Below are 144,179 nucleotides of genomic sequence, written 5' to 3'. Positions count from 1 at the left end.
GGAAGACATTTAACCCGCCGTTACACGCGTCTTCTATTGTGACGTGGTTGCACGCGTATGAGCGTCGCCCTCACCTATATAAATTCGACTTATTTCGAGGAAGAATGAATGTCAACATGTAGAAATATAAAATGGGTTGTACTCACATATTATAGAAAGTCTCGTAAACCAATCTTTTTTAATAATTTAACAAAACAAAAGTAAAAATAATATAGATCAAAAGCAAATTTTCTTAATTTTCAATTTCAGCAAGCCACTTATGAAATTAACGTTCTTTACGCGAATTCATTTTACTAAAAATACAAATTAAAATTAACAACTGTTCTGAAGCTATTTCTTTGTGGCATTTATGTAATTAACTATTAATAATTTGTATTTTGATAACGACGTCCGAGGTGGAATTCGAAACGTCAATAAAATCAATTTTTCAAGTTAAATTGTGGCTTATTTCCCAATTAGAATAGGTAAATTTAAAAATGGGTTCTTGACCAGTGGCGCACCTAGAATTTTCCTCTGGGGTGGGGGGAGGGGGGTTTGCTTGGGCACCGAAAGTTTTTTGTATTATTTGTGAAAGACAAGTTACATTTTCCTATTTTCTTTTATATATATTTCTATATGCTCTGGGTGGGATTTTAACCCCCAAACCCCCCCCCTCGGTGTGCCACTGTTCCAAACCTAATCCAAACAATAATATTTTAATTAAACCTACCTAAATATTAAATAAAAACCTAAAAGTTTCTTTGAGATAATAGAAACGTGATTTCACTGCGATTGCACGCGCAGTGAGGAATTCCCTCACTTGAAGAGGGATGTCTCTTGTTTCAACTATCACACAGCACACTGACCGCCTGAAATATTCTATAACTTTTTCATATCCTCTCATGAACCATGCTAAAGGCATTCCTGGGTGCTTAAGGTTATCGTATTAGTTTACACAATTTCATTGGTTATAAACAAATATGGTGAGGGATTCCCTCATAGCGCGTGTAATGGCGGGTTAACGACTGCTCAAGTATCGAACCCAACGTTCAGAAGACGTCGGGTGTTTTCTCAGTAGGTATATGGCAGATTGCTGCGTGTACTTGCGGGAAGGTGAGAACGACAATACAACGTAGGTAATAACAACGTAGTACTTAAGTAAAGTTGTATACGTTAACCTGACGTCAAAGTTTTTTTTATAAGATACCTGTAATTTACTAAAAACTTCGACGACTATCCAACGTCGTAAAGTAAATTTTCGACAATTGGTTGTTTAGATTCCAACTACAAAACGACGTAAAAATTTGCTGATTACGGCCTATCTGACTTGACTCATCTTGACTTATATGACTATAATAATGACAGACATTATATTGCATAACATAACCTTACTTTTTTACACTTGGTTTTGTTTAAGGCGTGTTCACGACGACGACCGGTCGTCGGGAGTCTGTCGTCAAAATCAGGTTGTTTGCGCTTACTTTAGGACGTATTAGGTGTACCAATAGGTAAATTCGAGGTGTTCAAGGTAAAAATAGGTTATACTAAAGGTCGGCAGGGGATGTCCTTCTCCAAATTAGTTAAAATGTAGTGCAATTTAGGTCGCGAGTCAAATCTGCCATTAATGAAAGATCGCCATGGTTCAGCCATTTTTTTTTAAGATAATGTTTGGCAATTTTTTTGCTAGATTTTAATGAATATTTGATTTTAATTAACGAATTTTGTTTATATATAAATCAAGGGTAATTTTGTATGGGTCTAGACATAATAATATGTTTTTTTTTTTAATTACGATGGTTATTTCTATTTTTACCGTTTTGTTCGATTTAACCTGTAAATTTCTGAGGCGCTTTCAGTTTTTAGCAATTTTTATACCTAGTTTAACAGTACACTTCCTTGCGTTTGTAAATTTTCGACCGCATTATGCAATGAGGCAGATGATTAATAAAATAATTATGCAAGTCACTTAGGTTATACTCTGAATAGAGTAGGAACCTACTTAAATAAGTATCAACAGGCCATCATGCATCTTAGTTTCTGATGATTTAATATCCTCCAAGATTATTAACCTATTTGGTAAAAATGAAGTTGTGTCGGCCGTACTTCTGTGGTAGAGAACTATACTATTACTTTACAAGACCAAAGTCCTAAAAACTAACGTAATTTGACGATAAAATATCTCGAGCTGAGAAGTCGAGAGGGGGACGTCGAGGCAACCCGTATTTCTATTCCCCACTTAGGTGCAAATAGCGGTTTTCTGACCGTCGTCGCAACGTCGCGAATTAACGTTGGGGCATTTAATCCAACGTTAAGACGTCGTAATATTACGTCCAATTGCTTCTTGGGCATGGACACCAGGTCCTTCGTATGTCGATTCTGATTGCATACTCGTGTTCAGTGACCTCAAAAACACCCCAAATACAAAATCTGGCCATTAGTACACTGACTTTGACATGTTTATGCACTTTTGGATGCATGTTATGCACTTTAATCCAAGCCTTCATTGGTCGCTAGGTAGGTTTGTACGCTAGTGGTCGCGCGTGAGATTTTCTCTCACATATCCAACTTTTGCCTTTCTTTAGGTATTTCAATATTTTATGCTAGAATATTCCACAGGGTGTTCCGAACTTTAAGGAAAACTTAAACCTTGGAAGGGACTTGTTACTCCCGGTATAAAATGACATTTACCTGTCCAGCAACAATATTATTACATTGATTTTTTTAAATAATAAGGCTATAAAATACTACAAAAATCACTTAAATCGGACGACAGGTTTAGGAAATTAGGAAATTGGCCGCTTAGTCTAATTAAGATTGCTGGTGTGTAAAATATTAATAAAAATAAAAAAAATTGTACTCAATTATAATTTAGAACATTTGTTTTCCGTTTAGTCGTGTCTGGAATTTAAAAATATTTTAATTTTTAAAAATACCAGTTATATGTACATAGTATAAAAAATATGTAGCTCCCGATTAAATGTTAGTTTAAAAAATTGCTCTCAACAAGAAATACTTTTATATCAAAAGTTATGGAACGGATGTGTAGGTTTGTGTTTGTTATAACCTACAGATTTTTTATAGCAGAATAAAGTCTAACTGGTTTTTGCAATTTTATTTTAGTTTAATAAAAGCGAGATTTGCCCTTTGTCGGTTTGTGGGGGAGATTTTCTTCTATTGTATCATTGAGCGTTAGGTCACGTTTTATTATCGTAAATGACAACATAGCTGTGAAAGAAGGGTTAGTGTTAGCTTATTGTTAACACGTTGACTGTCACGGCACTTTCTAAAATTAGTACGTTCTTTAACGGTAAAATATTGCAAAACTTCTAAATTTTAAAGAACCGCTTGGATTGACATGAAAGTTGTCATACACATAGCTAACAAGTCAAAGAAAAAAAGTGATATTGTGCCGATATGTGCTTTTGCCCTGGGGGTGGTTTTCACCCCCTCTTGGGGGTGAAAAAATATTTGTCCAAAGTAAGTCCGGAAATGGATAAACTGACTAATTTATAGTAACTTTTGTTCTATAGAGTTTTTTCACTAAGTCAATACTTTTTGAGTTACTTGCCAGTGAATATGTTCATTTTTTCAACAAAATAACCACGCTTTTAGACGGTTTTTCGCAAATAACTCAAATAGTAAGTATTCTGTCGAAAAAACATTTTTAGCAAAAATATAGCCTGTAAAAAAAATTTAAAAAATGGTGTACATATCACGTCTCTATACCTAGTAGAAGCAGAGTTATAGCTAATGAAAAATAGGTTTATATTCGTCAAATTCCAAATGGAATACTTTAAGGTGAAATAACAACAAATGAAGCACATTTCGGGGAAAACTCATTACAACTTATTTAAATTGTTTAAAAATGTTTTAATTGTTCTAAACTTCATTTTTGTTTTATAAAAAAAATTTCTAGCATCAAAAGTAAACAAGTTACGTTCAAAATAAAGTTAGTCCCTTTTTTTTGGTAAAAAAATCGGGAAAATCACCCCCTAATTAGTATCTCAAATGAACTTAATCGTTACGACTTCACAAGTTTCTTGACTCGTGTATATATTGTTTTTATGATCTGTAAGTTTCATCGGTTCAAAGTCCTTATTTTTGAAAGGGCTGTAGTTAAAAGGGGTTGAACGAATCACTGATCACGAATGTATGCAAATTTAGAAACGCCAACTCTTAATCAATTTTTGTCTAACAGAAAAACAAAAAAAATACATGATATTCAGAAAAGCAATGCTGAGTTTTTTGTTTTTCGAGGTTTTTGGTATCTCTAACAATTTTTATGTTATTTTGAAAAAATGCATATTTTTCAAAATTAGATTTTTTTAAAATTTTATTTTAAAACCAAATTTTTTCAAAAATAAGCACTTTGAATCGATGAAACTTACAGATCATATAAACACAACATAAGTAAAATAATTTGTGGGGCGGTAACGATTAACTTCATATAAGTTGCTAATTAGGGGGTGGTCTTCCCGATTTTTTTTGCCATGACAAAAGAGACCAACTTTATTTTGAGCGTAATTTACTTAAATTTAATGCTAGAAACTTTTCATAAAAACAGAAATAAAGCTTTTTTTAAACACTTCAAAAAAGTCATAATGGGTTTTCCCCAAAAAGTGCTTAATTTTTTGGATATTTTACGTCGAAATATTCTATTTGAAATTTGGTGAATATGAATATATTTTTCATTGGCTATAACTCTGGTTCTACGAGGTCCAGAGACCAAACGCGTACACCATTTTTTTTTTTACTTTTTTACAGGCTATATTTTTGCTAAGAACGTTTTTTCGACAAAATACTTACTTTTTGAGTTATCTGCGTAAAACCGTCTAAAAATGTGGTTATTTTGTTGAAAAAGGAACATATTCACTCGCAAATATCTCGAAAAGTTTTGACTTGGCGAAAAATCTCTATAGGACAAAAGTTACTTAAAATTAGTTAGTTTACCCATTTCCGGACTTATTTTAGACATATATTTTTTCACCCCCAAGAAAGTCACCCCCAGGGCAAAAGCACACATCGGCAAAATATCACTTTTTTTCTTTGACATGTAAGCTATGCGTATGCCAAATTTCATGTCAATCCAAGCGGTTCTTTAAAATTTAGAGCAAAACCGTGAAAGAATGTACTAAATAGGAAAGGCGAAAAACCTAATAATTTTAAATGTCTCATCATCATCATTGGCTCTAAACTCATGGTGGGTCTTGGCCTGTTCTCGAATTAGTTTCCAATCCTTCCTATTCTTCTTTTAGATTTCGAATTTCGTGCTTTTTGCATTCGTAAATCGTCTTCCACCTGGTCCTTAAATCGTGCTCTGGGCATGAATATTCTTCTCACTCCATCCGGTCTTCGGTTATAAATGTGTTTCGATGGCTACATCTCCTCCGTTTTTTTAAGTGGCCCAACCACCATAGCCTGTTTATTTTATTGGACCTACCAACACTAGGTTCACTATAAAGGTGGTGAAGCTCAAAATTATAGCATCTACGCCATAATCCGTTTTCCTGCACGCCTTTATAGATATACCTATGTCTGAGGATTTGACGTTCAAAACAGGCTAAGCGTTATTCAACACTTTTTGTCATCTTTCTCGTTTCTGACGTGAAAAGTGAATACGGGCTATTAGAGTTCTGTATATCAATATTTTCATTATTTTTGTGACTATGTTTGATCTTAAAAGTTTTTTTTAATATACTTACGTCTGTTTATTTCTTCAGTTACTGTATTACTTTGTTTGATTTCTAAGCCTAGATATATGAATTATATCACTCCTTCGAAAAAGTATGTGTTCCAACCGTTAGATCTTCGGGTTTTACTACTTGATTATAATTTGACACTTTATTAAAATTAACGTGTAGCCTTATTCCTTTTTCTGCTGCTTCCAATGCCGTGAACGATTGGACTATAAGTTTATATGATTGGACTTATTAGATTTTACTTATAGGCTCGTCTTTCTTCTTGCTATGATATCGGTGTCGTCTGCATATATGCATATATACATTTGTACACTACTGTTAGTAATAGTTCCTCTTGTTGTTATTCCAAATTCTTCAATAGCTTTCTCTAGGTCAATGTTGAATAGAGGGCAAGACAGGCTATCACCCTGACGAAGACCCGTTTATATCTGGAAAATTCTTGATAGTCCATTCTGCACCCTAACCTTACACTCGACTGTAGTGCTTCCAACTTACAGAAAAAATAAAACTGGAAACAGTAAGATCTTATATTTGGATAGAAAACGAGTCAGGTTAAGTCTAATAATTATATTTTTTCTAGTGTATATAATTCTTAGTACCTACTATTAATTATTTAGAACGAAAAACGTTGCTGAAATTATTTGCAGATGGCTGAGAAAGACTAAACAAAATCTCTATTATTATCTGCATGAAGGTGAAATTTGACAAAATTAATGATTTTCTTCATTCTTGCCAGCAGACTGGATATTTACTCTAATTGGACAACAAGTATAGATATACCAAAAATTCGCTATTTTATATCAGCACATGGTAAATATTCCTGTTTACGACTGGAACAAGCATCTGTTAAACCAAATTTACCAAACCGACACAGAACTGACATTTTTAAATAACGAAATGCAAGGGAACTAAAATGAGGAATTAAAAGGAATGAAATAAGTAAAAAAAAATCCTTCTCAATCGTGGAAAAGGTGGAAATAGTATGCACCTGTCGTTACCAAAAATGCCTACTCTTAACCCCAATAAATTAAAAATGTGCTAAAGCTTTACAAACAAAATATTTTATTAGAATATTGACTGCTGGAGTATCTTATAATTTCAACACGCTAAAATAAGTCGATATAGGCCATCGAAGAAGTATTAGATTTCATTTAGAAAATAATATAATGAAATATTCAGAATCGCAGAACGATTTGTTTACGTTTTTTTAATTAAAAGTTATTATTATTTTACATTTTGATTTATTAACACTACTGGATACTAGGGATGGCGGTTTTTGACAAAACACCGGTTTTCGGTTATACCGGTTTTTTTGCTTACGGTTTAACCTGGCTGTTATAACCTGCCCAAAAACCGGTTTTTTCCAAAAACCGGTTTTTGTTTTTTTTAATCCAATAGGTTAGAATGTTACATTTACAATGCACGAATGCCCTTTAGTTTGCGATACTCCACTCGACTCGATACTCGATATCAATATGATCAAAATTAGTAGATACTATCGAAAGAACATCAATATCAATATAAATAAAACACAATTTTTAATAAAACCATTTTATTCTATTAATTATTATATTTATTTATTATTTTATTATTATTATATATTTATTGATTATTATTAAATATAATATAGCGTAAGATTAATATATTATACATATTGCAATAATATACAATTTAATCCAACCATTTCAACTTATAAAAAAAATTTCCCAGACTCTTTCAAATGGGATTTAAAAAAAATAATATCAACATAAATGTTTTACTTAAAAATAAATTGGATAATGCAATTTATCTTTTATTTTTGCTACCATCAAAAAAAATTATCATGTATTTCTTTTAACACGTTTGTATATTTGTATAATAGGTACATTTAACTCATTTAATACTTCCTGTATGGGTGTATCGTTTTGGAAACGTAGGGAAATCCTTGGAGATTCGTATTCGTAATCGGTAATTCGATATTCATAGTCAGAACATTATTTTTGGTAATCAGAAAAATCCATTCACCCACTTTCAATGTCAAGAGTCAAGTGTGAAAAATAGGTGATGTTTGCGTCTACTTCAACCAGATTACTTCCTATGTAAATATTATGATTACAAATAACTTTTCAACGAAATATTATAATAAATTGTTTCTGGCTGATGTGAGTTTGCACGTTCAGTTTGCTTCTGTATTTATAAAATAAAATTTGAATTATGGTTTTGTTTGGAATAATTACTTGGGAATAATAATTATGATTGGGATCCAAAATATTACCTAACCTAATCCTAATCACCGTAAAAACCTAATAACCTGTTTTTACTTTGAAAAGAAAAAACCTGTTATAACCGGGACAAAAAACAACCGGTAAAACCGGTTATTGCGAAGTAAAAAAACCGGTTTTAGGTTAAAACCGGTAGGTTTTTCCCATCCCTACTGGATACTAATAAACTTTGGATAAAGAAAAAACGTTAAAATGAAACTTGGTAATTTCAGTTCTTTTCAATTTGGCGATTTATTATTTTCCTACAAGGATTTCGAGGTTTTGCCTCTTATCAAGAAGACTTGTAGTAGCTCGGATTGAAATGAAGTGATGTTTATCTATATGGCCGTTAAAGTAACATAATATACGCTAGTGTAATATAACATAATATACATAGTGTACGCTAGTGGCACCCCTCTATATGGATCAACTAGATGTCAGGACACTTCTTTTCAATGACGGATGAGGTGAATCCTCATCTTTGTTTGCGCTATTTAAGTAGATATTAGACGTTAAAATAAAATTATTCATTCGAGCTCCACTATTTTCATACAATTGTTTCGAGCCTCTCGTCATGAAAACTTGTGGTAACTGGAACTGAAGTGAAATGGTGTTTATCTAAATAGCTATTACAGTAACATAACATAACACAACATGCCCGTGAACATTAATAGCGACCTATATAAAAAACAAAACAAGATTGAACACTTTAAGTGCCAGGTAAATTCAGAGTAAATTTTGTACCGGGTCTTCTGGGCCAAAATATTTTTTTCATCTTAATTACTCTATTTGTGTTTGTTTTTAGCAAAAATCATAAAATCAGATTTATTTTTTGGTTATTTTTGTAAAAATTGCTGTGATTGTGAAATTGTTCCTAATATCTAGTTGCAGGCCATGAGTACCATAGATGGACACTTAAGGTCAAATAGTCCGTTATCTTAGGGAAGGTCCTAAAAGAAAACGTGCAGCCATTGTTGAGTTCAATAACGCAAAAGCATTTGTGGACATGTCAGATAAAAAGACAGCTTACCCAAACTGCTTACGAAAGTCTGTCAAATGGTACAGAAAAGTGGCATTTGAGATGATTACTTGTACTTCACCTGCGAATACTCTAATCATTTTTAAGAACATCACCCAAAGCAAAATGTCAGTTACAAAATTCAAAGAAAATGTGTGCGTCCAACTTCTTCAAAGTAGTAATCTACTTCTTCCTGTAAAAGTTCAAGCCAAACATGAACTTACTCAAAATGCTTTGAACAAAAGAGGCAGATGCACGATTTGTTAAAAAAACTCTCCATGGTCAAAATTATACTGTAAAAAACAAAAAATGAATAACATGAGTATGCAATGGATGTGAAGACAGCCCTTTTATGTGCTTAGAATGTTTCTTTGCCAACCATGTTTTCACCAAAAAATAACTAAAACAAACTCAGTACCTACTTTTCTAGTTCAAAAATACTACATTCTATGTTACTTTTGATTATGTATATATTTGATTGAGTATGTATTATTGATAGGTATATGATATGCTGTACTGTCATAAAAATAAAAAAAGTTAATGAATAGGTAATTTTCATTTTATTATCCCTTATACCTTTAAAAATTAAAAAAATCCCAGGATATTTTTAAATGTTATAGTTCTACGCCAGACTTAATGATATTCCCATTTAAATACACGGTAAATGTGTACCAACCCCGCACACATGGCTGAAACGCTGACAAAACATGTGTCCAATATATGTACACATGACAAAGAAGTAAAATTGCCTGTGTCCATATATGGTACACATGGCAGTTAAAGTGTTAAGGAGACCTTTTTTCGATGGCCAAATAGGTATACTGCAAATCCAAACTTACGGGAAGCTATTGGATGATATTAATAATAACATTTTATTCCGACAATATGTATTGTATTGAAGTTTTGCTATTTCAGAACTAAGTTGAAGTCGTTTCTTCACAATATAGTTGCCCCAAAAATATTTCAGTATCTCCATCTCGTTTTGCACAGAGTCAAATTCATAATACTTCTAAAATTAAAACAATTTTAATAAAATATAAAACAAACCAAAATAAATAAACTGGAACTGACTTTTAAGGAAGAAATAAAAATATCAGATGGTCATTTAACTACAGGTATTCAGCAATGTGCTTGGCCGTCAACCGGAAAAATAAACACAATTCCGAGATCTATCTTGCTCATATAAATGTACCTATGTTAAAAAAATAAAACTGCAAAAGAGATGGCTGCTCACAACGTATACAAAAGAGGAAAGAATTTTAGTAGAGCTTGGAGAGTACTTAAAGATAACTGATCGAAAATAGAGATAATGAAATTAACAGTTATTTAAAAATCCTATCACCTGCACTGATATACAAAAATTTCTTTGAGAAGTCCGTATATCTAACTGAAAACTCAACGCAGTGTATCAGAAAATCATGAAAAATAGCCCTTGGTCTAAAACTTTTTATCTCGTACTTTTTTAATTTTAAATTTCCTTTATTAAAAAATGTAGTACTTTGTTACTTTATTACCAGGGGATCTACATACCGGTTACTGAAAATAAGCGAAAACTATAATTATTAGACTTTGAGCTGACTCTAATATTTCTTTAAATCCTACTCAAGTATGTACTTTGATGTTTGTAAAGCAAGCAGTCCGATTTTATAATTTATTCTGTTTCATACAAGCAAATTTTTCAAAAAAATTTTTCCTTTTCGTATGTACATTTCTACCGCATACCAGGTATTTTACCTTTATTCGCCCTAAAGGGGCAAAGCAAATTTGTAAAGACAATAAAGAACAAAAGTGCTGTAATAAATAATTTTTCAGGCCGCTGCAGACAGTGAGGCAACACGGTTTAAATTTGCGTAGAGATTTATGTCTCATGTCAAATGCATGAAATGTATTGCGTAATGTCAGTTTGCATATTCCTGCAACGAAGTACACATTTTAAGTTTATTGGGTAAATAAATTGAGCTTGAAAAGTTTTGAAACAAAAATCATTAGATGCCAAAGTAGATAATTTTTTTAATAAAAAATTGTGCCCCTTTAGGTACGTATCCATTAAAAATAGACGGGGTTATTAACACTTCAAAAAGTAATCTCCATTTCCTATGGCGCTACAGCTCAAGTTAGCCCACCCAACGGTTATGAAAGAAAATGGAAGATACATTTTTTGTTACAAATTGAACGATATATTTATTTAAATATAATTTTTAATTTGAAATATCTCAGTATCGTATTATATTTTATTATATAAAATTTTTAGACCGTTACCCATGCACGCCAATGGTGAATAAAAAATTCCTATTTTTTTTGAAAAATGGCTTTGGCAGAGCCAATTAGCCAGACTTGTTTGTGATTGATTGCAGATTCATAGTCATATATTTCTTATAAACATAAGTACATTCTACAATATTATTTTTATAGATACATTGGTACATTGTGTAGCTTTTTTTTATTGTTTTTTTTTTAATAATTTTACTGTTTTTTTAATATATATTTTAATTTGTGCGAAACACTTTTTTTTTAGTTTTTTTATTTTTGTTATTATTTAAATTCCTAATTGTATGTTAAAAAGGCACAATAACTACATCTAAAAACCCAACAAATTTTATTTGCATATCTCAACCGGTTTTGGAGCAATAAATAAATCGTCAGTTTTTAAGACAAATTCAACACACTGTATCTAGGCAACGAAGTATTTGAGGACATACGCTTACAAAGCAAACTGTCATTATTTTTTCACGTAGAATTACCCCCTACGAGGATACATCAGCGCGTCATCAAAACGAAAAATGCGTTACACGATTGCAGCTTTAATTTTGAATATAAAGAATGGCGTTAGAGAGCCCAATTTGAGTGGGCTCAAGGAAGTGGAAATTACTCTATAGGCAAATCAAAATAAGCGGTACGCTACCTGGTGAGCATAGAAGTAACTAAAAATTGTGACATTGTTCTTCAATTTTGCTTTGAGTTTTTGTGTTTGTATAAAAATATTTACGACTTAATAGTAATTTGATAAGAATGAGTTGTTCAAATCGGTATTGTTTTCAAGTAGGCTTATAGCTATTTCTTCCAATAGCGAATTGAAATTCACTTGTCATTACAAAATATTAAAAAACATAGCCTAAAAAGTTGTGGAACAATTTTTGGGTTACATAGTGGAAATGTTCCATGAGTCTTGTATCATAATATGTAACACAACAAATATACTGAACGGTTATATTAATCATTGTTACAGCCAATGAAAAAAGAATCTTAATGGAAAAATAAAGCGCACAAAAGGGGCGAACATGTTACTTTAGAAAAACCAGAAAAATGAAACCAATTATTGTATTGGATGTTATTCATGAATATCATGAATAATAAAGCCTAATAAAGTCGGCCACTCACGATACTGCCGTGTCGTTCGACAAAATCGTCGATGATATCAGTATGCTGCAGTACTGCAGCAAAGAAACCAGTTTCTCTGTGGTAAAATTGTAACAATTTTGTTGGATGCACGGTCACATACGATGAAAATTTTTGTCAATTAGTCAAATTTGACAAAATTGAACGACGCCCAAGGGCGGATCCAGGACCGATTTTCGGGAGGGGCCATGAACATTTTTTGGGGTGGTGTACCGGGGCCAGGGGGTAATTTTTAAAATTTACGGTTACAATGGTGAGTTTTATGGCACTTTTCACGCAGTTTTGAGTTCCATAAAGACATTCAAAAGTTATCGTTATTAAAGTATTATTAAAGTCAGTACCAATTTCTTCGGATCCAAGTGCAGTTCTTTCAACAAGTTTAATACTATTTTCCCCAATGCTTATCCTGTCAGGCATTGTTCTTCCCCTCTTTCTTGATATTCACTAATTGGTTTTATGTTCTCATTAGCGTCAATGAACTTGACAAAGTTTTCACGAATGTTGTTATTGTGTATGTATTTCAAATTTAGAGACAGCTGTTCTAGGTGGGATATGTCGGTCGTTTCGTAAAATATGACAGGGTAATAATTTGCACTTTGAACCGGATTCATTATTTGTTCAATTATTTCTTCACCACAACATGTTATCAATTTATTTTGACTGGTGTTGACTAATATTTATGTTGCTGCAGATAGGTATCGTTTAAGAGTCTTATCTCCTGATGCGATTTTAAACCTTGACAATTGCCCCTGGACTCCTCATTGCTCGGTACAGCATCTTCGTCCAGAAGCAGAAGGCCATCATCACGATGGCCTTTTAGACGAATATTTTGTCGACCTAAGAACACCATAGACTCTATTATTGGTCGTAGTCTTTCTTTATTTTCTTGCATCTGTTTAGACCTTTGAGAGTCTATCTGGTTAATGACTGACTTTTGTGGGTTGCGATAACTTCGTAGAAAATCCACCTCAACCTCGACGCACTCCTTGTGGTATGATGTTTTTTCATGGGTTTGCATGGCTCCTCTTTGCCCACGAGTTTGGCGAAAGATATTAAAGGTTTCGTGACAAGGCTTTGGGCTGTCATCCCTTTATTTTGACCATATTTTTCATTAGAAAAATAAAACGCAATACTTATAAAACAATCCCTTTTGACTGTGCGAAAACACCAACCAACTCCTTTGTTCTAAGTTCTGGTGATCCAAGTAACGCTTCATTTCTTTTTTTATTCTTTGTGTGTATAGAATATGGAAACTGATACGATTTTGATGGCTGCCTAGGTCGTTCTAACAATAAGCACTTTGTAAAATTATCCACATTTTGATTTATAAAACATCCTATATCATTCTTGAAGCTTCCGTTACTGCTTTTGTTCAATTCTAGTCCAGAAAACATATTTATCCCCTGTTTTGGACATATTATATGTGTTTAAAATTAAAAACATTTGAACTGCAAATATTTAAATTTATATTTTTTAAATTCTCGGAGGGGGCCATGGCCCCCTTGGCCCCCTCTCTGGATCCGCCCTTGACGACGCCGCAGTATCGTGAGTGGCCGGCTTAATATGAACACTATAGATTCTGCTGCAAAAATCAAGGTTATGTTCAAGGTTGACAGGTTTAAACCTTAAACCACATGCTTGAAGCCTTGGTTTAAACCAACGGGGTTTTTATAAGAAAACCTTTGGGCTAGTGCAGCTGAAACTTCGAAACGCAATTAACTTATTAACCTATTAAACTTATTGCCAACGAATTATTATTAGTAAAATTATTTCAACATTCAACAAATACAAAGCTTATGCAAAACCATTGTAAAACTCCAATGACCATTGTCAATATTTATAGTTTTACAATTGCTCACTTTGGCGCTGCAGTCTTATTTTCAGTTGCCTATAGTTAAATAAAATATTACAAAAACGAGTTGTACCGCCATTAAGAAGAACAAAAAAAAACACTTTCTTCAAATAAACCTTTTTATCCCATGCCTAGATTTTGTGTTACATTGGAACTACTAAAATTTATTATCTGTAACAAGAAATCGAAAATATTATAACTAATAACTCATTAGGCAACAATGACAAACCTGTGTCGGCTTTCTAAGTGTAATAGCACCATTCTCTTATCTGTTCTGTTATCTTTATCCATATCTGTTCAGTGCAGGAGTGAATTATTTTCTAAGATATTTGAATTCGTTAGTGTTGATCCATAGGGAAGTAGAGTTTGTTTATAATTAATTTATAATATTTTTGTGTAATTGGAACTAAGTTGTCGGACTATTTGAAAAAATAGATTAGTATTAGTTGTGAGTTTTATTGGTAAGTACATTTTACATAAAAATATTTCGAATTCTAATGCGAGTATATAAAGTTTTAGGAGGATTTTTTATTATAGAAATATAATCCGAAGTTTAAAATTTAAATTTAAATAAAAAATCAAAATATATGCTTTTAATAAAATTTTCACCTATTTGGTTTCATTTTTTTTTATTTACTAATAATAAAATTGTTTTCTATTACTTCCATTTACTGCGTCTATGAGTAAATTGTCACAATAATATTGAGCTAGTTTATACTGCCGACGCACTATTGCCAAAGTTTCGTAGAATTTTCGAAAAAGGGTATGATACTATCTCCTAAATTTATACTGATGACGTGCTGCTCTAGGCTCTTAATGTGTGACATATTTATTTGCAAATATCCTGTATAATCGTACAACGTGTTTTCAAATTATAATAATTTTAAATGTACCTATCTATTTCCTGATTTATGGGTAACTTATTATATTAATCCTTTTCTTTTATTTCCAAAAAAATTCTACAGTTGTGTTAAGAAAAATTGAGTATTTGAGAATGAATCCAAATTCAGTGTGTTTTGTAGTAATTTAAATTTTTACAATTAAATCTTAATCACTTTCCGCAATTGTGTACTACGGTAAGAACCCATTGTACACTTTCACGGAATATCTAATTGGACTAATATTTAATGGAACAATTTAGCATTTCAATTAAATTGAATTATACATTATCAAATCATACTACCCACACATTCACCGAAAACCATGTTGAATTATCCTCACGAGCATGGATTTTCTTCATCCCACATATGTATTCTAGAAGTACATGATTAACTAAGTTTTAACACAAAATTTAAGAAATTTTAGATTTTTTAATTTTTTTCCTATTTAGCCCTATTAAATTAAATAACGTATTGTGTATTCAGTCAGTTACTTTTATAGCATGTAACACGCCATTACCATTAGTAACAAATGGAAAGCAGGGAAAAATTTGAGAAAACAATAAATGTATTGAAAATATCGAGCTATCCTTACAGTTTCAGTTATACACTGGCGGTCAAAAAATTTAGGTCCCTACATGAATTATACACGTTTGATACCTCGAATTTCTTAAACCTGTTGTCAGATTTGAGTGATTTTTTTAGTATGTTATAGCTTTATTATTTAAGAATCTCAGTGTGTTAATATTGTTGCTAGACAGGTAAATGTCATTTTATACCGGGTGTTAAAATCATACTGTGTTTTTTCCTTAAAGTTCGGAACACTCTGTGGAATATGATCGCATAGATAAAATATTGAAATTAAAACTCGATTGTAGCCTTAGGCTTTCTTAACCTTTTCTGTTTTGATTCATTTGCTTATGTTGGATAGTAAAAAAGTTAGGTACTTTAACAACTAGCCACATTCTTCATCAATAAGGGGTGTTTCTAAATGAGCGACAAACTTTAAGGGGTGATTCTCAATGAAAAAATAATGACCGTTTGCTTTATAAACATATGTCTACTGTGACGTTCCGCCCCTTATAGAATCCATTATTGATGGGAAGATATTATTTCATTATTTTTAGAATTATTTTCTTTCAATGGTTATTAAAATATAACATAATACCATCACAGAATTTTAAATGCTTGTGACGTCACATTTTAAGTGTGGCAACATTGGTTTGCTTGCGTTTGACAGCGTATCGATGGGAGAGGGGAATTGAATTGCCCGCGGAGATCGTCAGCCAGCTAACGAGAGGGCATTGGCTTTCTAGAAGTGTGTCGGAGTGGCAGGTCGGTAGCTTGATATTTTACCCACAATTTCAAGATCCAAATTATAATTAAAGATTGAATCCATCCAGCATTAGGGAATATAAAGTTATTAGTGAATACGAAGTTGAAGAATTTGAATGCAGATTTAAAATGAGTTCCGGCCTGGTAAATAAAAAATTTTATTAATTTATTTTCCGCCATATTGAAATTTTCTTGACTAACTTGCTAATTAAGTTTCATGTCGTATATGTTCATGGTTTCTATGGTTTATTTTCATGGATCAAACTCATCTAGAGATAATTGAATATTATTTGCTAATTTGTGCTTTCTGTTGGAAAATAGAGCTAATTTAAACTCAATTTTTTTTATATTCCTTTCAAGTCTACAGATCTCCTATCTTTTGAACCATGATCAAACAAGTATCCATTGCCTAATCATACTATATTTCATCCTTGTATAATATATCTATATACCTGTGTATATATTATAATGAAATATTTTTTCACAGTAATTATATCTTGTAGCCAAATTGAAAATCACATGTGTTATTTGAACAAGGTCATCTGATCACAACTTAATAAAGAGTCGAGCTGTCTAGTCATTCAAGTTTTTGGACTTAATGACCTATTTCTTCTTATTCCCATAGGAATAAAAACACCTCCTCGTTTCTCTTGCTTCTTTTTGACACATTGGTGGATTGGTAGTAATACCATATGTTTTTTAGCCACCACTATGAAATCATAAAAAAAAAAGAAAACCTAAGACCACCAAGGTAGACCACTTCTAGAGAGACGGTCACTAGGAGACCAGGCTGGAATATCTCCATATCTATCTTTTTCGCCTGTACCTTCAACTGGTTTTTTTTCTACCTGTTTTCTTGTACCTCCAGCAGGACAGTTGCAAGAGGGAGTTAGCACCCCCTTGTGCTCATTGCATCCCGGTCAATTTGGGGAATACACAGCAAGGAACGCACCGCAAGGAACATGGGAAGATTGTGAAAAGGGGTTTGTGTTGATGAACATTCGGTTTGCTCTAAGTAAAAATTTAGACTGTTTTTTGTGATTTTCAGGATACTTAGTTTATTCATATAGGTACTTTATAAATTTATTGCACATAACCTTTTCCTTTTCAAGATTTTTATAGTATTACAGAACAGTATAATAATTGATAGCGTCCCCAAAGCTGCGTAACCTCCATGGTGAGAATCTCTGAGCTCAGATACTTTCCCATACAATAGTGTTGGTACTCTTATATTTTTTTTATTATTCTTTGGCTTGTTTCCCTTTTATATAACTATTTAAACTCCTTTAATTATTTTAGTATATTTTAAATTAAATTTTTCAAATTAACTTCAAATATCATTAAAAATTTCTATTATTCAAATTATTTAACTTTAACTATTAATTTTTATATTAAATTCGAATAAATCCCTAGTACCCATCCCCTCAGGAAGGTACTAGTTTTACTTGCCATTATTATTAAGAACCACGAGTCGGTAAAAGGATCTTTGGTATCCAGAACTCCGTTGGTTCACTTAGGGACTTGGTACCCGTCAACTCATTGAGTTGTACATACATATATTAAATATCTTGTTCATATTATCAGGTAGTATTGAATTAAGTGTACGTATGATAATCGTACCATTGTTATTGGGTGAGGGTAGTTACTACTAACCAAGTGTAAGTTGTACTTTCTGTATTAGAGGTACCCTTATTCAGATTTTCTACCCTTATTAAGATTATTCTTAGATTGTATTTGTAAGGTAATTCTGTAAATGACTTTCACTAGTATTTTTTTTTGTCATGTTAGAGTTACATACTAGTTACTTGTCTTAACTCGGAGATTGTGAAAATCTGGTAGTTACATTCAATAAATATACATTTATTGTGATTTTTTTTTCTTATTACTCCTTTATCTTGATAATATATTTTATAACTTAATAATCTTTAATAACATTTAACATACTTGTAATACAAATTTAATATACTCTATAGCAGCGTAGAATACCTGGAAGAGAGTTAACCCAGCTATCCTTCTTCTGGCGCCCAAAAATTTATTCTATTTTCATTATATTATTATATTTACCTTATCTACTTTGTGAACAGTGTCTTAATATCTTCTTTTCTAGCCATCATTGTCATTTCCTTTAATTTATTGTCCAGCCAGAAATAGCCGTGCAAATTGGCCGAATCCTTCCTTGAGTGTCAAGTGGCCATTCTCTTGCATATTGAGCTAGCTATTCAAGTTACATCTATCTATTCATAATTTTCCATCTCCAGTCCTATATCAATTCTATACTCTTTGTCTTTACATCTTCCCATACAAGTACTACTGCGAAGTAGTATTTTAGTTACTTCAGCTTCTTCCAACGTAGAAGCCACACATTTTTGTCCTTTGGCTACATTAAGTAGATCTTCTTTTTCCTACTTCTGTTGGAGTTTATCACTCTCTGTGCATTCACTCCAACAGAAAATCTTCTTCTTTCTGGTTACACTACAAATGCTTCATTTCCGAGATACGGGATGTTGAGATATGCCACTGAAATTTGGTAGATTTTGAGGTAGTTATTGAGTATTTTTTGACATACAATTAAGAATTTTATATTCACCATTATCCTGCATACAGGATGTATCTAAAATATTTATACACGTATGCAGGCCAATGGTGAATATAAAATTCTTATTTGTGTGTCAAAAAATGCGCAATAGCTACCTCCTAAAACCTACCAAATTTCATTTGCATATATCAACCGGATTTAGAGCAACAAATAAACTGTCAGTTTGTAAGAAAAAATTCAACATCCCGTATCTCGGAAAGAAAGCACTTGTGGGCATATATTTATAAAGCAAACAGTCAATATTGTTTTATGCAGAATTGCCCCATAAAGTTTGTCGCACTTATTTAGAAACACCCTGAATTGATGAAGAACATGTCAAGAAAATGTTAAAAAAGTCTAAGGCTACAACGGAGTTTTAAATTTAATATTTTATCTATGCTATAATATTCCACAGAGTGTTCCGAAAGGAGAAGACAAATGACACTTACCTGTCTAGCAAAAATATTGAGATTTATACATTGAGATTCTTAAATAATAAAGCTATAAGATACTAAAAAAATCACTCAAATCTGACAACAGGTTTAAGAAATTCGAGGCATCAAACGTATATAACTCATCTAGTGACCTAAATTTTTTGCTGGCCAGTGTAGCAATAATCGAATTACAGAGTCAAAAATGGACAAGTATCACTAGTATGTAGCCACCACGATTATGGATACCACTTATCATTCGATTTGATATAGAACTGATCACCATTTGGATGTCCTTTTGGGTGGTTTATCCGTCAATGAGAACTTTTTTAGCTCTTCACATATTATTGGAGTAGGTATACAACGTTCTACACCCCTTTTGCGAAGGCTCCATATTTTCTCAATAGGACTAATGTTTGGACTTTGAGCAGGTTAGTCCATTTTTGCAGTATCAGCATCTTCAAAACACTGTGTTAAAAGTCTTGCCGTGTGTGATCTCGCATTATCTTGCATTAGCAGACAACCATTACCAATAAATCCTACATATAGTACCACATATTGTAGGATCTCCGTTATGTATGAACATGCTGTTAATATGCCCCTATCGATCAAAGTGAGATTAGTATATGCCTCAAAACAAATCCCTGTCCAAAATACTACAAAGTCACCACCAAAAACAACCCGGTGTGATCGAGTGCAGTAAGCATAATGTTCTCAAGCCCTTCTTTGGACCTTAGTCAGACCATCTTTATCATAAATTTATATTCTACGCTCATTGGTAATCAATACTTTTTCCCAATTGTCTATCGTCCAATTCACGTGTTCATGGGCAAATGTAAGTCTGCGTCTTTTGTGAGCAGCACTAAGTAATGGCCCCGTTGCTGTATTGCAAGCTATCAAGCTGATGACTGGTGCTTGAGCTTGGTGGATTGAGCTTACTGAATGTGGCCTTGGGGAATTTTAGCAGTTTGCCTCCTGTTTCGCAATGCAGCAATAGTGATAACACGATATCTGTTAGTTTCATTTTTGCACCCGTGCCGGGTCGATGTTGATCTGTCTCTGTTTCAAGTAATCGTTAGTAAGTTCTTTGCACACTTGGACGACTAATATTCAATTTTTTTGACACATCATTTTGGCTTGCTCCATTTTCAAGCAATTCTGAATAGGCTTTTGATATTTTTCCATCGTTATTAATACATACAATACAATTCATTGTAAGGGAGCCAGCATAACCATAAATTAAGATATCTCAGAAACTATTTAGAATACACAATAGTTCTTGACCTAAGATGCTTGCTTAGGGTTTCGTATAGGGGTTCACCATGTAACCTGTGGTATCTTCTAACATCAACGTTAAACCTTTTTAATTTCAACAAACTATAATGTAGACTGAATTTTAATAACAACCATTGTTTGTTTCTTTTTTGAGTTTCTTAAAAATACATCAAATTTTATAAATAATTGTTTAGGTAGTCCGTTTTCTCAGACGCGCAATATACATAATATACAACTTTAAAAATTTCATATAAAAATCTCAGGGTGATATATTACCACATGAATTTGTAAAAATTAAATATTTGGCGAAAGACGAATTTTAAAAGATATCGACGTGTTCACAGGTGGATAGATCAGCATTTGACAAATCCCACACCTCAAGGATTTTGGGGGAGGTAAAAATTCGATAAATAAAAAGTTTGTAGATATAAGTATTTTCCAATAATTTTTTTCTCGGCCAAAGGGGGGATTTCAATTTATAGCCTCGTAATATGAATATATTTTAGACAATTTTTTTATGTATTCATATGTCATATTATGGTTCTTTGAAAAAATATAAAAATCGAAAAGAATGAAGTTAGTAACAAAGGGCCATAAGAGAAAAATTGGTACAGTTGGCGATATTGTAGACTAGCGCGAAGCTTTATAATACGTTTTCTGTATTTTTTAAATTTAAATAATTTTAAAATTAAATTACGTAATTTTATTCATTTATTATTTTTAATTGATTCTGCGGCAATTTGATTGCTGATAATGGAATACTAGAAAACCATAACATCGATGAAAGCTGGCAAAAACTCAAAGATAACAGGATCACTTGGAGAGAGAAAAATAAAAAATACTAACATATTAAAGAAGAAAAACCCGTGGTTTAGAGACGAAGTGAAGATAAAATGTGAAGAAAAGAAGAAAGTCTTTTTACAACACAGAACAAAACAAACACAACAAGCATACAACCACTTCAAACGAATCAGAAACGAAACGAATACTTTAGGGAGAGAAACAAAAAAGGGGGCACTGGCAGAGTTTCTCAAAACAGATGGAACACTACTTCACGACGGAACACAAAAAGAAGTATGGAGAATGATCAAAGGGCAAAGAAAGAAGATGAACGAATTAATAAAAGCGAAACACATCCAGAAGGAAACATGGGCAGACTACTTTCGATCTCTATTTGCTAAAGGTGACGATAATGAACCACCAACACCTGAAGTTACGACCAATGAAGAAATAAACATTGAAGAGGGAGAGGTAAAAGAAGCATTAAGAAAATTAAAAAATAGAAAATCTCCAACAGATGATAGAATATCGAACGAACTCCTAAAGTACGTAGGACAAAATCTAATGAAACAACTATTAAAACTAATACAAAAAATAATAGAACAACAATTATTATGGCGCTGTATTTTATACAATCCTCTGGCTGTATTGTATTGTATACAATATTTTAGGTGTTCCTTGTGAATGCTAACGAGCGATCCATAATTATTGGGATCAAAGCTATCCGTGGAAAAAATTACGTATGTCTTGTTTTAATCTGAAAGAACGACGGATTGTGACGTCACGGCCAACTGCGGCTATATTCAGTGTTGTTATCATCACTTCCCCAAACAAAGAATAAAGATTGAAAACACGTTGAAAAGGTACCCAATCTCAAGACCTTTTAATTCGTATAAATTTTGCTTCCTCTGTTCCCTTTTTATGTTCAATTATAGTGTTTTTTAAGTTGACGTACGTAAACTAGAAAGTATATCTGAATTGATAATAGACATGCACTGTATAACTATCTCTGTCGTGCAGAGCCACCTATGGTGACAATAATTTTGGATCACACGTTATGTTCGGAATGACGATTTACGTAGAGACCCTAAAGTCGAATCTACTCCAAATAAAATTAAGAAAATCATCAGGAGACATAAAGAGGGGTTCCAAATGCATTCCAACCATGAAGTACTTCAGCTTATTGTCAAATAAATCCACATTAAAAGGTTTAAGAGGACTAAACCGTTCTCGCTTGTGTACCGTTGGGCAAAGCTAGGATAAACCAAGAAACATCTAGATTACAACATTTTTTAGGAGAATTAAGTTAAAGAAAAAATGCTGATTACTCTTGTACATAAGGTGGATTCTTATTGTGTAAAATAAAAAAACGCATTGGTAAGTTTTATTATATTTACATATTATGTATGTCCATTGTTTTGAAGACATTTGTTATTTTTTATGTTGTTACGTTAAAACTATCGGAACTGCCAAAATATGGTCGTATAGTCGTAAACATTCCTGGTTTATAATATCCATGTTGAGTAATTCTATATGTTCCTGGTTCTACATTATTATTTATTTCCCATCTGACCGTAGCACGACTCTCTCCTGGTAATGAAGCTCTCTTCCAGATAAACCTTGAAACGAAAATAGTTTTAATACTGCATTTAAATCGTGCATTTATGCCTGGTTGCACCAACATATCTTAAGCTCCAGCTTAGCTAAGCTCTACTTATAGATAGGGCCTCCTTGAGTATCACTTGCGTTGCACCATAATTTTAGATTCGTACCTTATTATCAATTATATCTATTATTATATTATGGTATTCTTATTGTAATATATTATAATTATATTATATTAATTCTTATGATATTCTCGAGTTTAGCTTAACCCGCGAGTAGTCGCGCGGTGAGATAGAATCTCAATTTTTATCCTTTTTCGCGATAACTTGATCAAAAATTTTGCAATTTTGAAAAAATTTCGTAAGTGCCTCGAGGAAGGGTGCAGTAATGCGTAGGAAGTTTTTTTTCTTCTTCTTTTTGTGGAATTTATGGCTTTGGGGAGAGTCAATTAGCTTTAACCCGCGAGTAGTCGTGCCGTTAGATAGAATCTCACATTTAATCCTTTTTCGTAATACAGTAAAACCTGTCAGTAACGGCCACTAAAAATGAAATAACTATTTACCGATATAGAAAGGTGGCCGCTATTGCCAGTTTTTGTAGTCTACATATAATTGGTTTGGGAAATTTTTAAACTGGCCGTTAGGACAGGTGGCCGATGTTGGCAGGTGGCCGTTAACACAGGTTTTACTGTACAGTAAAATTTGTCAGTAACGGCCACTAAAAATGAAAAAAGGAAATTTTTAAACTGGCCGTTAGGACAGGTGGCCGATGTCGGCAGGTGGCCGTTAACACAGATATTTTAAATAAGATTCTTAGAAATATATATTTTCAATATAAAAAGTAGATAAAAATAGTACAAAATAAAAATTTGTTTTAAATTCGTATATTGAGATAGAATCTCACACGCGACTATCGACGTTACAGAAGTGAGCGCGACTACTCCCGGGTTAAGATCTGTTGGTTCAACCGGGCATTAGTTACTTATACACAAACAGACCTTGAAATAAGCCTTTTTTCGGATGTTTAGTGACTCTCACACAAGAAATTCAAAGTAACTGTATATATAGTGAGGGGCAAAACTATGGAATAAATTAATTTTGATGAAGTCAATAGTATGATATAATATATTATGCCAAAAAATATAATTTATAAATAATAAAAATCGACCTGTTTCGAGATTTACCTTCAAAATCCTCCATTTTAGAGAAAATGAATTTTTTCCATAATTTTGCGCCTCTGTGTATTTACTACATAACACTTGTATATTCCTGATTATCTGATTTCTTTAAAACACGAAACTTTAAAGAAAATAAAATAGCCTAAAATACGTTGAAACCCCTTTTGCAACATATATACGAAAATTTTTGGCAGTTATTTAAATGTAATATTCATAAAAAAATAAATTCAAAGTAACATCTCCTTGGACTATCTCAAAACACTGTCTAAGAGAAGAGACTCACTTGAAGTACTTCTAATACTTTTAGAAATGGTGAATTTAAACCCAATGGTCGTGAGTTCGAATCTCAATTATTGGGTGTGATATTTTTCATTTAATAAAAATTAATAAATGAAAATAGTTTCTCTCCTTGTGGAATCAGTACTCACCGGAGGGACCGCATACGTTAGGATACAATTAGCGTCTCTTTGTAAAGATAATGAAGTCGAGTTTGCGAAGTAACAAGACATTTACTCAGCATACACACTACACGTTGCACTAAGTATAAGTATCTGATTGCAAAATCAACTGTACCATTAGTCCAGGGCGCATCTGTTTTGAGATGGACGTTGAGAGGTGACTCAAATTTTTTTGCAGAAATTGCTTGAAAATAACTCAAATAATAATATTTGAGTTATCCTCCCACTCAAAATGGTCCGGAACATTGTTTAAATAATCAAAATGTCAAAGATGAAGGAAAAATTCGATTTTTTTATTGGTTTTTGATTATAACTTTAAAACTGTTCATTTCTGAGAAAAGTTGTTCTGACATAAAAGTTGCGAAATTAAATTTCCTACAATATAGAATTGGTTAAATATTTAAAAAATAGTCACCCTTTTTGCAAAATAGCAATAATTGCGAAAAAAATACCATACAAAAACAAGTATTCGCATTTTATGTTTTTCAACCATTTATGCTACACTTCATATTTTATCTAGAGAAACTTTATAATACAGTAAAACAAAACTGTAAATTTCATTAATATCGGTTTAATAGATTTTACAAAATAAATTTTGCAATCCAGCTTTCGCAAAAAAAATTTCTTTTAAATGTTGCAGGACTGAAAATAAAGCAGATAGCAAGTTGAATTTTTTTTTGCTTATAGAAGTGTACTGTACCTTTCATTTTGAATTTGCAAAATTAAAATCGATTAATTACCACGGCGTCAGGAAATTTTTTAAATAAACATTAATTTTTGGTGCCACGAGCACGACAGCGGTGTTCGATTCACACAAGTTGATTTCCACCAAAATTTCTTTCAATCTTTATCTAATATAATATTTTCTTACTCTATATTTTGTTGTATTTTAATATTTTAATTCCACAAAAATCAAACTAATTTTATTATTGTTTGTGAAATATTGTTTAAACAATTGCATATGTTTAAAAATAATAAACTTTTATTCTCCAAGTTAAAATATAGAAACAAAGAAAGTTTTTGCTAAAAAAACTGTTATTTCAAAGGATAGAGTATGTGTTTTTATTTTGCAATAAACAAATTTATTTATTTATATCGAAATGTAATAAAAATTAAAATGTATCATCAATCATTATCAAAGGTCATTGGAATGCCCAATCAGAGCAAACTATCCGCTGTCCTGCGCGTAGCACCAATTATTAATGTTTATTTAAAAAAATTCCTGACACCGGTAGTTAATCGATTTTAATTTTGAAAATTGCAAATGAAAGGTACAGTACACTTCTTCTATATGCAAAAAAAATTTGAACTTGCTATCTGCTTTATTCTCAGTCCTGTAACATTTTGTTAAATGTATTTTGCAAAATCTATTATACCGATCTTAATAATATTTACAGTATTGTTTAACTGTATCATATAGTTTTTCTGGGTGAAATATGACGGTCCTAGTGTAGCATAAATGGTTGAAAATCGTAAAATGCCAATAATTGTTTTTTATGGTTTTTTCGCAATTATTGCTATTTTGCAACAAGGGTGATTATTTTTTAAATCTTTAACCAATTTTATATTGTAGAAAATTTAATTACGCAACTTTTATGTTAGTAAAACTTTTCTTGAAAATGAATACTTTTAAAGTTATAAGCAAAAAACGAAGAAAAAAATCGAACTTTTCCTTCATTTTTTGACATTTTGATTATTTATACAATGTTCCGGACCTTTTTGAGAGGGAGGATAACTCAAATATTATTATTTGAGTTATTTTCAAGCAATTTCTGCAAAAAAATTTGAGTCACCTCTCAACGTCCAAATGTACTAATATTTTTACAGATGCGCCCTGGTCTACATGCCAATGGCCACTAGTTGTCGAGGCATTAAGCTAAATAAAAAAAAATATGCTTTAACATAATTCATTTTTTTGGGATAGCCTTATTTTTTTTGTTAATTTATTTGACGTTTAATTTGTCAGATTAACGATCTGTTAATTTATCTCACTTTTTTAGTCTAGGAGATTGGATAAATTCAGTTACCAAAAAGAAAATATTTTCGGTATTTACTTTTACAGCCCATGGGTTTTTTTGTTTTGTTAGTACGAAAATTGTAGTCAAACCTAGTTTCTATCTGATTTTAGTTATTTGTTTGCAAACTACATAGAACAATTTGGGTGTCATGATTTTTCTGTCTAGTAAATTGGTATTTTAATGTGGTCAGATATATCAGATATATGTGGATAGCCAAATATCAAACACAAACATTTTTTAAAATACTTACTTAGTCTCCCAACTGGCATCTGTTGCTATAGTTTTCCATGAATTCTTATCTTTTTTCTCGACAGTTAGAAATGTATCTTCTTGCAAATTACTATTTCTTGGATGACCAGATATCTAAAATTAGTTTGTCTTGGTTAGCCTTAATATAATTGAATTCGGTAGTCATCAATTAAAAAAAGAAAACAAACGAATGGTCAGAATTATTTGTTTTACTTTTGAAGACATTTTCTTGGAAAACCTGTATATTGGTTCATTTTAACATTTGACTATACTAATATATGTAGTTCACTAAGAAAGATGACATGAATTATTAAGTGGCTAAAAAACGATTTACCTACTAAAATAAATCTCGTAAAAATAATAATTTCCATTCTCGTAAAATGGCAACAACAAGCAAAGGAAAGGAAAAAACACTGAAAACATCTTCACAAAAAAGACAAATTCGGAAGTAATTATTTTGGATACGTTGGAACTTTTGAGGAATTTAACATAAGGCTGGTCTACACCATGTAAAACTTTAAAGCCTAGAAACCCCAATGGTTGGCCATGGCCGTCAATGGGGTGTCAACTATTACAGATGATGATGAAAATAATAATTGTGAATGTTGTTATATTTTTTAATCGTTACTTACAAAAACAGTAGACACCGTATCTCCTATATGGTATAAGGGTTTCGGTTGAACAATACATTCACCAAAATCACCAGTTCCAGGACTGTCCAGCATTACTGGAGGCAGTAACGAGAAAAGAGTTTTTGGAAACTTATATGGCATTCCTTCGTCGTTTACTGTTTCCCCCTGATACAAAAATACCTAGATTAGTATAATTTAATGTATTATTAAGTATTATTAAGTATTATTTTTAAGTATTATTATTAAGTATTATTTTGACAATCCATAATTTTAAATTAAATTTATGTGAATATTTTTAAATTTCATAAAATTAAATAATAATATTATTATCAACTATAGTGGATAAAAATAACTACCTTTAAAATTGCTGCTGTCATTTCTCTAAATATTTTAATATAAATTGCTAAAGTATTTGGTCCAAACAATGTGGATGCTCCCTCGTATCTTTGAAGCTAAAAGTATACAAAAATATTAAATATCATAAAATGATGAGTTCGGTGACATCAAAACAGGCTACGTTCTTGGTTTAGGTACTATTGGTTTATGTTCACAAGAAATGACTATGTATAGTATATCAAAGAACACAAAGGGAAATACCATAAAGGGAAAATTAGAAATATATACCAAGGAGAAAATCGTAGAAGCCCAGGCAGGGTTCATTGCGGGGAAAGCATGCTTACATAGATCACATTTACACGGTCGAATAACTAATAGAGAAAAGAATGGCCAAAAATGTCTCCGTTGTTCTGGCCTTTGTAGATGTTAAGAAGACCTATGACTTGATACTTAGAACAAAGCTATGGGAAGCAATGGAAGAAATCAAAGTTCCACGAATACTAATAACAGCAGTAATTGCAGTGGACAAAGGACACTGCAGCATCAAAAATATATGTGGGGATCAGATATGGGAGATGAAAACAGATCATTCTATCCCCAAATATAAAATGGAAATACTTTCCAGGTGAAAATACACTCCAGAGAGGTATGGAAAAATCCTTCCAGACATCTGAAGTATGAGGGCCACACCTGGTATACAGATCGGTCCAAGACAGAAGATGGTTCGGGATCAGGAGTATATAGTGAGGATAGGAACTATAACGGTTTCATCCCACTAGGAGAATATACCTCTGCATTTCAGGTAGAGGTATATGCAATCCTGCATTTTGCACGGATAAACAGATTGAGGTCTAATACTAATAAGAAAATCAATATCTGTTCAGACAGCAAAGCGGCCTTGAGAGCTTTAAACACTGTCAAAGCTTGTATGGGAATGTCGCGAAGAACTCGACACTCTGGCGGAACATAATTAGATAAAAATCGTTTGTGTGCCTGGACATCAAGGGATCTTTGGTAATGAGAAAGCTGATGAACTTGCTAGACGAGGATCAGCAACAAGATATTTGGGCACTCCTAAGCCGCTCCAGAACTGGCACTGGGAGAGCCCAGAAGCACAATCAGAGACCGATTAAAGGGCTGGATACGAAGACAGCACAAAGAATACTGGGAAGAAATTTCCACGCAAAAGCATTCGAAGAGATTTATACCTCAGACATGCGCAAAAAGAGCTGAAGAACTGTTCAAAATGAACAAGAATCAGCTCAAAATTACTACAGGTTCCTTAACTGGACACTTTTCTGTAAACGGACAGGAGTATGTAACGGAGATCTCAGTTGCAGACTATGCAAGAGAGAGACCGAGACAGTCAGACATTTATTGTGCGACTGCGAGGCTCTGGACTGCAAGAAACAAGCAATATATGGAGACTGCAGGCCAAGTCCGACAGTAAATGGCACTAACCCAATCGGCCTTTACAGGCTAATGAAGGGCACTACTATATTGGATTGGGTGTCATGAGAACAAATGGAAGAAAGCACAATAAACTGAAAACTGCAGTGAGACCGGAGTGCATGCACGGACGGCTTTCAGAAAGGAAAAAAAGTAACAGCAGTAAAAGCATACTACAAGAATAACAAAGTAGTTATCAAAACGAACAATAGAATATGCAGTGTATTTAAGACGACAAAGGGAATAATAAAGGGCTTCTCCACATCCCCTACCCTGTTCAAAATATTCTTAGAAAAATCTCTGAAATCATGACGAAACGAATACTTATGTACCCTAAGTTTCCTTCTTCTTTTTGTGTCACTCTTGTTAGTCCATTCTTTCACGGTTTTTGCTCTAAATTTTAAAGAACCGCTTGGATTGACATGTAATTTGGCATACGCATAGCTTATATGTCAAAGAAAAAAAGTGATATTGTGCCGATGTGTGCTTTTGCCCTGGGGGTGACTGTCACCCCCTCTCGGGGGTGAAAAAATATATGTCCAAAACAAGTCCGGAAATGGGTAAACTGACTAATTTTAAGTAACTTTTGTTCTATAGAGCTTTTTCGCCAAGTCAACACTTTTCGAGTTATTTGCGAGTGAATATGTTCATTTTTCAACAAAATAATCACATTTTTAGACGGTTTTTCGGAAATAACTCAAAAAGTAATTATTTTGTCGAAAAAAATGTTCTTAGCAAAAATATAGCCTATAAAAAAGTTAAAATGTACATGTACGCGTTAGGTCTCTGTCTCTCGTAGAACCAGAGTTATAGCCAATGAAAAATAGATTCATATTCACCAAATTTCAAATAGAATATTTCGACGTGAAATATCCAAAAAATTAAGCACTTTTTGGGGAAAACTCATTATAACTTTTTTAAAGTTTTTAAAAAAATATTTATTTCTGTTTTTACAAAAAGTTTCTAGCATTAAATTTAAGCAAGTTACGCTCAAAATAAAGTTGGTCCCTTTGGTTTTTGCAAAAAAAAATCGGGAAGACCACCCCCTAATTAGCAACTTAAATAAAATTAATCGTTGCCGCTCCACAAATTATTTTACTTATATTGTGTTTATATGATCTGTAAGTTTCATCGATTCAAAGTGCTTATTTTTGAAAAAAAAAAAATGGTTTCAAAGTAAAATTTTTAAAAATTTAAATTTTGAAAAATATGCTTTTTTTCAAAATAACTTAAAAATTGTTAGAGATACCAAAAATCTCGAAAAACAAAAAAAAGTCAGATTTGATTTTCTGAATATCATGTATATTTTTGTTTTTCTATTAGACAAAAATTGATCAAGATTTGTTGTTTCTAAATTTGCATACATTCGTGAGCAGTGACTCGTTCAACCCCTTTTAACTACAGCCCTTTCAATAATAAGGACTTTGAACCGATGAAACTTACAGATCATATAAACAATATATACACGAGTCAAGAAACTTGTGAAGTCGTTACGAATAAGTTCATTTAAGATACTAATTAGGGGGTGATTTTCTCGATTTTTTTACCAAAACCAAAAGGGACTAACTTTATTTTGAGCAAAACTTGTTTAATTTTGATGCTAGAAATTTTTTTTATAAAACAAAAATGAAGCTTTTTTAAACACTTTAAATAAGTTGTAATGAGTTTTCCCCGAAATGTACTTCATTTTTGGTTATTTCACGTTAAAATATTCCATTTGGAATTTGACGAATATGAACCTATTTTTCATTAGCTATAACTCTGCTTCTACTAAATAAAAAGACGTGATATATACACCACTTTTTTAAATTTTTTATAGGCTATATTTTTGATAAGAATGCTTTTTCGACAAAATACTTACTGTTTGAGTTATTTGCGAAAAACCGTCTAAAAGCGTGGTTATTTTGTTGAAAAAATGAACATATTCACTGCCAAATAACTCGAAAGGTATTGACTTAGTGAAAAAACTCTATAGAACAAAAGTTACTTAAAATTAGCCAGTTTACCCATTTCCTGACTTTCTTTGGACGAATATTTTTTAACCCCCAAGAGGGGGTGAAAAGCACCCCCAGGGCAAAAGGACATATGTGTGTATGCCAAATTTCATGTAAATCCAAGCGGTTCTTTAAAATTTAGAGGTTTTTCAATATTTTACCGCTAAAGAATGGACTATGTATCGGAAATTGGAAATTATGAAGGCTATCCTTACTTTCTCTCACAATAAAACACTGAAAACTTTTGTTTTCTATACTTCCACAAAATTTATTATTTACAACTATGTGACTACAGCTGTTTCGGCAGAGTGCCTTTCCCAAGTGATATAATTTACAATGTGTTTGCCTTTTTAAGTCTCTAACTGAAGAGGTTGAGGAGTGGGGAGCTGTTTGTCTCGAGTTGGTCATTCAGAATTATATCTGTATTTTTCAGTTTATTAATTTCCATAGATTCGAAAAAAGATAGCTTAAATCCTTTATTTTGGATATGCAGAATTTAAAACTCTTCACTGAAAAAATGATTATGATCTAGAAGGTGAAGTGCTTATGTAGAAGTGTCTGTTTTTCTATTGTTGAAAGCCCTTTTGTGTTCTGCTATCCGTTTGTCAAATGTTCTGCCAGTTTGACCGATGTACGTTTTCAGACAGTCACCACAAGTTAGTTTGTACACACCACTCTGTAGTTGCTTTCTCTTTCGGCTTTTATTGTTCTTAATATATTTGGTTAAGTTGTTGTTAGTTCTGAAAGCTGGTATTATTCCTTTCTTTTTTATGTATTTGACTATTTTTGTTGTTATCTTACCAGTATATGTGAGAGAGCAGAAGGTACTGGGTTCTTTCTGTGGTGGTGGATACACTAATTTGTGGTGGTGGATACATTGTAAATTATATCACTTGAGAAAGGCACCCTGCCGAAACAGCTGTAGTTACATAGTTGTAAATAATAAATTTTGTGGAAGTATAGAAAACAAAAGTTTTCAGTGTTTTATTGTGAGATAAAATGAACTTCCATCAAGTAACGGTCGAATCCATCAATTATCCTTACTTTGTTTACAGCTGACTTGAAGAGTTCATTAGTGGTGCAGCCAAGCCACTCTCTCAAATTCTGCAATCATGACATTCTTCTAAGGCCTGGATTCCGTTTTTCTTCTATTTTTCGTTGCATTATATTTTAAAGTAATGCGTATTTATGTCCTCTCATATGGTGACCCAAATATTCGTATTTTCTTCATTTTATCGTTGACAAAATTTCTGGGTGTTTTCCTATCCTTATTCTAACCCTAATTTTTGCTGATGACCAAATAGTGACCGCACAAGGCGAATATGAGCTTAGTTTTATGCTGAGAAAACTGAAAGAGGGATATACAAAGAATGGGATGGAAATAAACCTAAATAAAACTAAATACCTAACAACGTAGAATACATAAATTCATAAATTAAAAAGCTGGAAATAGACGAAGGTAAACAATCGAAGGAATAGAAAAGTATAAGTATTTAGGTTCCATAATATCAAACAAAGAAACAACGGAAGAAGATATAAAAAATAGACTAGGACTAACAAGAGACTGCATACGAAAATTGAACCCTGTAATGCGGGATAAGAAAATCAGTATAAAAACAAAAGGAAGAATATATCCATGACAAGTAGTTAGTATCCTCACTTATGGATCTGAAAATTGGAAAAAAATAAGAAAACCAAAAACAAAATAAAAGCAACAGAGATGGAACTCCTAAGAAGAAGCTACAGTGTAACAAGAACTTCTTCTTCATGTACCATGTCCATTCAGAATGTTGGTTACCATCGTAGCTATCTTAATTTTATTCACTGCCACCCTAAGTAGCATGCTTGTATCAACACCATACCAATATCGCAAGTTCTTCAACCATGAGGTTCTTCTTCGTCCTGGACTAAGTTTACCTGCAATTTTTCTTTGCATAATATTTTGTAGCAACCTATAGAATAGAATAGAATAGAATAGAAATATGCTTTATTGTCATGAAAAATTGTACAATTTTATCGACAAAGCTTATAAAAAGTCAAGAAAACAAAACAATAACAATCCAATTTACTAAAATTACATAAATCGTCAATATATTTACAATAATAAAAATAATAATGAAGTTAAACAGAATTAATCAATTGCAAAATTTAAGTAAATTGCAAATGCATAGTCTACCTAGTAATTAATAAGTTTAAAAGTTAAGCTGCTGCATATGACACCCAAATATAGATAAAAAAATGATAATAAAAATACTACTTGTGCAAAGGGTACTGTAATTTCTTAGTTATTGATTAAGAAAATCTTCTACTGAATAATATGGTCTTTCAGATAGGTATGCTTTTGTCAGTTTACGGAATTTGGGGAAAGATGGTGCAGATTTAAGTTGTAGAGGGAGATGGTTGTAAAGTTTTTTTGCGGAATATAATATAGATTTTTTTAGTAACTCAGAGGACGGGGTCGGCATATAGACGTCAAACGTAGAATTTCTCGTTAAGTAGTCAGGATTTGATCTTGGTGGAAAGACATGTAGATGTTTAGGAATTAAGCAAACAGTTTCTAAAATATACAAAGATGGAAGGGTTAAAATTCTGTGATCTTTGAAGTAACTTCTGCAATGTGTTTTTCTTCTGAGGGCAAACAGATATCGAATTGCTCTTTTTTTAATTTGAAAATAACATCGAATTGGGCAGCTGTACCAGAACCCCAAAAAGGAAGACCATAACGAAGATGTGACTCGAACAAAGAAATATATGTTATTTTGGAAGATGCTAAATTGAGTTCATTCGAAACAGATCTTATAGCATAGCAAGCTGAGGATAGTTTCTTCCTTAACAAATCGATATGGTGGGACCATTTAAGGTTGCTGTATACCTGTATTTGGGACCTCTCATTACATGTTCAAAATACTCAAGATATCATAAGTAACAAGAAGAGATAAAATAAATAACATAGAGATTGAGAAAAGACTGGGAATGAACTCAAATATAATCGACTACAGAGAACAGAAGAGATTAACCTGGTATGGACATGGTAGAAGAGAAAACCAAAATCGTTGAATAAATTAAACAACAGCCCGATAGGAAAAAGGAAGAGAGGCAGACCCCGAAGATCCTTCAGAAATGAAGGGGATATAGAAATTGAAAGAAGAAATTTGCAGGACGGGGACTGCCAAAACAAAATGAAATTAAGGGAACCGTTGAGTCAAGGAATACAGTGAAAACTATGGAAATCCTTAGTATATAATATATTGTAAATACAGGGTGTTTGGTAAAGAATGGATCATAGCTTAAAATTAGATTCCTGAGGTTAAAATAAGTCGATTTAAGCTAACTTACCTTAGTACAAAAGTTGATAATAACCGAAATACAGGGTGTCAAAGTTAAACTTTTATTTTATTTATTTTTGAATATTTCCTGACAGGCACGGGACAACAACACGAAATTTGGTAAGTGGTGCTGGTACTGTACAACTTACTGAACTATGCTAAACAAAAGTTTCTGGCTACTACCAGAGGCGTACGACGGGGGAACGTAAATGGTCAACCCTTCCCAAATTCTACGCCACTGGCGGAATTGCTATTTTAGTGCAATTTTTTGATTTTCGAATACTTTCTATGTAAATAACATGCAGTCTTCATTTGTAACGATAAAGCCATTAGTTTTCGAGATATTTTAAGCTAAAAACGAATGAGCGTGATACATTAATCAAAATAAGTGTGCCTTTTCATTTTTAACTTCAAATATCTCGAAAACTAATGACTTTATCGTTACGAATGAAGAGTATATTATTTGCATAGAAAGTATTTCAGAATCTAAAAATTATGCTAAAATAGCAGTTTCGTCAGTGGCGTAGAATTTGGGAAAGATCAACCATTCACTTTCCCTTTTCGTACGCTTCTGGTAGTAGCCAGAAATTATTATTTAACATAATTTAGTAGGGTGTACAGTGCGTACACTTTATGCCAAGTATGACACGGGTATTATTTTAAAGTATTCATTTTTTTAAATAATTTATTCTTTATTCAAAACTTTAAGAACTGTGTGTGCCCGGTACTATAAAACTATTTGACATATCCTTATGATACTTAACAAAAAGTGTAGATACTGTACACCCTACTAAATTATGTTAAATAATCGTTTCTCGTTAAAACCAGAGGCGTACGCCAGGAGAAAGTTAAGGGTTGACCCTTCCCAAATTCTATGCCACTGATGAAACTGCTATTTTAGCATAATTTTTAGATTCTCCAATACTTTCTATGAAAATAATATACTCTTTATTCGTATCGATAAAGTCATTAGTTTTCCAGATATTTGAAATTAAAAATGAAAAGGCACACTTATTTTGATTAATGTATTATACTCCTTAGCTTTTAGCTTCAAATATCTCTAAAACTAATGACTTTATCGTTACGAATGAAGAGTATGTTATTTACAGAGAAAGTATTGGAGAATCAAAAAATTGTACTAAAATAGAAATTCCGCCGGTGCCGTAGAATTTGGGAAGGGTCAACCATTCACGTTCCACTGTCGTACGCCTCTGGTAGTAGCCAGAAACATATTTTAGTAGATTGTACGATACCAGCACCACTTACCAAATTTCGTGGTGTTGTCCCATGCCTGTCCTCAAATATTCAAAAATAATTAGAACAAAAGTTTAATTTTGACACCCTGTATTTCGGTTATTATCAACTTTTGTCCTAAGGTAAGTTAGCTTAAATCGACTATTTTAACCTCAGGAATCTAAGGTTAAGCTATGGACCATTCTTTACCAAACACCCTGTATACGTCAGGCGGTTGGAAAATCTTTAAAATATAGGTCAGGAACCGAAGCTTTTCACCTCGCAATTTTTACAGAATGGATCGATCTGCTTGAAAATTTGAGAATAAGTAGTGGATAGTCCAAGGATCAAAATCTATATGATTCTGAAAGGCGCTTTTACCATGGGGGTGGTTGCCACCCCATCCCGTGGGTGGAAATGTTTTATTATATTTTGACCGCAAAAATTAATAAAAACATTCATTCTAAGCAAAAAATGTTCTATACATTTTTTTGATAAAATTAATAGTTCTTGATTTATTCGCTATAGAAATAGGTCTGGATCCCGCGTATGAAAAAAAAGTTGATTAATAGCAAGCTGAAAATTTGTTAATAGCTTAAGGGTGTCTAGTCAGATAAACTTTGATATATGGGAACACTGGAACAGGGGCGGTTTTAATTGTGGAACAGGTTAAAAATTTGGAACGGTCACAACACGAAAACGACACATTTATTTTGTCCGACAGAACAGACTTAAACTCTTCGAACAGAGATTAAACTCTCATGCAAAAATTAGACTGCTATTTATCACCAAATGGGCGTTTTAATGAGTGGAACATGTAGAATATGTCAAATGACAGGAATTATGTCAGGTGATAAATAGCAGTCTTAAATAACAGGAGAAGATCCATCATGGACGAGATAAGAAGTCAAGGAAAGTCTTGGAATGAGGTGAAGGCCCTAGCGCAAAATAGAACCCGATGGCGCGTTTTCACTGAAGCTCTATGCTCCACTTAGGAGTTCAAGAACATTATATATATATATATATATATATATATATATATATATATATATATATATATATATATATATATATATATATATTGTTGTGATCTTGATTATTGATATGAGATAATATTTTTATATGTCATTTAATTTAATCAATGCTTTAATACTAATCTAATTAATTTACCAGATCACATATCAATGTGTTTTCAATCTCAGGGCTTTTTATAAAATTAAGTACTTACATACGTGGCTTCTAAGTATTTCTTAATGGTTCCTAATCGGGATAGGAAAGAAAAGAGTAAAATAATAACACATATGGGTTACAATTGTAATCAAAATATTGTTTATTTTATTTAAATGGCAATCACTGCTTAATATTTGCTATATCTTATTATTCTTAAACATAACATTTACACATGGGAATCTTATTTCCTTTTTGTTTCCAATTGAAAGTTTTTATTAACATTTAACTCTTATGATTTATTAGCAACAATTCTATTTAAGTTTGATGAAGCTTTTCTGATATTATTGATTATGTTTCTTCAATTTTAAATGTGGTATTTAATACGAAAAACCCATACATTCATGTCCAAACAAATGAGACTGACCTTTTTCTGGTGCACTGAGAATGTCTTCACACAAGACCCGTTTCCTGCTATCCTTGGCTGCAATCAAAACCTCGTCCTGGCTTCCAGTAATGTTCTCCTCTGAAACTAGCTCGTATAGCTCTCGTTTCCTGCTTCTGTCGTGATGCTGTGTTCTACCTTTTTCGAAATTGCAATCAGCTACCGGGAACTCTTGGCTCAAGGAGGTTCTTTTACTCTCAACCTGGCCTACCTCTCGTTCTACGATCGATAATCCACACTCACGGAACTACACCGGCTTTCTCACTCTCCGTACACTACCGTCTACTACTCGACTTCACTTCTCGACAGCTCAAAACATTCTGATCTCTATTTGTCATTCATTCCCCTACTTTCTAAATATCCCTTCCAGATTCACAAACCAAAATTCCACCACCAACTCTCATTCGCAGTATTCCTCAAAACCAATTTTTAAACTTTCTAAATATGCTTAATGGATTTCAAAGAAAATAGTTAATTCCCATTCTAAAATTACTTTCTACTATATACAAATTTTTAATGACCTATTCTCTATTTCCACTTAGTCTTATTTAGCATCGGCTAATGATCGATCCTTCCGCGAACAACGATAATGACCTATTAACGATTTCACTTGAGTCTTATTTAATCACTTCTTAAAATTAAATATAACAATTTGTTGTATACAGGTTGTTCTAAATTTATATGCCCGTGGTTGAGAAAATTGAAAATATTTTATATTAAATTGAATTCTGTTTATAATTATCAAATTTTAATTTTCATATCAAATAGAAATATAACAATATATAAATAGCAGTCTGATTTTTGCATGAGAGTTTAATCTCTGTTCGAAGAGTTTAAGTCTGTTCTGTCGGACAAAATAAATGTGCCATTTTCGTGGTGTGACCGTTCCAAATTTTTGACCTGTTCCACAATTAAAACTGCCCCTGTTCCAGTGTTCCCATATATCAAAGTTTATCCGACTAGACACCCTTAAGCTATTAACAAATTTTCAGCTTGCTATTAATCCACTTTTTTTTCATACGCGGAATCCAGACCTAAAAGTGTTAGTTTTGTATAGAAATATCAATGTTTTTCGATATACCTACTCATTTACGATTCACTCAATTTTTCCGTAGAAAATTTTTTTCAAACCAGGTTCTTGGGAATTAAATAACCTACAATTTTATATTGAAATATTTTTTCGTATCTCTGATGCTAATCTTTCTATTCTGAAGAAAATGGCATTTTTACCAAACTGCATAAATTCGTTATTCGCTTTTAACTCCAGGTTTTTAAAAACTGATCATTCTAAGCCAGTCAAACTTCTACAATTTATTAATAATACATAAATAAATAAAAATGAATAAGGCCAATCACTAAAAAGAGCGCTAACTTACATTAGTATGCTTCCAATTTGATTTCTCATTTTTTTTGTCAAACAAATTTATTGATTTTTTGATCGTCACTTTTTTATTTTTTTTCTTAGAAAGTTTGTTAAAAAATAATTTTGTAGGTTTTTACACGACCTATAAGCCTATTAATATTAAATATTTTTAAAGTTCTCAATCGCAAAGAGAGGTGACTTTGAAAGGGTTGGTAAAGGTGGTTTTTTAATGTTATTACAAGTTTTAAATTGTCAATAGCTCACTCAATTTTTGACGTAGAAAAATTTTTGCAAACCAGGTTCTTGGGAATTAAATAAGCTACAATTTTATATTTAAATATTTTTGAAGTTATACTTCTTTACCGGCGATAGAGGGTGATTTTTTTATATGTTAAAACCTATCAGCCCGGCGCATGCGCATTATAACTTTGTTCTGATTGGATGTTCAAATGACATGTCAAAAATTATCCGATATGGCAGCTGTGGTTTGGAGGTAAAGGTAAAGGTAAACAAATGTATAATATATTAGTTTTATTGTTGTGAGGACAGAAACAAAAAAGTTTATAATATTGTAGTGACTTTTAAATAGTTTTTAAAAGCAACAGGTACCTACGTAATAATTGTTAATGTATCATGGGTATAAACCTACCTATTTGGTCTGCCAAAATACATAGTATGTAATACTTTTATTTATATAATTTGATTACCATCAAAATTTCTATCAATATTCACCTAATATATTGTTTTTTTACTCTATGTTTTGTTGTATTTTTTCAATTCTAAATCATTTCAATTCAAAATTAAAATAATTTGATCAATTTTCAAAATATCAAAATATCACAAGTTTAATCGGTTTAGTTAGTCGATCTTCGTAAATAATGACACATAGTGTCCGTGGCTAAGCGGAGAAGGCGAATGAAATCCAATACCAACCGCTCTTATCAGAGCTGGTTCGAGTCCCAATAGAAACTTTCTTTTTTGTTTTTTTTTTAATACATTTTATGATTGTAAGTATATTTATTATATAATTGTATTTTCAGAAAATACGTATTTAGTTAAAAAAAATTTCGACAATTAATGTTCAGACATCATTTGTGGCTTGTTTAATGTGTTTGTGTGTGTTTTATTCTTTTATTATTTTAATTTTTGGCACTGTTCTAATAAAAATGTTTGAGAAGTAGTAAGTATAAATTAGTTTAATATTTAAAAAAAACATAAATAAAAAGTATATTAATTTCGTTTAAATCATATAATAGACGTATAACTTCTTACGTGCGTACAAAGTACACACACATTCTTTTTTTCATACCTCTGATGCTAATCTTGCTATTCTGAAGAAAAGGCCATTTTTTCATCTTGGTGCTACAGCCCTTAGAGGGCCTCGACCTTCTCAAGCTTTCTACGCCATTCTGTTCTGTCCCTTGCTTGCATTTTCCAGTTGCCGACTCCGATCTTCTCGGCATCCTGTGTTACCCCGTCCATCCACCTCAGCTTTGGTCTACCCCGTCTTCTCATTCCCACGGGTGGCGCTGTTAGAATCTTTTTTATCGTGTTCGATTCAGGGGCCCGAGCTAAATGTCCTGCCCACTGCAGGCGGTTTCGCTTAATTATAGTGATAATATCTTTTCCACCAAACGTATGCTTGTAGATATTCTGCAGTTCAAAGTTATATCTACGTCTCCCTATTCCGTTCTCACAGACCGCTCCGAATATCTTACGTAGCACCTTTCTTTCAAAAATCGACAGAGCGGATTCATCTGTTTTAGTTAGCGTCCATGCCTCTGATCCATATGTGAGAACGGGGACTATCAATGTTCTATACAGCCTTATACGAGTTTTTTGAGACAGACGTTTGTTAGCTAAGTACTTTGATAGACTATAATAACACCTGTTTGCAATTATTATTCGTCTTTTTATTTCCTCTGATGTGTTATTATTGGGGTTAACCGATGTCCCTAGATATATGAACTCTTTGACCGCTTCGAAGTTTTGGTCATTGATGATTAGATCTGCGTCAATATTTCCAGCTCTTGTGTTTGTGTTAGTCGCCATGAATTTTGTTTTATTTCGATTTATATGTAACCCCATTTGTTCTGCTGATGCTACTAGCTCGGTTAGGATTTCCGCAGTTCTCGCTCTGGTTTTTGTTATAATGTCCACGTCGTCTGCATATGCTAGAATTTGGACAGATCTATTGAATATTGTTCCCCTGCTATCTATATTAGCGTCTCGTACGACTTTTTCTAATGTTACATTAAAAAGTTTACACGCCAGCGCATCCCCCTGCCTTAACCCCCTATGTATTTCAAATGGGGTTGACGAGTCGTTTTGAATTTTTACTGCTGATATCATCTTCGCCATTGTCACTTTTATCATGCATATGAGTTTTTTTGGAATTCCTAATTCATTCATAGCGTTGTAGAGACTTGGTCTTTTTTAGGCCATTTTTTACAAATTCCAAAATTCGTTATTCACTTTTAACTCCATTTTTTTTAAAACTAATTATTCTAAGACGGTCAAACTTCTAGAACCTATTAACAATACATAAATAAAAAAGACCAAATAAGGTAAATGACTAATTTTAATTAGGGTGGTGATTAGGGGGTTGCCTGCGATCACTTTTTCGCTGAAATAAATATATAGGGACTAACATTATTTTCATTATAAGCCACTTAATTTTTGAGCTATAGACTTTTTTTTATTTCTGAAGGTAGATATTTTTAAGTACTTTAAATTAGTTTCAACAAGTTTTCCTCGAAAGTTTGAAACTACAATATTTAGCATTTGACGAAGAAGAGCCAACATACAATAAAATATAGCTCAATTACTATTGGTCTTAAAGAAAATTAAAAAAAAGTTTTTGTTTATTTTTTCAAAAGGTACATTTTTCCTAAGTAAAGTTGTTTTGATAAAACCAAAACTTTTGGAGTTATTAGCAGAAAACTTATTAAAAACATTGATTTTTTCGATATAAAACAACTTTTTTGATAGCGAATAAATCGAAAACTATCAATTTTATCAAGAAAATGAGATCGTTTTTTAATTAGAATGAACGATTTTACCAATTTTTGCGATTAAAATATAATAAAAAATTTCCACCCCCACGGCAAAAACACCTTTCGACATGATATAGATTTTGATCCTTCCACTAGTGGACTATCCACTAGCTGTTCTCAAATTTTCAAACAAATCGATCCATTCTGTAAAAATTGCGAGGTTTTGTCTTATTTGAAGCTTCATTACTTGGACTAATATAAGATAATGAACATAACAAAACGACTAAGACTTGGAATCACGTAATTTACTTTCTTAAATTACTTTTTATATCAAAAATGGCATTACAGTATAATATAGCGTTAGAGCAAAATAATTTCTTTTACCTGATATTCTTCTCGAGTAGTCACATAATGTGTATAAAAATTGCTTAAACCCGCAATTACAACCTTAGTGTCTTTGTCTGCTCCATTTTGAATAGCCTCTTGGTAAATTGCCTCTCGCAAACGTCTTCCTGCCATTGTTGTAAATTCTCCAGGTACTCCTGCTAGGATAAGTTGACCGATTTTAAAAATTTGAGTGGAAACAACTGATGGATGCCATTCGTACGGCCATTTCATCTAAAATAAAAATATTAAAAAATCCACGAGGAAAAAATTTCCTGTAGTTGGCTGTATACCATTTATTACAAAAAACCATAAAATCCTTTATAAATCGTATATTTGTTAAAATTCCTATACAGGGCTACATCACAAAACAGAACTAGTTTTCAATCGGTTGACCGATCATCATCAGTGTTTTCTTGAATCTTTGGTGGTTAGCATGTTAAACGGCTGGCATTACAAAAACTTTTTACTTAGCAATTTCCAATTATTTTTCAGTCTTTTACCTATGCTCAAAGCGGTTTTACCATTTTCTCAAACACCCTGTATAATGGTAATGCTATGTGGTAAATATGTTAAATTTTACTGGAAGCGAAACATTTCATATTTTCTAATTTTAAAACAACTTCAAAAGGATACAAAGTACAGGGTTATTCACTATATTTTGACCCCCCTGTAAACTGCTTTATTTACAGAATTAGAAAAAAATATAAAATACAAAAGTTATTCGACTTTTAAAATATGAGTTTTTGACATACTAGTGACGTACTATTTTTTAAATAAGAATAGGGGTCGTAGCTCATTTGAAAGGTAATTCAATTCTCTATTCAGTAATATAAACAATAAGATAATTATTTATACAGGGTGTCAAAAAAAATTTTTTTAAATTAAATTAATCGACACAAAAAAATAATGAATGTAATTTATTTGATTTAAAATAAATTTTAGTGCTGTTAGAAAACAGAAATAAAAGTTTATTGTACAAATAATAATTGATTTTTGCTTAAATTCAATATTCAAACTGCCAAGAGGCAGATGGGTGGCAGCTTGAACATTAAATTTAAGTGAAAGGTAATGTTTATTTGTTCAATAAACATTTATTTCTGTTTTCTGACAGCAGTAGAATGTATTTTGAATTAAATAAATTACATACAGTCTTCTTCTTGTGTCAATTAATTTAATTGAAAAAAATTTTTGGACACCCTGTATAATTACTAATGTTAATGTTTATATTATTGAATAGGGAATTGAATAACCATTCAAATGAGCTAGCACTCGACCCCTATTCCCATTTAAAAAAAATAGTCGATTACGTCATCACGCCCAAATGGATAACGTCACTAGTACGATATATAGGTCAAAAAATCATAACTTAAAAATCAAATAACTTTTTTATTTTCCATTTTTTTCTAGTTCTGTAAATAAAGCAGTTTACAGGGGGGTCAAAATATAGTGAATAATCGTGTACATAACTACTCATCTTATATTTCAAAAACCTTCCTTAATTATTCATTGATTAATTAAATTAATAATGTTTAACTGGACGCTTTCATCTGTAAGAGATAAGATCTTGTTAAATCATAAAATATTTATAGACATTTGAAAAGTTCGGAAGCTGTATTATTAGCTGTTATGGCGGACATCATTTAACCGGATCATTTACTAACTAAATATGCGACTCTATATTTACCTATATGGCATGTATTTATACAAAAGGAAACTTTTAAAGCAATACAAACTTTCAAAGACTAATGGCAAAAGATTGTTATGCTTTTAACTCAGTTGAGCTTACCATTTAGCTGCCCTTGTATGCTCATAAATATTCCAAAAAAAACTCTATTATATTCGTAAAATATTTTAATTATATATTTTCTGGTTATTGATAAAACGTAGTTCCAAATTTTTGATTATTTGCTGATATAATTCTGAGAAATTGAACGACTTTTAATTTTTCTACATCATCAGATCGTTAAGTGAAAATGAACACCGAAGAAACTTAAAAGGAAAAGAGATGTCGATAAAAAGATTTAACAGAACGGTGACTATTCATAAGCTTATTTGTACAGGGTTTGCAAAATTACCTAAATAGTAGATAATGTTGATGATGACGTTAATATAAATCATCAGGCTGAAAGCTGTTGTGATTTTTCATTTGTCATCCACTATTCTACCTCTGGCTTTATCATTTATGAACCGTCAATATAATTTTGATATGGTTTATTCCACAAATATACCTACGACTGTTTTGGATTATCTCGACAACAAATATTTTAGTGTGCAACATAAAAAGTACGCAAGTATTTGGCTCTAATAATTACTCCAATAGACAACAATATAATTTGCAATTTACTTTCGTTCTTCATATTTGGCACAGTAAAATATTGGTTGTCGCGATAATCCAAGCGGGTCGTATATTCGTGGAATGGGGTGTAGTATACAATATCAGCATAGTGTATAACATGGAACAGCTCTGATATATTTGTGCTATTCGTTCAGATGAAAGAAGGTTATCTCTATTTTATCCATGTTAAGAGAATAATGTTTAGCTACTATATCTTCCATATTTTTGTTAAAATGTATTTTATATAATACACAGTTCGTCCACTGGATCATTGCACATCGTCATCACTCTTATTATAGGAAATAATCCAAAATATGCCTAATAAAAAATAATCCTAAACGTACGTCCGTTGTAAGAATTAGATAATAGCTAATATTAAAATAGACGTTTTATTACTTATTCTTTAGGCCATTTATTGGCATATAGGTTGTCCAATAACATCTACAGTAAAGAAATATTTAAATCGTAGTAATCCAAAATTAAAAGGTTTTTATTAAAAATAAGCAAATATATGGTGCAAATAATATATATATTTATTCAAATCATGTTCCTGCTGTTGGTCAATTTAGGCTTTGATGCAAAATGGTTACAAAAAAGAATATGTAGTAACAAAAAATGCGATATGAGAAGACTAAAATTTAAGGAAACAAAAAATAACAGTCGCACGGATTCTTTCAATGAGGCTAAGCCATATGGAGCAAACATATGTTATAAACAAAACAAAAACCCTTAAAAAATAGTTAATATTACCTACCCCGATAACGTTGTTTTAGCACTTATTAAATAACTAAGTGCCAATTTAGAGGTTAAACACATAAGTTAGTTGTTATTAGCTAATCTAATATATAAATTTTTAAACCAATAAATCGAAAGCTGCCAAAACAAAATTTAAAATTGTCAATTGTCTGTAGATAAATCAATCAGCGGCCATCGTTCTATGGTATTTGTTCAATACATGGTGTTGTGTCTGGCTAGGCGGTTTAAATTAATCGTTTCACTTTCTGTGAGTAGGAAAGAGACGTAGTATACAAAATAAATCATTAATAATCTCATAGTTGTGCAAATATACAGTGGAAGGACTGCATATATTAAGACCAACATCTTTTTAATTATATGCTACATACCCTTCCAGTCATTAGTAAAATTGGTTTGGGATAATGACAATCTTTATCTTCTTGCGTAGGTGCAGCAATTTTATTTCGTAGGAAAGTCCATAGCGGATTATCGTTTTTTGTTCCTTGCCTAAAAGGGTATAATCCAGGCCCATCAGTCGTTCCAGCTGCAAAACTATAACCCAATGCAGGTAAACATCCTTTTGCCTAAACAACATATAAAAACATGTTAAGTCTGGATAATATCAATTAAAATAAGTCGCAATGATTTTATTAGTAACACAACTATCATTCTATATTTAGCACTGTCATAACCAGTATAACATTAGCTTACACTTTTGTTATTATCCTTTTCCAATATTTAGGTATATCCCGTAAAAATTGTGTTCGTTCTTGTTATACTTTAAAATGGTATTATATGGAATATATTATGCTTCTGACCTATTGATATAACTTGAATTTTAGTATTATGAAAAATTTAACATCATTAAACAAATAGCAGTAAAAAACAGTTTAAAATTTTAAATCAAAAACTGAATAAGAAAGACCTGTAATGAGTCTTCCCAATACCACATAAAAACCCAGTAGGTACTCTTTGCTCTATCACATATACAGGCAAGATATCAACAAAAATAGCCAAACACATAAGAAAGGAATTACATCAGCTTTCAGAACTAACAACAGGAAAATACATTATGAACAATAAGAGCCAAAAGAGAAAGCAATTACAGAATGGTGTTTACAAACTGACATGTGGTAACTGTCTAGAAACTTACATCGCTCAAACTGGTAGAACCTTTGACACACGCAGAGCAGAACACTAAAGGGCTTTCAATAATAGAAAAACAGAATCTATGTATGCATTTCACCTGCTAGATCATAATCATTATTTTAATAAACAGTGTCAAATTCTCCACATCCAAAATAAAAACGCCTTAAGCTATATTTATTAGAATATATCGCCAGTCCGGAATAAGAATGACGTAACTGCAAAAAGCCAAATTTCTCAGGAGAGCAAAAAAACGATTTTTAAGTATTTAAAATAGGGATTAAATGAGGAGTAATCATCCAGGAGCATCGGTATAGCGTTTATTCTTACAATGATGGCTTTTATTTTTATCCGTATTGGTTCGAATTTCATTATCTTAATTTATTTCCCCTATTTTCTACCCAACATTGCGTCATTCTTGGTCTTAAAATTTTTCTGTACAAAAATTATTTTTAAATATTTAGAATTCTGTTTATTCTTACAGCGACGGCTCTTATTTTTATCCCTATTGGTTTGAATTTCATTATCTTAATTTAGTCCCCCCATTTTCAACCCCATTTTCAGTTGCCTTATTATTCATCTGAAACAAAGTCTAGAATGGTGCGTAATTCAATAACGACGCAACTACCTTGTAGCGGCTGAGCACATAGTTACAGTTCTGTCGCTTTTGTATCATCTGTAAACAGTATTTTAGAAGTTAATTACGCAATAAACAGGAATTGACAAAATTTGCAGTGACGTCATTTTTATTCCGGACCGGCGATATGGCATAAATTAAAAAATACAGATATATTTGTGAAATTCTGCCGAAAGAGCTGTAGTGATATTAATTTTTAATAAATTTTCTAGAAATATGGGAAACAAAATTTTCATATCCCAATAAATGACCGTTTTGAAGTGTAATTTTCAGGGGCAACTCAGAATTGCATGAAAATTTGGGTACTGTTGGTTGCTTTTACTTGGGGGGTGACGGTCACACCTTCTCGGGGGGTGAAAAACCGCGGGTTTAAAAATAAACCCGCAAATGGATATATTGACTGATTATTGAACTTTCGTTCTATGGAGTTTTTCATGTAAGTCAATACTTTTCGAGTTATTTGCGATTGAAAATGTTTATTTTTCGCTAAAAAACTACGTTTTCAGACGGTTTTTCGCAAATAACTCAAAAAGTAAATATTTTTTCAAAAATAGTATTTTTAGTAAAAGTGTAGCTTATAAAAAAATTTAAAAAATGGTGTATCAGTAAAGTATATGTACCAAGTAAAAGCAAAGTTGTAGCTCATGAAAAATACGTTCTTATTCGCCTAATTCCAAATCGAACATTTCAACGTGAAATCACCGAAAAATTAGGCAATTTTTGGTAAAAACTTACGAATATTTTTTTAAGTGTTTAAAGAAAGATTTATTTTTATTTTTTATAAAAGTGTCCAGCATCAAAAATAAACGAGTTAGGCTAAAAAAAAGGTTGGCCCCTTTTAAAAGATCTCACTCTATTTAGCACCCTAAATAAAATGAATCGTTACGGCTTTACCATTTACTTTAAATGTATGTACACAAATGTATGTATATTGTTTATACGATCTGTAATAGGTCTGGATCCCGCGCATAAAAAAAAGTTGATTAATAGCAAGCTGAAAATTTGTTAACAGGTTAAGGGTGTCTAGTTGGATAAATTTTGATATATGTTAACACTGGAAGAGGGGCAGTTTTAATTGTGGAACGTGTTAAAAATTTGGAACAGTCAGACCACGTAAACGGCACATGTATTTGGTCCGACAGAATAGATTTAAACTCTCCGAACAGAGATTAAACTCTCATGCAAAAATCAAACTGCTATTTATCACCTGTCATAATTCCTGTCATTTGACATATTCTACATGTTTCACTCATTAAAACGCCCATTTGGTGATAAATGGCAGTCTGATTTTTGCATAAGAGTTTAATCTATGTTCGGAGAGTTTAAGTCTGTTCTGTCGGACAAAATACATGTGCCGTTTTCGTGGTCTGACCGTTACAAATTTTTAACCTGTTCCACAATTAAACCTTTCCCTGTTTTAGTGTTCCCATATATCAAAGTTTGTCCGAATAGACACCCTTAAGCTATTAACAAATTTTCAGCTTGCTATTAATCAACTTTTTTTCATACGCAGGATCCAGACCTATAATTGTTTAACGCGGGAGCAGTCGCGCTCACTTCTGTCACGTAAGCAGTCGCGCATAGAACAAAATCTAACAATACGAATTTAAAACAAATTTCAGATTTCAGAATTAAAAACAATTTTTCTATAAATTTTGGAAAAATTTCCATTTTTCAAAATAACTTAAGAAGTATTAGTGATACGAAAAATCTCAAAAAGTGAAAAAATGTAGGTTTTGCTGTTATAAATATGCTAGTTTCATTTTGTTTTTCTGTAAGAGCAAAATTAACCTTTAACTACACGCGCTGGCGTATTTCGTGCGCCAGATATAAGAATCCTACTGCAAATATATTTAACAATTTATTTTTTGACCTTGTTTATCTCTCTAAGCTATCACTGGAATGTGCTTTACAATTTGGTTTTAGTTTCGTTATAATCGGCGTTCTGGGAAGATCGTAATTTACATTTTATTATTTGTGGTTTCTGGTGGTGGATAATATACTCCACTAATATATTAATATAAGTAGATATATATGTACATATTTCAATTGTTTTTTAGTCATTATGACACAAAATATATTTTTCTTTATAAACAATACATTTTCTCCTGTAAAAATCACATTTCAAAAAAATTTTATTAGTAATTTAATTTATATAATTTTATTTATCATGGAATCCAGTTATTCCATGATTACAGTTATAAATCCCTTACAGTCTTACTGAGAAGAAACTCCAAGTATTCACTGATGCCGAATAAGGTTTATAACAAACAACTAAGTGTATTTTTTCAAAAAAAAAAACAAATCCGCTGTTTTTAAGTGTATTTTCTTGTGGCGTATAAAGTACGCCACGCGTGTAGTTATGTTATAATTTGATGCGCGGGTAGTTAAAGGTTAAGATATGGCTGTTCAAAGTTTGCATGTACTCGTGTTTAGTGACTTGTTCAAGGCCTTTCAACTATATCCATTTCAAAAATAAGCACTTTAAACCGTTAAAACTGACAGATCATATAAAACTAGATAAGGAAAGTAAATTGTTTGTAAAGCGGTAACGATTAATTTCATTTGGGGAGCTAAACAAGGGGAGACTTTCATGATTTTTTTATCAAGCTAAAGGGATCCAACTTTATTTTGAGCGTAACTCTCTTATTTTTAATGTTAGAAACTTTTCTAAACAATTAAAATAAAGATTTTTAAACAATTTATAAAAAAATTTTCCCAAATGTGTTTTTTCCGAAAGGTGTTTCGTTTTTTGGTTATTTCACGACGAAATATTTGATTTGGAATTGGACGAAACAAACGTATGTTTCATGAGCTACAAATTTGCTTTGGCTTGATCTATAGACTTTACGAATACACAGCTCTTTTTGTTTTTTTCTGAGCTACATTTTTTCTGAAAATATTTTTTTCGATAAAATATTTACTGTTTGATTTATCTGCGAAAAACCGTCTGAAAACGAACTTTTTTTGTCGAAAAATAAACATTTTTAATTATAAATAACTCAAAAAGTATTCACCAACATAAAAAACTGTATAAAACGAAAGTTGCTTATAATCAGTCTTTTTATTTCCGGGCTTATCTTGAACGTATGTTTTTTCACCTGCGAGAAGGGGTGACTGACCCCCCCAAGTAAAAACAACCAACGGCGCAAATTCAACTTTGAAGTGGAGGGTAAGTAGAACCTAAATCGAAATTTTCATGCAATTCTGAGTTGCCCCTAAAAATTACACGGTATCTCCGTATTTCTCGTTCATTTACTACTGGGCTATCAGTGTTTTATTGTAAGACAAGTAAAATATTAATTATGCTATTTAAACTAAACCAAAAATGGTTTTAATATGTTTGGATTGATTGGTTCAAAATTAAAACATCTACATTACCTAGAGTGTGTCTAATAAACTATAGGTAAGACGTGTGAAAAACCTTCAGAGAACATAAATGGAGGTTAGTGATTTTCATTAAACCAATAATGTCGATTTCACTTGCAATAATGAGGATTTTTTTCAGTTTTATTACAAAAATTAGTTAAAATAAATATCCATTTACGTTGTCAATCTATTAAAATGCATTTATGATTGTACATTGTATAGAACCCGCAAATCAAATTCTGTTTTTATCAGGATTCTGAATAAAAATGTGGATGTTGCATTCCGGGCTGCAGCATCCGGTTTTCTCTGTGCAGATGTAATATTTGATATTCTGTGCATAACTGACGTTTTGATATGTATAGTCATCATTTTTGATATCTTGTAAAGTTTACTATATAACAGCATATAACTAATATACAGGGTGGGGCATAAGTGTGACAAAGTCCAGTTACAACTTTGTTGTAAAGGATACGAAAAAAATCCACAAGAAAAAAGTTTTCCTGTAGTTGGCTGTAAACCATGTAATACAAAAAACAGTAAAATCCTTTATAAAAGGTATATTTAAAATTACTCAAAAGGGCTATATCAAAATCACATAACTACTTTTCGACTGGTTTACCAGTCATCACCAGTGCTTACGTTAGCATGTACATTGCACCTAAGCACTAATGATGACTGGTAAACCAGTCGAAAACTAGTAATGTGATTTTGATGTAGCCCTTTTGGGGGATTTTAAATATACCTTTTATAAAGAATTTTACTGTTTTTTATACGAAAAAAAGTTATTTAGGTAAAAGTTAGGGCACAGATAGGACCATAATGTAAAAATATTTTCAAAGATACAGGGCCACCCGTATTGATAGAGTGATAGAAACTTATGTCTTTTTTAATGGAACATCCTGAATATTTCTACATTCTTCAATTCTCCCCATTTTAAAATCTAGAATTATGTAATATTATACGAGGTAGTTTAAAAGATAATTACGTTTTTTTGTTAATTTCGTAGCAATATTTACACCCTGTAGAATTGTAGTAATTTGACATCAAAATTTCTACTTATGTTCAAACGATTTTTAGTCTACTATATTCTACTATTTTAAACATTAATAGTATAGCGAAATGGTTAATCTTATTATAAATGATTGGTCACAACTCGGAATGAGTATTTTCTGAGTTTTCTTAAATGGAACACACTGTAGTGAAATGATATTTTAAGGTACTTTTTTTATTTCTTAAGCGCTTATTCTCTATACCTAAGTTCTTTAATTTGTGAGTTATTCCTGATTCTTTAAGCTAAACATCAATTGCAACAAAAAATAGGTGAATTTTTATTAGGTGGGCGTAAAAATATTCAAAAAACATAAAATATGCTCCCTAGTTGGCTATAACACAAAATTTGCTTAGACAATTAACATTATTTTATTTTTACAGTTTCAGTTGCTTTGTTACCATTACTAATATAAATTTGTCTAATGACAAACTGATTAAAATGGTTTTTCGTCGACCGTCCATTTATGATCGATTTTAACACCCCAAAATCATTTATTAATGACCCCTAATAATGAATGATTTTCTATTAATGAACGATTTCATTATAGGCAACACAACATACATTGCTTGCATAAATTAATTAAACGCTCTGTGATTGGCAGTGACCTGTGGTGTAGGCAACCAAACATATACCTATTTATATTCCCATTAAAAAATTTAAAATCAAGTAGCCGCTGTTAGTACTATCTGTCATTGTATGTCATTATTTACGTTATTGTTTAAAATTCTGTGTATTTGAAAAATCAAAAATTGATATATCTTTATTTCTGAAAAGTACGGTCGACGGAAAAGTTTTGTGACGAACTCGTGAATTAAAATGGCGATTAACAATCTCAAACATTAACGTGCTCGCTCCGCTCACGCGTTAAAATATCTCAATTGTTAATCGCCCTAATTAATACACTTGTTGGTTAGATAACAATTTTATGCTAGGAGAACATAACAAAAATGGGCTACTAGCAATAAAAATGTATTATCAGCAATTTCCTGACAGACGAGAACCAAGAAGAGAAACTTTTGAAAGTATACTAAAACAATACCAACACGCTAGATACTTAGAGCGGTCGTACTAACATGCAGATTTGCAGATCCTCAGTAACACTAAGGATTATATTAACAATAGTTTTTGTTCGATCGGTCCGTTGAAACCGTTCTAGTATATTTTCAAAAGTTTCTCTTCTTGGTTGTCATCTATCAGGGAATTGCTGATGAAAAATTCTTATTGCTATATAGTAGCACATTTTTGTTATACTCCACTAACAAAAAGACCATATCAATCAGTTCCCCATTAGAAAAATTCATATTAATAATGGCAACAAAGCAACTGGAACTATAAAAATAGTATAATGTTAAATTTTTAAGCAAATTTAGTCTCATAGCGAACTAGGCAGAATATTGTGTTTTCATTGGTATTTTAGGCGCCAACAATCTTAACTACGTAGAAATGTGGGTATCTCATCCAATATTAATAAATTAAGGATCAGTCTATAATATTATGTATTTTTTAAATTTATTTCGTTCGTTGCAATTCGTAACTGCACGCCGGGGTTTGTTTTGGTTGGATCAGAGAGAGCAGCATATTATGTGCCTCCTAATGAGAGTCTAATAAGTTTCGAAACCGGTAGAAGTGCTTGCTGCACTAAATTGAAAATGGTTATTAATTTTTGATTTACAAGTTTACTCTGATTGGAGTACGAAGGGAACCATTCTCTTTGGAACTTTAGCGCACTGAGCAGATGGTATGTGAATTATAAATTGTAAAATTCTCTCATTTTCCTTAGTTTCAGCATCCGTTATGGCTTGCAAATTGTAGAAACCTCGGAGGTGTAACCAGAGAAGGTTCCCATTGTTTTCAGTCTGGTGGGATGTAGAATAACATTATGTTGTTTTATATGCCATTGGATTGAAAACGTTTAAAATATACGACTTTAATATTTCACTTTTTTCTGACGATAGTAAAAAAGGCAAAGAAATGGATGGGCACAATAACAAAATTTATTTTATTTCGTTTAAAATTGATAGCCGTATTATATTATAGCCAAAGTCGTGGTATTAATATTATTTTAGTTATATTTTTACAAACTTCGAATATTTTTGGCATAAAATATTACTTTGATCCTTATTAATATTGTTGAGCACTGTATTTTTGTCATCCATGGTGATTTTCTGAACTACTTATACTGGTGTGTTTTGAACAATTCTGTTTTGAAAATTTCAAAAACAATTTAAATAATGTTTTTCTGAAGCTTATTTATAACTTAGTATTTTCGATGGAAAATAAGCAACAATTTTACCAAAAAAAATGAATTTACAAAATAATACTAAATAAACAAAAATGTTGTTGCTTAGTAAAAAATTCTTCTAATAATTTATTTAATCTGATTCATTTATATCGGCAATTCAGACATGTATTATACATTTTAAAGTAAAAGACTTTAAAATGATATTGCCAATATTGATGAGTTGCGTTCCTGGGACGACTTTACTAAAAGATAGTTCATTAGAGTACATGAAATCAACCCCAACTCAAGAATATCCGCCACAAAAAATCATAGCATATGATCTGTCTTTAAAAAGACAACCAAATTCAACGATGACAGTAAAATTCTCGCGCTAGATATTCCATAGTAAATCACGAGGTAAAACCAGGACAAAACCTCTTGATACTATCCCGACATCGTAAGTATTTGGGTTTACATTTAGTTTACTCTCAAAACTAATACCAAATTCTGACTTTAATGTATATATACTATTTTAAATTATAAATAATATTAATAATACATAGATATTATATTAAATAATACTAAAATATAAAATACCCAAGAAGCAATTGGACGTAATATTACGACGTCTTAACGTTGGATTAAATGCCCCAACGTTAATACGCGACGTTGCAACGACGGTCAGAAAACCGCTATTTGCACCTAAGTGGGGAATAGAAAGTGGGGGTTGCCTCGACGTCCCCCTCTCGACTTCTCAGCTCGAGATATTTTATCGTCAAATTACGTTAGTTTTTAGGACTTTGGTCTTGTAAAGTAATAGTATAAAATTCTCTACCACAGAAGTACGGCCGACACACTTCATTTTTACCAAACAGGTTAATAATCTTGGAGGGTATTAAATCATCAGAGACTAAGATGCATGACCGCCTGTTGATATTTATTTAAGTAGGTTCCTACTCTATTCAGAATATAACCTAAGTGACTTGTATAATTATTTTATTAATCATCTGCCTCATTGCATTGTGCGGTCGAAAATTTACAAACGCAAGGAAGTGTACTGTTAAACTAGGTATAAAAATTGCTAAAAACTGAAAACGCCTCAGAAATTTACAGGTTAAATCGAACAAGACGGTAAAAATAGAAATAACCATCGTAATTAAAAAAAAACATATTATTATGTCTAGACCCATACAAAATTATCCTTGATTTATATATAAACAAAATTCGTTAATTAAAATCAAATATTCATTAAAATCTGGCAAAAAAATTGCCAAACATTATGTTTCAAAAAATGGCTGAACCATGGCGATCTTTCATTAATGGCGGATTTGACTCGCGACCTAAATTGCACTACATTTTAACTGATTTGGACGAGGACACCCCCTGCCGACCTTTAGTATAACCTATTTTTACCTTGCACACCTCGAGTTTACCTATTGGTATACCTAATACGTCCTAAAGTAAGCGCAAACAACCTGGTCGTGACGACAGACTCCCGACGACCGGTGGTCGTCGTGTATGTGCCATTTTCAAAAGTTTAGCTTTTTGTCTGTAAAAATATGTTGAATGTCTAAAAGCTTTTGATTTCTTTTTTCCATGCATTTCCCCTTCATTTTGAGACATTGTTTTTCTCAAAGAACAACTATACATTTTTTTAACTACATATATAGGTTTTTCATTCAATAAATTGTTATTTTTAATATACTGTTTATAGAAAAACTAGAAAAACCAAGTGTAAAAAAGTAAGGTTATGTTATGCAATGTAATATCTGTCATATAGTCATATAAGTCAAGATGAGTTAAGTCAGATAAGCCCTAATCAGCAAATTTTTACGTCGTTTTGTAGTTGGAAACTAAACAACCAATTGTCGAAAATTTACTTTACGACGTTTTTTAGTAAATTACAGGTATCTTATAAAAAAACTTTGACGTCAGGTTAACGTATACAACTTTACCTACGTACTACGTTGTTATTACCTACGTTGTATTGTCGTTCTCACCTTCCCGCAAGTACACGCAGCAATCTACCATATACCTACTGAGAAAACACCCGACGTCTCCTGAACGTTGGGTTCGATACTATTAAATACTCTCTAATCCCCGACGTTGAGCAGTCGTTAAATGTCTTCCAGTAAATTACATTGTAGTATAGAGGTTATACCCGATGTCAGCTTAACGTTAAACCTTAACCTAATAACTAACGTTGGTATTCTCAACGTTGGATTGTCGTTGTCGTCTTCCCGAAAAATATGTCTACCATACTCGATAAAACACCAACGTCCTCTGAACGTTTTCATCTATCCTAATAAATACGTTGTAATTCCCGACGTTGAGTACTCGTTGATGTATGCCCATAGATATATAATACTCTAGATTGCGCCTTACGATCTTAAAATGGCTGACGGTTGCGACAGAGATAAATGAGCCTATTTGGTCGGTAGTCTCTTTTTAATTTAAGGGGAATATCGACGACGTGAATATCCCACTTTATCGAGTAATATGTGTTGACAGTTGGAGCGGGTGGTGACGGGAAATGGTCTTTGGTCTTCGGACGTGGATAATCGTGGTTCGAATCCCATACCAACTTTACTTTTTTTATTTTTATTTAATCAACATTGCGTTTATTAGATATTTTTACATCTGAAAAATGGACCTAAGTAAATCTAACAGATAATAAATGTATGTATAGAAGGTTAATATTGGAATACATAATTTGTGAACTGCATAGTAAAATAAAAGTCATTCGTTATTAATATAAATTCGTCCTTATTCGAATGATGTGAATGTTTGTTTTGCTTCTACTTTTTTAAAAAATTGTAACAATAGTTTCATAAATAAAAATAATGTCTAATTACTTATAATTGAATCGGTCATTTCAAAAACAGCAAAGTCCACAATTTTCAGAAACTAACTTTTTGAGAGGAATAGACTCCTTAAGATAAACGTGTGCAAAAACGACACCGGTCCAGTAAAAACATTAGGAACAAAACTACAATATAACTCTGAATTTTGATGTCATCCATTTCATCGATCTTTCGACTATACAATAGTTAGTTTTCTTTGCTCTTCTGTAAAATTAGGAATATGTGACTCATGTTGTTTTTGAAATGACCGATTCAATTAATAAATCGATGGTACATTATGTTGATATTAATTATTGGTAATTTTTTACGAATATTTTTAACAATTACTTTATACTATTCTACAATTACCTAACTTATTAAAAAAATAACATTGGCTTTTATATTTTTAAAAATCTATAGGTACCTACACAGTTTTTCTTATTTGTTATATATTTCTTTGCATAGATTTACTTTAGAGATGTAATAATATCTAGTAAACGCAATATTGATTAAATAAAAAATAAAAAAAGTAAAGATTGGTATGGGATTCGAACCAGGATTATCCACGTCCGAAGACAAACGACCAGTTCTCGTTGCCATCCGTTCGAACTGTCAAACCATCTAAAATACTCGACGACAGAGTAGGATAGTGACGTCGTCGATACTCCCCTTGAATTAGAAAGAGACTACCGACCAAATAGGCTCATTTATCTCTGTCGCAACCGTCATCCATTTTAAGATCGTAAGGCGCAATCTAGAGTATTATATATCTATGTGTATGCCACTTAATTGCACTTATACTACAGATAGGTTAAGACCGACGTCAGACGTCAAACCTTATCCTAATAATTGACGTCGTTATTCCCGATGTCGGTTGGTCATCAGATTATATTACTTATTAGCAGGAACGTTGGTCCATAGAAAAAACAGACGTTGTCCTTGGTTAAGGCTTATTGTGAACCAATTTTGTCCTTAAATTTAACGTCCCATTAGGACAAAATTGGTTGCAGGTCGTAAAATTGCTACTTGGGTAGGTACTAACTCGATATGTTAATGACTTACTAATCGTGGTATTTTCTTTCTATTGACTTCCTCTTTTAGTATTGGTAACAATATCCTACTACATTCTACCGAGGAATTTGCGACACAATGGTTTTCATTTAGCATAATTAGAGCCGCTTCTTTGATTTTTCTCTTTTTACTATCTATTTATTTTAGGACTTTTTCAGTGGAGAGATTCAAGTATAGTCCTAAAAGAAACAGATAGTAAAAAGAGAAAAATCAAAGAAGCGGCTCTAATTATGCTAAATGAAAACCATTGTGTTGCAAATTCCTCGGTAGAATGCAGTAGGATGTGGTTACCCATACTAAAAGAGGAAGTCAATAGAAAGAAAATACCACGTATAGTAAGTCATTAACATATATCGAGTTAGTACATATATGTATATATTATAATATACTATAATATCTATGTATTTTTAATATCATCTATAATTTAAAATAGCATATATACATTAAAGTCAGAATACTTACGATGTCGGGATAGTATCACGAAGTTTTTTCCTGGTTTTCCCTCGCGATTTACTATGGAATCTCTAGCGCGAGAATTTTATTGCCATCGTTGCATTTGGTTGTCTTTTTAAAGACAGATCACATGCTATGATTTCTTGTGGCGGATATTCTTAAGTTGGGGTTGATTTGATGTAATCGAATGAACTATCATTTAGTAAAGTCGTCCCAGGAACGCAACTCATCAATATTGGCAATATCATTTTAAAGTAGAAGACTTTATAGACTAAATACATGCGTGAATTGCGGATATAAATGAGTCAGATAAAATAAATTATTAGAAGAATTTTTTACTAAGCAACAACATTTTTGTTTATTTAGTATTATTTTGTATTTGACAACGACACCCAACGTGGGCGTCGAAACGTTAATAAATTCATTTTTTTGGTAAAATTGTGGCTTATTTCCCATCGAAAATACTTAATTTAAATAATATTATATTTTCTGGTTTCTATATCTGGTTTGAGGTTTGTATTTCTTTTTGTCATTTTACAATAAACGTTATAAAAAAATATTTCCAGATCCTTAAAATCCTCTTTTCCGAATACACATATCAGAGGATATTTTCCTTTTATAGTTTAAACGAGAAACGATAGTTGGGATTTGAAAAAGTAAATAATATCACAATTCCTATTCGGAGGAGTTTGCTAGAAAAATAAAGTTCGCAGAAGATACACTAAGTAGGGTAAAAGAAAATGTTAAGGTAACATCATATTTCTTATATTTAATGTAGGTATTATACACTTTCAGAATATTCTAAGAAATCATAAAAATAAGTCTGTAAAATCGGTTTAAATAAAGATCGGTAAAAATAAGTCTCATTAAAGTGCTAAATGGAGTAAGATATTATAGTGATATACACTTATACAGTGATGGATAAAATTATATGTGAAATTCATTATTTCGGGAATAGACGATTTTAAAGGAACATTCCGTAATAACTAGATTTTTATTTGTAAACTAAGTTTTTGATGATGATATAATCCTTAATTTTTTTATAGAGATTAGTTGTCGTATGTTCTTTCAAACCAATTTGAGCGGTTATATCTATTTAATGATATGAACGTTCACATAATTATTTGTGCACAGTGGCAAAAAAATATTTAATTTTTGTGTTAAATTAACCTATGTTATATTAATTAAATTAATCTATATTAATAAATTTTTTTAATTTTGTTAACTTTGTGGTCGATCGATATAAACTTTGATTTTAAGTAACCCCATAGGAAAAAAAAGAATGTGTGTGTACTTTGTACGCACGTAAGAAGTTATACTTCTATTATATGATTATATGATTATAAACGAAATTAATATACTTTTTATTTATATTTTATTTAAATATTAAATTAATTTATACTTACTACTTCTCAAACATTTTTATTAAAACAGTGCCAAAAATTAAAATAATAAAAAAATAAAACACACACAAATACATTAAAAATGCCACAAATCATTTCTGAACATTAATTGTCGGAAAATTTTTTAACTAAATACGTATTTTCTGAAAATAAAATTATATAATAAATATACTTACAATCACAAAATGTATAAAAAAAATAAAAAAATAAAAGTTTCTATTGGGATTCACTCGCATTAAAACTTCGCCACAGAGACAGCTTGTCATTTTATGTGCGAAGATCGTCTAACTAAACAGATTAACCTTTTGACATTTTTAACTTATGTAAATCAAATTATTTTGATTTTGAATTGAAATGATTTAGAATTGAAAAAATACAACAAAACATAGAGTAAGAAAACAATATATTAGGTGAATATTGATAGACATTTTGATGGTAATCAAATTATGTAAATAAAAGTATTACATACTACTTATGTATTTTGGTAGGTTCAAGGTAGGTATCGGAGCCCGTATAACGACTAATAAATTTCGCAATCACTTGCGTCGTGCAAAGTGGCTATGTTCAAATATCATAACAAAATTTGATCAACTATTTATAAAACACTTACCAGTGAAAGATTCTTTAGCTTTGAATAAGCAAGATCTGCGGCAGGCATACTAGTCACAGTTTGATGAGCTTTCACATTGGCATGCAACAATCATCTCTTCTATGTAAATAAGTCCAAAAATATAATATGAAAACTATTTAAAAAGGCAGTATAACCATTAACTAACTTTTTGTTTGTTGTTTCTCTTCCTACAAATTTTAAAACGCAACAAGCATACATTATAACCAAACCACAGTCCCACAGCTGCCATATTGGATAATTTTTGTCATGTCATTTGAACATCCAATCAGAACAAAGTTATAATGCGCATGCGCCCGGTCGCTAGGTTTTACCTTATAAAATTTCACCGTCATTACGCCCGTAAAGAAGTATAACTTCAAAAATAAAATGATGTAAGCCCTGAAGGCCTTGTTCAACGTCTACCCTGTTAGTGAACTTAGTCCCTGTTTCCGATTACAAACCATTCCTTAAAGAAAAAGTGTTAAACAAATGGGAAAACGAATGGAATCTTTCACAATCATCTCTACACACAATAAAGCCCTCAATTGAACCTTGGTGTGAGATAGACCTAAATCGCCAGCTGTTTGTGAAGCTAAATCGTTTACGCATAGGGCATAGCAGACTTACTCACAGCTACCTAATCTCCAAGTCAAATCGCCCTATTTGTGACCTGTGTAATTGCGACATCAATGTAACACATATATTAATAGAGTGTCCTAAATATCTTAATGAAAGACAAAAACACTCCATACCTCTCAATATAAAAGCAGCCTTAGGATCACACTGTAAGCTTACGCATTTGTTTAATTATTTGAAAGAAATTAATGTTTTAAACAAACTATAACCACTGTTAACATTTTATAAACCCCATTCTTAATTTGTAAATTATGATATTGTTACCTAAATGTGAACTTATGTAATACCTAATCAAAATGCTATTAGATTTAAGTAACCATGTATCAATGACAGTACAGCTAATAACCCAAAGTGGTTGATGCTGATAACAATAAAAAAAAAAAAAAAAAAAAAAAACGTCTACCCATCCATCTCATAGTAAAACATCTGCTAAAATCTCTAAAAGGCAGTGCAAATTGCGGAGGTGCACTACCTTGTTAAAACCTTGATTTTTATAATTATTTTATGTTTACTTTTTGAAAAATTTTGATCATTTTCTAAAGGTTTTCCAAGATTTATTTACTCATTGCAGTCTCCAATTCGGACCAGGATACAAGAAAGGGGCAATTTAGTACTAGTTTGTTTTTTACTGCATACATACTATATTTTCCCTACGTGTTTTCATGTAGTAAACCACTCACGAGTAAGTCCTATACCGCATATTAAATTTTATTGTTATTTTTCAAAGTGACTTAAGAAATAGACGCTGAATTGTATCCGAACGTCTACAGTAAATAAAAATTTCCAACCCAACTGGGATTCGAACTCACAATCCTTGGATCCAAAATTAGGCTCTCTTAGTACTAGGCCCCAGAGGAGATATGCTGATTTGAAAAACCAATTTTGTAAAATTTTAATTTATGAGATCTAATTTCACTATTTTAAAGCAATATTCATCATTTTGCGACTGCAAAGAAAGAAAGTAAATAAAGGAAATTTGAAAATTATTACCTCGACCAAAAGTCCATCTTTAAGCTGCACCGTTGTTGTCTGATTAGGCATGTAAACAAATTTATGAATATATTTTATATCGCCGTTTAATTCAATTCCATTTTGATCTTCTAACAGTTCCTAGAAAATATTAATAGTTATAACAGTATTAAAATTATTAATAAAATTATTACTGAATTTTAGAAATGGCAATTATTAAGAATGTCCTTTCACAGATTTTGTTTATTTTTACAAAAATTTGAAATAACCTATTGAATATTTATTTTTGTATCATAATTAGCACCATAATATCTTCTTCTGAAGGTGCCTATCTTCTAGTAATGTTGGCGACCAAATTGACGCATCTTATACTATTCACAGCGCGCAGCGTCTCAAAAGAGATCAGTTGACGTTATACAAGTTGATTTTCTAAGATTGGCCAGCCAGGACATACGTCTACGTATAAGGGTTCTCTTGCCCTGAATCTAGCCCTAGAGAATCAACTGTAGACTGTAGACGTTGGAATTTACTATTACGCATAATGCGGCCAAAGTAATCATGTAATTTCTGTTCTTTACGGTAATAATTATTTCTTTGTTTTTTCTTCTTAACTCTCTGTCTCTTAGCCTCTGGAGCATATTTCTGTGGTGCAGGTATACAGAGTGGGCCAAAGAAAACAGTCCACCTCGATATTTGGCAGTATTTATTAGATTTTAAGGAAATGAAGAAACAGGTCGATTTTTCTCACAATAAAACACTGAAAAACGTTTGTTTTCTATACTTCCACAAAATTTATTACAACTATGTTATTACTACAGCTGTTTCGGCAAAGTGCCTTTCTCAAGTGATATATTTTACAATGTGTTTGCCTTTTTAAGTCTTTAACTGAAGAGGTTGAGGAGTGGGGAGCTGTTTGTCTCGAGTTGGTCATTCAGAATTATATCTGTATTTTTCAATTTATTAATTTCCATTGATTCTAAAAGTGATAGCTTAAGGACTTTATTTTGAATATGTAGAATTTGAAACTCTTCATTGAAAGAATGATTATGATCTAGAAGGTGAAGTGCGTATGTAGAAGTGTCTGTTTTTCTATTGTTGAAAGATCTTTTGTGTCCTGCTATCCGTTTGTCAAAAGTTCTGCCAGTTTGACCGATGTAAGTTTTCGGACAGTCACCACAAGATAGTTTGTACACACCACTCTGTAGTTGCTTTCTCTTTCGGCTTTTATTGTTTTTAATATGTTTGATAAGTTGTTGTCAACAACTTAAGCAAACATATTAAAAACAGTTGTTGCAGGGTTCTTGTTGACAAAAACTAAGTTGTTGACAACAACTTAAGCAAACATATTAAAAACAATAAAAGCCGAAAGAGAAAGCAACTACAGAGTGGTGTGTACAAACTAACTTGTGGTGACTGTCCGAAAACTTACATCGGTCAAACTGGCAGAACTTTTGACAAACGGATAGCAGAACACAAAAGGGCTTTCAACAATAGAAAAACAGACACTTCTACATACGCACTTCACCTTCTAGATCATAATCATTCTTTCAATGAAGAGTTTCAAATTCTACATATTCAAAATAAAGGCCTTAAGCTATCACTTTTAGAATCAATGGAAATTAATAAATTGAAAAATACAGATATAATTCTGAATGAGCAACTCGAGACAAACAGCTCCCCACTCCTCAACCTCTTCAGTTAAAGACTTAAAAAGGCAAACACATTGTAAAATATATCACTTGAGAAAGGAATTTTGCCGACACAGCTGTAGTAATAACATAGTTGTAATAAATTTTGTGGCAGTATAGAAAACAAACGTTTTTCAGTGTTTTATTGTGAGATAAGATGAACTTCCATCAAGTAACGGTCGAATCCATCAATTAGGTCGATTTTTGATGTAAGGGGGACACATTTTGTCAACCCCCTCCCATTCCATTTCCCACACCCCTTATTTTTAAATAGGGAATAGGGGTCGTGTGCTGCCTCATTTGAAAGTGTATTCAATTGTCTATTCAGTAAAATTAACATTGACCTAATTTTTTATACAGGGTGTCTAAGAAAAAATATTTTGAATTCAATTAAATGACACAAAAAGAAGAATGTATGCAATTCATTTAACTCAAAATACATTCTACTACTGACAGAAAACAGAGAAAAATGTTTATTTGACGAATAAATATAATTTTTGGTTAAATTCAATATTCAACCTACCAAGAGGCAGATGGGTGGCAGCTTGAATATTGAAATTAAGGGAAATTAAGCGAAAAACAATGTTTATTTAGCAAAATACATTTTTTTCTGTTTTTTTGACAGCAGTAGAATGTATTTTTTAATTAAATAAAATACATACATTCTTCTTTTTGTGCCAATTAGTTTAATCAAACATTTTTTTCTTGGACACCCTGTATAAATAATTATGTTAATATTTATATTACTGAATATAGAATTGAATAACTTTTATATGAGCTAGCACACGACTGCTATTCCCTATTTAAAAATAAGGGGTGGAGAAGTGGAAGGGAGGGGTTTGACAAATGTATGTACCGTAAAAATGTGTCTTGGTTAGATCAAAAATCAACCTGTTTCGTCACTTCCTTAAAATCTAATAAATACTGCCAAATATCCAGGTGGACTGTGTTCTTTGGCCCACGTCTTTATATGTAACACGTCATTACACACACCATGTTTTTTTCATATTGTAGGTACACGCGCTTCCTACTGTATCATAATGTTAATATACAATAAAATACCATTTATAAAAATATTTGTAGGTACATATACTAAAATCACAATAGAGATGAAGTAGTATATTTGTTTTATATACTGTAATATTTTATTTTTCATAACTAGAGAGCGGAATATATGCAAAGTGCGTATAGATGCATATATTGCATATTTAAGCTAAACACGATTTATTTTGCATATTTAAAAAAAATTATATAAAAGTTTAAAATTTTCCTCTCTTAGTTGGAATTTTATAACTTCGATATGAACGAGCTCGTTGTTTATCTATCTATGGCTCATTATTATCTATCTGGACTTTCCCATTACTACCTGAATTTAACAATTATGGGTGTTCCCAGAAAAATATTATTTTATTAGCGTAGCAAGTCGTAGGTAACTACCTGCTTTTAAGGGTCTAATATTTATTTTGTCAGTTTCCGGCCAACATTTGTTTAAAGTAAATGTTGTATCGTATTTAGTGTTTTTGAAGTGATTGGTATATATTAAATTTAAATATGTCTACCATTCAAAAAAGTGCTTGGATAAAGTGTTTTCCCGAGTTAAAGCTAAGTGGAGACAAAGTATTTTGCAAGGCCTGTTCCAAAATCGTAAGTTACATTCATTTTCACATTTCATTTTTTAAATGAGGAACTGACAAACAAAAGCATCATGTCCCACAAAAGAAATTTTTCTGGAAAGAGTGTACAAATTACTAAAGAACTTATGTTCATAAAAGTTAATTTTAGTTTTTTACCAGATCTAATAAAGTCATTAGAACAAAGGAATTTACAATTAAGTGATTCGGTTAATCTTGTTAACACTTTTTCTGCTCATTGTCAAAAAATTCCCGGAAATACAGGGATTACAATTAGAAATAAATTAAAAAATGTTTTAGAAAAAAATGAGGGCTTCGATTGTTTGAGGAAAGTTGTACGTATTTTTGAAGGCAACTTTTCTGAAGATCTTACGACTTGGCAAATTAGTTTACTGCCTAAATTAAAATATTGTCCTATAACATCAGTCGATGTAGAACGAACTTTTTCTGTGTCCAAACACGTTTTTAGTGATAGAAGGCAAAAGTTGCTAGTTGAAAATTTTGAAAAATATTTGATTATAAATTCATTCTATAATTTAGATTCTTAATTTAATTATAATATCAGTTTTTGTGTGTCATGTCATTTCTTTTTATGTAAAAAATAAATATGTATTAAACATAAATGTAGGTTGAATTTTTTAAACATAAATGTTTATATTTAATATATTGTTTTATTTTTGAGTATTTTTAATATGCATTTGCATATTTAGACAAATTTAGAAAAAGTATCTGCATATTTGTAGTAAAAGTAATGCATATATTAAAACCAAAAATCGATTGCACTGACCTTTCCTTTATGAAATAAATTGGTCGCAATTATTTCCGTACTTTCTGTCATGTCCTTTCCTGGGCCAGACGCGATACAATATTTAGTATTTCCACCACAAGTGCTGTGTATATAATCACATGGCTTCCCTGTGAGAATACATATCGCTCCTTTGGTGTTCGGGGATACATCACCTAAATTTGTTGATGCAAATGCTCCCACAAAAGGTCCCTAGAGAGAAAAAGAGAATATTCCGTAATCACAGTAGGAGAAAATGATATTTTAATTTTCTAAATTTTTAAGTAAAGTTTAACAAACCTTTTGTACAGTGATTGATTCAATAAAATTGTGTTTTGACCAAGAAATTTTCGGGGTAGTTCTGATTTCTTTCATTATATATGGATTTTGGGCTGCTGAATCCGAATATGAGATTTGCGGACAAAATTTCTTGCCGAAACATTGAAAAAATCGAAAAAAAAGCTAAAAATTTCAGCTTTTTCCCGCTTTTTTGCTCAAACCTTGAAAACTATAAACTTTTAGTAAATGGTCTCTTAACAGAAATTAAAGTACTTAAAATTATCTACAAATATAACTATTTACTTTCTGTTTCAGATGAACCGTTCGGTCTAAAGTACAAGTTGAAAATTGCCAATTTTTAACGGTCTCGGCAAAACCCACGTTTTACATTCCAAAACTTTATTTTTTATTAGAATGCTGTCATTTGATAAATTCCTCCTAGTTTTGTGTACAAATAATAAATGTTAGTTCATAGGTATGGTATGCCTCTTTTAACAGCTTCCATGAGTACATTCCGTCCTAAGAGGCCGGGAATATCTCTGCTTTTTCCTTAGAGCCACAGAAGATCAGGCACAGATGGAGTCACAGTTTCAGTTGGTGTGAACATTTCCTTCGGATCTGTTATCTTGATTTCTGATAAACCTTGAGGTTTTGTCCTTTTAAAATTAATTAGTTGAACAGCTCCCTGACTTCCATAAACCTCAGGCGCGGGTTTCTTTTGTATCCGAGGAATGGATTGCTTAGGAGCTACTGCATGTTTTGGTGCAATCCAAGAAATGCCACATATGACGTGAAAAGTGTGGTATTCGTCGATTGTATGTACGTTAAAATCAGCGTTATCGTACACCTGCTGTGTAAACCACGGCAGGTCAATTTTCTGCGGATCGCCTGCGAATGCTGACACTTTCAGGCGAACAGCTTCTGTATAGAATGAACTAAACCCCAAACAGGAAACTACATCAACCTATTTTCTTGAGCCGTACTTTTTGTAGAGAAAACGGCCAACCCTGTAAGGAATGGTGAGGCCAACTATGTGGGCCTTACTGCCGCTACAAGTCTTTGAGCAAGCGTTGCTTATCTGGAAGTGTCAGCAATCCCAGGCGATCCGCAGAAAATTGACCAGCAGTGCTTTACACGACAGGTGTACGAAAACGCTGATTTTAACCCTTTCTATGCCAGGATTTAATTTGCATGTTGGTCCCTCAATCTCAAAGGTTTTTTCATGCTTAGAGCCTCATTGCCTTATATATACGTCGCATATAAATAAACAAATAAATGATCAAAACATGTTTTTAATGAGTTTTTTTTTAACCAACTTAAACGTTTTCTTTTCAAAAGTATTCATCAGAGAGCAAAACAAACTTAAAAAAATGCAACTAACTTAAAAAAAATAATGTAATGTAAATTAACATTAACAGTTTTCTTTTGTGTGGTACTCCTCAAAACATGCCACTACGCAAAGGTCGACTCCGCAACTTGCACACATGTATCTCGATTCGCTTCTTTTTTTTTTCTGGTCTTTTCTGTGGCTAGAAACGCTTCGCCTTCTAGCAGCTACCTATAAGCGTTGCCACCAGTGCTACAATATAGCATATAATATCTAAAATATGTGAACAAATATATACGGCAATGGGTCCGCATGACCTGTCTTAGGTGCCAATATTTTGAGGCTTTGGGAACAATAATCTAACTTTTTCGGACATATTTCTACGGTATTGGGACACCAATGAGTCTAAAATTTTATAAGCAACGCATATTTTCGGCTTTGGTAAATTGAGTCCATAACACCTTGAACGTATATATACGGCGGCTGGGAATACAGACCCACTTTTTCCAAAACATATATATGCAGTGTTGGGACAGAAAGGGTTAACGTACATACAATCGACGGATACCACACTTTTTACGTCATGGGTGGTATTTCTTGTATTGCACCAAAAGATGCAATAGCTCCTAACCAATCCATTTCTCGACTAAAAACTAAACCCGCACCTTAGGTTTATGGAAGTCAGATAGCTGTTCAACTAATAAATTTTGAAAGGACAAAACTTCAAGGTTTATAAGAAGTCAAGATCCGAAGGAAATGTTCACACCAACTGAAACTGTGACTCCATCTGTTCCTGATCTTCTGTGGCTCTAAGAGAAAAGCAGGGACATTCTCGGTATTTTATGGAATGGATTCATGGAAGCTGTGAGAAGAGACATACCATATTCATATTATGAACTCACATTTATTATTTGTACAGAAAACTAGGAGAAATTTATCAAATGACAGCATTCTAATGAAAACTAAAGTTTTGGAATGTAAAAAGTGGATTTTGCCGAGACCGTTAAAAATTGGCAATTTTCAACTTGCACTTTAGACCGAACGGTTTGTCTGAAAAAAAAGTAGATAGTGACATTTGTAGATAATTTTAAGTACTTTAATTTCTGTTAACAGAATATTTACTAAACGTTATTAATTTTCGAAATTTGAGCAAAAAATCGGAAAAAAGCTGAAATTTTTCGATTTTTTGCGATTTTTTCAATGTTCCGGCAAGAAATTTTGTCCGCAAACCTTATATTCGGATTCAGCAGCCCAAAATCCATATATAATGAAAGAAATTGAAAATGAACTACCCCAAAACTTTCCCACTAGGGAGCTCGTAGAGTACAAATTCACTGAACCAGATGGGTGCGCTAAGAAGTGGCAAAATAATAAAAAAGATGGAAAACGTTGTAAACTAAAAATATAAAACCAGTAGAGGTTGTAAATTATTAATAGAAACCTATAAATTTCCATTACATCACATTAAAATACATTATATTATCATTACAACGTATTATATAAACGTTAGCTTAAGAGCTAGTTGACTTCAGTTATAATTATTCCTACGTACGGCGTTAACATGGCATTAATTTCTTTTTAATGTTTCTTCTTCTTCTTATTTTTGTATAGACATGACTCTGTCTGTTTTTTTTCAATGTGTCTCCAGTAAGTTGTCGTTCCATCGTGTTCTTGGTCTTCTAACTAATCATCTTCCTATTGGGGAATCGGGTCTCGCTGTCCTTCGTACACTATTTGTTGCCATTCAGCTTATGTGGTCATTCCATTTTACTCTTCTGTTTCTTACCCAGTTTAATGTTGTTCACCTTGCATTTCCATCGTATATATGTACTTCTACCTCTATCCTATAGAATCATCGATTCTTCAAAGGTTTTTCATCTTCGCTGTTCCGATTTCATTTCATCTTTTTGTCTTCTCTGAGTGAGCTCGTATTTCTTCCGCATACGTCATTATTGGTCTGATGACTGTTTTGTAAACTCTGCCTTTCATTTTTTTCCGATAATTTTATTTCCCCATATAGTGTCAGGCAACCTGCGGCTGTGTTTTCTCTATTCACTTGAGCTTTCACTTCTGTTTCGAGCTTTCCGTAGCTAGATAGCATGATGCCTAGATTTTTAAACTCCATCACTTGTTACATCTTGTAGACTGCATGCTGCTGCCGATGATGATGATGGTGTTGATTAGAGTTCGGATTTAAAAGCATAAAGAAACGCAAAAAAAGCGCTTAAAAAGCATAAAAATTTTACAAAAAAAGCATAACAATTTTACGAAAGAAAGCATTTTATTATACAAAAAAAGTATGAAAATAAGCATATAAATTTTGACAATCCATTTTTTTAAGAGAGTATATATAATTATCTCTAGGCTTAGCTTAAGAACTAGTAAAGACCTATTATAAATTTAATAATAAAATAGAATATACAAAAAAAAAATAGATAACTGAAACAAAAATGCTTTAACCTAATTTTTATCGACACGCTTTAGATGTAGGAAAATATATCATTTTTGTTTAAAGCATGAAATAACTAATTATTACTCATTTAAATGTTCCATCGTAAAGTTTCGGCACCTATCACTCAAAACATTTTTGTATATCTAAAATCTTCTTTCAACGTCCACAATGGCTATCGGTGCATACTTATACTTTGCCACTACTGCCGGATTCATATTTATATCTTCAACGTGTTCTTAATTTAAAACTGAAAATATTTTCTTCATCTTTTGAAATCCTTCGTTTTTTGTTAATACATCTTTAAATTTTGTTAATACTATCTGAACAATTTTTCCAGGGATACTTTCCATTTTTTTTTTTCAAAACTGTTTATTTTTTGGATCGACGCAACTAATGACATTTGCTGTTTCTCCAAATATTTTATTGTTTCACTCACATAACAAAAGTTGCTATTTTATCGATTTGCTAGCAGTCTCTTCAAGTTCCAATACGAAGTTTTTAAATTTTTTTTGAAATATTAGGCGTAGTATAAAGCTGCATCTAACCATCTACCCCACCGAGTTAACACTGGTTCCGGTGGTAATGGAATATTAGGGAATGTGTCTCTAAAAGTTGCACCCTTAAAGGAGCTTTATTGAAATTTTTTCCATTTTTTATCAACTCGTTAAAAAGTGGAAACTGCAGCCGTATAGTCTCAGCAACGCGATTCAGGCCGTGTGCTAGACACGTACAATGAATTAGATTTGGAAAAAACACTTTAAGATTTGATGCCGTTTTGATCATATATGGTGCAGCGTCGAAAAGCATTATTACTATTTTGTTGGTGGGCACAGCCTCGGGAAGATAAAAATTTGATAAAGCGTCATTTACGAGTCTTGGAACTGTATTGTTATTTATCGCTTCTAGTTTTTTTGAGCACACTAAATAACCCTTCGTCAAGATTTCTTCGTGAAGTACGCCTATGAAGTAATTAGCGACGTATCTTCCACAAATATACGTAGCCTTGTCCACAGCAAACCAGATGTAATGGTGTCCCACTAGTGTTTTTACTTTTTTTCTGGTTTTATTTTAAATGCAATTAACATATTTTTTCGCAGAGTATTTTCATCCGGCACATGTCTCCGATAGTAGGTACTTTTCCAAAACGGATTTAAAACTTTTATTTTGCAATTTATTTAAAGGAAAATCAGAGTCCAAAATTGCACTATATAGATCAAAATTAAATTTCTGCTGTTCGTAAATGCAAAAAATGATAATAGTATATAAAAAAGCACCAAATAAGCACAAAAATTCAAAAAAGGCATAATAATTTAAAAAAAAACAAAAAAAGCATAAAAAAGGGCTGTCAAATGACTTATTTTTGCATATCTCGTTCATATTTAAAAAGAAAATAGTCCTGCTTGTATTATTTACCATAAGCATTATGCTTAGAAATCCGGACTCTAGTGATGATGATGATGATTGCTTTTAATACTTTCTATGATACATAGTTACAAATTATGGTGGTTTTGTTTTCTCTCACTCAATCTACTTAAAAACAAAAGCTCTCCTAAGTTGAAAATGCTTACCTTTCCCGCAGTAAAACCTTTATTTGAGTCTAACTCTAATAATAGCGATGCATATCCAACGTTGTCTGATGACACAAGACAGTTCGTATTGTTCATAGATGTTCCATGTACGGCAAACCAATTGAGTGCTCCAAATACAACATTATCAGACTTTCGTACAAATTTTAATTGAACCATATCCTTATCCACGTTATATTTATACCTAAATGTAATTAAACTATTATTAAAATATATAATATGTACAAACGAAATATAAAACTTATACAAAAACTAATATTGCACTGCAAGATACTAGACGCATGGAGAAACAGCATAATGATACCAATGTTCAAGAAAAGAGACAAAGAAGTCCCCTACAATTATAGAGGTATAAATCTACTGAACGCTGCACGTAAGCTAACCACAAAAGTCCTGGCCAACAAAATAAAAAAACTAACAACTTTATCAGATGAACAACAAGGATGATTCAGATCCGGAAAATCCTGAGTAGACGCCGTATTTGTACTGAGAAAATCACAGAAAAGGCCATTGAATACAATAAACCAACATACCTACGTTTTATAGACCTGACAAGGGTTTTCGATCGAATCGACGTACTGTTTTGATTTAACTTGTTTACAAATCAATCATTAGGTTTGTACAAATATCCAATGGAACAAATATAGCTAAGACAGTACAACGTCTGTCGAATCAGCTAGCGTTTTATGAAGTTAACTGTTTCAATAATCGTATATTTTATCTAAATTGACATTATTATTGGTATATTTACCAATTATGGTAATAGTTATGGCTTGAAAATTGAGAAGGACCCAACGAAAGATAGAGAGATCAATGCTTGGATTAAGCTTAAGAAATAGAGTCAGAAACGGAGAAGTTCGTAAACGAACTGTAGTGGAAGATATTATCGAACGTATTACCAGGCAAAAATGGAGATGGACGGGACATGTTGGAATAATGAAAGACGACAGAATAACAAAAAAAAAAAAGAATGTGTGTGTACTTTGTACGCACGTAAGAAGTTATACTTCTAATACATATTATGTGATCTTTAAGACAATACCAAAAATTTAAAAAAATAAAAGAATAAAACGCACACAAACACATTGAAAAATGCCACAAAGAAAAAATTATTTCTGAACGATAATAATTGTTGGCAAAAATTTTAAATACGCATTTGCTGAAAAAAAAATTATATAACAAATATACTTACAATCATAAAATGCATAAAAAAATAAAAACTTGCATCGGGAATCGAACCCGTGAATTTCGGGGCGCTTTGATTCGTAATCAAAGCCTAGACTCACTCGTCCAATTCCACATTATTTGTCATGTGGAAAAATAGGGTAACTGAACGTTTTTCTGTTTGACAGTTGTTTTGAATATAATTAAATTATGTAGTTTAAATTTTGTGGAAGAAAATATTAAAATATAACAAAACAGTAAGAAAACAATATATTAGATGAAGATTGGTATAACTTTTGTTGGTAATCAAATTAAGTATGTAAATCAAAGCATTACATACCTACTAGATAAATAAATCTACGCCAAAAAATCATAATTTAAAAATAAAAATCGGACCTAATTTGGGATTTCTCTCTAAAATCCCCATTCTTGAGAAAATAAATGTATGTATTCCAACCTAATCCAAATGTATAATTACAGTATGATTATAATAAAAACTACTTACCAAATTAGAATGAGTTTTCCTTGTCCAAAATAGTCCAAAAGCCCAAAAATATAGGTATATGAAAACTATTTAAAAAGGCAGTATAACTATTAACTAACTTTGATTCTTTTCCCACAAATTTCAAAACGCAACAACCATAAATAATCAAACTACGTACAGCTGTGCCACAGCCGCCATATTGAATAATTTTTGACATGTCATTTGAACATACAATCAGAACAAAGGTATAATGCGCATGCGCCGGGATCATAGGTTTTAACATATAAAATTGACCCTCATATCGCCGGTAAAGAAGTATAACTTCAAAAAATTGCTGGATTGATGACCACGGGCAGACAAGCGATGGACCGACGACCTCAAAAGAATTGTGACCAATTGGATAGCAGAGGCGCAGAACAGAAGAAGATGGAAATATCTGGAGGACGCCTACGTTCAACAATGGACAAATCAGGGCTGATTGATGATGATAATGATAACCATTATTGTTTTAGGGCATGCCATATTTATTAGGCCATCTATGACATTTCGTTGGTTGCAATCCGTGACTGCACGCCGGGGTTTGTTTTGGTTGGATCAGAGACAGCATCATATGTGCCTCCTGATGAGAGACTAATAAGTTTCGAAACCGGTAGAGGTGCTTGCTGCACTCTCTGATTGGACTAGAATATGATACGGCTGTATTTTCGTTTTGCAACGAAAATGAAAATGGTTATTCATTTTTCATTATTATTTTGTTTATTTCTACAATTACTACCTTCACTTACCGAGTTCGCTCTTCTTTAGGATTCAGTAAATAGGAGGCTGGACTTCTGTTTATGCTGGTTTCTAATAACTCCTTTGAATTAATTATTATTCTTGATTCTACAATATTATCATGAGCCCTTTGAACTGCCTGAAAATAATTTACCGTTTTTGATATGATTAAAATAATTAAATAATGGAAAATAAATAACAAACTTTCAACTCATTTTAAGTAATTTCTCGTAACTCTAATAATGTGTTTATACAAATATAATGACGTCATCGATAATTTTTAAGCAGCAATGCTGCTGTTTCAATACATCGTTGGATAAGTCCCGTAAGTTTATATTTAAAGATATTATCTGTTTAATTTTTTTTTTATTTTTGTGTACTTTGGAATAGCTTAATTATTTCAATAAATAGTCAAAATATTTAGGGTAACACTTAGTGATTTAGTTATTATTTAAGTAAAACTTAAAAGTGGTTTTGCTACAGTTGACGTATCCTAGCGTTTTGATCAACGAACTGCCAATACTGATGGAATCGCCATGAAGCGAAGTTAATGCGGCCAGGATTATATAGAAGATAGTCAGGTGAAGGAGGGAAGATAATCGCCATCTTTCGTAAACAAACAAATTGATAGTGCTAGTCAGGGACGTTTGTAGTTGTAGCAAATTTTACCTGACAAATTATCTGTCTCTTTAGGACCTCTCTCTTGCATGTTGGCAGCAATCTCGCTTCATTGTTTGAATAGGGCGGGGCTATTCCATCAGTATTGACAGTTTGTTGGTTTTGATATATTTCTAAAAAAAGGACACGAACAATTTTATTCCATAAGTGGTTTCCATACTTATATAACTTCAAAATTTCACCCCCTATTATTGATAATACGCCCTACACGATATAAGTCCTTGAAATCATGTTGTTAAGCAGATTTTAAAAATATAAAATTAAACAGGGTGTTTAACTAAAAATAAAGCTTAAAGACTATGCTAGGTTTGCTTAAATCACCCTATACATTTAAAATTATCAATCACTGTTTGAACATCAAGAGTATCAAGATTGTTTTCAATCTGGTGGGATGTTGAGCAATATTTTTGGTATGGTACGAATATACGACTGTTTTGGATTATCGCGGAAATGAATATTTTAGTGTGCAACATAAGAAGTACGAAAGTAATTTGCTATAATAATTACTCCAATAAACAACAATATAATTTGCAATTTACTTTCGTTCTTCATATTTTGCATAGTAAATTAGTCGTTGTCGGGATAATCCAAGAGGGTCGTATATTCGTGGAATGGGCTATATTGTTTTATGTGCTATTAGATTGAAAACTTAGTCTTTTTATCTAAAATTATGTTTAAATCGTTTTTTATAATTTTTTAAAACAAGGACAGAAATAATTTTTTCCATAAGTGCCTTCCATCCAGTATGTATATATACAGGGTGTCCAGAAACTCTACCAACAAACGAAGACAGGAGATTCCTCAAATAATTTTAAGACAATTTAACCCAATTCACCTAATTTGAAAATGCTTCCTAAGGGAGCTAGAGCTATTTGAAGATGGCGTCTGGTAATTAGTTTTTCTTAAATATCTCCGGAACGCTTCTATATAAAGAAACAAAAACTGGTACGCTTATTTATATTTCAGAGATAAATGGATTTCATGTATTACGAATTTCTAGTACAGGTCATAGGCGTCCGTTTTTGGTAGGGCAACGGTTACTTTATCACATAACTTTTCTGCATTTAATTTTTAAGCACTTTGACTCTGGATTATTAAATTGTGAGGTATTCTCGTATTAAAGGGTACTCTTGCTTTAACTCGACAGGATACACCGTTTTCTAGAAAAATCCATTTGAATATTTTTCGTTTTTTGAATTTCAAAAACAAGAATTAAAAAAAAGCTATTTGGAAAAACGAAAACGTTTAATTATATTCCATAGAAGAATCGATTTCATTAATTGCGAATTTCTAGTACCGGTCATATGCGTCGGTTTTGGGTAGGTCAACGGTTATTTTGTCGCATAACTTTTTGTCTTTAATTTTTAAGTATTTTTGACACTAGATTATTAAATTATAAGGTACTATCTGACCCGGCGAACTTCGTACCGCCTTAGAAATAAATCAATAATGTGTCAAAGTTCAATAAATAAAAATTAACAGAAAATCAAAAAATACTTAAAAAATATATGTATAACCTAATATAAAAGTATCTATTTAATTCACTCTGATAAGTAATATTTTTTTGCGGTGCGTAAATATTAAACAATGGCGGTTTTTCTAGGCACGATTAATTTTCCTTGCCAGAAACATGGACACTCAAAGTTTTCCGCAAACTCCCAAAAAACTTGTGATTATAAACGTCACTGCTACGCTTGATACATACATTAACAAATATATTGCTGTTTACTGAGTAAGAAGTGACACCGGTTGACGCCTTGCGGGGATAACTGGTCTGGTAATAATTGGTCAGTTATCGAACACGGTTCTTATTTTGACATCATAACCATGAATAAACTTTGCCTGTCTGACTATGTCCTTCCATTTAGACCTCCTTTATGTCCTTCTTATCCATTGTCTTACATTGACAGTTTTCAGGTCGTCTTCTAAGTCAAACAACCATCTCGTTCTGGACCTTCCTTTTTTGTCAGTCTGTCAGCTTCTATTGTCATATTTTCGTTAGTGTTTTTGTATCTTCTTGTCTCTAGACATTTCACAGATATGGCAGTCTTTGACTTTTCACAAATCTTACAATATCGCACACTTTTTAATTCGTAATTTTAATTTAATTTCGTCCTGATCCCGACTGCCGCCTTGCGATAACGAGAAATTTGCTAAGGTCATCATAATATGATGAAATGCATAGTTTGCGAGTCTATAAGGTACATATATAGGTACTGTGGGCCGAAATAAAGGAGTACATTTTTTAGTTGAAAATAACTTTTTTGGTATTTAGGCCATTTAATTCATTTTTGCAGAGCTAATAGCCTAACAAGTCCTCAATATGACTGCACATTTGGAAGCAAAAATAACGTACAGGGTCGGACTTATAAAAAAATATATATGTAACGGTGCATTTGAGCTCGTTGCAAATGAAATCTGTCTTAGCTGAAATTGAACTGATATGCTCTTTTGGTAGGTTAAGCATATAGGACAGTTCAGTAAAAAGGAAATTTGTCAAAATTACCGGATTCGCAAAATATAATTTTTTTTATTTAAATAATGTTCAGAAGACGCCTTCGCCATAATATTGAAAAAATCCGGAATTTGTAAAATATCATTTTTTACTTAAATTAGGAAATCTTATTCGAGTACTTTTCTAATATGTTCACCAGACCGAAACCCTCTTAACACTAAATTACATCTTGTCCATCATTTTTCCCTCATGCAGTAATTTTTGTTAAATGTCTTAAGAATTTCTCAAACGCTCAAATATGTCAATTTTACTTAGTAAGCCATGACTGCTTAGGTTGCCATGAAATTTGTTTGACATTCATAGATAAATAAGTAAATTGGCCAGTTCGTAATGCAACAAAGCATGTTTAAACAAAGAGGACAGAATATTAATTAAATATTACCGTGAAAAATATAATTATGGTGCAAGAAAAATTGTAAATGCATTTCATGAGAAAAATTGACATATTGGAACGATAGGAAGGTTCTTAAGACATCTAAAAGGGAAACCCATGGGCCCATTGAACATAAAAGTGTAAGAGGAAGGAAGCGAAGCTAAAGAACTGAGGAAAATATTGCTAGAGTAAAGGTTGTTTTAAGAAATTTGCAACCTGGCCAATCTGTTGGAACAGGAAAATAGCAAAAGAAACTAGGATTTCCCGCACATTAGAATTATTAAAAATATTGCCTGCCATCTTAAAGTATTTGACAAAATTTACTGTCAAAGAAGTACTGCCAATGTAACAGAAAAACGACTGGAAAGATATAATTTGCTACTAATAAAATTCCGCTCTCGTGCAGACATTACAAAAATATGGTTTTAAGATGAAAAAATGTTTTATTTACGGCCTCCTAAAAATACCCAAAATAATAGGGTGTATTCTGACGTACAATTTAAGAGAGAAATTCCTCTAAAGCATCTTTTAATTGAAAAAAGTCATTTGCTCAAAAGGTGTAATGGTCTCAATTGCAGTATCCATGTTGGGAAAGTCTCGTCTGATTTATGTTGATGCCGGGGTAAAACTTAATTTAAAAAGATATCAACAACATATTTTGCAGCACCTATTACCTGAATTTGAAGAAGTATGTTATGATTATACTTTCCAGCAGAATGGTGCTCCTTCGCACACTTCCCACAATACAAGGATATTCTTGAGTGAAATTTTCCCGGACTATATTGAGCCAGAGATGTGACCACCTAACAGCCCAGAATTAAATCCGGTTGACTATTCAATTTGAGGAATTTTCGAACAAAATTTGTATGACGGACAACAATTTGAAACCATCGAACAGCTCAAGAATGGAGTTTGGAACAATTTTGAACAGGGTGTAATAAATGGGACTATCAATTTATGGAGCAGACGACTTCAAGAAGCGGTAAACAATAATGGTGGGCCACATTCATAATATTTTAGTCTAAGTTTTAAAATTATTAAATTGTTTTCATAAATGTGTTATTTGTTAAAATGTTATATTTTCCTAATTTATTAAAAAAATTATATTTTCAAATCCTGTAATTTTGGAAAATTTCCTTTTTACTGAAGTACTCTGGATAGTTAACCTCCCAAAAGAGCATATCAGTTCAATTTTAGCTAAGACAGTTTTCATTTGCAACGATCTCAAATGCATCGTTACATAAATTGTTTTATAAGTCCGACCCTGTACGATATTTTTGCTTCCAAATTTGCAGTCACGTTGGGGACTTGTTATGCTATTACCCCTGCAAAAATAAATTAAATCGCCTTAAAAACAAGAAAGTTATTTTCAACTAAAAAATGTACTCCTTTATTTCGGCCCACAGTGTACATACAGACATACAAACATTTATTTTTTTTTATATAGAAAAGGTAATATTTAGATGGCTATTAAAAAATAACAGTTGGTGATAGGAAAGTGAAAATTTAGTGCTAAATGTATATTTTGGTTCTACACCATATGAAATTAAAAAAGAACAGTTTGTCCAAAAAAATAAAAAATAATAATGGGGGGCAAGCCCCCTTTTTACTTAGGTTGGTGGTACCAACTCAGAAACCATCCCGGGTTCATGTACAGCAATTTTTATTAAGGTCATCATATGATGAAATGCATAGATTGTGAGTCTATAAGGTACATACATACATACAGACATACATACATACATACATACAAACATTCATTTTTATTTATATAGATTCTAGTACTAAAAGTAAGTCTTGCTTTAAGTTGATAAAATACACCGTTTTTTTTTTAATTTTGTAAGTTTTTTTTTAAATTCAAGAGATGAAAAATTTTCAAATCAATTTTTTTAGAAAACGGTGTGGCCTACCGACTAAAAGCCAGAGTAGTTTTTAGTACTAGTATACCTCAGTATAATTTAAAGACAAAAAGGTAAGAGATAAAATAATTGTTGCCCTACTCAAAACGGACGCCTATGACCAGTACTAGACATTCGCAATAGATGGAATCGGTTTATCTCTGGAGGATAAAAACTAATTACAAAACGCCATCTTCAAAGAGGTCTAGCTCCCTTAGAAAGCATTTTCGGACTAGGTGAATTTGGTTAAATTGTCCTAAAATTATCTGAGGAATCACCTGTCTTCGTTTGTCGGTAGAGTTTCTGGACACCCTGTATAATAGCTTTCTTTGGCTTTTTTCAGGTTCACCAACTACTATTTTTTACGTTTAGGCGGGCAAGTCGAACCAATGGGCTATTTGATTCATCTCCCGTATTATATTAAATTTTAACGATATTTGCTACATGACTCAGGCATTAGGAATTCTCTTATCTGTTTATCTTCCTCGGTGCGTATCGTTATCTCGATAAATTTTGGAACAGTTTACCCTTTTGTTTTGTCTGTTGCATAAAGGCAGATATTTTTGTAGCAAGGATACCCGTAGAATACATGAAAAAGCTTAGCCATCGTTTACATGTATATTTCAATTACCATACGCCCTTTTTCTAATAGTAGGTTTTACATATTTTGTTTAAAATTCTTATACTTAATAAATAGGGGTAGCTAACTAAAACTATAAGCATTGTTGATTCTTAATTGAATATATGACATACACTATATATGTGACTTACTCGAACTATTCCAGCAACTATTGCATTAAAAGACTCCTTTACAAATCCAAATGCTGATATATCTAATAATATATCTTTAAATTGACCACCTGGAGCACTGTGTGTATGAGTGCCACTAATTAGAGTGTTTTTTAAAGTGTAAATGCCCCCTGGATATATAACATCTAATTTTTCGATGACCTAAAATATAAAAATAGTATTAGTAGGTATTAAGACTCGATAAACTGACAGAAAGGCATCTAATTAAAATGAAAATTTAAATTACGCACTATTTTGGGTGTGATATGAAATTCCAACAAGTAACAATAATTATTGGTCGTCATTTCTTACCAGATTGTTACTAGTCCAGGGCGCATCTGTTTTGAGATGGACGTTGAGAGGTGACTCAAATTTTTTTGCAGAAATTGCTTGAAAATAACTCAAATAATAATATTTGAGCTATCCTCCTACTCAAAATGGTCCGGAACATTGTTTAAATAATCAAAATGTCAAAATATGAAGGAAAAATTCGATTTTTTTATTGGTTTTTTGATTATAACTTTAAAACTTTTCATTTCTGAGAAAAGTTGTACTAACATAAAAGTTGCGTAATTAAATTTCCTACAATACAAAATTGGTTAAAATTTAAAAAAATAGTCACCCTTGTTGCAAAATAGCAATAATTGCGAAACAAACCATACAAAAACAAGTATTATCATTTTAAGTTTTTCAACCATTTATGCTAAACTTAGGACCTTCATATTTTACCCAGAAAAACTTTAAGATATAGTAAAACAACACTGTATATTTCATTAAGATCGGTTTTATAGATTTTGCAAAATAAATTTTGCAATCCAGCTTTCGCAAAAAAAAATCATTTTTTTTTAATGTTGCAGGACTGAAAATAAAGCAGATAGCAAGTTGAGTCTTTTTTTGCTTATAGAAGTGTACTGTACCTTTCATTTGCAGTTTGCAAAATTCAAATCGATTAATTACCACGGCGTCAGGAAATTTTTTAAATAAACATTCATTTTTGGTGCTACGCGCAGGACAGCGGTGTTTTATTCACACAAGTTGATTTCCACCAAAATTTCTTTCAATCTTTATCTAATATATTATTTTCGTACTCTATATTTTGTTGTATTTTAATATTTTAATTCCACAAAAATCAAACTAATTTTATTATTGTTTGTGAAATATTGTTTAAACAATTGCATATGTTTAAAAATAATAAACTTTTATTCTCTAAGTTAAAATATATGAACAAAGAAAGTTTTTGCTAAAAAAAGTGTTATTTGAAAGGATAGACTATGTGTTTTTATTTTGCAATAAACAAATTTATTTATTTAAATCGAAATGTAATAAAAATTAACATGTATCAATCATTATCAAAGGTCATTGGAACTCCCAATCAGAGCAAACTATCCGCTGTCCTGCGCGTAGCACCAATAATTAATGTTTATTTAAAAAAAATACTGACGCCGTGGTAGTTAATCGATTTTAATTTTGCAAATTGCAAATGAAAGGTACAGTACATTTCTATATGTAAAAACAATTTAAACATGCTATCTGCTTTATTTTCAGTCCTGTAACATTTTTAAAAAATGAATTTTTTTTGCGAAAGCTGAATTGCAAAATTTATTTTGCAAAATCTATTGAACCGATCTTAATAAAATTTACAGTATTATTTTACTATATCATAAAGTTTTTCTGGGTGAAATATGAAGGTCCTAAGTGTAGCATAAATGGTTGAAAAACGTAAAATGCAAATACTTGTTTTTGTATGGTTTTTTCGCAATTATTGCTATTTTGCAACAAGGGTAACTATTTTTTAAATTTTTAACCAATTCTATACTGTAGGAAATTTAACTACGCAACTTTTATGTCAGTACAACTTTCTCGAAGATGAATACTTTTAAAGTTATAATCAAAAAAGAAGAAAAAAATCGAATTTTCCCTTCATTTTTTGATATTTTGATTATTTAAACAATGTTCCGGACCTTTTTGAGAGGGAAGATAACTCAAATATTATTATTTGAGTAATTTTAAAGCAATTTCTGCACAAAAATTTGAGTCACCTCTCAACGTCCAAATGTACTAATATTTTTACAGATGCGCCCTGGTCTATACCTTTTTTTAGATTTAGGTGGAATGCTCTTAGCAGACTAGGGAAGGTGTCCCTAGTACTGTTGGACTCAGACAGGACAGGAGAACACGCTAGGGCCCACACATCAGAGTATGATCCATTCGTCCTGCGTGCCCCCCATAACCAGCCGCCTACCAACTAAAACCACCCCCTCTTCCGACCCAGAAAATCCCTGGACCTCTTCCTTAGAGAACGATACTTAAGGATATTCCGCGCAGTCTGTGAATTAAAGCCTAAAAACGGAGAAAAAGTCTCAGATTGCTACATAGTTTTCGAGCAGGAATCTGTTAATCTGTACATATATCCCCTTAAAAATATAATATATCTTTTAACGTCTAGTTGGCTTGTCGACTTTCATAATGTTATTTAATTCTCATATTTTAATTATGTAAATTGAAGATCACTTGAGCGAGCCCATTTTGTGACTAGTTCCATCTACTAATGCATAGACGTTTTCACTGACGATGGTCTGATACGACTGAAAACGTTTTGAATCTTAAGATTTAAGGGGAGGGTATGGTTTGAAATCAACATTTCAAGCACATTTTTGTGATTTTGGCTGAAACCATCGTGCAATTATTTTGTTTTAAATATTTATATTTAAATTAAATAAGCATATTATGTACAATTCAAAGAATATTCAAAAATTTTCAATGAAAATTATTAGAAAATAAACCAACGGTGGAAAAATTTTACAGCCACCTCTAAAGAAAATGGATTTTGCGGTGTTGCGACAGCGTCACAAATGTCGTCAAAAAATGTTGAAAGAAAATCTGTACAAAATTTAAAGTGAACCGGTCGATTCGTTTTTGAGTTACAATGTCCACAGCCTTTGGAAAAGCAGTTTTGAGAAAAAGGCCATTAAAGTTTTGACAACTTCGTCTTTGTTTTCTTTTTTATGTGTCAAATCGTAAGGTGATGCATACCGAATATGTTTTTGAATCACGGAGTAATCTACAAAAGAGAAGGGTAACAGTTGTTGAACGTTTCTCACTACGCTCAAGCTTGCTGGCGCGAAACGGCGACAAAGCGAGTAGAATGATTCCGGGTCCGAGGAATGATTTTTAGAGTGCCATCAATATTTAAATCATTTCTATAGAAATCTACGACCACTTTTAAAATTACTATAAGTCAATAGTGAACTTATTGTAAAATTTAAACAGGTTTTTATTATATTTTGTACTATGGATGTACTTACCGCTTGTTTTACTGGGTGGTTAACCATACCTGCATCTACAGTAACGAATAGTACCCTCGATACAGAATCATCAAAAATAAATGCTCTTGCGAATTGTCTTAAATGAAGACCACAGCCTAGTTGAAATGGGTCTCCGTATCCCATCTGTAATAAAGGAAAAAGTGGAATATCTGTTATCTTATTATAATAAGTCAACTAAAATTAAAAATATTACCTTAGTCGGAAGCACAAAGAAGAAAAAAAGGTTGGAGCGTTTTCATATTAGTTGTCGCACTAGTTATGTTTAAAATTCTTTTTGCGATAATTGTAATGGTCCAAGAGCTGTGAGACATTTTTGAGTAGGTATTTTAGGCAACCTGAAAATTTTTCAGGTGACTCTTCCATGATAGCCTAATACAAAAATGCCGGTCTGGCTGGAGGGTAGCGGTTATTTTCCCCAAACATCCCCCCCAAAGTTAAAAAAAGGGTAAAAATTGTTATTACAAAAAATATCATTGACGTGACTTTAAAGTAAATTTAAATATTCGAATATAAAGAAAATAAACAGGCCAGGCGATTTGAGGGCGATTTTAACTCTGCAAGATACTTGCATGGGCGCCCCAGGATTATTTTCAGGGGATGCATCTGAACTTCAGAAGATTTCATCTGAATCTGTACATACTATTAACGAGTATAAAATATACAACTATACATGCAACGCTATGCACATTCCTTCCGGACAGGGAAGTACAATTATTATTTTGACAGGGTATTTTTTTAATATCAAAAATAAATATTCTAAAAAAGACAGAATTTTTTTTGGTGAAATTTTCCAACTGCCATGTGATCAAACAAATTACGCGTACATATAAATGAAAAGCGCTATAGGTAAGCAGCAGTGTGAGAAAGAGCGTATACCGATAGCTGTTTGCGTTCTCTGTTGTACCTGAGCGAGTCCGTTCGCTCTAGAAAAATCACGTGACCTGGCGATCCCATGTTGTTGTGTCTCGAAACGTTAGAGTAATTATTATATATTATAGTTTTTTAAGTAACTTTTTCTTAATTAAAGGAAAATAATACGTACTATACCATAGATTTTGCAAATATGATAGAAAAAGACAGATTTATTATTATAAATATATAGGTAGAAAAGTATAAAAGTATAAACTAAATTAATTCTGTGTCCGAATCTTGTACTTGTTCTTCAAATTCCTCATCTGTGCTTAAATATTCACTGTCTTCTTCTTCGTCAGACTCCCCTCGAGAGTCAGATTCCTCTTCTACATGATCTGTAAATAGTTGTAATATGTATTTAGAATTAATTAAAAATTAATTAGCGATAATTTAATTGAATTACTACGTATTCTCTGTCCTTTTATACGGAGTCGAAGCCTGGACAATCACAGGCGCATCTGAAGAAAGACTTGCCATTGTTGAGATGTGCTGTTATTGAATAATGTAAAAAATATCATGAACACAGCACGTAACAAACACGGAAACATTAAGAAAGATGAAAAAGGCAAAAGAAATACTCAACACTATAAAGGAAAGAAAGATGAGCCAAAATAAATATTCATTCTCTTCTTCTTCGTCAGACTCCCCTCGAGACTCAGATTCCTCTTCTACCTGATCTGTAAATAGTTGTAAATATGTATTTAGAATTAATTAAAAATTAATGTATAACTAATACTTAATACTTTTCCTTATATTATAAATTACATCATGTTTTTTATTTCTTAGTATATGACCAAAGTAGCTCATTTTTCCTTCCTTCATAGTGGTGAGTATTTTTTTGACTTTTTATCTTTATTAATGTTTCCGTGTTTGTTACGTGTTGCGTCCATGATATTTTTTACATTATTCGATAACACCACATCTCAACAATGGCAAGTCTATCTTCAGATGAGCCCGTGATTCTCCAGGCTTCGACTCCGTATAAAAGGACAGAGAATACGTAGCAACTCAATTAATTAATCACTAATTAATTTTTAATTAATTCTAAATACATATTACAACTATTTGCAGATCATGTAGAAGAGGAATCTGAGTCTCAAGGGGAGTCTAACGAAGAAGAAGACAGTGAATATTTAAGCTCAGATGAGGAGTTTGAAGAAGAAGTACAAGATTCGGACACAGAATCAATTTAGTTTATACTTTTATACTTTTCTACCTATATCTTTATAATAATAAATCTGTCTTTTTCTATTATATTTGCAAAATATATTGTATAGTACGTATTATTTTCCTTTAATTAAGAAAAAGTTACTTAAAAAACTATAATATATAATAATTACTCTGACGTTTCGAGGCACAACAACATGGGATCGCCAGGTCACGTGATTTTTCTCGAGCGAACGGACTCGCTCAGGTACAACAGAGGACGCAAACAGCTATCGGTATACGCTCTTTCTCACACTCCTGTTTACCTATAGCGCTTTTCATTTATATGCACGCGTAATTTGTTCGATCACATGGCAGTTGGAAAATTTCACCAAAAAAAACCTGTCTTTGTAGAATATTTATTTTTAATATTAAAAAAATACCCTGTCAAAATAATAATTGTACTTCCCTGTCCTGAAGGAATGTACATAGCTTTGCATGTATAGTTGTATATTTTATACTCGTTAATAGTATGTACAGATTCAGATGAAATCTTCTGAAGTTCAGATGCATCCCCTGAAAATAATCCTGGGGCGCCCATGCAAGTATCTTGCAGAGTTAAAATCGCCCTCAAATCGCCTGGCCTGTTTATTTTCTTTATATTTGAATATTTAAATTTACTTTAAAGTCACGTCAATGATATTTTTTGTAATAACAATGTTTACCCTTTTTTTAACTTTGGGGGGGATTAACTACAAAGTTAATGGAATTTTATTATCTCATATGGTCAATAGACCTCTAAATTATAAAAACCCGCGGAGTGCTACCATTTAAATGGGTGCGTTTTTGAGAAAGGGGTGAATTAGTCCCTAGGCACAGGGTGGATTAGGGTGAGTTCTACGCATTTTAAGTACAAACACGTCTACAGGAAAATTGTTCCAGGTTAAATTTACTATCTAAATATCACGAAAAAATAACTAGCATTCTTCCTCGTTAAAATGACGTTTAGTAGAGGTCTCTAGGGTTTCCAAAATAGGATTTTTCAAAGTTCGCAGCTTACAGCATTTTTGAGCCATTTTCCCCATTATTTCGCAACCATTGTTCTGTAACTATTTTCTACGCTTTTCTAGGTATGTATATGCAATGGTAAACTTAGTAGAAAGAGGAGTCCATTACCTTTAAAATGGTTTATTGTATAAGGTTTTACGACTATTTTTAAGCAAAGTAGGCTTTTTCAAGGTTTTATACTTTTATGATTTTTCATATTTTTTATGATTATTTTTAGAATTTTTCATTATGACTTTTTTCTTGTACATTCAGGTATATACATTGTGAAATAAACAAAGCATATTTTCTCTACTTTAAAATAGTGTATTGCAAAAAATTTTAGCCCTATTTTTAAAAAAGATATCCGTAGGATATCCAAGAGTATCCGTAATTTGAGAAAAATTTTAAAATTTCTCGTTTTTTTTTAATTAGAAAAATATAATGGCATATTATAACATAATTTTTAATTTCAAATAACTTAATTTAATAACATTTTCGATATTTTGAAATATAAAACTACTTTACTCTTGAGCGAAATTCATATTTTTTTAGGTTTTAGACTATGCAGAGCATTTTATAAAAAATAACTTTTTTCATAAAGTTAATAATAAAAAAGTTTTCCATATGTTTCCAGCTTAGTGGGACCTATTGCATGTGTATGTGACATTTTGAAAAGGCATATCTTGTTTAAAAATAATCCTAGAGTTTTTTACAATAAACAGTTTTAACGTAAATAAAATAAGTTTTCTTTTTTATTGTACAATGTATATACCTAAATATACAATAAAAAAGTTATAATGAGAAATTTAGAAATACTCGTAAAATATATCAAAAATCAATAAAAGTATACAACTTTGAAAAACCATATCTTTTTTAAAACTAGCCACACAGCTTTTACGATAGACCATTTTAAAGATAATTGATTTTTCTTCCTATTAAATGTGTAGTCCGTCCGCTATAACTTTTCCTATGCGGTACGATTCATTTTCAATCAAATTAAGTCAAAACATAAATTGAAACGAACGTCGATGTGTATATACATTTTGTATACTGTATGTATACTATATACTACACACATCGGCCTACGTTTCACTTTCTGTTTTGACTTAATTTGATCGAAAATGAATCGTACCGCATGGGAACAGTTATAGCTGACTGATTATGACATTGCATATACCTAAAGCTGCGTAGAAAAAAGTTACAGAACAATGTTTGCGAAGTAACAAAGAAAATGTCCCAAAATCGCTGTGAGTGGCGAACTTTAAAAAAGCATAATTTGGAAACTGTAAATCACAGGGACTTATACCAAAGGTTACTTTAAAGAAAAAGGATAAAAGTTTTTTTTTGTGAAGCAATGCCTATACCTATATCCTAACTGAAAAAAGTTTTGGGATAAAAAACAAAATTGCTATCTTTTCTGTTTTTTCTTGCTTTTCTTTTGAATATATTTTTGTAAAAAAATATTTTGACTTTAAAATGTGATATTTCTATAGTAAATTTAACCTGAAACAATTTTTTTGTAGACATGTTTGCACCAAATATGCATAGAACTCACCCTAATTCGCCCTGTGCCTAGGGACTAATTCACCCTTTTCTCAAAAACGCACCCCTTTAAATGGTCGCACCCCGAGGTTTTTTCATACTAAGAGGTCCATTGACTATATGAAACAATAAAACCTTGTTAACGTTGTAGTTCCTTTCTAAAATACATAATCAATAGCCTATTGCAAAGCAAATAGCAGTAGTTTTGACAAATGACACCTTTATGTTAGGCAGATTTATATCCAGTAGTTATTAAATAACAGGAGATAATCATATATATGTTTCTTACCAATGTTACATCTGCTATAGGTCCAGTACAGTCCGCTCTACCAACTCCTACATTATATACAGCCTCTACAGTTCTGTAGGTAATAAATAGTGTATAAAACGAAACAATAATATGTAGAGCATTCATTTCAAACTATGTGGAGACCTAAAAGTAATAAAAGTTAAAAAAAATTGCATAACAACGGCGTCTATTATGAAAACAAGTCAATAGAGATATGTTGTCCCAAATTGAATAAAAAATTCAAAATGATTTTTAATTTGAAATATCTCAGTTAACATTAATCAAGATATCACATAGATCAAATATCTCCCTATACCATTGCTTTATTGGTGCTAAAAATTGGGACTATTATTGGGAGCTATAACTCTGCTTCTACTAGGTGTAGAGACGTGATGTATACACCATTTTTTAAAAATTTTTACAGGCTATATCTTTGCTAAAAATGTTTTTTCGACAAAAAACTTACTATTTGAGTTATTTGCGAAAACCGTCTAAAAGTGTGGTTATTTTGTTGACAAAATGAACATATTCACTGCCAAATAACTCGAAAAGTATTGACTTGAAAAACTCTATAGAACAAAAGTTACTTAAAATTAGCCGGTTTATCCATTTCCTGACTTTCTTTGGACGAATATTTTTCACCCGCAAGAGGGGGTGAAAACCACCTCCAGGGCAAAAGCACATATCGGCACAATATCACTTTTTTTCTTTGACTTGTTAGCTATGTGTATGCCAAATTTCATGTCAATCCAAGCGGTTCTTTAAAATTTAGAGGTTTTGCAATATTTTACCGTTAAAGAACGGACTAAAGTAAAAGTTTAATAAATTATGCTTTTTTATTTAAATATATATTTCGCATTCTTGAAAATTTTGTATATTTTTGTAAACATTGACGTCCTTCAGGAAGGAGAAAGCTACTTCATGACTCAAATTTTGATGCGAATAAATATATATTCCTTCTTGCTCAATAAAGCTGTATAATGTATGACGTGACATTGTAATTTACCAACGAGCAACTACAAGAAAAGTGAGGAATATAGTAGGAATAGTGCATGAGCTGCCAAAGTAATGCAGCTAAGAGAATCACGAAAAAAAATATAGACTGTTTTTCGATAGTAATTTTAGTACATACAAAGTGCGTTCGCGGGTGCCTGTCGTCGACTAGTCGGCGATAAATTAGCAGCAAAACGCATGCGCACTTAAAAATGATAGGAATAATATCGTTAATAGATAAATATGCAAGGTATATTTACCTACTATAATTCAATAATTAGTTATTAATATTAATTAAAAGTAAATATACCTTGTGAATTTATCTATTAACGGTATTATTTATGTTAAGTGAAGTTAGAATTTGTCAACTGTACCCGCGAAAGCAAATATAGTTTATTTCAGTTCCTTAATCCAAAAAAGGTTTGTGCAGTTATGGTTGAGTCTGTAAGAGTCAACTGTAGAGTCTGGAATTAACCTGTTGTTTAAACAGTTAAATAATTATTCAGTTAAAGGTAGTTAAAAGATTAAATATTTACAATGTTACTAATAAAACACTCGTATTCTAAGGTTATTCCGTATTTATATCTAGAATAGTTATTCTAAGTATAAGGTTGATATAGTACGAAAATAATTTGTTACTAATAAACTCGGTATAAGTTGGATATAAGTATTCCAACTTTATTCGGAAATAATAGTTTGGCAACGTCACAACCTTCTGCACAAATACATAGAACAATGATATAATATATAATATAATATATAATATAATATATAATAGTAATATTATTATATTGTGTCAAATATGTCAGTTTTGATTTTTCTCTGTAACTGACAATCCAAATTAACCTAGGCGAAAAATTTTTTTTGAATATTCGTGTAAAAATAACAGCTTTTCAAATCCCATAGTAAATTTAGTCCACAGTCAATATTAACAGAGTTATTCAAATTTTTTATAAGCCAAAATTGACTCTACTTTTGTAAAATGTTTTTGGGTATGGTATAACTGAGTTTTTATCAATATTGACCGTTCATTGGTTTTAATTGATTTTTTAAATACGTTTTTCTACAACCGTGTTAAAAATGCAATTTTTAGCACTCCATACGAGCGTTAAAAATAATACTTTAAGGCACTATTGTTTGTTTTTTAACCAAGAGGAGTGATTCAAATTTACCGCGCCGTAATGCTTGTTTCTAATTGGTCCAACCGCGGGCAAGTTTACTCCACTGTTATTAACTTTTGACACTAATGACATTTCTGAAATTTTGGAACTTCTGTCATTTTATAGGTTAATTAAGTATATCGGCGATTTTTTGTGTTTTCTGCATTATTCCTTTAATTTTTAGATTTTTAGTCCGCTTTTATATAAAAACAGTTGTTTTTAGAACTCTTTAGCGATGTGTTAGTATAATATAATATGTATGGATTATCATCGAAAGCTGATATGATCAACCAAAAAAGAAGATGAATTTGGTGACGTTTCTAGTAACTTTCTTGGGTGTGAATCTGTCTTTTTAGTTTACTCCTCTTGGTAAAAAAATCAACTATAGTGCTTTAAAAAAATTTTAAGGCACTGCAGTTCGTATTGACCGCATATGCAATTTTGATGTAATGTCAAAAAAATATACAATTGGAATGTCAGTCAAGTGCAAGTAAAAGTTTTTATAGATATTGTCCTGTAATTACGTTTGTAGAAAAAATATTGTATGATATGCGTGTTAAAAAGTACATTTTTAAGGACTCATGTGAATTGCAGAACTCGCTTTCGCTCATTCTGCAAACTTTCACATGCGTGCCTTAAACGTGTACTTTTAACACTTATATCATAAACAACTATTAAAATACCAGTATTCTTCTGGCATATGGTTTCCACAGAATTTTTTTAATCATTATTATTTTCTGAACAATAACAATGCAAAAAGAGCTCTTTGGGATAAAAAATTGAATAAAATTTAAACTAATTGACGAATCATTTTGAAATTGTTTGTGCATTATATGGACTGTTTGACTCAGCTTTTCATACAACATTAAATTCAAATAAGTGAATCACCTATTAAGTTTCCTAACAACCTTACACCATCTTTAGAAAAACTGACATTTAATTCTGAATTCCTTATCGGTGTATTGCGAAAAGGGATTTATTCTATCTTTGAAAAGTTTCCTTTTTGGGTATTTTCTATCATGTTAATTAAATTTTCAACTTCTTTGACAGCCGCAACACCTCTGAAACACATTTTTTTATTTTATAATTACTTAAAAAATAAATCAAAAGATTATCTGTCTTACTAATAAAACACTCGTATTCTAAGGTTATTCCCTATTTATACCTAGAATAGTTATCCTAAGGTAGATATAATAATTTGTTACTAATAAACTCGGTATAATTTAGATATAAGTAATCCCACTTTATTCCGAAATATTAGTTTGACAACGGCGCAATCTTCTACACAATTGCATAAAACAACGATATATTGGGTGAAATATGTCAATTTTGACTTTTCTTTACAACTGACAAGCCAAATTCCGTCATTTTTTGATGAATTACCGGCAGTTACTTTTCCCTTTATGAGTCGTATAAACTCAAAAAATGTAGATTTTCAACATCAAATTTTACTTCATAATTTTTTGATGGGCTATGGCAGGTTGTATTTTCTGCTATATTTTAATACATTGTTATTTCTTATCTTGTATGTTGAGTTTGAGTATTTTATAAATTGGCTTCGAATAAAAGAGAACTTTCTATTTTCTCCTATATTTTAATAAATCGTTATTTCGTATGTTGAGTTTGAGTATTTCATAAAATGGCTTCAAATAAAACAGAACGTTGCATTAAATGGGAAAGTGACGAAAAAGTAAACAAATTAATTTATTTTACTTATAAATGCAATGTAAATATATTAATTTCAGCATATTTTAAAGAATAAAAGAAAGAAAATAAAGACCTTATTTTTCTTGTAGAGTGGAGGATAAGCCTCCTCCTCGCTTGTTCAGAATAAGTGAATCACCTAATAATTTTTCTAAAAACCTTACATCATCTTTAGGAAACCGGATTTTTATTCTGCATTCTTTGAAAAAGAATTTATGCTTTCTTTAAATGTTTTCCTTTTTCGTGTATTTTCCATCATGTTAATTAAATTATCAACTTCCTCGTTAGCCGCAATACCTCTCAAACACATTTTTTATTATATATCTACTCACAAAACAAATAAAAAAATTATATATTTTTGTGTCTGATGACTTTGACAGTCATAAAATAGGTTATACCAGACTTAAACAAGGGTGTTGATCGGTATAAACTTGGACTAAATTCTTATACCAAGTATAACCTATACCTAAGGTATTCCATTTTTATTGGTAGTGATTTTGCCTATACCTGATTTATTCTCAGTATAACTTTTATACTTGGTTTATTAGTATTAGTAACAGTTTGAGTGAATTACTTTAGTACACGATGGGGTAGAAATTAAACGCTGTGATGAATACAAGTACCTAGGTATGAAAATAAGATGGAATACCCGATGCTGCTATAAAAGACAGAAACATACAGGGTAGAAAAGCTTTCTCTGGGTCCAAACAATATCTAAAGCGAACAAGCAGCTCATGTGCAATACCATACTTAAAACTGTAATCACATAATGGCAGTAAAGTTTGGCCAATCAAACAAAGAATAGAGAAAATGTTACTAGGAACAGAAATGGACTTCTGGTAAAGAGTATCAGAAAAATCAAGAAGAGAGCAGATACCAAAAGAGAGAATACGATAAATAATTATGGGTGTAACGAATAGAATAATTGATGACATAGAATCAAAACAGGTAATATGGTCTAACTACTGCAAAGCCAACTAAGCCTAGTAAGATATATCTCCCCCCCTTAGAAATACCCAAACGCTCGAACACATATCACAGCAGATAAATAGTAAAATGCACATAACATCAAATATACCAAACGAAAACAGATAGTTCTGTACGATGACGAATGTTGGTACGATATTCAAAACTCGATTTTAGAGGACGTAAGGGAATCTTTAAAAACACCTACAATGTTGGCAAAAAATGACTGGATGACCCAAGAAATTCTAGACCTGATGGAAGTTCGACGAAAATACCAAAATAGAAATATTATCAAATACCGTGAAATCAACAAACTCATAAAAAGAAAAATTAAACAGGCCAAAGAATCCTGGCTCGAGAATTCATGTAAAGAAATAGAAGACCTCCAAAAAAAAGCATGACAGTTTCAACCTCCACAAGAAACTAAAATATACCTCCGAAATTATAAAACGGAAAAATGCTCACGTACTTAAAACCGCAGACGGAAAAATTTGTGATCACGAACAACAGTTCAAAGAATGGGAGAGACACATCAGTGATCTTTTTGACGATGCTTCTCGAGAAAATGCCCCAAATACTACCTGTGACAACCAATTAGACAGAGGTCCCAGTATACTGAAGTGAGAAGTCATAAAAGCAATACAACAAGCCAAAAACAATAAAGCACCTGGACCAGATCAAATCCCTGTTGAGCTACTTAAACTTTTATATGAGGAAAACATTACCTACTTGACTACTTTCTTTAACAAAATTTACAACGAAGGAAAAATACCAGATGATTGGTTGGAGTCACTGTTTATAACATTACCAAAGAAAAGCAGGCCCACCAAATGCAGCGATTTTAGACTAATCAGTTTGATAAGTCACAAACTTAAGATACTTTTACGTATTATACAAAACCTAGTATTCCTTCTGTGCGAAACTAGAATGGGCAATAAGGAATTTGGATTTAGAAATGGTCTAGGAACTAGAGAAGCACTATTTTGTATGCGCGTTCTATTACAAAACAGTTGTGAATTCTGAAAGAACGTTTATGTTTGTTTCATCGACTTCGAGAAGGCATCCGACCGAGTGCAATATGATACATTTTTCGATTGCCTGCAGGTCGCAGGACTTGACCACTACGATATAAGACTGCTGAAATACTTATATTACAAACAAGTAGCCTCTATCCAAATTGGAGACAGTCATACTGAAAAACTGCAGATAAAACGTGGAGTACGACAAGGTTGTGTTTTATCACCCACCCTTTTTAATCTGTACTCTGAAAAAATCTTTAGGGAGGCTTTGGATGACAGACAAGAGGGAGTAAGGCTAGGCGGAGAAGTAATCAACAATATTAGATACGCTGACGATACAGCCATTCTTGCTGAAAATTTACAAGATCTTCAGACACTACTAAATCTAGTCAGTGAAGCAAGTTATCGAAGAGGCCTTAAAATCAACATTTCAAAAACAAAGTGGATGGCAGTTGGAAAGATTAATATAGATCAAGGTCAGCTTTCCCTTGATGGAGAGGAGTTAGGACGGGTAAATCATTTCAAGTACCTTGTCAGCTGGTTAAATGTAAATTGTGACTCTGATGAAGAGATAATAACTAGGATCATATCACGGAAGGCTTTTATGACCTGGAAACCAGTTTTATGTAACAGAAACCTGTCGATGAATATTCGAAAGAAGTTGCTGAAGGGTTATGTGTGGTCTATCCGATTGTATGGTTGTGAGACATGGACGTTAAAAACCACAATGCTCAACAAAATAGAAGCATACGAATTATGGTACTATCGACGAATCCTAAAGATATCGTGGGTTTCGCACACTTCCAATGAAGATGTTCTTCAAATGCTGAATTCAGAACGTCTGCTCATAAGCATCATAAAGAGGAGAAAAATAGAATACTTCGGCCATATAATTAGAGGACCTAAATACCATCTGCTTCGCCTTTTAATACAAGAAAAAATGGAGGGAAAGAGATGGATTGGTCGAAAGAAACTTTCATAGGTGCGTAATATTAGACAATGGTGTGGCTGCACAGTAGAAGAATTATTCTGCGCAGCAGCCGATAGAGAGAGATTTCAGGAAATTGTAAACATGATGACGGCCAACGTCTGAATACAGACACGGCACCTAAAGAAGAAGTTGTACCGAGAATGCCAGATGACAGGATCCCTAAACAGATTTTGGCGTGGACAACACAAGGGAGAAGGAAAATAGGAAAGCCGAGAAGCTGGAGGGGGAAATTGAAAAAGAACCAGAAGCAAGAAAAATTCCTCCAGGTCTATGGTTAAACAGAGAGGCATGGCGGTTAGGAGTCGGAAGGCCTCAAGGAACGCTGCAAACCGATAGTAGTAGTAGTATTATTACCTTAGTTTAGATCTATGTAAAATTGTACTTACATTCATTTATATCTAATAATGATCCTGAACAGCTATTCAAAAGCTCTGCAAAACCATAACTTATTTCACTTTTGCTTGTTTCTAATTACTAACTTTGTGTGTTTGGTTAAAATGATTAAAACTTGGCATATACAAAGTTTAAATATTGTTTTTTCCTGCGATTTGCCTAAAATTATCGATTCAAAAATTATGTGTTTCTTTTAATTATTTTAGGGCTTTGATCGAAGACAATAAATGATTACTAAATATATTGCTAAATACATATTGGAATTTTTATACATTTACATATATTTGAATTTTAAAAGTCTCGTGAATCAAAGCAAAATACTAATACTAACACAAAACCGTCAAAGTAAGTCTTTAACTTTTTGCCTGATTTTGAGTTAATAAAACAATAATGTAAACAAAGGTACAAAAGATCCGTTAGATAACAGCTTTTAAGTAAGTCACAAACTAGAATAATCAATAGCAATAACGGCTTGATTAATTTTTTTTTAATTTGGACCACTTTTAGCCTGGGTGACTTCTTGGACTTTATTCTGGGATGTCTCACGAATGTGATTATGCAAAAAAAAATCTCATGGGAATATTTTTTCCAACGAACCCGTCATTTTCGCCTTGTCTATCTATCTTGAGCGGTTCTTAGTGTCGAATGTGTGTTCATATCTGTCCAGTCTCTTACTTTCTTCAGCCAGGAGCATTTTCCTTTTCCTGGACCTCTTCTTTCTTCCGCTTTCCTTCCATTATGAGTCGACAAAAGTTGTATCGTTTTCTTTTGTAAATATGTCTTAGATAACTCGTTTTTCTGTTTTTTACAATATTAAGGAGTTCCCTCTCAGCCCCATTTATCTCAGCACCTCGTTGTTGGTCGCGTGCTCTGTCCAATAGATCTTCAGCATCCTTCGAAAAACCCACATCTTAAAGACTTCTATACGCCTCATACTTGTAATTCCAAGAGTCCAGGTTTCCACTCCGTATAGCGATATGGAATAAATAAATGTTTTTACAAATTGGTATCGGATATCAAACGATTAATTAGAGTTTATAAGGATTTTTTTTCAGTCTTTGAAAAGCGGACCTAGCATACTATAATATAGGAGCAAGTATTTCGACCTCGTGGTCTTGATCGTTTGTTTTCCATCAAGCAATATACTGGAATCTTTGTACGGGAAAAGAAAAATTTAAGTTAATATACAGCGTGTCTACTTAAGTAGGAAATGATGGGAAACTTTTTTATTATTAATTTTACGAAATAAAGTTATTTTGCATAAAAAGTTCTGCATACTCTAGAACCTATTATTCAGTCATCAGATATCAAATTTTATCAATATTATACGAGTTATGTCAAAAAATGTGAATTTCGTTTAAGAGTAGAGTACCTTTATTTTTCTCAATATCGAAAATTCTTATAATGAAAAGTTGTTTGAAATTAAAAACTAATATCAAATATACAATTACATGCTTCTAATTGAAAAAAAATATTTTACAAATTTTTCTCAAATTTATACATACTTAACTTCGTTTTTTTAATACACATATGATAACTCTTTTATTATTAGTTTTAAGTAAAAAGTATTCTGTATAAAAAGCTCTGTATGTCCTCACACCTAAGATACAACCATCAGATAACACATTTTATTAATTTTATACGAGGTATGTCAAAAAATATGAATTTCACTCATGAGTAAAGTACCTTTTTCTACGACCGTTTAATAATATGCTCATTATTCGCTATTTTTGAAGTCACGGGTCATTACTCACGGGCTGAAGTTAGGTTCAACTGGCGAATGTCACTTTTAATATTAGTCTTGCATAAAATGCAAATAAAATTACTTACTTAAACTTGTTTATTTAACACAATAATTATTGTAATGTATATCAATAATTAACTTCAAAAAATTTTCAAATGATTTTTAACTGTAACAATGCGTTAGTATATTTTTTACTTTTATACCTTGTTTACTATTATGAATTTTGACGTTTACCATTTTCAATGACAGTGATATTAGCGTATTTGGTGTGTTTATTGGAATTTAAAACTTATATTGTGTCTATTTTATAAAGTTATCTTGTGTTATATATTCTAAATATATTATAACATATTATAGATAGTTACATTATTATATTATAATATATAGTTAAATATAAATCTGCATTATAACTTCTTAAAAATACGTCAACGCACCGGTAATAGCCATTTCCTATTTATTACAATGACAGTAGGTACAAAATACTTATAATTTTTCGGAAATGAAAATAATTTGAATTGATGAATATTTCTTGTTGTATCTTTTACAAAACATAATTAAAACAGCTTTGCTAATTAATAGTAAGCAACCAATTATTCAGTCGTGTACTATTGGTAAACAAAATTTATTTTTGTAACTTACTATTTAACAAAATAATTTTAATCTCGAGTAGTAGATAATTATGTTGTTTTACTAATTAAAATAAAAAAAGGTAGTAGAAAAAGTATAGTATTCTACTTGCAAATTTCATCATCGTGAGTAATAGCCATCAATACATGCTCGTTGAATAATATACTATTATTTTTCACAATAATGAAAATTGTTATTAAACAAACTTGTTTAGAATTAAAAAGTACGTTTCAATATGCAATTACATCCTTCTAATTGAAATATTGTGAAATATGAAGGTACTATACTCATGAGCGAAATTCATTTTTTTTGACACACCTCGTATAAAATTAATAAAAATTGATATATCATGGTTGTATCACAGAATTTAGACCATGCTGAGCGTTTTATAAGGAATAACTATTTTCTGAAAAATGAGTAATAAAAGAGTTATCATATTTGTAATAAATAAAAACAATGTTGGTTACCTATTCATAAATTTGAGAAAAATTTGTAAAATATTTTTTTTTCAATTAGAAACATATAATTGCATATTTAATCTTAGCTTTTAATTCAAAACAACTTTTCATAATAAGAATTTTCGATATTCAAAAAAATAAAAGTACTTTACCCCTAAACGTGATTCATATTTTTTGACATACCTCGTATAATATTGATAAAATTTGATATCTGATTATTGAGTCTTAGGTTTTAGAGCATGGAGAACTTTTTATAAAGAATAACTTTTTTTCGTAAAATGAATAATAAAAAAGTTTCCCATATGTTTGCAACTTAAGTAGATACGCTGTAGATTGAAATTTCAAGAAATGCAGTATACAAATTATATTTATAACTTTAGAGGTCACCAGGAAACTAAAATTGCTAATGAACTGAATAGGGAAGTCAAAAAACAATTAGATGATCATCGAAATGAAAACTGGGACAACTATATCCAGCAACTAAACCCAAATAAATCCGCGTTCTGGAAGCTATCTAAAATACTAAGAAAAGATAAAAAACCAATCCCTCCTTTACACGGTGAAAATGGAATTGTGTACACAGAAGAAGACAAAGCGGAAGTAATGAAAAACACGCTAGAAAGAGAATGTAGGGAAAACTATCATCCCGATGAAGATCTAGACTTCACAGAAGAAGTCGAACGAAGATGTAGAATTCTAAAAAGAAGAAAGGGCATTATAGGTATTACACACACCTCCCCTGAAGAGGTCAGACACCTGATCAAGCGTACTAATGCTAAAAAAGCTCCAGGACCGGACAAGATTACAAACAGAGCTCTGAAAAATCTGCCAGGAAAAGCAATAGTGTACATAACAAATTTAATAAACAACATCTTAAGACTAAGACATTTTCCTGACAGATGGAAAGAGGCTCACGTAATCATGATTGGAAAACCAGGAAAAAATGGTACATTTCCACAGAATTATCGACCGATAAGCTTATTATCAGCATTAAGCAAAATCGCAAAGCGGGTCATATTAGTTAGGCTAAAAGAAGAATCTGAAGCAATCGGAACAATACCTGAAGCACAGTTCGGATTCAGATCCGAGCACTCGTGTGAACTTCAAGTGCTGAGGTTAACAGAATATATCACGAAAGGGTTCAACGAAAAGAAATATACAGCGGCCGTCTTTCTAGACGTCAGTAAAGCATTTGACAGGGTCTGGCACGACGGCCTGCTGTATAAAATGAACCAATATGGTTATAGTGAGGCGATGACGTGTCTTCTCTCGTCATACCTAGCCAACAGGAGGTTCAGAGTTCGGATAGGGCCAACCCTGTCCGAAGTTGGGACCATGGAGGCTGGTGTGCCACAGGGGGCAGTGTTGTCGCCATATCTATATACCATATATACGGCAGACACCCCAACTGAACCCAGATCGTTGCTAAGTCTATACGCAGATGATACAGCGATAGCTTTTAGCAGTACCCACCCAGATTTTGCAACAAGACATCTACAAAGAGCTCTTGACGAACTACAAGAATGGTGTGTGCAGTGGAAAATAGCTGTCAATCCTGACAAAACACAGGCCGTTATGTACCAAAAAAGAAGAGGCAGACCAAATGAGGTACTATCCCTATTTGATACCCAAATTGAATGGTCAAATCAAGCCAAATACCTAGGCGTAATGTTGGACAAAAGGCTGACATTTACAGAACACGTAAAACAAACGGTCAACAAAGCTAAAGCCCTTAGGAGTCAACTGTCATCGCTAATAGGTCGAAAGAGTAAACTGAGATTTAAGACAAAGATTAGGATGGCAAATTGTATAATTTTGCCAACACTAACATACGCCTCAGCCGCATGGGGGCACACGTGTAAAACCAACAAGAAAAAAATACAAACCATCCAAAACCACATGATCAGGGAAGCTCTTAATATACCTACATATGTCCCATTAAGATACGTATTTGGACATACGCAACAAGAGAAAGTCCTGAGAATGATAGACGAAAGAGCACATGAAATATTTAACAATATCAGAAACCATCCTAGCAGATTATTAAGAGAGTTGACTAACTACGACGAAAACCAAAGAACGGTACATAGACGGCCTAGACAGCAGTTAGCTGGATATAGAGGAAACCCTTAAGCATGAAAAATTGAGATAACCACAGAATATCGAAACACAAATGTCGCCCTTCAGGCACTAAGTACCCTTCAGGTAGGTCAAATGGACCATAGCCGCGGAATGTGAGCATCAAGGTCACGTACCGACAGACGTGGGCTTGATGGCCACACCTTTCGGGCGCTCAGCCGTCGAGGAGAACAAAATTTATTTTGCCAATTCGCCGGCTGAGTGACCGAGCACACACGGTCTGGACAGCAAGACACCGATTTAGATTGGTGCCTTGATGTCCGGAACACATTTTTTTAGGACACAAGTCCAAAGTAAAGTAAAAAATTAACTTAGTCATTAATAGGGAGAAAAGCTCTTCTAGCTACCCCTAAAACCAGGTGGCTTAACCACATGAAGTAATACAAAGGGTGTCCCATTACCCAAGGCATCCAAAGTAACATTAAGATCAACGCCTCCCCATTCGGTATGTCCTTCGATGGGGAGGGGTGGAGGTATAGCTTGGGGGTCAGATAGGTACCACTCCATTACGGGGTGTGACCGGTTTGATCTTCGGACATGTGGGTTCCACTTTTCCATTGGAACACACATGTTCCCCGGGGCTGGGGTTGATACGAGCATGTGTGTGTGTGAGGAAACTAAAACCAAATGCAAATCAATATGAACCGATTTGGCGAAGTCGATGCAGATTATTTATTGGCTTTATAAATTGTGATTTGTAGTATCTACCTACCTCGAACCAATTGACTATTAATTAATGAATTCGCATAAATTTTATTTTGGAGTGTATTGAATGATAATTAGTAAATTAATTAGTACAATTAATAATTTTGTATATTACAAACGGTAGGAGATGAAAAAAATGAGTGAATCGGGTCATGTTAATAATATTGGGTATTATGATTGTTATGGCAATGAAGTCTAAAATTATTTTGTATTTAAAATTTTAACGTCCGTTTCAAGCGAAAAGGTCACATAATTATCGTCTCACAGGTGATTGTGCTCAAATCAAAGAGCTCAATAGATCTAACAAAACAAGAATAAGAACCCCACACGGGCCCACGGAAAAAATCAAAATCAATGTCGGAATTAGACAAGGTGACAGCCTCAGACCATGCCTATTTAATTTGATGAAGTTGTAGCTAGTGTCAAAAAAATGAATCATGGACACAGAATGGGTACCTAACCGAAACATGAGAATATTTTGCTGATGATGATATTTTAGTAGCCGAAAGCGAAATTGATTTACAAGGTCTACTACAAAAATTTAAAGTATCAGCCGAAAAGTATAACCTGAGACTATCAACAGAGAAAACCCAACCGATGTTAATATTAACCCAATTAGGTGTAAAGAGTAGTGCGCTACTATACAGGGTGTCCCGAAGAGAATGGTCATAAATTATACCACACATTTTGGGGTCAAAAATAGTTCAATTGAACCTAACTTTCCTTAGTACAAATGTGCTCACAAAAAAAGTTACAGCCCTTTGAAGTTACAAAATGAAAATCGATTTTTTTCAATATATCGAAAACTATTAGAGATTTTTTATTGAAAATGGACATGTGTAATTCTTATGTCAGGAACATCTTAAAACAAAATTATAGTGAAATTTGTCCACCCCATAAAAAATTTATGGGGATTTTGTTCCCTTAAACCCCCCCAAACTTTTGTGTACGTTCCAATTAATTCATTATTGTGGTACCATTAGTTAAACACAACGTTTTTAAAACTTTTTTGCCTCCTAGTATTTTTTCGATAAGCCAGTTTTTATTGAGATGCGGCTTCTTTTTCAATATATTTACGTAAAAATTTTATGGGGGTTTTGTTCCTTTAAACCCCCCTAATGTTTGTGTACGTTCCAATTAAACTATTATTGTGGTACCATTAGTTAAACACAGTGTTTTTAAAACTTTTATCTCTTAGTCTTTTGTTTATAAGTCACCCTTTATCGAGATGTAGCTTCTTTTTCAAAATATACCTAAAAATGTAAATTATAAATAAATTTTCAGATTATTAACAGGTCTCTATAACCGTACTTAACCATATACAAATATGTGGTGGATTCGACAAATATTCAAAATATCTCGATAAACACTGGCTTATCCAAAAAGGACTAAGAGGCAAAAATGTTTTAAAAATAATGTGTTTAACTAATAGTGCCACAATAATAATTTAATTGGAACGTACACAAAAGTTTGGGGGGGTTTAAGGGAACAAAACCCCCATAAAATTTGTATGGGGTGCACAAATTTTACTTAATTTTTTTTTAAGATATTGCTGTCGTTAAAATGCCACATGTCAATTTTCAATAAAAATCTCTGAGAGTTTTCGATATATGAAAAAAAATCGATTTTCATTTTGTAACTTCAAAGGGCTGTAACTTTTTTTGTGTGCACTATTGTATATAGGTAAGTGAGGTTCAGTCAACCTATTTTTGACCCCAGAATCTGTGGTATAATTTATGACCAATCTTTTCGGGACACCCTGTATAATCGAACAGGTAATCAATTGTAGATGCATGGGTGTGGAAATATGTAGCGACAGGCATCTGTGGCAAGAAACAAAATAGCAGGTAACGAAAGCAGCGAGAATATCTAGTCTCCTGAGGGGTATAATCTGTCGGAATAAATATATAAGCACCGAAAGCAAAGTTTGCATTTATAAGACATAACATGTCTTACATATTATGTTAGACCCGTACTAACACGAGCAGTTGAGAAAGGGCCGAGGCAACAAAAAACCAAACATATAATGAGAACAACAGAGATGCAAACCCTAAGATCGGATGGACTTAGAACGTATGGCTAAATGGGCTATGACACAGAAGCTCAACACCAAGCGACCCATAGGAAGACTCAAAAAACGATGGTATAGTCGGTTCGCTAAACTCAGACACAATTGACTAGTGATTTTAGTAAGTAATTTTGCCAATTGGGTAAAATTTGCAAAAAAATAATTACTAAATAGTTAATAATTACTAAATAGTTAGTGATTTTGCCAATTGTAGCAAAATTGGTCAAAAACAAAAAGTTACCTACTAAAATCACTAGCCAGTTGTGTATGAGTTTAGCGAACCGACTATACCAGAGCTGGAGCTCCGGATCGTAGCAGAGACTGTAACAGAAGCAAAGGACATAGTACTATTAAAAGAAGAAGAACACAGGTCAGTCCAGATTTAACATGTTGAACAAAGTATACTAATAGCTTCACGAAAGCGTAGAAATTAAATCAAATATAAGTCATTTTATCCACTATATTCTAATTGCGACATTGATAATCTTCAAAATAATTGTCTCGAAATTGATTTAAAATTTACCAGTTTTCCTCTTTTTGTGAATTGTTTTTCCATCAAAAGTATATTTTCAATATATTTTTTACTCTCCGGTCCTGCATATTCCAGTCTTATTTTATTGGTTTGTGCATAACGTGTAATTAAATTTATTTCAAGCTAGACAGGTTTTAGTTGCCCTAGGTCAAACATGTTAAACTGTTTTTTATTGTAAATTGTTTACTAGCTAAAACACAAATTGAATAGTCGGTGAATAATAGCTATTGTGTCTTAAAAACGCGTGCGTTAACTTACTGGTAATGATATTGACTGTCCTTGACTCGTACAGACATCAGTAAGGCATTTGTAATTATTTGTGTGCTAAGGTCAAAGTTGAAATTATAAATTTTATTACATTTGCACTCGCAAACTATGGATAAAAGAAATAAAAGAAAACCATTGGAAGAAATGGAAATATACTTGTATAGGAGTCAGAGGAAAGTATGGGGACTGTTAAGAAGAAATAAGCTTGAAGTCAAGGATACTGTACAAACTAATAAAATTACTACGCAGTGGGAAACCTACTTTAAAAATCTATATGTATAACGAAAGTGAAGACCTAGAACAAATACAACGTGTATTATGAGGAGGACAATGACATTGAGATAACAAACGATAAGGTAGAAAACGTTATAAAGTCCCTTAAGAATAGAAAAAGTCCTAGACCAGACGATATCGCCAATGAGATGCTTAAACATGGAGGAAAAAAAATTGCAGAACAAATTGCTAGTATAATTTAAGAATATTATAGATGATTAGGGAATACCGAGCGAATGGAAAAACAGCACAACAATACCCAATTTCAAAAATGGAGATAAAACACATCCAGATAACTATAGGGGAATAACACTGCTTAACCTTCGTCGGGTGGCATACGTACAATTGTAACTTTTGAGTTTTCAAATTGTGATAACTTTTTTGTTAACGAGACAGAGACTTATTTTGTGACATCTCTACGTTTATCCAGTATATTATGTGAGCCAAATATAGCAAAGGAATCTTTATTAAGTTCGCAGCAGGGGTCTTAAATTTTTCCTACCAGGTATAGGTACATTAGGGTGGAACGAAAAAAATGATTTTATAATTTCAATGTGTAATAGTGATAGAAAGTGACCTATAGCTATTGTGAAGCCGCAAATATAATATTTTTCCAAACAAAATATTTTTAAAGGTGCCGCAAAAGGTTGAGAGTTAGAATTTTTGGTTAAATTTTGCAAATTTTGATGATTTTGGTCTTGGTAGAAAATAGCTATTGTAATGTCTTAATTCCTATCTTAATTGATAAATACACACTCTAAAACTACTCTTCCAATATAATTTTAGTTTTAACTTACAACAATCCATTGTTTATTTTTACTAAAACTGGCAAAGTTTGAACTCGAATTCCACATTTAAAAAAATATTTAATAGGAAATATTTATTTCATTCCTTAATACAATTTAACATTCTGACTCTAGCAGAAGAGCACATTTCAATAGTAGAGGAACCTGGATCAACCTTGCTAGGGTATATAACTTCTGCTTCCGGAACAGGTGAAGCTATAAAAGATAATGGAGCATTTTCAAGAGGACAATCTTTTGAACATTTCCAATATAACAGCTGTCGGATTTGATGGAACTGCCACTTACACCGGCATTAACAATGGTGTAATTGCTATTATAGAAAAAAACCTAAATAAGCCGCTGAAGTGGCCAATTTGTTTGTTCTATACCAATGAATAATTGCCTTTGCATAATTTCTTTTGCACATTGGATGGAAAAACTAAAGACCTGAATGAATTTGGAGCGCTTTTAGGCAAAGAACTTGAAATCTGTAACCAGCTTGATGTGGTTAATTTCGTTCCCATACAAAACAACATCCCTACTCTAGAGATTAAGGATGATCTAAGCACAGATAAAAAATATCTACTTGAAATATGCAAAGCAATCTCCAGTGGTGTATATTCTTCTGATCTTTCTTTAAAAACCCATGGGAAATTAGCTCATTCACGATGGCTTACGTTGGCCAATCGCATTCTTCGGTTATATGTTGCAAAAGAGAATCCTTCAAATAATCCGAAAACTGTAACTATGTATGTGATGAAGCTGTATGTTCCAGTCTGGTTTCATATAAAACTGAAACCATTTTGTGTAAATGGATCAAAACATCTATGGAGACTCATCAAATTTTCACGTTATCTGTGTGAGGAACATCTTTAAATAATTGATCCAGTAATTCAAAGGAATGGGACAAGAGAAAACATATAAGGGAGCTAGATCTGCTGCGACTTTTGAAGGAAAGATCGGAACTCATAAATGGTGCAGGGTAGTTTGTTGTCGCGAAGCTTAACTTTAATGCCAATGACTTACATTGATATAGATATAATTAACTGGACGGTAGAATAAAATTACTTAGCCTCCTATGACAAAACATAGAACTGACGAGGACTTAAAAATATATAAGTGAAGCAAGAGACCCTAGTGGTCAGGTAAAGTGTATGGATTTTTCGTGTTTTACCTGTCATACACAGGCAGTGAAAAGAGCCATAAAGCTCGTGACTGTGTCATCTCTTAGTGTCTGTGGTCTTGAAGCAAAGATGGCTTTGTTAGAGCAAATATTTCTTCCCAAAAGATCATGCCCAAGTTTGAGACAAAAAACCATTTTATTTAAGTATCAAGATGAATATTTTAACTAAAGAAATCTTATAGCAATGTGTACATATAACAATGATAGCAATGTAAACTGTTATTAGAAACAATATTTGACTAAGAAATGTTAGTTACGTCACCAGGTTAAATATAAAAAATATTTGAAATTTTCTGTATTTTTTGTTAAAAACCTATCTTTTCAAAACTATTGCGGCACCTCAAGATGTAAACCTAGAACAAAAATATTTTGTAGTTTTATTGTAGACGTGATAAGGCAACTTTTGAGTGCTATTAGAAAGTTCCATGAAAGAAAAAATTTTTTTCCTATCCATTCGTTCCATCCTAAGGTACATTTATACCTTGTATTCTTTTTTAATAAATGTTATACAAAATCAATACATGTTGTATTTAAGTGATAGTTTATTTGAATCAAAATACAAAAATAAATGGTATTGTGGACATAGATGTCGGAAATAGCTATTTGTATAACAAGGGAGGAAAGTGTAACTTTTCCTCCCGAGAATGAAGTTTACTGCCCGACGCGTAGCGGAGGGCAGTAATCATTCAAGGGAGGAAAAGGCACTTTACTCCCATGTTATACATATGGGTTTTCCACCTTCCTCAAATAACAAGTAATTTTTTCATTTTTACTTAATTTATTTATGTAACTAACCAACAAAATTTATTAGAACTAAAACAACAAGTAGGTACACTATAACTGTCAACTGTCAAATATAAGTCAAATTATTAATGTAAACATTGTTAAATCAAAATAACAATTTACTGTTTTTTACCAATCTGCAAAATACAGGATGTTTTATAAATAAACGTTAAAATGTATAGATACTTCGTAATAGAAAATAGATATTATACAGGGCGTCAATAAGTTATATTTCATGAATGAAATACCATGACGTCACTTTTACTTTTCCTCCCTAGGGAGGAAAAATATTTTCCTCCCTAGGGAGGAAAAGTACAACTTTGCTCCCTACAATCAGGTCCGAAAAAGTATACTTTCGGTAGAGGTAGGTGGAAAAAGAATTTTCGTCACACAAAGTTAGAAAATATACTACACAACTCTTTCTCGTTTTAGGTTGTTTTTCCTTTCGTTTTGACAAACATGGCAACTTCCGGATACTGGAGTAGACCCACGAATATTGTGAGATACTTGAGGAGGAGTATCTACAGCAAGACAAAGATCTTTAGAAAGATCCTTCAAAAACTTCTTCCGTTGGTCCTTTTTTTTGTAATGGATTGTGCTCTCGATATAATGTAGGATGCTAAACCAGTGACGTCAACCATATTATAAAGAAAGGCCAAGATCCAAAGCAATGTTAGACGTGTAGTTTTATACTCATCCAGAATTTTATCTATGGTATCAGCCCCCTTTAATTTTACTCTAATACACAATCATTTGCGGCTACTTGTCCTGTTGTATGCATGGAGGAGAGTAACACTACTGCTTTGTTTTTATTTAGCAAATGAGATCATACAATAGCATCATGATTGTATCCAAGATTTGTGGAAAAAATATGTAGCTCTTCTCTAACTTACTTTCATATTGTTGAGTAGAAATCTCTTTTTTTTTCTAAAAGAGCAGCTAACGTCATATGCCACGAATTGTAGATTTTAGCAAATTCAAAACTGGTAAAAATTATCTGTGGCACCATTTCGCCCAGCATCTTTATAAGATGTGACCAAATTCGAAACTGTTGGTTCACCAACGTTAACTTGCCGGGAACCATAGATATTGATTGCATTACAGACACAAAATACCATGTTAAGTGGGTTTGGAAGATATATATTGTGAAAATTTTGTGCGGCCTCTAAATAGAAACAATTATTGTTCATCTATGGTTATGCATTCTGATGGTTTTTAGACTTGTTGCACAGTTTTATTCAGCATTGTCCAGATATTAGTCCAGAAAGCCACTGCGCATCCGCTAGGAAAAATATTCTAATCCGGATTTTTTGCACAATCTTACTCAAAAAGGACTCCTTTTAACAAATTTGCATGTTGCCAGGACCAAAAGGTGGTCAAAAATTTTTTAAACGTTTTTTTTTTTGTTTTTTTCCTAAAATTATTATTTTTGCATGGAAAAAAGTTTTTTTTAGGTTTTTTTGGATCATTCCAAACTGAAAAGATCTTTAGTAACTTTTCTCTAAAAATGATAGTTTTTGACATATAAGCGATTAAAAATTGAAAAATTGCGAAATCGGCCATATTTAACCCTCAAAAACTATATGAAAAATTTAAAATTTGAATGTTGCCAAGGTAGGTAGATATTCTTTAAACATCGATTGATGAAATCCCGAAGAGTTTTTTGCAATACAATATTCAGAACTCCTTTGTTTTTTAATTGCTAATCAAGTGTGCGCGATACTATTTTCCACCGACAGTATGGTGCAAATGAAAGGAATAAATTCGTTATTTCGTAAACTGGCGACTTTAAGGAAAAATCCCGAAAAAGGTCGATTTTTATTTTTAAATTATGATATTGTGGCATATATGTTATACTAGTGACGTCATCCGTCTGGGCGTGATGACGTAATCGATGATTTTTTTGAATCAGAATAGGGGTCGTGTGGTAGCTCATTTGAAAGGTTTTTCAATTCTCTATTCAGTAATGTAAACATTTACATAATTATTTATACAGGTTGTCCTTCTACTTCTTTTTTTGTCAAATAATTTAATTTAATAAAATTTTTTTGGACACCCTGTATAAATAATTATGTAAATGTTGATATTACTGAATAGAAAATTGAAGAACCTTTCAAATGAACTAGCACATGACCCCTATTCTCATTTAAAAAAATCATCGATTACGTCATCACGTCCAGATGGATGACGTCACTAGTATACCATATATGCCACAATATCATAACTTAAAAATAAAAATCGACCTGTTTCGGGATTTTTTCTTAAAGTCGCCGGTTTACGAAATAACGAATTATTCCTTTCATTTGCACCATACTGTCGGTGGAAAATAGTGTCGCGCACACTTGATTAGCAATTAAAAAACAAAGTAGTTTTGAATATTGTATTGCAAAAAACTCTTCGGGATTTCATCAATCGATGTTTAAAGAATATCTACCTACCTTGGCAACATTCAAATTTTCAGTTTTTCACATACTTTTTGAGGGTTAAAAATGGCCGATTTCGCAATTTTTCAATTTTTAATCGCTTATATGTCAAAAACTATCATTTTTAGAGAAAAGTCACTAAAGTACTTTTCTGTTTGGAATGATCCAAAAAACCTAAAAAAACTTTTCTTCATGTAAAAAAAATAATTTTAGGATAAAAACAAAAAAAAAAACGTTTAAAAAATTTTTGACCACCATTTGGTCCTGGCAACATGCAAATTTGTTAAAAGGAGTCCTTTTTGAGTAAGATTGTGCAAAAAATCCGAATTAGAATATATTTCCTAGCGGATGCGCAGTGGCTTTCTGGACTATATCTCGTGTGAGTGCAGCCTTATCGGCTGTTTTGTGTTAGTGGCGGGTATTTTCGTTGTCAAATCTTATAAATGTTAGCATGGCCTTGAAACGATCACGAGACATTGCTGCACGTATTAGTGGCAGAGATTCCTTATTCCACATCTCATACAAGTTTTCTTTGTTGTTTCTATGTATACCTCTTTTGTCGGAATGTCGGCAAAAAAATGTAGAGTCATTATAACTCATGATTAATTTCAGGTATACACGTATTGGCAAGCACCAAAGAACTTAATGTGAATGAAATCTTCCAATTGAAATACAATACCCTTCCTAGAATTTGTCTACGACCACTATTTCCGGATTTAGTGTTACAGTAACGTCAATAATTTACGATAGATAAAAAGGGTCACTTAAAAGCGGCTTCTAATCTTTGTTTGTAAATCCGTACAAGAACAAATTACCGAATATTATTATTTATTTAATGCAATAGTAAAAAATTTTTTAACCGGTTATGCTAGTATTAAATAATATTATCTTAAAACGAACAAATATTTCCCTTTATATTAAGGATTTTTCAAGAAAATATATAACAAGTACAATAATTGTACCTATGCCGTCTGTTACTGGTGTAAAATTATACCGCTCGACAAAGGTTAAAAGCACTCCCAAATCATTCATAAAGAATATATTGGAAGAACTCGCCAAAACTATAACCAAACATACGGGAAGAACAACAATGGTAGAATCTCAGAGGAACGTCAAGGAAACTCATTATCCAATTTGTTATTCAATAGAGCCCTGGAATAAATTGTAAGAGATATTGTGATAAATAGGTCCGGAACTCTTCTCTACAAGAAATACAAATGCTTGGCCTATGCTGATGATTGGTTTTAGATGTCATTGCAAGAAATGGAGGAGAACTGATAAGTACGGCAAAAAGATTATTTCGGGATAGCGCTAAGATTTGACTGAATAATATTACAGTGGAACCCCGTTAAGTCGGCCTCCGATAACCTGGAAGTCCGGCTAACCCGGACCGATTTTTATTAGACAAACATATCAACAATAAAAACGTAATATTGACAACCGAGACTGACTGAAATTTTTACCAAGGAATGAACAATACTGTTATGTATATTATGTAACTGTACGTAATTCACATGTACTGTGCATAATGTATTTCATGTTTTTGCAATTATAATGGAGTTTATCTCTAAGGATACCGTATTTTATTAATGTTTACTATATTCTACGGCTAACCCGGATTTTCGATAACCCGGATCGGCCGCGGTCCCGATTACTCCGACTTATCGAGGTTCCACTGTATAAACAAATCCAAGTACATGGAAATTGAGAGGAAAATAGGAAGACACACTAGTACCCTTTCATACTAAGACACTGGTATCTGACACCGGTGTCCGCCACCGCTATTCAATTGCACAGCAAAGCATTGTTAAGCCACTAAAATCAGTCAGGCACTCAAAATGACTCGTCTGTAGTCGTTCACTTATAGACGGAGAGGCAGCGCTGAAAAATCTCTTTGAATTTACTAAAGCTAAATTTTTCACAGTTGATTAGTGTGATTGTGTAGAGAAACATACTGCGGTCGGTCAAGTGAAACGTAGAACAGGGGTTACTGAGAGGGTATCAAAGTTGCTTTACTACGAAGGTAATTAAATCCATTTACTAAGGCTGAAAATCAATACACATTCTAAGTTGAATATAAATAAAAGTTATTATAGTCGGTCAGCTGTATGACGGGACAGAGCCGGTCGGTCGGCCCCAATGAATGTACAGGATTATTCGCTATATTTTGACCCCCTTGTAAACTGCTTTATTTAAGGAAATAGAAAAAAATGTAAAATACAAAAGCTATTCGTACCCATCTATATCGTACTAGTGAGGTGATCTGGGCGTGATGACGTAATCGACTATTTTATTAAATTAGAATAGAGGTCGTGTGCTAGCTCATTTGAAAGGTTATTCAATTCTCTATACACTACTATAAACATTAAGATCATTATTTGTACAGGGTGTCCAAAATTTTTTTTTGAATTATTAAATTAAATAATTAATTTAATTAAAAAAAATTTTGGACACCCTGTATAATTTATCATGTTAATGTTTATATTACTGAATAGGGAATTGAACTACCTTTCAAATGAGCTAGCACTCGACCCCTATTCCGATTTAAAAAAATAGTTGATTATGTCATCACGCCCAAATTGATGACGTTACTAGTACGATATATATGTCGAAAAATCATAATTTAAAAATAGAATAAATTTTGTATTTTACATTTTTTCTAATTCTGTAAATAAAGCAGTTTACAAGGGGGTCAAAATATAGTGAATAACCCTGTACATTCATTGGGGCCGACCGACCGGCACTGTCCCGTCATACAGCTGACAGACTATAATAACTTTTATTTATATTCAATTTAGAATGTGTGTATTTATTTTAAGCCTTTGTAAATGGATTCAATTACCTTCGTAGGAAAGCAACTATGATGCCCTCTCAGTAACCCCTGTTCTACATTTGGCTTGACCGACCGCAGTATTTTTCTCTAGACAATCATAGTAATCAACTGTGAAACATCTAGCTTTAGTAAATTCAAAGAGATTTTACAACACTGCCTCTTGGACAGTCTTGAACCATTAAAACAATGCTTTGCTGCCGGTGGCGAACACTGGTGTCAGACACCAATGTCTTAGACTGAAAGGGTACTAAGGGACCAATGGATCAAAGGTAGAGTTTGAGAGTGTGGAGGAATAGGTAAATTTATTTGGCTACACTTATCAATCAGACATGTAAAAGAAGAAGCAAAAGCCCAGTTGAGGGGAATGGAGCAAAATGCAAAATTTTGACGTATGTCAAAATTTTCAATGTGTTTTATTCATTTTTTTCAAATAAAAAAAAAAGTGATTAGTATTTTTAAAAAATTTAAACGTAGAATGAAATACTACTTTGTTACTGAGGGCCGAAAGTCCCTTAGAATAAATAACAAGTTTCTTTTGAATGAAATATTTGCAATTAAAAATCACACTAAATTTTCTCTTTTAGTTTCACCCCTGTAAATTATTAAAATAAACAAAGAACTTTTCAGGGACTTTCAGCCCTCGGTAATAATGTAATACCTATTTCATTCTGAGTTTAAATTTTTCAAAAATATTTATTAGTTTTTTCAGGGTTCAAAAAAAATTAATGTATTTAAAAGACATTGAAAATTTTGACATGCATAAAAATTTTGCGTTTTTCTCCGTTCCCTTTAAGACCGACCAAGAGTAATAGATGCACTGGAACTATGAACAAAATAACTGATAAGTGGTTAGAATATCAGGTGTAATACACAAATTAGGTTAGATTGGAAGCTTGGAAAAACAAAATATTTCGCAGAATATTTGGCGGAAAAGTAGTAAAGGGCCAATAGAGAAGACTAACAAACGAAGAAGTGTACCGACAGTATGCTAACCTGCCGATATCAAAAATAGAGAGAAAACGCGGACTATAATGGATCGGTCGTCTAGAAAGAATAAAGGACGACAGGCAAGTCAATAATATTGGTTAGAGAGCACCTGAGAGCAAAAAAAAAGAAGAAAACCAAACAGGAAATGGAAAAGTGCAGTGATGGAAGGTGTCAGAGAGTTGGAAATCAGAGATTGGAAGCTGACAGCTAAGAACAGAAGATGAAGAAAATTATCCAGCACTGGTCCTAACAGGCCTATTAACGCTGTACATACACATACATGTAAGACATTGACGTATCGTAAAAATGATGTTCTAAAATTACCATAAATCTTCATATAAAAGCTGTACAATAAGTGCCTACTATAGTTAAATTAGGATTTGCACGAGAACTCGTTAACCCAAGATCATCGTTGTTATTTGTTTATGTTTTTTTTTTGCTAATTTTATTTATCAAATATTTTATAAAGGAGTAATATAGGGTGTCCCAAAAGTAGCGAAACGGTCGAATATTTCTCGAAATAAACATCGTATCGAAAAACTGAAAAATACGTTTTCAATAATTTTCAAAAATCTCTCGAATGACACCAAACCGACCCCCCACTCCACCCCTTAGAGGTGGGGTGGCGGTAACTTCGACATCTTAAATGGAAACCCCAGTTTTTATTTCAGATTTGGATTCATTATGTAAAAGTAAGTAACTTTTATTCAAAATATTTTTTCGAATTGTGTATGGCGCTATAATCGGAAAAAACAATTTATCGTGATACCATAGGTAAATTATGGAAACGGTCTAATATCTCTAGAAATAATACGCTTCCAAATAGAAAAACAAAAAATACGTGTTTAATATTTTTCAAAAACCTATCGAATAACGCTAAACATGACCATCCACGTCATTCCCTGGAGGTGGAGTGGGGGTAACTTGAAAATCATAAATAGCAACCTCAATTTTTTATTGCAAATTTGGATTCATCATGAAAAATTAAGCAACATTTATTTGACACATTTTTTAGAAGTGTAGATAGATGGCGCTAATAAATCGTTTTTTTCCAATTATAGCGCCATCTATTAACAATTCTAAAAAATGTCTCAAATAAATGTTGCTTCGTTTTTCATCATGAATCCAAATCTGCAATAAAAAATGGAGATTGCCATGTAAGATTTTAAAGTTACCCCCACCCCATTCCTAGGGGATGGGGTAGAGGGTAATGTTTAGTGTTATTCAATAGGTTTTTGAAAAATATTAAACACTCATTTTTTGTTTTTTTATTTGGAAGTGTATTTCTCGAGATATTAGAACGATTCTATAATTATTTACCTATGGTATCACGATAATAGTTCTTTCCGACTATAGCGCCATCTATCCATAATTCGAAAAAATACCTCGAATAAAAATTCGTTACTTTTACACAAGAAATCCAAATCGGCAGTTAAATCAGGGTGTTTCTATTTAAGATTTTAAAGTTGCCCCCACCCCACCTCCAAGGTATGAAGTGAGGAAAAAAATGATATATTTTCCTTCACGTAAAGCGTGTCGATAAATATTTGCATTTTCGTTTCAGTTATGTATCTATTTTTTTTTGTTTATTCTATTTTATTTGTAAATTTATAATAGGTACTTACTAGATCTTAAGCTAAGCTTGGAAATAATTATGGGTATAACAAAAATACAGGTCATAAATTAAACCACATATTCTGGGACCAAAAATAGTTCGAATGAACCTAACTCACCTTAGTACAAATATGCACACAAAAAAAGTTACAGCCCTTTGAATTTACAAAATGAAAATCGATTTTTTCGAATATATCGAAAACTATTAGAGATTTTTAGTTGAAAATGGACACGTGGTATTCTTATGGCAAGAACATCTTAAAGAAAAATTATAGTGAAATTTGTGCACCCCATAAAATTTTATGGGGTTTTGTTCCCTTAAACACCCCCAAACTTTTGTGTCCGTTTCAAATAAAGTATTACTCTGGTGCCATTAGTTATATTAAATATTTTTAAAACTTTTTTCCCTCTTAGTAATTTTTCGATAAGGCAGTTTTTATCGAGGTGCGGCTTCTTTTTAATATGTTAACATAAAAATTTTATGAGGGTTTTGTTCCTTTAAACCCCCCAAATGTTTGTGTACGTTCCAATTAAACTATTACTGCGGTACTATTATTTAAAAACGGTGCTTTTAAAACTTTTTTGCCTCTTTGTATTTTTTTGATAAAGCATCTTTTATCGAGATGTGGCTTCTTTTTTAATATGGTTCAAAATATACCTAAAAATGTAAATCATAAATAAATTTTCATATTACCAAGTCTCCATAATCGTACTTTACCATATACAAATATGTGGTGGATTTGACAAATATTCAAATATCTCGATAAAAACTGATTTTGGAAAAAGTACTGAGAGACACAAAACTTTTTAAAAACTTGTGTTTAACTAATGGCGCTACAAAAATAATTAAATTGAAACGTACACAAAAGTTTGGGGGGGGGGTTTAAAGGAACCAAATCCTTATAAAATTTTTATGGGGTGTCCAAATTTCATTATAATTTTCTCCTAAAATACTGCTGCCATAAAAATACCACATGTCCATTTTTAATAAAATATCTCTAATAGTTTTCGATATACTGGAAAAAATCGATTTTCATTTTGTAACTTCAAAGGGCTGTAACTTTTTTTCCATGCTCATTTGTACTAAGGTAAGTTAGGTTTAATCGAACTATTTTTGGTCCCAGAATACGCGATTAAATTTATAACCTGTATTTTTGTTACACCCTGTATATAAATTAGGATTATTTTCATGCTTTTTTCGTATAATAAAATGGTTTTTTTATAAAAGCGTTATGATTTTTAAGCGATTTTTTTGTGCTTCTTTATGCCTTTAAAAATCCGATCTCTCATTATTTTTATAAAGAGTGTTAACTTACCTGTAGTTTTTTTCTTCTTCGTTCCATACATTCCTAATAATGTAAGTTAATTGTAATCATAATCTTGCATTCACTGTCACTAACTAATAAAACATAGTATCTGGTTTATTTAAATTTGAATATTTATTACGCATACCCAGTGACTTCCTGCTTTTTTAAATATATTACAAATTTAAATTAAACGAATCTCTTCTAAACCGCATAGCAACCTTCCACCTTTTAAAATAATAATAATATGTTGTGTCACACTACCTTCTATGAGTTATGTTTTTATTTTTGGTTTATTAAACTAAATGGTTATTTGCGGCTGGTTTACCTTCTTCAAATCAACAATTATTCATGTAAGATAAACGGACAGTAGTTGCTTGAAGATTGCGTAGTATGCAAATATAAAAAGGTTTAAATTATCATTGATTCCAGCGAAGTAGACAATGTTTTTATTTTTATATTTTGTTAATTACAAAGGTCATTTCTATCACTGCACTGAATGTATGACTAACGTCGGTTGGTAGGTATTACATACCTTTTACACCATCAAATAATTTAGTATTTATCTTTCTTTTTTTTTATTTATACTAGTGGTAGGGGAGCTCAAGCGGGGATTTTTGCAGTTACTCGAGCGCGTCAGATTATCATATGGGGAGAAACCTAGTACCCTGCAGATGTATCTCTACCATATATTGGCTCTTAACACAGGGGAGTTCGTTAAGGGGGGCCCGAAAAACAAATCTACCCTCAAAAATTCTAGAAATTGTCAGATTAAAATAAGGTTAAAATAAGTTAAGTGCATGCAAAATAGTGGATATTTTAAAAATCTGACGATTTGAGCGGGGCGTAAGGAAATGGGCGAGTCAAAAAGTTTCACAAAAAAAAAAGCGAATATTTCGCGAAATAAACGTCAGATCGAAAATCTAAAAACTACATTTTTAATATTTTTCCAAAATCTATCGAATGATACTAAACATGACACCTCACGGAGAGGGGTGGGAGTAAATTTAAAGTTTTAAATACAAATCCCGCGATATTTCTCAAAATAAAACATCAGATCAAAAACTGCCAAATACACTTATTTAATATTTTTGAAAAATCTATCGAATGGTACCAAACACGTCCCCCCAAGGAGGTAGGGTGGGAGGTTACTTTAAAATCTTAAATAGGAGCCCCAAATTATTATTGCAGACTTGGATTCTTTGCGTAAAAATAAGAAACTTTTATTCGAAACATTTTTTCGAATTATGGATAGATGGCTCTATAATCGGAAAAAACGATTGTTGGAAATGGAAAATTAAATTAAAAAAATGTCCCACTAAAATGGAAAATTTTACTTAACTTTTTTTGGTTTTAGGACCTAATATTCACAACCCAATAGGTCCCCACAGCTCTCAAATGACTGCACATTTAGCATACTTGGCTCCCCTACCATAGTCACTGCTTACTTACTCATTTACAATATTTTCATTTATATTATATTAAGGGGATGGGTACATATTTTCGGCTGCAATGCCATTCAAATGGGGATTAATTTTTTCGAATCCAGAGAAAACCGGAACCTTTTTCCAACCGGAACAAAGCTTTCATTTTACACAGTTAATCTTTTTGTAAAGATGACACTTTTGAACATTTGGCATCTGAGTAACATAATAACTTTCTCCATGTTCACAGAATAAATTATGCATTTATCATTTGAACCTATATTGGCATCCTTTTGGTACTCTTCTCTTGCAGCGCTTGCCTTGGTTATATGGGTGTAGCAAAGCACACATGTCATGTTTCACAAGTCATATCGAGTTCCAAATCATTTTGAGAGTGACCGTGCAAATTATTAAATTTGAACTCACCTTGTTTTTATTACTACTCTCTTTAGCTAGTTTTAGGCCAAGTTGTTCAATAATAAATTTGCCTCTGCTTCCACTCATGTTCGTAATATTAATTTAAACTAATGACTGGTTGAAATGAAGTTAACCAAACCGCAATGCACAATGACCAAAAACAATAAAAAACAAATGTCGGTAAAAAAATGGAACTGCGCAGGTGTTAATCAGATGTTAGTAATTAATGTAATGATGTAATTTAAAGATGTATGATAATGATAATGTAATGTAAAGATGTTAGTAATTAATGGTAGTAAATAAAAAAAACTGCTACCAACATACCGTCATAAGGAAGAAAGTTAAATGTTACACAGTAATGTACTAATGGAGTAAATGTGTATCTACCAAATGCTAAAGGAAAGAGTACTACCGTACCTGTGAAATACTACTTTTATATCTTAGTATATGTTGGTTACACCCAATTATGCTTAGCAAAATAGGTTAAGACTGTAGATTCGTCAAACAAAATATGCAATTTATAAAGAAACTATTCATATTTACGGCTAAAAAGCTATAATAACTTGTAGAAGAAGGTCCAAGAAATTACTAGACATCAAAATCTCAATATACCCAAAAATGCCAGATACCCCCTTTGCGCTTAGTAAATACCTGTGCACCGGCGTTGTAGCTCAACAACCCGCACAAAAAACGTGTTGACGCCCAAGTCAACTTGCTACCATATAGTCAACATGTGAACAAGTCAATTTCGAGCTTAATGGTACGAGCTCAGTGGTTTCGAGCATAATACATTGGATATTTTAGACATCCATGTTTAAGGCTATGGGTACATAATTTGCAAATATTTTACGGCTATCGCTACCTTTTCTGTCTTTACATGGCAAATTACGTGTAGTAAAATTCACACTGGTATGGATATGTACATATTACTAGAATGTCATTATACTTGACAATGTCATAACTAGCTTAAAGAGATGGCTTTTGAATGTTCTTGGATAACTGTTATTTTTTGTATATCTAATTGCAAATTATTAATTCAGTTAATAAATGTGAAAATTCCACACCTGTAATTTTGAACCAATCAAAATACGTTATTTTGACAGATCACCATGGCAACGGAGGTATTTTATCGGAAATTTTTTGCTCGTGGGGTACCCAACAGTGAATTATAGTGGAAATTTTTTGACGTTTACAATAACAGAACATTTTTGACAGACTGGTTTTTATTTGTTTACATAATTTAGTTTTGATTCATTTTAGTTACAAAGCTAAGATGTTTTCTATATTCTTCGGACAACTCCTCTCTTCTTAATGGCGAAAATGCAGGACTTTGAATGTTTTCAATTAAGTTTCTATGTCTAATAAAATATATAGAATATTTAGACACTAATTTATTTACCTTTTTCCCATTCAGTACTTTCAATTTTGCGTAGTTTAGTTTTAAAAACGCCAAAAAATAATTTTCTATCACTTGTAGTTACTCAAAACTTATGTAAAATTGAAGAATATACTATTTTCTATCTTGAAATGGTATTCCCATGCAACTACAATGAGTAGAAATTACGAATTTGAAAGCCTAAATAATTGCTGACAAAGCTATGGCGCGCTATTAATCTGTTCATGCAGCTTTGGATTTTCAAATGCAAATTTGGTGTGGAATTTTCTTACCGAATACCACGCGAAGTCAAATTAATATCCGGAAATTTTTTTTTGATCATGAATATTTTTAGAAAATTTCCAAAATATTCATGATCTCAAAAAAATTTCCGGAAATAATTTGACCTCTAGTGGTATTACTAGTGATTATTTTATTCATAGGAGATTCTGACCAATAGAAAGCTACAGAAATCTGAATTAAATCGATAATTTTTGATAATCTCCCGTCGTTAAGTATATTACGTCAGATGCCCTTCGTTGCTACGAAAAAATACATTCAGTGACATTAATGACAATTAATGTTTTAAAATTTATAAAAGTGATGACTTTCAATCGTCAAATATTTATAAAAACTGTGTGTTTAATGGTACTTACATAAATAAATTACAATAAAATTTTGGTTTTGAACAGTTTTATTCGACCTCTGAAATTAATATAGAATTTTTGCTCTCGTGACACTTTCACATAATTTCACTCGCCTTCGGCTCGTGAAATTAAAACTGTCAAAGTGTCACTCGGGAAAAATTCAATAATTTCAGAGCTCTTGTGCAATTACTACTGATAATTTTTTCACAAGCTATGTATTCAGTGATTGTAATAATTTTTATATACCTACAACAAAAACTAATACTCAATCGCTTACAATTTTGAACATCTTTAACAAAAAAATACTTGGATCACAGAATATATCTTGATGTATTCTCGGCTTCTATCTTCCATAAATAATACACAATAAATAACTTTTTATAAAGTTCACCTCTTAAATCAATTATTTATCAAATACACTATATTATATCAATATTATTTAATCAACAACTAAAAATATTCCCGATTCATGTCAAATAATTATTTAAAATTGTCACTGATTGTCAGTGTCTGACGGACAATATTCTATTCGACTAAGTGCGTTGTATGACAAAGATAGATTTGGAAAAATTACCACGGATATTGTGTTCATTTTTTTCGAATCCTGAAAAAACCAATAAATATTTTTGAAAAATCTAAACGCACAATGAAAGACTAAATTATTACCGAGGGCCGAAAGTCCCTTAGAATAAATAAAAAATTTATTTTGAATGAAATATTTGAAATTAAAAATAACACTAAATTATCTCTTAGTGTTTCACCGCTGTAACTTATTAAAATAAACATCATAGAAGTTCTCAGGAACTTTTGGCCCTCGCTAATAACGTAATCTATCATTCTGCGTTTAAATTTTTTAAAAATACTTATTAGTTTTCTCAAGATTCGAAAAAAATGAATCCCCATTTGAATAATAGCATTGCAGCCGAAAAAAACGTACCGATCCTCTTAAGTTCACATTATTCATCTATGTTCGCATGACGGATCATTAATTAATTGTAAAGGGTTTTTACTTACATATTTTTGAATTTGGTGGTTAGCATGTTAGATTCACGTAAGCACTGATGATGATCGGTCATCCGATCGAAACCTAGTCCTGTGATGCAGCCCTTTTTAGGGATTTTAACAACTATACCTTTTATACAGGATTTTATTCGTTTTTGTAATATACGGTATACAGCCAATTACAGGAAAACTTTTTCCTCGTGGATTTTCAAATAATTAATGTAATTGGTATATTCGATTTGGGGAGTATGAGAATTTTTCTGTCACGAGTGAATATGATTGATTGGGTAGTAATTATTAAAAAACCAATTCCATGCTATCCGTTTTTGTTTGACAGGGATTATTAAGTTAAACTTTGTTTCCCATAATCAAATAAACGCCCTTCCAATAAGTTCGTTCCCCTAACATATACAAAAATAAAAATAAATCAATTTTAAACTTCTCAACATTTTAAGTGAGACAAGGAATATTAAATTATTGGAATATATTATTGGCTACAAGTAGCAAAAATATAGTAATTAACGTAACAATTTCCTAAAGTGATATTTTACGAGGCGAGTAAGAAGTTTCCAGGGCGAGCTGTAGGCGGGTCCTGGAATCCTGCGAGTCTCGTAAAATCACTTTTGGATCGTGTTACGTACAATATTTTTTCTGCAGCCGTTTTGTATGTTAAAAAAATATTATGGATAAACCTTACTTATAAACTTTTACTAAACATTTTAAAGTTACTCTCCTGAATTCAACATTAGAAAAATCTACTTATGAATATTAATAACACAATTATAACAATTATTTACATTGATATTGTTAGTAGTGTAGGAAATAGAGGTTGAACCTCGAAAAATGGACACAAGTCCGGTTTTATTTTTTTTTCTGGTATATCAAGGAGTGCTTATTATGAGACTAACTTTTTCTTAAAAAAATTCGTCCCGGAACTCCCTTTTCATGCCTTTAAAGGGGGTAATTTGTGTTTTTTGCGTAACGTAGCCCTTCCTATATGTTTTGCAAAAAATTTACTTAATAGTAAAACGAAAAGGACTATATTTCCTACTATTTACTTCCCTACAGCATATTTCTATCACCAAAACTTTTAGCGCGGGTGGCGTCCCAAAGTTGACAATTTTTTAAAAAAGATGTTTAAAAAAAATTCTTTTTCCCTGTAATACTGTAAATTAAGAATTTCCCTGTAAAAACTGTAATGAAAATGAAGAAGAAACCCTGCGTCAATTAATCACAAATAAGTGGCTGATTTTTTAGTATAGGTTTCATTTACGGGCAATTGCAATTTTTTTAAATACAGGGTGTTACATTTAAAAAAAGGCATTTTTATACCACCTTTTTTGCAATTTTTTTGCAAATTTTATTTTTAAAATTTGTATATAATTATTTCAATAAATAGGGGGTCAAATTTAATTTAGTAAGTCTTTGTTAAAAGATTTATCCTTCAGCTTTACAGAAAAAAATCCTAATAGTCCAGTCGGGTTAGACGAATAACAGGCCTAACCTTGCATTAGGAGCTGCCCCAAATTTTATTTTTTTAATCTTTAGGAAGGATCAATAGTAGTGTAAATTTAAAAACTCGACTAAATTGCGCCATTGCGTTAGCCGCATCTTGATTTAAAGCGAGAAACGCTTTTGCTCAATATCTCCGCCATTTTAAATTTTTCGACAAAAAATATAACAACCAAAATTGTTGAAAATGTAATTGTCTATCATTTCTATTTTTACAATTTTTTCGTGCCATCGATATTTTCCGAGTTATAGAGGTTCCGATATTTTCCCAGTTATATATAAATAGAGTATAATTATTGAATTATCTCGTTTATTGTTAGTTTTACGACAAAAATGTTCCTTTACAAAAATAGAGAGAATTGAATACTACACAATTTAGTTTGTTTCATTTTTTTACTAAAGTTAATATTTAAGGTAGTATGTATGCGATAATGGCGCGAGCGTAAGACCTGATTGATTTTGTAGCAATTGTTTTTGTTCAATATCTACGCCATTTTCAACTTAAATTGTTCCAAATGTGATTTCCTACAATTTCTTTTTAACAATTTTTTTCATGCGGTTGGTATTTTCCGAGTTAAGTGGGAAAATAGTAAAAAGTGGTGGGGGAGCTTAATTCTTGAATTGAATCTTTTTTCCGAGCTGCCCCAAATTTTATAATTCTATCCTTTAGGGGAGATCAATAGTAGTGTAAATTTAAAACCTCGACTGAATTCCGCGGTTGCATTAGCCTCCATATTGATTTTAAAGGAGAACCGTTGTTGCTTAATATCTCCGCCATTTTCAACTTCTCGACAAGAACGGTAGGAACTAAAATTGTTGGAAACGCAATTTCCTACAATTCCTTTTCCACAATTTTTTTATGCGATTAATATTCTCCGAGTTAAGGAGGAAAATAGTGGAAGCGGTGGTGAAGCATAATTATTGAATTGTCTCATTTATTATTAACTTAACGACATAATTGTACATAAACAAAAATAAAGTGAATTATATTTTATACAATTTTTGAAACTTCCAATGACACACCAACCAAACTAAGTACATAAAAGATATAAATAATAACTTATATGCATTAAGTTCAGTTAATTTTATTAACTAGAGGGTTTTATTGGCTGAATTTGTCTGTAGATAATTAAGTTTCATGTCAGCTAACATATTTTAATATTTCTTTTTTAATTTTGGACCCCGTTGGGGGAATTTTCCCATTCCCCCCCTCTTAGACCCGCCACTGGTTCTCTCCAAAAATTGTAGTAAATCGTAATTGCAACAATTTTAGTCCTTACACTTTTTGTCGAAAAGTTGAAAATGGGGTAGATATTGAACAAAACAATTGCTTTAAAATCAATCCGGTCTTACGCTTGCGCCTTTACCGCATACGGACTACCTTAACTATTGATTTTATCAAAATAATGAACGAAATCAAAATTGTACAAAATTTAATTCTCTTCATTTTTGTATAGGTTAAAATTTGTTGAAAAAGTAATAATAAACGAGATAATTCAATAAATCAATAATTATGCTTTAACTGTCACGGTTTTTTCCCCATAACTCGGAAAATATGGACCTCACGAAAAAAATTATAATAAAAGAAATTATAGAAAATCGCATTTTCAACAATTTCAGTTTGTATATTTTTTGTCGAAAAGTTGATAATGGCGGAGATATTGAGCAAAAACGGTTCTCATTTAAAATCAAGATGGCGGCTAACGCAACGGTCAAATTCAGTCGAGATTTTAAATATATACTACTATTAACCCCCCTAAAGATTAGAAAAATAAAATTTGGGGCAGCTCCTAATGCAAGGTCAAATGGTATCCCGACTGGGCTATAAAGACCTTCATTAAAATGTAAATTACCTCAACAGTTAAAAAAGTAAATATTGTGCAAAAATGACCATTTTTTAATTATTTAAACAATGATCCCCTTATATGATTTGGATACTTTCTTGAAAATATCTTCTTTATTCACCTGAACTTGATATAAAATTTGTTGCAACCTTTACGGGATTACATTTTGATTTTTTTTTATTTTATTAGGCTAATAAGCATATATTCAGACATAATACGCTCGAAATGTAATCGAAAGATAATTGTCTTTGGACAATTTTTGTTTTTACCACAACCTTTGGATATCCTGATGCTGGTTCTTTCGAGATAGTTTTATTTTATTTAACGAATGGAGTAATCTCATTATATATTACACATACAAGCTATACGCTCCCGAGGAAGCTGAATCTGTTTTCTCTTGAAGATCCTTTTTGTGTGGGAGATAATCCCATTCTGGGTTTGATTTTATAGTTTCTGGTGTGACTTCGCCGTTTCCACTACTTTTCTCCATTATTCTTTCTCTTTGATTGGCCGCTCATATTAGGTCTGTCTCTGGTTCTTCGACTTGGGTGGTATCCATTCTGTTATAACTCTTAGCGGATTGCTCTTCTCTTGTCTAATTATGTGTCCATACCATCTAATTCTTTGTACTTGTATTGCTCTAAATATGTTCTCTTGACCCATCTATTCTTATATATCGTGATGAATCCATTGTCTTACATCCTCTTCGTTTTTTCTCTTTGGTTACAGTATTTTTCTCATAATTTTCCTCTCAACAATTTTCAGTTTCTCTTGCCGTCTTCTTCTCATACCTACACTTTCATATCTTCGGTTGACTGATACTTCCAAATATTTGAAGATTTTAACATTTTCCAAGCTGTGTGCGTTTATTGTCAGTTCTGTTATGTCTTCTTTTTTTGCTTACGGTCATGTATTTTGTTTGATTTTTATTTATTTCTAGTCCCCTCAGTTTGGCTTCCTTTTATATTTCTTGGAAGGTTGTTTTTATTGCCTGTTTATCTATTGCCGCAATGGTTAAATCGTTCGCATGTCATAATGTTTGTACTGTATTTTTATTTATAGTTCCTGCGTTTGACAGCCTTTTCATTATCTTGTCTAGTGATAGAATAAATAGTACACTTGAGAGCACATCTCCTTTACCTTACTTCATTTTTTTATTTTTATTATTTCTGTCCTTTCTCTTCCGGAGTCTATTGTTGCTTGGAAATCTGGAATTGTCAATTCTATCATTCTTATAATTTTATTTGGTATTTTACTCTCTTGTAAGTCTTGGATCATTTTCCTGCTCTTAAGTCTGTCAAACGACTATTTAAAAACAAGAAAAATATGTGCGTCTCCGTCGTACTCATATGTTTTCTCTATCACGTGTTTTAGCGTATAGATAGCATATTATATCGTGGATCTTCATTTTCCGAGACCGTACTGGTAATCTCCTATGTGTATATTGTCAGTCTGTCTCTATTTATACCAGTGATTACTGTAGGTCTATGTTACATTAAGTAAATTAATTGTTCGGAAGTTTTTACACATTCTGTGGTCTTCTTGTTTTGGGATTGTCGCTATAATGCCCTTCTTTCATTCTTTGGGTATTCTTTCCTTACTCGATATATTCTGTATTAGTTCATAAAGCGTTCGTAAATTTTAAATTTACCCAATCAAGTCTTGAATGTAAATGGTTTTTATGAAAGCCACTCGTTATTTAACAAATATGACTCCTTGTTTTCCATTTACTTTACCTCTATGGTATAACTTAGAGATAAAGTTGCCGTATTTATTCATAGGTTCTTACTTAAGGCTTAAAGATTTTTTTTAGCTAATGCCTCGACAAATAATGGCTATTGGCATGGTAGGTACGGTGAATTTTTGCAATTATGTACCTAGTGCCATGTGTAGTGTGTGTGTGTGTGTGTGTGTTGGGTAAGTCTCTTGTTACTTTGCAAAGTCGACGTCATTATCTTTGCAAAGAGACGCTAATTGTATCTGAACGTCTGCGGTCCCTCCGGTGAACGGCTTAAAGATTATTTTTTGTAGCACAGTAATAAATATGTCCTTATTTTAATGGTCGTATAAAATATTGTGTGTGTCAATGTCCACTACAGACAACACACACTAATTTAAATAAAAAAATCAAGATTATATTTATTATCCAACTTTAAAAACGAAATAGTTGTCATGGGATCGCAATTTTGTAGGTCGTTAAATTTTTTCCAACGCCAGAAACCATTTCGAAAGAAACATCCGCAAAAATAACAGTAAGAAATATAAGTAATTCAATTTTCAGGAAATGGAAGAGCTGATGCGACGTCTTATCCTCACTGAATAAAAAAAAACAGGAAAAAGGACGCTGAACTGTGAAAATAGTAAGGAAAGTACTAAATCAAGGACGTTTCGATATACACGAGTCGATAAGCATATATTCAGACATAACACGCTCGGAATGCAATCGAAGATCATGTCTTTGGGCAATTCTTGTTTTTATCGCAACCTTTGGATATCCTGATGGTGTTACTTTCGAGATAGTCGTATTTTACCCAGCGAATGGAGTAATCCCTTTATGATAGTTTTATTACGGCGAAAGGACGGACGTCTAAAAGAGTTAGAAAGTTTATAGAGAAAAAGGATGAAACTTTCAACTTAATGGTTTGAATTTAATTTTCTTTACTGAATTTTTCCTGAATGTTAAAATGTTCATTAAAATGCTCGTTTCTTTATGCATTAAAAATAATTTAAATTCATATTTTGTAATTTAAGTAACAAATTTTACTAAGAAGTTTTAAAATATTTCTTTTTATTAAAAAAGTTATTAAAAAGTCTTTGTCTGTATCAGCCATAAAGTATACTCTGTAGTTGATCACAAAGCAATAAAAACACAATAATGACCTACAGACATCGGAAAAGTTTAGGGATATTTTTATGACATGACAAAATTAACAAAAATAAATGTATTTACTTAAGAGCCAACAGTAGAGATCAACAGGTAGCGGTCCAATATTGCGGCTGTAATTTTGAATATTTTGTCGAGATATTTGGCACACATATTCGTAATATAATAAAGAATGGCGGTACAGAGCCCAATTTGAAATATATTAGTATGTGGAAATTACTCTGTAATTAAATTAAAAAAAACGAGCCTGTACCTCCATTGAAGAACAAAAAAATATACTTTTTTTTGTCATTTTGGACGTACTGAAATTTTTTATTTGTAACAAAAAATCAAACATAAACTTACGTATATAGAAATCAGCCCACTTAAAAATTTGATCATTTTTGATGTCTAATATTTCCTAAACCTTTTGGCCGATTTAAGTGATTTTTTGAACATTTTATAGTCTGATTCTTTAGCAATACCACTTTGATAATATTGTTGTTAAACAGGTAAATTTTTATTGTATACTGGGTGTACCAATCAAACTGTGTTTTTTTCTGAAAGTTCGCATCACCCTGTGCAATATTCTAGCATTTATAAAATACTGAAATTAAAACTTAACTATAGCCTCAGTTTTTATTAACATTTTGTTTTTTGATTCATTCGTTTATGTTGGACAATAAAAAATTTAGGTACTTTAACAACTAGACATGTTCTTTATCAATACACGGTGTTTCTAAATAAGTACGACAAACTTTAAGGGGTAATTCTGTATGAAAAAATAATGATAGTTGGCTTTATAAACGCATGTCCGCAAAGGTTTCGTTTCCGAGATACGGCATGTTGAAATTTTTCTTACAAACTGACGATTTATTTATTACTTTAAAACCAGTTGAGATATACGAATGAAATTTGGTGAGTTTTAAGAGATAGTTATTGCGGATTTTTTGACATAAAAATAAGAATTTTATATTCACCATTAGCGTGCATACGGGTAATATGATCGGTCATATTACACGTATGCGCGCTAATGGTGAATATAAAATTCTTAATTGTATTTCAAAAAATGCGCAATAACTACGTCTTACAAACCACCAAATTCTATTTGCATATCTCAACTGGTTTTAAAGCAATAAATTAATCGTCAGTTTGTAAGAAAAAATTCAACATCCCCTATCTCGTAAACAAAACGTTTGCGGACATGCGTTTATGATGCAAACGGTCACTATTTTTTCATGCAGAATTACACCTTAAAGTTTGTCGCACTTATTTAGAAACACCGTGTATTGATGAAGAATATGTCTAGTTGTTAAAGTACCTAACTTTTTTATTATCCAACATAATCGAATGAATCAAAAAGTAGAATGTTAAGAAAACCTGAGGCTATAGGTGGGTTTTAATTTCAGTATTTCATAAATGGTAGAATATTCCACAGGGTGATGCGAACTTTGAGAAAAAAACACAGTTTGATTGGTACACCCTATACACAATGAAAAGTTACCTCTATGGCAACAATATTATTACATTGGTATTGCTAAATAATCAGGCTATAACATGTTCAAAAAGTCACTGTAATCGGCCAACATGTTTAGGAAATATTAGACATCAAAAATGAGCAAATTTTTAAGTGGACCAATTTCTTATGCACATAAGTTTATTATAACTAATTAGGCAATATAGAGAAATAATTGTCACTGTCATTTTGACAAACCTGCGTCAGATTTTCTCTTATCTGTTCTGTTATCTTTATCGATATCTGTTCAGTGCAATAGTGTATTATTTTAAGAATTCGTTATTATTGTTTCATAGGAAAGTAGTGTTTATTTATAGTTAATTTATTATATTTTTGGGTAATAGAACAAAGTTGTGGGCCTGTTTGAAAAAAAAATAGATTATTGCTAATTGTGAGTTTATTTCGAATTCTAAAGACGGCTCTTATTTCGCTTCACAACGAAATGAATAATTATTATTATTATTATTTCGTGCAAGTACCTATATAACCATAAAATTTTCACCCGTTTTGATTTATTTTTATAAATATTAATTTACTAATAACAAAGTTGTTTTCTGTTACTTCCATTTGGCGCTAGTATGAGTATAATTGTCAAAATATTGATCTTAGCAAATGTCAAAGATTACCACTGTTGCCAAAGTTTCGCAGACCTTACGAAAATGGATATGATACTATATCTCGAAGTTATATTGATGATGCTCCACTGTATGCTCTTAATAATTTCCCGTTTTATACCGCTAACGCGGCTTAGGGGTTATAGCAGGGTAGTGTGCTATATATAGGGTCTAAAGTATACAAGCAAGATAACAGGGCAAGTGCTACGTTTCAACCGCCTATTATTACCCCTGGTTTTACCCAAGGTACACATTTTTATCCAGGCTGAGTCGACCTGGGGCCTATATACATTTAAAAATGTCTAGATGTCCTCGCCGGCGCTGGGTTTCGAACCCCGGCCTACCTGCATGGAAGTCAGACATGCTACCGACTGAGCTATCCGGGCCCTATAAAATAATCCTGAGATAAAAATAAATTTATGTGACCGCTTAATTTCAATTGAATTTATGCAGTTGCTTATCCTGTAGATGTTTGTGAAGAAAGGTTCTTCTTCTTCTTCTTCTTCTTCTTCTTCTTCTTCTTCTTCTTCCTGCTTCCTTAATAGGCACGCGCCTGTTCCGTCTTCGGGTGCCGTAAATAATATCAGAAAACAAGGATGTATTGTTAGATAAAGATTTAAATGCTGAAAACATTAATTCCAGGTCATTTTAGACCTAGGGTAATTTTTTTTACCCCCATTGGTCATCCGTGTAACAAAAAAAGGTTGGTCATCGGAAGGTTAAACAATTCCGACACCTTTGTAGAGGCAGTTAATAAAATATTATGACAGGGACACGTACTCAGAAGCTTCAGACATACATACTAACTTACCAGGCCTTAAAACTGTTCTAGCCAAATATGAGAAACTGTATAACACAAATCCATTTGACACAGGAACGAGTTTGTAGAACTGCACTGATAGAAATACGTAGGAAAGCATGGCCAACAAAATGGATTGACATCTTGGATATAATGGATATGATCCCCAGTAGTAATATAGCATGAATTCTTATAAATACTCCTAGCTACGATCCGATTAAAAAAAGTCAGTTATAGAAATTAACACCAGAACAAATGGTTCACTGGCATTTATTAAAAAAAATACTCAGCTTTAAGCAACAAAACTCAAAAAAAAAATCTTCTTTAGGTGCCTTCTCCTTTATTGAAAGTTGGTTATAACTACAAGCAAATTGCTTTCTATCTTCGAGTTCTTCTTAGAATCAAATGTATGTCCATGCCTGTCCAGTCTCTTACATTCTTCAGCCAGGAGTATTTTCTTCTTCCTGAACCTCTTTTTCCTTCCACTTTTTCTTTACTTATGAGTTGTAGAAAGTTGTATTTTCTTCCTCTCTAAAAATGACCTAGATAACTCGTTTCTTTGTTTTTGAAAAATGTTTAGGAGATCGTTCTCAGTTTATATTCTTCTCAGCACCTCGTTGTTGGTCACGTGCTCAGTCCAAGAGATCTTCAGCAACATTCGAAGAACCCACAGCTCAAAGACTTCTATATGCCTCATACTTGTTATTCCGAGAATCTATGTTTCCACTCTATATAGCAATATGGAATAAATTAATGAATTTACAAATTGGTATACGATATATTTTACTTCGCCTTGTAATAAAAGGAAAATGAAAGGAAATAGATTGATTCGTCGCAAAAACATTCTATTGCTGCGTAATTTTAGACAATGATGTCATTTCACAATAGAAGAATTATTTCGTTCAGCAGCCGATAGAGAAAGGTTTCAAGAAATTGAAAACATGATGACGGCCAATATCTGATTACAAATATAGTCCAGTCGCGTTAGACGAATAACAGACCTAACCTTGCATTAGGAGCTGTCCCAAATTTTATTTTTCTAATCTTTAGGGAGGGTCAATATTAGTCCAAATTTAAAATCTCGACTGAATTCCACCGTTGCGTTAGCCGCCATCTTGATTTTAAACGAGAACTGTTTTTGCTCAATATCTCCGCCATTTTTTGACAAAAAGTGTAGAAACTAAAAATGTTGGAAATACGATTTTCTATAATTTCATTTATTATAATGTTTTTCGTGCGGTCGATATTTTCCGAGTTATGAGGGGAAAATAGTGACAGTTGGAGCATAATTATTCTATTATTGAATTATCTCGTTTATTGTTAGTTTTACAACAAATATGTACCTATACAAAAATGAAGAGAATTAAATTCTACACAATTTTGATTTCTTTCATTTTTTTGCTAAAATTAATATTTAAGGTAGTACGTATGCGTTAATGGCGCGAGCGTAAGACAGGATTGATTTTATAGCAAATGTTTTTGTTCAATATGTACGTCATTTTCAACTAAAATTGTTGAAAATATAATTTCCTACAATTTCTTTTTAACAATTTTTTTCATGCGGTTGATATTTTCCGAATTACATGGGAAAATAGTAAAAAGTGGTGGGGGGAGCATAATTATTGAATTAAATTTTGTTTGCGAGCTGCCCCAAATTTTATAATTCTATCCTTTAGGAGAGATCAATAGTAGTGTAAATTTAAAATCTCGACTGAATTCCGCGGTTGCATTAGCCGCCATATTGATTTTAAATGAGAACTGTTGTAGTGGGAAAGAAAATTGTTGGAAATGCAATTTCCTACAATTTCTTTGGCACAATTTTTTTTATAAGATCAATATTCTCCGAGTTAAGGGGGACAATAATGGAAGCGGAGGGGAAGCATAATTATTGAATTGTCTCATTTATTATTAACTTTACGACATAATTGTACATAAACAAAAATAAAGAGAATTATATTTTATACAATTTTTGAAACTTCCAATGAAACATCAACCAAACTAAGTATATAAAAGACATAAAAAGACATTATATGCATTAAGTTCACTTAATTTTATTAACTAGCGGGTTTTATTGGTTGAATTTGTCTGTCGATATTTTAAGTTTTATGTCAGCTAAAATATCGTGATGTTTCAATTTTTTTTTTATTTTGGACCCTGTTGGGGGGAATTTTCCCATTTCCCCCCCTTGTAGACTCGCCACTGGTTCTCTTGAAAAATTGTAGTAAACCGTAATTGCAACAATTTCAGTTCTTACACTTTTTGTCGAAAAGTTGAAAATGGCGGAGATATTGAACAAAAACAATTGCTACAAAATCAATCAAGTCTTACGCTCGCACATTTACCACATACGTACTACCTTAAATATTGATTTTATCAAAAAAATGAACGGCATCAAAATTGTACAAAATTTATTTCTCTTTATTTTTGTGTAGATATATATTTGTTGTAAAACTAATATTAAACGAGATAATTTAATAATTCAATAATTATGCTACAACTGTCACTATTTTCCCCTCATAACTCGGAAAATCTCGACCGCACGAAAAAAATTATAATAAATTAAATTATAGAAAATCGCATTTTCAACAATTTCAGTTTCTACACTTTTTGTCAAAAAATTGAAAATGGCGGAGATATTGAGCAAAAACGGTTCTCGTTTAAAATCAAGATGGCGGCTAACGCAACGGTGGAATTCAGTCGAGATTTTAAATTTATACTAATATTAATCCTCCCTGAGGATTAGAAAAATAAAATTTGGGGCAGCTCCAAATGCAAGGTCAAATGCTATCCCGACTCTGCTAATACGGCACCTAACGAAGAAGAGATTATTAATTCTAAAGATAATGAAACCGACTTTACTTAGTAACAAGGCAATATCAAAAACGCACACCACAGAATGCACACATACCAGTATTATTAATCATTTTTCGTAAAATATGTTTAATATTAAGCTCCATTATAAAGTTTTATGGCTTATGACCACGACGATTATGATTTTGACAGTTATGCTGTATCCATAATGCAATTCATATAACTCTGGCCAATGTTAATATTATTAGCCACAGTTATCTGAATTGCATTATGAACATAACATAACTGTCAGAAAAATCATCGACGTGGTCATCGATATCATGAAAAATATCGTTTCATAATGAAACACAAAAAAATTATCGTTGAGCGAAGAATTTTATGCCTTTTATCTACCTAACTAAACCAGAATCTTGTGATCTCTATTTATTCCAGCACCTAATGTTCAGAGTCTCAAAACTTATGCAAATGTGAGTTTTTACATCGAAATGATGTGACTAAATGAGCAATTTTGTAAAAATGTGCAATTTACATGCATTTGTCATATCAGAACACCATTATACAGTATTGTGTTAATTAATTCATTATTCTATCCCACAGGTCATAAATTATTTTGAATAAAATGCATTTACTTACGTGTTAACACTAAAACGTTAGACCTGATGTGGACAATAGTAGTAGTAAAAAATACATTTTTGCAAAGTTATCGGGAAACTACAAAATAACTAAACGATTTATGCACATTTTTTGATAAAAAACTCACGGAATGCGCGTATTTTTGTAATAAAATACGATAATAATGGTAGGGGAGCCCAAGTGAGGATTTTTGCAGTTACTCAAGCGTGTCAGAAAATCACATGGAGAGAAACCTTGTACCCTGTAAATGTACCCCTACCATATTATGGACTCTTAATACAGAGGCGTGCGTTGGGGACAGTCCGTAAAAATCTATCCTTAGAAAAACTCTAAAAACGTCAGATTAAGACAAGGTACGTTAAGTACATGAAGAACAGTATATATTTCAAAAAAGAATGTGTGTACTTTGTACGCACGTAAGAAGTTATACTTCTATTATATGATTTCAACGAAATCAATATACTTTAAACAGTTTATTTATATTTAATTTAACTATTAAACTAATTTTAATACTTAGTACTTTCTAAAAATTTTTATTAAAACAATACCAAAAATTAAAAAAATTAAAAAATAAAACAAACACAAACACATTGAAAAATTCCACAAAGAAATGATTTCTGAACAATAATTGTTGCCAAAATTTTAACTTAATACGTATTTTATAAAAAAAAATTATATAATAATATACTCACAATCATAAAATATATAAAAAAAATAAAAAATAGTAACTTGCATTGGGGATCAAACCCGCTTCCAGTCGATCGCGGCGATCGAAAATCGAAGTGCTTTCCCATTGCGCCATCTTCGCGTTTGTGTCATGTGGGAATATACACCAACTGAACGTTTGCACCATAAACTTGTTGACAGTTATTTATTATTTATATGAATTTAATCAAATTAGTTTGATTTTTGTGGAATTAAAGGAATATTTTGTAGAATAACAATATACAGGGTGTCCCAAAAGTAGTGGAACGGTCGAATATTTCGCGAACTAAACATCGGATCGAAAAACTGAAAAATGCGTGTTCAATCATTTTTAAAAATCTATCTAATGACATCAAACACCAACCCCTACTACACCCCCTGGAGGTGGGGTGGAGGGTAACTTTAAAATCTCAAATGGAAACCCCTAGTTTTTCTTGCAGATTTGGATTCGTTATGTAAAAGTAAGCAACTTTTATTCAAGACATTTTTTCGAACTGTGGATAGATGGCGCTATAATTGAGAAAAACGATTTTTCCTGATACCATAGGTAAATTATAGAAACGGTCTAATATTTCGAGAAATACACTTCCAAATGAGAAACCAAAAAAAAAGTTTTTAAGACTTTTCGAAAACCTATCGAATAACACTAAACATGACCCTCCAACCCACACCCTGGAGGTGGGGTGGGGGTAACTTTAAAATATTAAATAGCAACCCCCACTTTTTATTACAGATTCGTATTCGTCATGAAAAATTAAGCAACATTTATTCGAAACATTTTTTAGAATTGTTGATAGATGGCGCTTTAATTGGAAAAATACGATTTATTAGCGCCATCTATCATCAATTTTAAAAAATGTTTCGGATAAATGTTGCTTAGTTTTCATGACGAATTCGAATCTGCAATAAAAAGTGGGGGTTGCTATTTAAGATTTTAAATTTACCCCCCACCCCGTCTCCAGGAGGTGGGTTGGAGGGTCATTTTTGGTGTTTGTCGATAGGTTTTCAAAAAATATTAAAAACCTGTTTTTTGGTTTCTCATTTGGAAGTGTATTTCTCGAGATATTGGACCGTTTCTATAATTTACCTATGGTATCAGGATAAATGGTTTTTCCCAATTATAGCGCCATCTATCCACAGTTCGAAAAAATGTCTTGAATAAAAGTTGCTTACTTTTACGTAACAAATCCAAATCTGCAAGAGAAACTAGGGATTTCCATTTGAGATTTTCAAATTACCCCCCACCCCAACTCCAGGGGGTGTAGTGGGGGTTGGTGTTTGGTGTCATTGGATAGATTTTTGAAAATGATTGAACACGTATTTTTCAGTTTTTCGATACGATGTTTAGTTCGCGAGATATTCGACCGTTCCACTACTTTTGTGACACCCTATAAAGGTGAATATTGCTAGAAATTTTGATGGTAATCAAATTATGTAAATCAAATCATTACATACTATTTTGGTAGATTCATTTTAAATTTTATAAATAGGTAGGTAAATATGTAATTTTTCATTAGGATATTGAAACATTTACAATTATTACGTACCTGTCGCTTTTAAAAACTGTTTGAAAAGTCACTACAATTATAAACTTGTTTTTTTCTCTGCCATTACAACAATAAAAACTAATATACACTTGTTTATCCATAATCTCCATATTGAACAGTCATTGACAGATGATTTTAACACCAAATCAGATCCCGTATAACGTTTGAGCGACTATAATACCATACTGTCGGTGTGCGCATGTGCCCGGGAAAATAAAAATTCACCCTCGTGCCTAAAGAAGTATAACTTCAAAAATCTGACGGTTTGGAAATGGTAGAGTTACAATGTTTCACAAAAAAAAATGCGAATATTTCGCGAAATTAACATCAAAAAACTGAAAAATACGTGTTCCAATATTTAGCAAAAATCTATCGAATGATACCAAACACTACCCCTCTCCCGAAGGAGGGGGGACTGTAATTTTAAAAACTTTTAATTAGAAACCCCGCCATATTTCGCGAAATGAACATCAGATATGTAACGATACTATAACCTACCCCAGATAATCGAAATAATCATCAATATCAATCACAATCATCCATAATAGCTATCGTTTACCCTGGCCTAGATCAGTATCCCAAGGTGTATGTTCGTCTTGTCCTAATCTTAAATATGAACCACGAAAATCTAGAATGGAAGCAAACAAAACATTAACTAATCATGTTTATTGTCCAATAAAGATATAATAAAAATAATATGACCTATTAAATGCATTAACAAATATATTCAAATTCTTGCCAAAAGCTAACAATTTTTGGATTATACTTATGGCTTATTTGTTCGATGGTAACTTCTTGATGTCGAATTGTACCTACTGCTGTAGACTTGTTGACCTGGGCAGATGTTGTGGCCTCAGGCCCCTGCAGCAGGAGATGTTAGTCGTTGCAGTCTAGATGACATATTAGGGTCTTCGTTTTTGTCAGCCTTGTAGTGGCATCGCCGGCGATGGGGATTCATCCTTGAGGCTTCCGAAGGGAGAAAGGTGGTGTTATTCCAAAAGCTAAAAGATAAAATACATATCAAACTTCAAGAGGTAAAAACCAAAACGAGTCTTTGCCAAATAATCGTAAAAAGTAGCAAATGGCAAAGAAATAAGATAAAAATAATAGTGATGATTATTAGTTATTATTTGATTACTACTTGCATATTAATAGATGAAATGAAATATTCAAAATTAAGACGTTAAGACACGTGGAGAGTCGAGGTTAGGTATAGAAACAAAAAAAGGTTATGAATGATGAACACATTATGTCGGAAACTACTCACCCAAAGAGAATATTATGAAAGTCTGATGAAATAAAATATTTTATTTTTGAGGCTCTTTAGACTTTTATAAATTAATTTTACCACCACTCTTAATCCATTGCGTATGAAATTGGGGGTGGTCACTGTCATTGAACACGACATTTGAAATTACGACCAACTACAGAAAAATGGGTAAGCATATTCGGTATTGCGACTGAATGATTAGATGAAAATAGAGTTGCCCATAGAACGGGCGCCAACGAGTTTTTAACGGAGAAAACAGGTAAAACAAATAGAAGAAGATTATTGCTAATTAAATATTAAATAAAATAAAGTAAAATAATTATTTTAAAATAAAATAGCAAAGATATGGCGTTTGTAACGTTACAGATAGAAAAAAACTGAAAAATACATCTTCAATATTCTTCTAAAGTCTATGGAATGACACCAAACACGACCCTCGAGGGGGAGGGGTGTGGGGTTACTTTAAGATCTTAAATAGGAACCCCCATTTTTATTGTATACTTTGATTCCTTACATAAAAATATGGAACTTTTATTCGAGACATTTTTTTGAATTATGGATAGATGGCGCAATAATTGGAAAAAGCGGTTTTTGGAAATGGAAAGATAAATTAAAAAATGGAAAATCTTTAATAAAAATCAAAAACTTGATTCTTTTTGATTTTGGGACCTAACCTTCACCACCAAGTAGGTCCCCATAGCTTTTAGTAACTTCAATTTTAGCATCCAATGCTACCCTACTAGAATTTTTTATGGTTCGTTAGTGATAAGCGCAAAAAAGGTTTTTAAAATAATGTTTATCTATTTTATTTTATTAATAGTTATTAATATTATAGACACGATAATTTAAATTGCCGCATAGGTTCCATTGTTTAATGGGATTATACATGGTGATTCAAAAAAAGGTAACACTGTCTTTAGTATAGGTAACAAATTGAAAAATATTTTTAGAAAAAAAACATTTTTACGATTTTACCGAAACTACTGACAATATTGTAATCAAATCTGATATGTGAGCTAGGTTTTAAGATATCGTTATTGTGCATTTTTTTTCATACAATTAAGGATTTTCCTAGTTCAATTTGTAACAAAATATCTATGTTCCCTTTTTTTCATTAGTTTTTATGTAAGAAATAAAACATCTTAACCCTTATACAAAGTATTCTAGATACGTTTCTATACCATAGATATATTCTATTATTATAAAAGTTAATTCTAATGCGTTGAAAGTGGGAAAGATAGAGTTTCTGTCAAAACCTAAACGATAGTATAAGTTGATCCAAAAAAGGCATACCCAGACATCCAAAGTGAAAGTTATCCTTCAACACCAAATTGTTATATATAGTCCATATATTGTTCTGTAAAAAATCACATCATTTTGAGCGTCGGGTTTGAGGGGGAGGTGGGGGAGAAGTTGGTAAATTAGGAGTTTTTTAAGTTTTTTTTTCAATATTTCTAAAACTATGCGGTTTAGCGTGAACAATGTTCTATACAAAAATGTTCTACATTAAATCTTAAACAAAAAAGGTTTTATGCATAATCCTTCTAAAATGAACGGTTTCAAAGCTACGGAGGTAGTATAGTATACATACATATACACCGTTCTTAGGCGTCAACGCCCTTCGGTAGGGATCTATGGGGGAGTATCACCGAAGCCGCAAGCCCTTATTCCTTGCCGTACTGCTCCCTCATAGGTCGATCAGATGCCCGCATATTCCAGTCTAAGCGCCAGATTCATATTTAGAATTTTATACTGACGCGTTAGCCTTTTTGTTTTTCCGATGGCCTGGCTTGGGCATGAACTCTCGTACCTCACGGCGAAGTGAAGTGCGGGTCAGCCGCTAGTCGCACTGAGCTATCCGATCGACGGTAGTATAGTATAATTGGTCCAAAAAACGGCCCAACCCCGTCATCCCAAATTACAATTTTCCTCCAACACCAAATTGTTCTATATGGTCCACATATTCTTCAGTAAAAACTTACACCATTTTGAGAGTCGCGTTTGGGGGTCAGGGGTGGGAAATGTCGGTAAATTAGTAGTTTTTTACGTTTTTCGTCAATATTTCAAAACCTAAGCGGTTTAGCGTGACCAATATTCTATACAAAAATGTTCTACATTAAATTTGAAATGATAAAGTTTGTATGCATAATTGTTCTAAAATCAACGGTGCCGGAGTTACGGAGGGTGTAAAGTGGAGGTTTTCCATATTTTTAATATTGCTTGGACTAATTATAATATTATTACTGAAGAAACTAATTTTTTTAACAGGGTTGTGTTTTCTAAATATAACTTGCTATTTAAATGGCCGGTGGTATGTTACTGATAAGCCATTGAAGGAACACCAATGTCACCAAGAGGCTTCTACAATATCTACAGGCCTAGGCCATATAAATGTCTGGTACGGAGAAACCCAATATGAACTTTCTATGGATAATGTCGCATGAATATCTTTCCAAAAGTAAAATTTTCATTTCAAATTTAATGTAGAACATTTTTGTATAGAATATTATTCACGCTAAACCACTTAGGTTTTGAAATATTGACGAAAACCGTAAAAAATACTAAATTACTGACGTTTCCCTCCCCTCCCCCAACACCGACCTTCAAATTGGTCTAACTTTTTACTGAAGAATATGTGGACCATATAGAACAATTTGGTGTTGGAGGGAAACTTTAATTTGGGATGACGGGGTTAAGCCTTTTTTGGGCCAATTATACTATACTACATCCGTAACTTTGGAACCGTTCATTTTAGAAGGATTCTGCATAGCACCTTTTTGTTTCTAATTTAATTTAGAATTTTTTTGTATAGAACATTGTTTACGCTAAACCGCATAGTTTTAGAAATATTGACGAAGAACTTAAAAAACTCCTAATTTACCAATTTCTCCCCTACCTCCCCCCAAACCCGACGCTCAAAATGGTGTGACTTTTTACTGAACAATATATATGGACCATATAGAACAATTTGGTGTTGAAGGATAACTTTCACTTTGGATGTCTGGGTTTGGGTCTAGTTATACCATACTACGAGTAATTCAAAGATTATTTGAAATATCTCAGTGGCGTACTATTTTTTTTGGAACATTTATACCATTACCGTAGGCGCGCCAATGACGTTTTTAATTCCCTAGTTGTTTTTACGTCAACGTCATCCTTTTTGACAAGTAACCATAGGCGGACGTTTGAATTTTCATTAATTAAATGCGAAACTACCATTTTATATTTATTTAATTTATTTATCAAAATCAACTTAAATCCAAACAAAATTAGTATGATTGAATGGTATTTTCAAAACCTTTCAAACGAGATATCACTTTCCATAAGGTCCCATTTAAAACTATCGGTAAACGTAACTCTGTAACCTCATATGTCGCTGTTACTTACGTCACCACTTATGAATATTTGAAAAGTTTACATCCTTTTATTTCCTCCCTTCAAATTTCTCTATTATATGTATAACCGTCCAAAAGATTCGAGGATGGAGGGGACTTTTGACTAGCACTGTATATATCTTTCGTAATTTCTGCACACACTTGACGAATTCTTGCGCGCCCTACTGTTTTCTCTCTTGGACGGGCTTTGTAAACCTCTCTTCAAAGAAAGACGTTTAAATTTGCGATATCTAGGTAATCAATCTATCAATGAACGACCGCGGCCTATCCGTCTCGTCTGTTTGATTGTTAAGCAATTACCTTACAGGACTGGGATAATGAACTATACACTTATCTTAATAAAAAACTGTTAATGGCTCATCATTGGAAGTTCGTGAAGAAAATCTCTAACTCGGCGTCTCAAAATACGTAAGTTTTGTGAGTGTATGTTTTTCTCAACAGCGAAATGGCGTTTGATTATTTCATTTAGATGTTGGCCAATAAAATCTACGAAAATTTAAATTTCAGCGATTATTTCATTCATAGAGGTTTTCACAAAAAGTTGTAGGTTATAGAAACCTACAAAAATCAAAATGTTAGTGAAAACTTTTTGCTTACTTAGAAATCCAGGGTGTCCAGAAACTCTACCGACAAACGAAGACAGGAGATTCCTCAGATAATTTTAAGATAATTTAACCCAATCCACCTAGTCCGAAAATGCTTCCTAAGGGAGCTAGAGCTCTTTGAAGATGGCGTCATGTAATTAGTTTTTCTTAAATACCTCCAGAACGCTTCTATTTAGAAAAACGAAAATTGGTATACATATTTACTTTCCAGAAATGAATCGATTCCATCCATTGCTAACTTCTAGTACAGGTCATAGGCGTCCGTTTTGGGTAGGGCAACGGTTATTTTATCGCCTAACTTTTTGTCTTTAATTTTTAAGCATTTTTGACTCTGAATTATTTAATTGTGAGTTATTCTAGTACTAAAAGGTACTCTTAGTTTAAGTCGATGGGACACACCGTGTTCTAGAAAAATCGATTTGAAAATTTTTCGTTCCTTGAATTTAAAAAAAAAAGATAAAAAAACTATTTAAAAAGATGAAAACTGGTACATTTATTTATATTCCAGAGATTAATCGATTTCATTAATGGCGAATTTCTAGTACCGGTCATAGGCGTCCGTTTTGGGTAGGTCAACAGTTATTTTATAGCATACCTTTATTGTCTTTAATTTTTAATTATTTTTGACACGAGATTATTCAATTATGAGATATTCGAGTACTAAAAGTTACTCTTGCTTTAAGTTGGTAAAATGCGTCGGTTTTTTTTTAATTTTTCTTTAACTTTTTTTTTCAAATTCCCAAAACTAAAAATTTTCAAATAGATTTTTCTAGAAAACGATGTATCCTATCGACTTAAAGTAAGAGTACCTTTTAGTACTAGAATACCTTACAATTTAATAATCCAGTATCAAAAATGCTTAAAAGTTGAAGACAAAAAAGTTATGCAATAAAATAACTGTTGCCCTACCCAAAACGTACGCCTATGACCGATACTAGAAATTCGCAATGGATGAAATCGATTCATTTCAGGAAAGTAAATAAATATACCAATTTTCGTTTTTCTAAATTGAAGCATTCTGGAGGTATTTAAGAAAAACTAATTACATGGCGCAATCTTCAAAGAGCTCTAGCTCCCTTAGGAAGCATTTTCGGACTAGGTGAATTGGGTTAAATTGTCATAAAATTATCTGAGGAATCTCCTGTCTTCGTTTGTCGGTAGAGTTTCTGGACACCCTGTATATTTGAGGTCATATGAATAAAAATATTACACCAATTACAGCAACATTACACTGATTATTTCATTCATAGGAGATTCTGACCAACAGAAAGCTACAGAAATCTGAATTAAATCGATAATTTTTGATAATCTCTCGTCGTTAATTATATTACGTCAGATGCCCTTTGTTGTTACGAAAAAATACATTCAGTAACATTAATGACAATTAATGTTTTAAAAATTATAAAAGTGATGACTTTCAATCGTCAAATATTTATAAAAACTGTGTGTTTAATGGTACTTACATAAATAAACTACAATAAAATTTTGGTTTTGAACAGTTTTATTCATGAAATAATCGCAACAAATTGCACTCGACCTCTGACATTAATATAGAATTTGTGCTCTCGTGACACTTTGACATAATTTCACTCGCCTTCGGCTCGTGAAATTAAAACTGTCAAAGTGTCACTCGGGAAAAATTCAATAATTTCAGAGCTCTTGTGCAATTACTACTGATAACAGATTCCATGGGCTGTTTTCACTTTCTTGCTACATATAGGTACGCATGAATGTCAATTTTGACGGTTCACATAAATTAATATAAATTCGACATGTCAAAAGCAAAAAAATTTCTTTCGAATAACCCTCGAACATTGATAAATCCTCAAAAATTGAATAACAGATTTCTAAAGGATACGAACATGGAACATGCCGAAGATACATGGATGTGCGCGATGTAGGTCGCGATCGCGGTCGCTATATCGATGTCAAATTAAACTTTCATTTTCTTATGAGATCGCACATACCAAGGATGTGTAAACCTCTACCGCGATCGCGACCTACACCGCGCTAATCCATATTATATCTTCGGCATGTTCGCACCCTTAAGCTTGTTGCTTATTGTAAACAGTTGTTGCACAGTATGCACCTGTTTCCAAGCAACAAGCTTTTGAAATCTGTTATTAGATCTTTTTGCACAATTATCAATATCCTCGGCTCAATCAAACGCAGATTTAAAATTAAATAAATATTTAAAGTCCAGACGAATATATCAATAACGATAACAATAAAAATTTTGTATTGAACATTTTTATTTTAAAATAATCTTACCGAATTACACATCACCTCTTAAAATTATCAATTTGTATTGCCCTCGTGACATTTGACATAATTTAGACTGTCAATAAATTAAGACTGTCAAAGTGTCACTCGGTATAAAAATCGGTAATTTTAGAGGTATTGTGTAAATTGTATAATTTGGGATGACTGGCATTTTACAGCTTTTAACAATCAATGGAAAGTATTGGCCGAATATTAATATCAGCCTGGTAAGTATATAATTCGTAATTAAAATGGTTTTAAAATGTTTCCACTTTACCCACAATTATTAATATTCTAAACTTTTTTCGTCGTAGCTTTTCCAGAATTACATTAAATATAATCTGACTTCATTTAACACGTTGACGGACGGAACGTCTACAGACGTCTGATTTTCATTGATGTAATGTGACACAACGTATATAGCCGACATTTTTAAAATAACGAGTTGTAACAAAAAATGGGTGTCAAAAAATGTCACATCCCATATAGCACACAACGTCCGATGGACGTCCATAAAACGTACATTTAAAG

At 32.1% G+C, this 144,179-nt stretch overlaps 1 protein-coding gene across 5 annotated transcripts; it reads right to left on the bottom strand.

Moving 5' to 3' along the window:
- Positions 1 to 22,832: 22,832 nt before the first annotated feature.
- Positions 22,833 to 134,019, bottom strand: LOC114342269 (neutral ceramidase). 5 transcript variants are annotated; one of them, XM_050656007.1, is made up of 15 exons: positions 116,420 to 116,790; positions 95,676 to 95,841; positions 88,457 to 88,600; positions 83,500 to 83,643; positions 80,177 to 80,356; positions 73,953 to 74,080; positions 71,502 to 71,703; positions 65,879 to 66,088; positions 61,794 to 61,913; positions 45,753 to 45,947; positions 42,291 to 42,524; positions 27,954 to 28,049; positions 27,598 to 27,762; positions 26,967 to 27,079; positions 22,833 to 23,077 (listed from the first exon to the last, which is right to left on the bottom strand). In XM_050656007.1, exons 3-15 carry the CDS (start codon positions 88,580 to 88,582, stop codon positions 22,897 to 22,899), a joined length of 2,094 nt encoding a protein of 697 aa, XP_050511964.1. In that variant the 5' UTR covers positions 88,583 to 88,600; positions 95,676 to 95,841; positions 116,420 to 116,790; the 3' UTR covers positions 22,833 to 22,896. The 5 variants fall into 5 exon arrangements, with proteins under 5 accessions (XP_050511964.1, XP_050511963.1, XP_050511962.1 ...); XM_050656006.1 differs by lacking the exons at positions 95,676 to 95,841; positions 116,420 to 116,790 and adding an exon at positions 133,865 to 134,019; XM_050656005.1 differs by lacking the exon at positions 95,676 to 95,841.
- Between the last annotated feature and the right edge of the window lie 10,160 nt (positions 134,020 to 144,179).

The sequence above is a fragment of the Diabrotica virgifera genome, chromosome 7 (assembly GCF_917563875.1).
Source record: "Diabrotica virgifera virgifera chromosome 7, PGI_DIABVI_V3a".
Lineage (NCBI taxonomy): Eukaryota > Metazoa > Arthropoda > Insecta > Coleoptera > Chrysomelidae > Diabrotica > Diabrotica virgifera.
This window is presented reverse-complemented; position numbering and strand designations above follow the sequence as displayed.

Excerpts from the sequence above, each read along its gene's own strand:
- LOC114342269 (XM_050656006.1), bottom strand. The coding sequence starts at position 88,582 with ATGAATGCTCTACATATTATTGTTTCGTTTTATACACTATTTATTACC. Across the intron at positions 71,704-73,952 it reads CCTAAAGAAGAGCGAACTCG|GTATAAATATAACGTGGATA; the intron begins GTAAGTGAAGGT and ends AATTACATTTAG. Across the intron at positions 28,050-42,290 it reads CTACTCGAGAAGAATATCAG|CTTCAAAGATACGAGGGAGC; the intron begins GTAAAAGAAATT and ends GTATACTTTTAG.